Genomic DNA, 144,179 nt, shown 5'->3' with positions numbered 1-144,179 from the left:
CTTGCCTGTTTTCTATTTATATGGTTATTTATAAGTTTATACTTGATGATAATATAATCATGATTGCGAATTGCCTATTACCATAATTGCGTCTTTCAAAATAGATATACATTGTGATTATATTATACATGTATTAAAACAAATATATTCATATATTCGATTGAAATATGTGATTTTGATGTCATAAAAATTGGAAAATATTTGTAATACCATGCAAGTCGATACTTATTAGCAGCATCATCAATAGTGTCATAGATGCAGGGGCGGCCGAGTGACTTCCAAAGTGGGGGGGGGGGGCACCAAGAAAAAAAGCGAGCTTTGGGAGAAATTGCGCTTAGTCGCTTGAAATTAGCTAGGGCGCGTTTAATGATGAGAGGAAAGGGGGACCTTATCAAGAAAGAAAAGGAGCATGTGCCAAAGTACAAAGAGTAAATATCACAGGTGATTTATGAAAAGGGGATAGGTCCCTTATTGGAAAGGAAAAGGGGCACGTATCATTGTTAAAAGGGAATTTATCAGAGGTGAAAAGAGGCACTTATTGCATCTGAAAAGGGGCAATGACCAGATATGAATAGGGGCACTTATGTGAATGAAAAAGGGGCACTTGTAATAAAGGAAAATGTGCATCAGTTGCAAGAAAATGGGTACCGATCAGATTTTAAAGGGGCATTTATCGGAGGTGAAGGGGGCATTTATCTGCAGTGAAAAGAAGTAACTTCTCGTACCTGAAAAGGGTCATTTGAAAAGGGGCACTTATTAGAAAGGGAAAAGGACACATGTGAAAATATAAGGTGCACCTATCCGAGTTAAAATGGGTTGGTTATTAAGAGAGGAAGGGGCACTTCTTACAAAGGAAAAGGGGCACTTGTCAAAGTAAAAGAGGCACCTCTCATAATTAAATGGGACAATTATCAGAGGTGAAGGGGGCACTTATCAAAAGTGAAAAGAGGCACTTCTCGTACCTAACTGGGGGACACTTACTAGAGATTAAAAAGGGCATTTATGAGAATGGAACATGAACACTTATTGCAAAGGAAAATGGGGACTTGTCGAAGGAAAAGGGGCACGTTTTCAAATACAAAGGGGACTTATCAGAGTTGAAAAGGAGAAGGGGCACTTTTACAAATTAATAGTGGCACTTGTCAAAAAGGGGCACTATTCCTATGTAAAAAGGGGCACTTCTTAAAAAGTAAAAGGGGCATTTTTCCTATGTAAAAAGGGGCACTTTTCGGGTGCTTGAAAAAGTGGGGGGCACTGTGCCCCCCTTGCCCCCCCCCCCCCCGCCGGGAGGGCCGCCTCTGCATAGATGATGATATTCCAGTTTGACAAATAAATTGAAATTTCGAGTATTACCCATGCAAAGATATAAAAGTATTATACAGTGCGTATACAACTTTGGACGTAGAATCATATTTCATGGTAAAGGGTATACGAATACCCTACCTTTCAAAACTGATGATACCATATAATTCTAATTGCCATGGTTGACCTGTAGGCTACCAAGTTTGGGCTGAAGCAGTGAAGGTGGTTCAAAAGCCATTGGCTCGAATTCACAAAGGAGGTTTGTTGACAAATCTAGGTTTATGTATATGTGATACGTCATAATTTTATGACGCGTTTTGACTAGTTTTTGTTGTTGTACAAACCTGGTTTATAAAAACGCGTCGAAACGCGTCGAAACGCGTCATAATTATGACGCAGGAAAACCTAGGTTTGTCGACAAACCTCCTTTGTGAATTCGGGCCAATATGTGTGTTTTATGTCATTCCAAAAAACAATTACTCACTTGTTTAAATTGATTATGAGGCAGTTGAAAAGAAAAGGTGTTAATATGAACTCAAACTCAAGTAAATGCTTATTGCGAGGAAATTTTATGATATTCTCTTCGTTATGATGATTACAAACTTGAGTTTATTCGCACCCCTTGAGTTGTACAAAATGAATAAATCAATTATTTTGGAAGATATCTTTTTATGAAAGTCTACTGTAAATTTTGTTTATACTTTCATCGTCCAAAATAAACTTAATAACAATACAAATAATAATAATAATAATAGTAATATTTATAATGATAAGAGTAATAATGATTACAATGTTATATTGTTTTGGTAATTACTGATGATGACGATGATTATGAAACTATAATAATGATAATAATAATGATGATGATAATAATAATAATAATAATAATAATAATAATAATAATAATAATAATAATAATAATAATAATAATAATAATAATAATAATAATAATAATAATAATAATAATAATAATAATAATAATAATAATAATAATAATAATAATAATAATAATAATAATAATAATAATAATGATGATGAATATTAAAGGTACTATTCCCTTTTGCAGCCAACCTCAAATTCTGTAGAACTTTGCAGGAATTATGAATATGTCATGTATGTCCTACCTGTGAGATTTAAACGTTAGCAGTGTCCTCATATTCAAATTATGCAAGGAAACCCGTTTACTTGCTAGACTTCACTGTCAGACACTATAAGTGACTGACTGGCTTTTTTCTTCTTTGGTAATAACTTACATAAAAGGAGCTGTAAAGGGTACATAAGCATTTGTCTACATTAATAACCCACTTCTTGTGATGGCCAAAATTAAACTGATTGAATCTTTGCGCAGCATAAAACGTATGACCATTCGGTACAATGGTCTGAAACTCAAGACTATTACTTATTGGCTCTTTAGCTCCTAAGTCGATTTGACAACTAATATTTGTTATTTTCCCACTTGAAGACACATTCAAGCCCTACCCTTTTTAGGGAAGTTCTAAATTAGTAATATCTTTCAAATGCCGTTGGAATTTAACCTTTTCATTTTTTGGCCTGCAAATGGGACATAGTACCTTTAAAGCCCAATCATTTAATTTATAAATTCATGGAAGCTGATTATGCAATTGTAATATCGAGGTAGGGGTGTTAGCTTGTGCCAGATATTTTTGGTATTGACTTTGTGGTTTACGGTTTCCCGCTATTGCGTATCGCTGACCAAGATGGGGGTTTTCCCTAATGACTTATCTTTTGTATATCAAAACCACGGTCAGTAGCTAGTAGCGCTATCGCTAGTTCTCGATGGTTTCTCGGCACGACAAGTACATACACAAGTTATAACGTATGCTATACGTTCCAACACTGTATCTGTTCGCGAAATCACGCATGAAGAATGCCCGTCGCAATGGCTTCCAAACGAATGATGTATGTCCGGGATATTCCAGTCCCTGCACGGCAGCAGCTATGTGATCTCCTCGATGATATATCTGGCTTGAAGAACTGGAAACATTTAGGTAGGTCTATGGAGTTCATAATTAGTCCACTACTTTCGTAGACTATAATATAAACAAAGTTTCAAGACGTACAAAATATTCACGAAACGAAACCAGGCCAGGCATAGACATTACAGTGAGCGCGATATGCATTTATGCACATGTTCTACTTGCCTTGAGCTAGACTATTATAATACAACTCAACAGGTACTAGCTACATGTACTTTTAATTCACTTCATCATCATGTTTTTAGCTAAATACACGTACATTTAGGATTGTACTCATATCCCAAGGACCCAGGTCAAGAGTTTCAGACTCGGAGCTCCTTTCTTTCAATTCAAGCATGACCATATTATTATGATGACAAAACTTGTTTGTCATCACAATAATAGAGTGTGAAAATGATGATTCACAATCTGAGTACACATGCTCTTTTAATAAAAGAAGGTATATGTGAGGACGAACAGGATGTTTGTATAAAGGTGTATAATTCTTACATGGTCTAGGGTGGACTTTGGTTTATGGTTGATATTGTAAGATTCTTTCATTGATTGAAAGCATATAACCGATCTGCTGAAAATGATTGTCATCAAATATCATTCTTTCTTTTTAATTGGCTACTACCTCCCCTACATATCCTGGTTTGTTGAGTAGGAATAAGAAATTGGATTACCGGTATGTTAGACTCTTTTACACCGTGAAGTGCCAGCTATGACTGGTTGATTATTTAGAGGTTTACTTTTGAGAGCTCAACAGGTTGTTGCCAGTGATATTTTTGTGCATCTAACTTTCTAAGTGGAATATGGCTACCAAGGAAATGCCAGTATTATTGAGGGACATAAAACCTGCAATTGTCAAGCAGGAATTATGTCATATTTTAGATTCACACCTACAAAGAAAGAACTGGATGAGCCTTGGTAAGTCAGAACCTAGACAGAAAAATCTGTCTGCTTGGACGGAGGAGGTTTTTTTGTTGTTGTTGTTGACACTCTTTTCCTTTTCAGCAAATCCAGACATACATGTAGCCTCGATCAGTAGTACATGTACATGTAGTAGTATTCCCCCGAAAGAAATAGACCAATTTTTTTTGGTCTAGTCATACTCATAACTATAATTTCAATGCGACAAAGTAACACCCATTGTCTATTTAAGAGGAACTGGGAGTTTAAAATATTTGGTGATGGTCGTTGGTAAATATTTGTTATACCAAATAGGTGATAAGAAGAACGATTAAAAGATTTTTATGTCAACTTCTTAAACTGTCTAATTCTTTATTTGCCCTTGATCAAAAGCCTGGATAGTCCACTGCCTGGACTGTTTCCGTGTCGCGGGCCCAATCAGCTGAGATAATTACACACCCTCAATGCCAAACCGGAGACAGTCCTTGCCTCGATCTCATTCTCTTTCTTGGGTTCAAACGATCTGTGTGGGATGCATGTAAGGGCGGAGGACATAGATGATTGAAGATTAAAAAATATATAAAGGCAGACAGAATCTGAACTCAAGTCTGGACTGCTACAGTAACAGAAGTCAACCTTAGCGGTACCCTGTTTGTTTCAATTCATTAGTCGACCATGCAATTAAAGCTCGGTTTGTGTAGAGCGAACATCAAATGTTATTTATAAATATTTGTTGGTTAACTCAGTCCGTACTGATTCCACTAGATTTACCTTCATGTGCGTTGAAAATAAAATGGGAGTTTTACAGTCTTAGACTCATTTGAAACTTAATAGAGTAAATATCATTTAATTAATTTGACTAAAAATATGTGGAGGTAGCATTGTACATGAATATGAGGCCTACAGTCCTACACAAACATTTACATGTGGTTTATTAGCATTACTCAAATATGAGTAAAATATGGGAATTCCCTAATCAACAAGTAAAAAAGAACTTTCCACACCAATGAAGTTAAAATATGACTTCTGTTATCCAAAACACATGTTCATTTTTTTTAAAGACTTTGTAACTTCCTCTTTCTATTTCAGAAATTTATCAAATCTAGCTCTGACATATTTGTTACTTTTTCAGCTTTTTTGGAATTACCCTTGATGTTTAGGTGGACAGTCCCTTTAATTGAATTAGAAAATGTTGGGAATTTCAAGTAATTTCTTTAAGGATATATGTAGAGTTATGATGTTGATGGTTGGATTTTCCGCTTGACTTGTTTGTTACATGCACATGTACAAACACATAAAGTGAAGCTCTATGTACATGGTTTAGGTTCCGTACAGAATGCCAGGTTTAACTTATGATCAATAAAGCTTGAAAACAGGGCAGAATACTTGTAATGTAGAAACTTGAAATATGAAAAATTCATATTGCATTTGATAGATTTTGTTAAAACAGAAATAAGGGAGGATGTATCTCTCGGGTTGTATTCATATACTGAACAGCCCAAATGCTCACTTATTACTAGTGAGTGAGTTTATTTTAATCAGGGCATACATTCTCTATTTTACTTAGCTATCCATAGTGTCACAAGAGGCTGAAGAATTAATTTTAAAGGCAACACAAATATTGGAGCAAGATCAGGGAGTTATATCAGCTTTAATACGTGTCTCTCATCATCATGACTCATACATGTAGCACAACAATTCAAATTCAGGGTACTTTTTGCTTTGAATTTGATAATTTCCAGAAAATTTTAACTAGAACATTCTATTTGACAGTACTGTTGCCTCACCAAATAGTGAGGGATCATATGCTTTAAAAATGTGTACAAAAACAATGGTAAATTATTCTGACAATTTATCCAATAATAGTACATGTACATGTAAGACTGAGGGCGCGTTCATGCTTGATTTTGACGGCCAGAATCAGGCATCTGTTACGCGTTTAGTTTAAAACACGCTTGCGTTCATGCTCACTTTTGTAGAATCACCGAAAAACGGCGATCACGATCGCCGATCGTAAACTCACAAAAAGATGCGTTTACAATTTGTAAACTCGTTTAAATGGGGTCAACGCACTGACCTCTAGTGGGTCTACGTAGCATGCGCACACAGGTTTGCGAATCCAGCTGAAGGCCACCCAAGGAGAATTGCCTGGAGAAGTAAGCATGAACACTACATCGTGGAACTGCGATCACGATGAGCGTTTACGATGAGCGTTTCAGATCGCTCATTCTGCCTTCAAAATTTAAGCATGAACGCAGCCTGAATCCACACAATACTGACTGAATCAAAACAATATCCAGATGTTGTTAAACTGTAATTTAATCTTGTGTATTTGATGATCACAAAACAGCGGGATTGCTTGGATTCACCAATGATGACATCGCCATGTTCCAGCGTTGCATGCTGCGTCCAGGAGGTAGTCCTACAGATGAGATGTTGACTACGTGGGACTATGAGAACCACACCATTGAAGAACTATATCTCAAACTCTATGAGATAAAACATGCAAGGTGCATGATGTTTCTCAAAGACTTTGGTAAGTGGACTATACACTGGCATTGTGAAAAAGTACTTTTATTGCAGCTTTTGAAAAAAAATCAGTCCAAAAGCTTATGGGGAGCAAGATTATATTGGTGGTCTTGATGATTGAATGCATGGATCGAGTTCCTTTGCATTTTACCCTCTATATTTTAGAGATGAGTATTATCTAAAACAGATTCATTATTATGAAATAGGTCCTATTTTTCAGCACAATGTGCAGATATTGTTGAAAAATAATTTTGTGGAAAAACAAATGGAGAATGAGTTGCTGGCGTATATAAATCCTATTAAATCATCACAGCAGCCAAAATGTATACAGAACGAGAGAGAGAGAGAGAGAGAGAGCGCAAGAGAGAGAAAGAGAGGGGGGGGGGGGACTTGGTAATTTGATAATAACTCGGGACATGAACTGTAAACTCAGTTCTTTTAATTAAGGAAGTGGAAAAGGTGTTCATACCGCATCTTTCCGTATAAGCTGCCAAAGTTCCAGTTTTGCCCATTCACAATTGTATCTTGTAAATGCAAATAAAGATGACAAAATTGAAGTGACTGCACAGTAATCCACAATACATAGGATGAAAATTACACAGATGCATGTAAGTAATATGTGGCTGTTAGCTAAGCACAGCGTGTGAAAGATTGTAGTGTGTAACATGATATGACAGGATAAGATGCTGGTACTCAAAGGTCGTCAGCTGACATGAAGTCACAAGTTCCTGTTGGCGGTTGTTATTTTTATTGAATATTTTTATCGATTGGAGCCAGAAGAGCTTTAACTCATGAACTTGAACACAGAGTTAACACCCTTCTGGCTCTGAACAGACAGTATTCAAGAATGTCAGTACAACATGAGGATCACATCAGACAAATAGGGAATGAAAGACTCATATTTTAAATTTAGATTAAAATAGGGGAAATTACTTGTAACATACTCGCTTTATAATACTCGGGAAGAAATTTGCAAGATTGTTTTTATTTGTATACACGTTAAAAAATAATGAGTAGATTTGTAATTTGTGTTATTTGGAGAACAAAAAAGGCATGCATTTATATTTAGATGATTTTATATATTATTTTTGTATTGAACATGCTTTACCTTAGGTGCTAGTATAGATATATTGACTGCTATGAGAGGCATCGCTGTTTCTATAGGCTCAAGGGGACGTTACATCCTGATATGACCTTGAGGGCTTAATGACTGAGATATTTGAATTTTCAAGACCATTTATTTCCTGTTGATTTTTGCAGTGAGACCTGACTTGCATTACTTGATACAGAAGATTACACACAGTGACCCACTGGTCCCTGAGCCACCTGTCATGAATGTTGGTCAACCAGTAAACCAGTTTCAACAAAGACCAGTCAATATTCCACCGGGTCATGGTAAGCATTGCTACAAGTAGGTTATGGGGTCATGTTCTTTGTATCCTCTTATAGCAGAGGAAAATGTCTGCGTGTGTTTAGTAGTTAGTATAATTTGTGATTATATTGCACAACATGAAGAAATTGTAAGCAAACTTTTATCTCAAGGTGCAGATCCAGGATTTTGTACGGGGAAGCACGATGCCAAATTAGGGAGAAAGTTTTGTCATGTAATTAGAATATGCTAATTGGATTTCAAAGATTCTGCCAGTCTGATTATCATTGCAGTGTAGAATTTGGTTTATTGCATTGATCAGTTTGAGAAAAATTACAGTTGGAAATCTTCAAATTGGCATCATAAAGTCAAAATACAAAATAAACTTGTGAATCATATATATAAATGGGAAGTGGGAAATGTTTTTGTTGCATTTAAACATCTATGAATATGATACATGTACTTTAGCAGAAGTTTTTTTTATTTTAGAGAATATTACAGATTTTAATTGCCAGTATAGAGAGGTAAAGCTTACTTAGTCTTGTAGAAATAACTTCTTGATGAGTTGACAGATCTTTGTTACCTTTCTTCTCCTTTAGATTTATGTTGTGTAATTGTATTCTTTGTATGCACTAAATAATTGTGTTATTCCGTACACCCCACCCTTGATCTTAATTATCTAACATCTACCTAATAGCTTCTGGTTGAGACAAGGGCAAGCACCCCCCCCCCCCCCCCTCTCTCTCTCTCTCTCACTTTAATGTATCAGGAATCGTGATTACAGTATTATTCAATGTAATCATATAATGTTCTTATTTAACACTCAATATTGGCACTTCCCTTGATCCAAATAGTCTTGATCAGAAAAATTGTGAATTGCTACATATATGTGCTTTCAACATTTAAGAAATATACATGAGATATCATTATAGAAATTGTCTTGTGTAAAAGCTGAGATGATAATATCTTAAATTCTACATCTATTAGGTTAATGTTATACATTCATACTATTTTTGTATTGTAGAAAATCAGTTTCCAATGCATAAGCCTCAGCCATCATCCCAGCAAAGTCCACACTATCCTCCTCAAATCCAAAATCACCCTCAACTCCCGCAACAGCAGCAACAGTGGGGGCAACAGACTAGTGGCAGAACTCCTTCAACTGCCAGCTACCACAGTCACATGAACCCTGCCTTCCAGCCTGTGGACCAGAGAATGATGATGTCCACAAGACCGCAGCAAGATGGTTACAATGCTTCAATGCAACCCAACTACAGGCAGGAGTACCCAGCAGGGCCTCGGCACCAAGGTCAAAACGATCTGATGAGGGTGCCGTCAGAGCATCCTCTAGGTGGCCCACAGCGTTACCAGTCTCATTACTCGAACAATGATAACTTGGCTATCCCATCTGCTGTGTCCCCGGAGTGCCTTCAAGCTTCAAGGCAGCCCATCTTTCAGTCGCTTCCTCAATCGAATCCCATTCAACATCCACACTCTGCTACCCCAAGTCAAGCTAGCAGTGTAGACCAATGTAAGTGAAGTAAATAATCCACAGTGGGTTTGGTTTTACCTATTTGATATATAAACATGAGAACCAGTGTTTGTTTTATAAATATGTATTTACAGTCTATTTAAGTGTTTTCCTCATATTTAAGGACTAATGATAAGCGAACTACAAAGTCATGTATTGTCCCCAGTACCTTAACAGATTGAAAATATAAACAAAAGTTCCTGATGGAATTATCTAGGCCCTTTCATATGTTCTTTTCTTCTTTTTCTTTTCTATAGAGAAAAAAACATAATTTTAATCTCTGATGAAATGAGACTTTTAAAGCAAACCAAATTGCATTAATGTGTCACAGTTCCCATATAGAATGACTGTAGAATATTTTCTTTGTTAAAATTAATCAGGATTAACAAAAATTGGAGGAGAGAGGTGTTTTACAATCACATATATCTGAAAGTGTAATTCATTTTGTACAATTAACCATGGGACTGGACTTCTCAAATTTTGATATGTTACAACATTTGTGGACCTAGATAAGCTTGTCTCTTTTCCTTGAATTTATAAAAGTGTATGCTCTTGACAATGTATGTTCTTGCTCTTGTTATATTGTCATGGAAATACATTTTTTTTTTAAATCAATAGAAACGTTAAAACTAGGACTTTGTTCCGTTTTGTTTCCTTTGTCACATGTCTCAGAGCAAATTACACTATAAAAGAAAGAGAGAGTACAACAGTATTAAAAGAAATATCATATTCTCTTTTGTCTGATTGCAGGTCTAAGTGCAACCATCAAAGTGCCGTATGAAAAACTGCGCAAAGCTACAGAGAACTTCAGTGCTGCCCGAAGACTGGGGTCAGGAGCATTTGGGGAAGTGTTTCATGCTCAGCTTGATATGATAGATGTGGCTATCAAGAAGATCATCAAGGTAAATCCATATGCATTTGAGGTACTATCTATCTATCAAAGTATCTTCTCCCGGTTCGGAGGTTGATTGCAACATCTCTCCATTTCAACATCTTCTGCCATTCTGGTGCACTCTTGCAGTTTGCAGTTGAGGTACCCAAAACCCAAATACCCAAATGAGTGAATAGTCTTCTAGCTCTGATCCGACGATTTGTCAACTTTTCTTGCTGTAGCATGAAAATTATCATCCCTTTGTGAAGTTAGATTGCAGCAGTTATCATTTGAACACTATGCAGTAGATATGTAGGTTTGATATTGACATTTTTTTTCTTATGTTTTGGAACATTTTACAGAATGAGAATGTCAAGTTTAACGAGTCAATGATAAGAGGAGATCAAATCAAGGAAATTGAAGCTCTTACAAAGTGAGTATATTACTGCAGAGAATATATGATTCATGAACAGTTGTATAAATAGACGAAAGATCAGAAACTTGAGACCAAATAATGATATTCCCAATGTTACTTTATTTGTTACATGATCATTTGTACGCCTATTTATTTCACTTTGCAATGATGCCAAATGTATAATGTTATGTGATTTAGGGGTGCACACTACATGTAACTTTAATACTGTGCTTTCAAACTTTTTTTGCCAAGTTTTTTAAGAGCAGTTATATACATACTATTGCATTATTCCCAAACTTTTAGGGAGGTGATAACATTTTTTACTGTAACACATTTTTTTTTTTTTTTCGTGATATCAATTTCATTGTTTTCCTACCCTTGGCTTTGCTCCAATAAATCCATTGCATGTTAGAACAGGATGATAACTGAATGAAGCCTATTACAATGAGAAAACTCAATCATCCGTATGTTGATAAATCAGTCAAAAAGGCTTCTAGATATTGTATGATTCATCTTCAAGTGATTTTTTGCTGTTTGCAGGTACCGCCACAAAAACATTGTTTCCTTGACTGCGTATTCTTTTGGAGAGGACTGCATTTGTCTGATATTTGACTTCATGAAAAATGGTTCCTTGGAATACCAGTTGGAGGGCAGGGTAAGATGAAGCATCTATGCAGTATACATAGCCCCTGCGGTTGGGACAGCATAGAACCAGGGGGTTCTTGGTTCCAAACCAGGGTTTAGAGTTTAAAACTTAAGTTTTTGTTGTACTGACTTGAGTTCATTTCTATCTCAAGCACATTACTAAATTCATTGCCAGAAATCAAGAAAACCTTTTTTTCCTTCTTTTTGACCATAAAAATGCTATTTAATGTAATCAATGAATATTTCAACCAAGATTGTCAAGTTTTTTCATGTATTTCTGCTTACCCCGGTACATTGTTTTATACCCAAATAGATCACATTTTTATTTTCCATTCCATTGATTTTGGTTTAATCCTGTGTTATCTTAGCTTAGTATTCAACATATTTATCCAAAGATTTCTTATCTCAACAAAACACAATTTCAGCAGAGATATGAAAGGTTGCAACTAAAATTTCTAATAATATGATCAACCCCTCTCGTGGGTTTGGTAGGAAGGAACTTCCTGTTGTGTATGACCTCTTTTGACCTCTATCACACTCTTTATCTGCTCACAGGCTCCACAGGGACCTTTGGAATGGCATAGAAGGCACATGATAGCAGAAGGGGCAGCCTTGGGTATACAGTACCTCCATACAGCGGATAGTGCTGTGCCCCTTATACACCAAGATATCAAGAGGTGATATGATAAACATGGCTTAATCAAATACTTTTTGCAGAAATATTTAGGTTTATGACAGATAGAAATTGAATTTCATATTATTGTTGGGCTTGGTATGATCACGTGTCAGGAGATAGAAACATGATGATGCACATGCATTATTTCTTGTTTTTTAATCAAGCAAGATTTCAAGAGGTAATAACATTACTGAAACAGACATTAGCTGTGAAAAATTTCTGCATTACTAGAAAGATTTGACTATGCATCGGATATGGGAGAGGCGATTTCTATGAACGGATGTGGTTTATTGTTACGGATACAATATGTATCACATACATAGGTCTGTTTGTTGGGCTGACTGATAAGTACCAGCACATTGTAGATCACCAGGGATTGAAGTAGATACAGAGTCTTGATGGATCAATCATGTCTGGAAGAGACCAGGTCATCTACATAGCAACTGAGCATTTGAAGTATGATGTGATGCAATTTAAGTAGTTTGCACTTGAGTACACTACAAGTGTTATAAATGGTTAGAAAGCTTGAAATGTTTACAGTAAACCCTGGCAGCATTTTTGATAATTATGTATTCAAGCATATTAAGACATTTCAAATTTCTGTATTTATAACACGTAGATAATACATGTAAGACCTTTGTTGCCTGCTGCTACTTTTTTTTACAAATCCCATTTGCTATTTACTTATATTAGATAGCTTAGACAGATACCGAGATGTGATTGGTCCAGAGCTTGTCACATGATATCAATTGCGAGGATCCAAATTGTTATATTTTCCTGGTTGGTTATATTTTACCGGCCGGTGAAATGAATATATTTTTAATCAATGCATGTCGCCATCTTGAGGACTGTATGTCACCAATTACACACATTACACCATTACCGAGGGTAATTTTTTTTTCAATATTTTTTTTTCATTAACTTTTTTTTCCCCTTGAAATTTTTTTTTCCAAATTTTTTATGGGGAATTTTTTTTTTTTTTTAAATTTTCCCCCAAAAATGCTTTTCTGGGCAAAAAAAAAAAAAAAAATCCCCCATTTTTTTTTTTTTTTTACAAGAATTTTTTTTAGGTGTTTTTTTCTTCATAAATTATCTCAAATATTATTTTTCAGTCAGTTTTTTTTTTTGGCACTTCTTTTTCTAAAATTTGGATTGCCCCTGAAAAAAGAATTTGGGCACCAAAAAAAAAATGGACGACCCCCCCCCCCCCCCCCCCCCCCCCCCGAAAATAAAAAAAATCAAACCAAGGCTATCTAATATAACAGTTATTGACTTGCAGGGGGTATATAACATTCTTTGGACCTGAAGGGAGTTATATGTTCCCTCGTGACCATATTTTCCCTCAGCGCTGCGCGCTTTGGGAAAATATAACCACTTGGGAAATATAACTCTCTTCAGCAGTCCAAATAATGTTATATTACACCCCCTGCCAGTCAATAGCTGTATAATACATGAACAAAAACTGTTTTCTTTGTCATGTATAAACAAATCATTATTTGTGCATGGTTTTGAGCTGATGGGTTATGTATGTATCATTGACCCTGATTAATCTTACCTTTACTCCATTTTGAATGCCTTGTTCCTCTTTTGTGTTCTTCTTACAGTGCAAACATCCTTCTGGATGAGAACTTTGTTCCTAAGATTGCAGACTTTGGTCTAGCCAGACCAGGTCCTACCCAGGGGAAGGAGTACACTACTATTAAGACCAGTGTGGTGTTTGGTACCAAAGCCTACTTGGCTCCGGAGTTTATGCGGGATCCAAAGCGAAAGCTCTCAAAGAAACTTGATGTTTACAGCTTTGGTGTTGTAAGTTGATTGACAAGTTTTTGAAAGTAATGTGATCCTTTGCCTTCAAATTTTTCTCATTTTAGTTTTATATTGTATTCTTCTCTCTCTCTCTCTCTCTCTCTCTCTCTCTCTCTCTCTCTCACACATCCCATCCCTCCCCCTTCCCTTCTTTCATCTCACTTTGTCTTTCTATTCCTCCTTCCATCCATTCTCTATCTCCCCCACCCTCTTATTCATCCATTGCTACCCTTCTCTTCTCCTTCCACTGCCCTTTCCTTCTCCCTCCCTCCCTCTTTCCTTCCGCCCCTCTCTGTCTCTCTCTCTCTCTCTGTTTCTCCCTCTGTCCACCCCAGGGGTCTCAGTCATGTAGAAATACTGTAAACATGCGTGACCACAGGTTTTCCAGACACCCCCTAAATGAGGATTTCTTCTGAAGCCAAAATACACCCCAAATGAGGATTTTTCATAGTTTTTCCTGAATTAGTGAAGTGTACTCCTAGACAAGTGTTGTAAAATTGTAACCCCTAGAGCAAGTGGGATAGGGATTGCCGTTTCAGTTGTTCACAATGTCAAATAAATCAAATTGCGCTTCTGATCTAACATTCACAATGTTAAAGATTACCCGTAAACCCTGGACGTAAACAGGCATGTCACATAAAGAAATATATGTACAAATAATAAATACATTAATAGGCCTGCATCATTCATTAAGACAAAAAGCAATTGCCAAACACTTTTAATCAGTTTGTGTTGTTCACCCCAATTTTTTTCCAACTTACAAAAAAAAAAAAATTATTATCCAAAAAAAAATTATTATCAATTTTTTTTTATAGGTCCTTCTGGAGTTAGTGACAGGAGAGAAAGCAGGACAAGCAAAGAAAAGATTTGGGACTCATGAAATACTGGTAAGAACATTCATGTGGTAAAGGTCATACACAGTGTTGGTAAATTTGGAATTCTTAAACTTGATTCTAGGTTTAATCTTGCCCTAAGATTGGTTTAAAAAAAAATGTAATTAGGCCAATGTTCATGAAGTTTAACTGTTGTTCAAGATGATTGAGACACAGTGCCATGAATAACTACATGTATTAGTTAAAGTAAGGCTTTAGTTTGTTAAAAGGGAAGTTACACTTTTTTATTCTTGGTTCGAGTTCTAGATCTGTTTACTGTTTACCTCGTATATATTTTCTGTGATTATTTATGTATTCAAACAAATATTTATCAATTTTGTATTTAGCCCAAAATAATTGGAACAGTACACTTTTTATCACATCATACATTTGTTTGTTTCATGATCTGGGAAGGATTTTAATACTTTTTAAAGCCATGCCTAATGTTCAATCTCTCTTAAAGGTAAAGACCAGTATTGAAAACGCCCCAATTTCAAAAAATGAAATGGAAGCTCTTATTACCAATCATGTGAAAGAATATGTTTGGACTAATATACAATTTTGCCGGGAAACCGCCTACTAATTGATATATTTGGTAAATTAGTTTATCTATTGGTGTGTGAGAGATAACGCACGTGTCGCGCACGTGTGCGTAGTCCCATGTACATCTTTCTGTGTACAGTGCTTGTAACTTTACCATTTTGATGATTCCAGAACCTTGCAGTACACACCAATACTTATATGCTAGATGATCAACCTTTTCTGATCAATTCCACAACGTTTCTTTCACAATGCAATCGCATGACCATAACTGGTCTTTATCTTTAACTTTTTTTCTTGTAATCAACGACTCAGTGGAGAAGTGTTGACAAGATAATGTATGCCAATGAGGGGAATCCCCAAGCTGCTGCTAAGATCTTGCAGGATCCCAAGTGTCTAGTCTGGCCCTCCAAGTACATGATGGAGCTGGTTGAATTAGCCATGGATTGTCTCAAGGACTTCAAGTTCAGACCAGAGATGGAAAAGGTAGGCCATTGATAACCAGACATTTGCTCTGTCTATGATTGCTCGGGCTGTATTTTGTCACAGATAGTGGGTTAGGGTTATGGTTAGGGTAACCATTGTAACTGGGTTTCAGGTTACTGTTAAGATTAGAATTAGTGTTTTGAGTGTTTGGTCTAGGGTCCAAGTTAGGAATTTGCATATTATTCTTGTTGTTGTTGTTTTTGTACCGGTAGTAGTTACCGGCATTGTCATTTTATTTATAAAGTTAACATAAAATACTTTTTAAAATGCACAAAATTTAATAGGATTATAGGTGAAGTACTCTAAGATATTGACCATGCATGTGTCGTAGAACCATGGCATCAGGTCCTGGATAGGTTTATTATTTTTGAATGCATCGAAATTTTAGAATATGATGTATACGTCTTTGCAGAGGGCAAATTCATTTGCCAGTATTGCAAGCTTCCTTAACCAGCAATTAGTTATTTCTTATCTTATAGTTGTATTTTAATTGGAAAACTTTCAAATACATTTGGTAACAAATGATGATTCAAAAGAAAAGGATTCCTCATACATGCACCTGTAAAAGACTGTTTTAAAGAACATGGATGTATTTCCAAATGAATACAAGGAAAGAATGATTACATGTGGAATTTATGGGTGCTGTGTGTTTTATCTCATGTAGGTCATCCTGACATTGTCAGAGATGGGAGTAAGGATTGATCAAGAAGAGAGACATAGGTCTTCAAGAACTCAAAGTAAGTGATGAATATGTTTTGCAATATCAGTGGTTATCTATATAATTTCTAACAACATCATTGTTGATATTACTACTTCATTATCACTTCATATTTGTTACTGTGGTATCACCCTTTATAATTTTTAATCCTTTAATCGTTGTTGTACATCATGACATTTTTATCTTCTAGGTATTTTAAAATATATTTGATAGGAGAGGAGTGCTAAATAAATACAGGGAGTTTGTAAAAACCAACAAACAGTGGTGTTGGTAGAGGCTTTCCTCAGAATTTGGAATACGTGACACGGCTCTGCAGTGGTTTCGGTCGTATCTTAACTGTCGGACCTATCGGGTTCGCATAGATAGCACTTACTCTGATGTTCATACTTTAGATTATGGAGTTCCACAAGGGTCCGTACTCGGCCCGCTCCTTTTTACGCTATACGTCAAACCTTTGGGAAGAATTATTAGTCGCTACGGTCTTAGATATCATATGTATGCTGACGACACACAAATATACACAAGTTTCAACCCCAAAAGTCTTGCAAATTTTCAAGAAGAAATAAGTAAACTGGAACAATGTATCTCTGAAATTAGTATATGGATGACCTTAAATAAACTCAAACTGAACGAAGGAAAGACGGAACTACTGCTGGCCATGTCACCAAAGCTTAGACATCACTTACCGCGTGATATAAGTATAAACATAGGAAATGGTAGAGTACAAATGTCTGACAATGTCAAAAACTTAGGTATTTTCTTTCAATCTTCAATGTCCATGTCTAAACAAATTACTGCTTTGTGTAAATCGCTTAACTTTCATTTGTACAATATTTCTAGAATCAAGAATCTGTTGACCTCTGATGCGTGCCATCATGTCGTAAGATCATTAATCCTCAGTAGAATAGACTATGCCAACTCTCTTCTTTTGAATGCTAATGTGACAGACATTCAAAGATTACAACGAATCCAAAATCGTGCTGCCCGGGTTGTTTTGGGAGGGAGCAGGTATGAATCAGCATCTCCTCTACTTAAGCAATTACACTGGTTAACCGTAAATAACAGAATCATATACAAAGTTTCCCTAATTGTCTACCAATGTTTGAATAATTGTGCACCAATGTATCTGTCTGTGCTTCTACATACTCCTCCTAGACTTCAATACAACCTCCGCTCTTCTAACGACCCCACGCTCCTCCGATTACCACGTATCAATTCAAGATCGGGGGAGTGTAGTTTCTTTTATTATGGCCCCAAAATTTGGAATACCCTCCCTTTCGACCTCCGTACCTCTCCCTCAGTTGAAATTTTCAAGAAAAAACTAAAAACGTACCTCTTCAATAAGTAAATTGTAATTCTAATATTTTTGTTTGTTATTATAATTACTCTTTTATACATGTATTATCTTGTGTTTACTATGTCATTATTTCTGTAAAGCGCTTCGAGCAATTCGTTGGATGTTGCGCTATATAAAAGACAATTGTATGTATGTATGTATGTATGTGTTAATGATGTTTGAGTGAGATGGCATGCAATTGCAGTGACATTAAACTTTCATCTTCCCCTCCCTTCCTTCATTACTTCTATCAACCGTGTATCATCATCACCATCATATAACTGGCATTTTCAATGTTGTTATTAGTGGTTGAAACAATCTTTATTTCAAATTCTTTTAAGATATCCACCAGTGTTGTTTAAATATTTAAAAGCAGTATTTAGAGGCAGTATCCGTTCTTTAAGAATGGCTGTCAGGTATTATAATAATAATAATAATACTCAGTTTTTATATAGCGCTTATTAGAATCACTGGTTATGAAAAGTAATATTAATTTCTTGACATTTATCATACATACGTCTTTGTATAAAAATGATATCATTGAAAAACAGCCATGAGCTATGTATTCAGCATTTGCTGTAATGAATGAAAAGATATGCTATATTATCTATTTTATTTTTTCATCACAGATTTTCCCATCGAAAACACAGATCCTCTGGAGCATGGCAAGGCTGTGGAATCCTCAGATCCTAGTCAGATGACTGAAGGCCAGGACCAGTATGGAGCTAACGGAAGGCCTGGGGTGCAGCAGTTGGAGGGTGACTATAGGAACGAGAACCCAAAGTATGAAAACTATTGTGGCTTTCAGGTATTGGCCAATGGTCCTAAAGTACAGGGTAATGTGAATAATGAGAAACCGCACACTCAAGAGTCAAGATATGAATTGCCAGAAAGTAGATTGAACCAGATCCCTTTCCAAGATCATCACCAGATGAAGGAAGGAGGACTAAGACAGGATGAAATGTGTGCAAGGGAGAGGCAGTTTCAGATGCAGCAGCAGCTACACTACCACAACCAACAGAGGTATGAACATCAGTATCTGTCGCCGGCTGTTTCGGCATCAGGTAACTCCTGTATGGACAGGAACGCACCCCCATCCCAGAGCAGCATGTCCCAATCTCCTGGATCGTCCTACCCAAGCTGCGTTGATTCATTCAGTGTCTCATCTTCATCGGATGCATCATGCGCACGCTTCCAGGGACCATACCTGGGGCATCCTGGAGACTATTACCCAGTACAGCCCCAGGGACAGTACGCAGATCATATGAATCCTCATCTGATGCATCCATCAAACGTGCCCCGTCACACAAGACAAGACTTCAACCACATGGTAGATGGTCAGTATGAGTACCATGGCCAACATCCAGGCTTTGGACCTTGTCCAATGGGAAGTCCAGGACCTCAGGATGTTGGTTACCACCAACAACCCAACAAGGAGAGAGATGAGGACTTGAACAGCAAGGGATCTGCTGACTCCACACCGGTGTCCTCCTCCTCAAGCTCTGCTGCTGTCTCCTCTTCCGACTCTCCCAGAGCTTCGCCGTACCCCAGGATGCCCACTTTGAATATAACAGCTCTTTCCATGCAGTCTAGCGATACCTCTAATTTCACAGGAGATACTTCCCTCTCAGAATCAAGCAAAGATCTTCCTCAGAATGAAGGTGGAGGAGAGTCAGGAGACAGTAAGGCAGAGGAGAGTTGTCAAAGAGAGCGCATTGGAATGTTACAGAGTGGAAGAGAGGAAGGTATGGAGCAGAGTAATGAGGTACACAGGAGAGAACCTGGTGAGAATACAGAGCCACAAACACAACCTTGTCTGTGAGAAGCTATCTTTTATTTTATTTTAAATTATTAGCATCTGTATCTGTAAAAAAAAAATGAAGCTTTATTGAATCACATAGATAAAGAAAAAATAAAATGAACTCAACTTTTATCTGTGGCATGAAAGTGTCTACTAGTATTTGATACACAAACAAACTTTATTAATTCCATCATTGTTAGATTAGAGATGTAATTTCATGTCTATTTTTTATTCTCTACAATATATTTTTTTATCAGATTTGTATAAAGATTTACATTTAGTTTCTCAGACTTCTCAAATTAAAAAAAATAAGGTACTCAGAAACATTATCCAAGTTATAAAATGGAAAACTTTTAATCTTGCATTGTAAATTAAGCCTGCCTGGTACTTGCTTCTTCATTTGTGGATAAAAACCTGTTTCCGTGGGATCATTGTGAATATGCCTATTAGGTGATGGTAATGAAATGTTGGTACATGTAATTGCAAAGTTTCATATTTTGATTACCGTAGGTAGAGAAAATGGGCGTATTGATGTACATTCTTAGTTTTGAGATCAGGGCCCTTTCTTGTGAGAAAAGTTGCGATTGATTCTAAGCGATCGTAACTTGATATATCAAGCACAACTCTGTACGAAGAAGATTATATGTTTGCGATTGATTGAAGGCCTTGCAATCAATCAGGATCAATGCAAATCTTTTATATACGAGTCTGTGTATTATTACTGCATTTACGACTACTGGCTTGATTTCTTTGACCTCTGTATATTTTACCACATACCAAAACCATACGGCAGACATTCATCCGTATTCCTGAACATGATGTCGTTTTTAGTGAGTTTGTGGCTGTTTATCATTAAATGAAAAACAAAACTCAATATTACATTAAGAGAGATACATATTTTTCAAGTGTCTAACTTTGAAGTATGAATCAATAATCACTACAAATAAGCATTGATAAAAAAAAGAAGAAGATGAATACTAAAGCACATGAGGAATATAATTATGTAGGTGAGACTGAGAAAATACAGATTGATGAGTAGTATTATTGATATAGGCTTCCATTGTATTCATGTAGGATATTATTTTCATTAGACACATTGGTTGGTTAAAACAAGAAATGTGTGCATGCATTGTTTTGTGAATGGTCAATATTCTCTTCAACTTCAGAGGCAAAATAATTCAATCACAATTGACTGAATGTGAAATTTCTGCAATTCCTGACTGTTTCCTATTGGGGAATGTATCTAGTGTTACAGTATATGTATTTTCCATGTTGCCTGAAATGATCCAAGGTTTGTAAACTTTTTATCTTTTTTGAGCAATGTTTTTACCGTACTTGTTTGAGCTAGGTATATGAGATGAATTATGTGAGCAGCATACAGGAAAAGTGAACATTGTACATACATGTAGTGAATTAATTTAGCATTTTCGCTAATCTTAAAAAGAACAGCTTATCAAAGCTCTGTTTATCAATATTTTGAAAAAATTTCAATAATGTGCACCTCAACTCGAGATGGGAATGAATTCATGAATTTCTTGGGAAAAAATCAAAAGCTGGAACCAAATGTAGGCGTCTCTTGTCATTTTATTTGTGATATACGAAGCTGTTGCACTTTTCAATACTTTCAATTTCATTTATCATCTAGATTCTTGGAAACTTGTTCATATGTACAGAGAGAGAGGGTCAATCCATGTTATTTATGTATTAAATATGTACATGAGGTATTTCTATGTAGGAGCCTTTTCAATGCCTGCCATGTATTAGTGCATGTTTGCCAGTCATTAGAATAATCTATTCTTCTTCATAGGTTTTTCATTTAGTTTTATATGGGATACCATTTTTTTTTTATTAATACATGATTATTATTATCTAAACAAACATTCCTTGCCTATAGGTTCTTTAATTCTTTCAAATTGAAGCAAATTTTTTTTATTGAATGTATATTTTGTCTACAAAAGGAGAAGAGAGTGCATTTCTGTTGTTTTAATACTTTAATTTGGCTTATTGTCTTAGTACATGAATTTTAAATGCAAGTTTATAAATGAGCAAGTGTAATATGTATGCAATCATGAATTTCTAAAAGCTTAGAGCTTTTATAATTAAAATATAATCATCAAATTACAGCAGCGTGTTAGTGTTCTTTTCTTATGAAGTAAAGGTTTTGTTTTGCAGGGCCCCCGAGTATAACAGTGTTTTACTCACTGATGGGGTTACCCTGGGTAAATAAAACAAAATAAATAAATAAATAAATAAAAGTTTTCCCTTTTAAATATACCCACAAGTTCATCAGTGATGTTTAATTCCTCAATGTCAATATTACTAGAACTTACATCTGTAAATTTGCAGTGATCTATTCAGGGATCGTGTTCTATGCTCAAAGGTGTATCCAAGAACTAGAAAATTAATGACAGTTTGTACCAGACCTCTGCATAATCTTGAAGGAATTTCATTTTTTACCCTCGGCCTTTCACATTGTATATTGACTAATCCTGATTAAAAAATAATTTCTTATTACTTTATTTTCTACAGGAAATAAAAACGTACACAAGCACATAAAGAAAGGTTCTTCACAAATAACTTACAGGATAATTTCAAATCTTTATTTTAAAATCTTTTCCAATAAAGCTGTCGGTTGGGTCACAACTCCCAACACCCGGCATAAAACAAATCTTAAAGGTCAACATAATTCCATACAATACATGTTCCAAATAATTCGTCATACTGTATTCTAATTTTATTTTATTCTCATTTATTGATATGAAATGGTTTTGAGCTACGTGCTGAGCTGGGACAAAAATAAAGAATGATACAATATTAAAATATATTATAGCACATGTAAAGCTACATGTTTACCACTTTACTCATGTATTTAAATCTTTGTAATGCAAAAAATAAAAATATATTTAAAAACTATTGTTGCAAATGACCCCACAGCACTTGTATGCACAAGGAGATCCGTATGAGGTTCGGATGTGAAGCAAAGAATCAATTCTACTTGTCCTAACTTACAAAGTTGCCTACACAAGTGATACAAGATGCTTCTACCATAACATATGTAGCCATACCCATGTATAAGTACAAACTAGGTAGATTTCTTAGCACTTCTTCAACATTGATGTAGTGGCAAAGGAAAGATGTGTTTCTATTTGTGTTTGGAATATGATCATCCCTCTAGTCTCTTCAAAACATATTTGACATTTCCCCTGTCATATATATTCCCTTAATTTATATCAAACATGTAAATAATTATTGATAAGAGGGAGAAGAGCAAAGCAATGTTTATCCCAACATAATTCCTTGGAAGAATCTCATCACCCTTTATTTATGGCATTTCGTGTACATTGCAGAGCACAAAAAGCAAAATGGTGGAGTGATTATATCCATAACATTTGAACTGCATGTAGTGATATATCAATACTCGTGCTGCTAACATTATGCATAAAGTGTCCTTGGACAACGTTTGTATAAGGGTATCATAAAGATAGCATTAAGTCATCACACCCAACCATTCTGTTGTATGGCTTGTTGTACACAGGTACACGTTACTCTTATTAGACAAGTTAAAGCATTACAAAGACATGCAATGAGTGTCTGCAATGCTACTAACTGAAAATCTAATAAACGGGCAAACCTCATTTCAGAGTTGGTAATATATCAAAGGGTGCAAATACCAGATTCTTGGAGAATACTCTGGGGTCCACCTGTGTGAGTATATCACCAATACCATGCTATCAAGCACGATTCAGGAGGATAATTCAATTCAACAACTTATCTGAACGTATATAAATATTTATCGAATAACACACATACATTACATCTTTCCTTCCCAAACCACTATGGATACTCACTGGGCAGCAAATACTTAAAACTATGTCATAGATAAAGATAATCACAAAAGAGCTATACCAACGAAGTGCATTATTAAAAGTTGATGGCTTTCCCACTGTACGCTGCCATGTTGGCTTCTCTGAATGCCTCAGATACAGTCTGCAAGAAAAAGATTGGGAGAAATATATCAATTTTGTCTAACCAGCATACCTTTAGTCTATAAGCTAACCACTGAATTTTTCAAATTCATATTTTGAGATAAATGAATAACGAAAGAAATCCATTGAAAGGGTCATAACTTTACATCTGATTGTGAGATGCTTTGATCATTACAACATCCACTTTTGAATATGTAGATGCAATTATGTTCAAGTGCGTAAACTAGATGGAATGGAGGCATAAAAAGGACGATATCATGATGAGCCATTGTACAACATAATCAACCATTCAGAAGGTTTTTTTTTATCACAATGCCACTGCTTAAACCATTAATCATCTGTATTTCACAAGGATCCTTTTGGAGGGCTCAGGCATACGTAACACCAAAAAAAAATAACTTGAATTTTAATGACAAGTTTATGCTACAAGAAGAGAAATAATATAGTTGACTTACCGGATGTGCATGGCAAACTCGAGCTACATCTTCACATGAAGCACCATATTCCATAGCTAATGCTGCTTCATTGATCATCTCGCCAGCCCCTGACCCGATGATGTGAGCTCCAAGAATTCTATCGGTAGCTGCATCACTCAGCATCTTCACTAACCCATCAGTATCGCCTGAGGAGGAATATGAGAATATGAATTATTGGATGACATCAAGCTCTATTTATTTCTATGCGCAGTATACTAATCAAGTCGGTAGTCAAAGGCAGAAGTGTGAGGTCACTGACTACATGTAGTCAGTGCATATCACATGTCCAAAGATGAATAAAGATGGTCTTTAAAATAGTAAAGTATTGGACTTGTTTGCAATATATTTGCATGATTTGAACAGAAAGACTAGCTTTTTCTGGCTAAGTTGCATCCGATACGAGCTAATGAACCATAGTTATTGCAAGGTAACATATGTCAAATGTTTAATATGCAATTTAAGGTGCAAACTGATTATGAAATCACCCTTTTGTAATCTATTTCTCCTTTATCTAAAGATGCATGGAAGAGATGCCAAGGGGCCCGAGATGCCTCTTTCAGGGAGATATGTGCACTTTACGAGTCAACATCATTGTCATCATCATCTTTTTATTTCAAATGCTCATACACCAATTCAATAAATTACTTGGAATTAAGAAAGACACTACATGCAAAATTACTCATATTAATTAGTTCTGCCTTAATATCAGTCTCTTACCATTGGTCTTAGCTCTGCTGTTGGCTGCAAAGGGGAACTTTCCCACTTTGTACTTGATTCCTTCTTCCTTCAGTTGTTCCTCAGTCTTGCCTACCCAGGCCACCTCAGGATGGGTGTAGATCACAGAGGGAACGCAGTTATAGTCAATGTGAACTGGCCCACCGGCCATTCCCTCCACAGCGATGATTCCCTCATCCTCGGCCTTGTGAGCAAGCATAGGCCCCTGGATGCAATCTCCAATGGCAAACACACTGAGGACAACATGGGGAGATATGTTTAGATCATTGTGTTAATATTGCACAGAATAGGCTGATATTAACATGTGCATTGAGACTGACATACAAGATTTTCATATCAAAGTCCAGTAATGGCTACTAGTAACTTTTGTACAAAGAGAACAATTTTCAGGAAAACGCTTGTCACAAGGATACTTCATAGTTTGTAGTTTGTCAGGATTCTGATAATGCATTTTCATGACAAGAATGCTGAATTTCACATTTTTTTTCTTAATTGTATTTGATTTCTTAAGTACAGATTCGCATCCTTACCCTTAAGTGAGGGTTTGGGTTACGTTATATTACATATGATATTAACGTGATACGACACATACGAGCAACCAGTCTATTAACTGGAAACATATTCTCTGAAAACTGTATCTTGGGTGATGTGATATTTCCTCCAGTTTCTCACACAAATTAATTCAAAGGATGCTTCAGTGGACATTTCTTACAATCAACCTAGATGTGTTCACCCTTTCTTTTTCCCAGTCTATACTCTGATGACTACACAATAAGCCTTTTATAAACTAAAGAATATGATGCACATTACTCACCTAGGTACGGATGTTGCAAAGCGGTTGTCTACAGGTATCCTCCCCCTCTCATCCAGGGAAATTCCAAGCTCCTGATATGAGAAGAGAAATGGCAAGACTTATCATCTTTATTGAAAGCACTCAAAGAAAGAGGAACTGACAGAGACTTTGAATAGAAAATTAAGATAGAAATCATGATTTCTTCAGGTTTGACTGTGAAGAGAAAAAAAAATCTACATTGAAAATACTATGGAGAGCAAGATAAGCGATAAAAACAAACACATAGTGAATTTAATATTTCTTCTTACAATTCTGTATAATCAGACAACTGTTGTCACTTTTGTTTAAGTATGCCAATTGGACAAAAGAAACAAAGAAAATACGAACCACCCAAAACAAACAAATTCTATCAGAGTAAACGTCAAATGCATCTTTTAATAATCTAAAATAAAATGTCCTAAAATTCATGCAATTCAATTATGGTAAATTTCTGATTAAACTATTATCAAGCAGTAAAGTGAGATTATGCTGGCCTTGTGTCTGTTAACAACCCACCTCTAAGCCTAGATTATTTGTGTATGGCCTGCGTCCGACGCACACCAGTAGCGTGTCACACTGAAGATCTTCTTTCTTGTTGGGATCTTTAACTGATTCTACAGACACGCTGATGTCATCTCCTGTCCTCGTAGCTCCGGTCACCTTGGTGTTCAGCTTGAACTTGATGCCTTGCTTGGTGAGAATCCTCTGGAAGTTCTTGCTGCAATGAAAAGACCATATATTTCAATATATCAGCTTTCTGTATACTTTGAGTGAGATAGAGCAAGCAATGAGGGGCATGTATGACACATGCTCTAGCGAAAAGTGCTATGCAGTCTTCAACTATATCTATTACAATGTGAGCCCAAATATATATGTTTGGTATAAACCTTTTTTCTTTGACAGAGTAAAGATAGGATCAAATTTAGCAGGAGCATATGTTTTACCAGCCAGCCACTGAGGAAGTACTATTAAGACCTGAAGTAAAACAGTCACTATATAACAATCTTTAAACCAAGCAGTTGTGATTCTTCAGAAGCTTGAAACACTAAGGAAGTTTAAGGAATCTGGCAATGACGGGATACTTCTGAGGGGGAGAGGATTAAAGGAAGAAGAATACTTTGGATAGATAGTGTGACATAATAGCCTGAAGGGCCAGGGGGTGAAATCAATATAAAGAATTCCGCTGTTATCATTCCATACAAAGAAAAAGACCAATTTGAGATGGAACTACTTACGCCATCTCCATATCGATGCCCACACCACCTATGTGACCGAGGAACTCAACGGCTGTGACCTTGGCTCCAAGACGCTGCCATACAGAACCCTTATGATGGAAGAGAAACAAGAACACACATAATTATACAAGAAATGGAGAGAATGGAAGTACAGTTTCATAGGAATAATCACCCCATACATGTATAGTGTTGGTAAAGGTAGATTGACGCATTTTATGACAAAAAGGCTTATGAAGTATTGGGAGTCAATAATAAAAAGAGAAGAGAAAGAGAGAGAAGAGGGGGAGGAGAGTGAGAGACGGAGAGAGACACAGAGAGAGAGAGAGAGAGAGAGAGGGGGAGGGGGGAGGGGAGATATAGATGTACTTTTTACTAGGACAAAAGCACACTCATGCTCCTAAATTGGTCAGTTGGTTAGCAGAAACCCTTTTCCTCATTTTCTGCCACATCTTGGGCTATACCATGAGCATGACGTATTTCAGAAGTCACGGCACTAAATATGAAGCTAATGAAAGCATTCCTACACTCCAATAACATACCAAATATTGCTATTGGTACATTTTATTTTACTACAGGCTTTGATGTAACAAGAGTATCCCCAGTAATGGGAGGGTCCTGGGTCCTTACCAACTCTAAGCCAATGACACCTCCTCCAATAAGCACCATGTGATCAGGGACTCTCTCTAAAGACAAGGCTCCTGTAGATGACACTACAGTCTTCTCATCAACCTTTCAAATAAAAATAATGGATAGTTGTCATTACATTAAGTTCAGTGAGACAGAAACAAAAACTGAATGGAGGACAAATTCAAGTGAAGAAAGGGAGCAAGATTTGACATCCATGTGTGCAAACAAAAATTAAAACAGTTTTTCAATGATGAAAGATATTTCTATAAATATCAAAATGTGGTCAATTGCAGGAAAACTTATGGAATATGGGCTGTTTTACTTGGAGTTATATATATGTACATATAATATATATCTTTTAATCTGCTTTTCAAATGACATACTAACCACCTGCATATAATATATGTATGTAAAGGGGGGGAACAAAATCAGTACAACATTTAAACTTATGTATGCATTTGTTGTATTCCAAAATCAAGGCTCAATTTACAGGAATTATGGAGATTTTTTTTAGCAACAATTCCTTTGAAACAATCAAAGTACCGTATGTATTTGGTATGAATAAATACATTCTTTACATTAGCAAGATGACATCTTATAAGAGAATCTTAAAAGCATGAAGAAGCATTCATATGTGGTGGAAGTACATACCTCAATACCAGGGAATGGCGTGACCTCTGAACCTGTTGCTATGAGGATGTTCTTAGTCTTGACCACTTCTTTGATCTTACCATCAGGATGTAGGACAGCGACCTCATTAGGTCCCATGACCTTACCATGTCCTTGAATCCTGGTCACCTAGATATGGGGGAAAGACAATATGACCATGAACAATAGAGAGGAAGGTTGAGGGGGAAAGGGAGGGGGAGAGGGAGGGGGAAAGGGAGGGGAAGAGGGAGGGGGAGGGAGGAGAGGGGGGGAGAGGGAGGGGGAGAGGGAGGGGGAGAGGGAGGGGGAGAGGGAGGGGGAGGGAGGGGAGGGGGAGGGGGAGAGGGAGGGGGAGAGGGAGGAAAGGCAGAGGGAAGGAGAGGGACAGAGGTAGTGGAAAGAGAGAGAGAGGAGGAAGATAGATGGAGGAAGGAGGGGAAAAGGTATTGAGAGGGAGAGAGAGAGAGAGAGAGAAAGTTAGAGTGGAAGAGAGAGAGAGAGAGCAGATCAGAAAAAGAGAAAAACATTACATTTCTTTGTGAAGGGTCAATAGGGAGTTCTTATTATTTACATTTTATGGCCCTGCTGCACCAATGGGTAACAATCACTATACTTTGGAACATAAGGAATATCTGTTGACATCAATAGACTTCATAAATTAAATGTTCAAAATATAATTACACATAATTGCTTTCACTATGGTAATTATATATAAACCATAAACAGTTACCCGGTATACATGATAGTATGAAGTCTCCCCTTTCATGGCCTAGGTGCTACTTTTGCAGAAGAAACTAGATGGAATTTTGACTGCGCGCAGTCGAAAATGATGCCTCCGCCATAGAGCAATTTAAACAAGTTTGGAGTTTAAATCTCCAGTGGTTCTTGAGATATCATGATAACAATCTCAATGTATGGCATTTCGTAAGTTGACCTCTGTGACCCTTGACCTTTGACCTACGTGCTCCAAAATCTAATCAGATTGTCTTCCTATGGTGATACACACTATCATTAAGTTTGAAGTTTAAATCTCCAGTGGTTCTTGAGATATTATGATATGGTGATACATACTATCATTAAGTTTGAAGTGAAAATTCTCCAGTGGTTCTTGAGATATCGCAATAACGATCTCAATGTATAGAATTTCATAAGTTGACCTCTGTGACCCTTGACCTTTGACCTACGTGCTCCAAAATCTAATCAGATCGTCTTCCTATGGTGATACATACTATCCTTAAGTTTGAAGTTTAAATCTCAAATGGTTCTTGAGATATCATGATAACAATCTCAATGTATGGAATTTCATAAGTTGACCTCTGTGACCCTTGACCTTTGACCTACGTGCTCCAAAATCTAATCAGATTGTTTTCCTATAGTGATACACACTATCACTAAGTTTGAAGTTTAAATCTCCAGTGGTTCTTGAGATATCATGATAACAATCTCAATGTATGGAATTTCATAAGTTGACCTCTGTGACCCTTGACCTTTGACATACGTGCTCCAAAATCTAATCAGATTGTTTTCCTATAGTGATACACACTATCACTAAGTTTGAAGTTTAAATCTCCTGTGGTTCTTGAGATATCATGATAACAATCTCAATGTATGGAACTTCATAAGTTGACCTCTGTGACCCTTGACCTTTGACATACGTGCTCCAAAATCTAATCAGATCGTCTTCCTATGGTGATACATACTATCCTTAAGTTTGAAGTTCAAATCTCAAATGGTTCTTGAAATATCGCGCTAACAAACTCAATACAAGGAATTTCATAAGTTGACCTCTGTGACCTGTGACCTTTGACCTACGTACTCCAAAATCTAATCAGATCGTCTTCCTATGGTGATAAATACTATTTCCGAGTCTTAAGTTTAAATCTTAAATGGTTCTTGAGATATTGTGATAACGGTCAAACGGGACGGACGTACGGACGGACAACCCGAAAACATGATGCCTCCGGCACCACCTTCGGTGGCGGAGGCATAAAAAACAATGGATTGATCAATTATGAGAGCTGAATAAAATATTCTGTTAACCTGTCATTTTTTAGGGGAAATTCACCTTTGCTTTCAGATGAAATATATTTGTTAAATGGTAACAAATTTTACTTACTGAGTTCTGTTTGAAGAGGTGCGCAACGCCATTTGTCAGTCCCTTCACTGCATCTGATTTCTGGCCCATCATCTTTGGCAAATTTAGTTTAATGTCACCAACTAAACAAATGGATATATAATAGAAATATCACTGATCAGAATAATATGATATCACGCTGAAGTTTCATATAATATGTATAATATGTATTAATAAGATAAGATAAGATCATCAAGCTTATACTGAAGATGACTAGGACTTCATGATAACTGTTGTAGCATCTCAGAAACTTGTCATAAGTCCATGTTCTTCAACATCCAATTGAAACAATGCTATAAAGTTAATTTTTATCTCATTAGGATGTCAGAAGTTTTGGACTTATGACCATTGCAAGGGATGTTGCCCCAAATTCTTCAACTTGCTGAATTATCTAATTTCTAACTTTCAAAGAGTAACTTACTCATGTAGTTATGCTTCATGCTACATGCTTCATGCTACATGTCTTCTTCTTAATTCCTCCTGCACATTGTATAAAAGTATTATCTATTTAATCTCATAATCATTAATCAACCATATCAGAAAATCTATTTCCCGGAAAACATGTTTATCAGTGGGACTACACTTAACCAATTGAATACTAATTCTCTCATTCCCATAGGTTTAATACAGGGATCGCTTGGTTCCCATGGGCAATGGGTTAAAGATGATTGTATCACATACCATCAATGCCTCTGCTCTTGAAGTCCTTTGATGCAGCCATGTGGTAGAGATGGGAGTTATTAAGAAGAGCCTTGGATGGGATGCAACCCACGTTGAGGCAGGTACCTCCTAAGGTATCATTCTTTTCTACACATGTGGTCTGGGAAAGACAGAAAAATTCATTTGTCCATTATAATTTTTTGGGTAATAGCTTGATTCAATTTATCGTATCTGTTTATAAAGCAGACAAACATTCCGAATAAGTATAACAGATCGAAATGTGGTAGAACATATTCATGGGAAAGAGTCATCGTATGGCAAATGAAAGGTATTTGTTTATTTTGATTCCAAGGAAGTAACAAGTTTTAAGTAGTAATGAAAACAATTGACATTTAAATGATAATTTTCCTTTGTATTTGGTGTCATATAATCTATAGATGTGCCACTTTAATAAGTCATGACATACATGACTACTAAAATAATTGATACCTTCTGGTATGTATGGGACAAAGTAAGTTTTCTCTGAATTACTCAAGATCCCTCACATACCGAGTGAGAGTGCCTGATGATGTAACTATCTCTCCTCCACTAGCTAGTAGCTACATTCTGGCCATACCTTTAATCCCAGCTGTGCAGCTTTGATAGCAGCTACATAGCCCCCTGGTCCAGACCCAATGACCACCAAGTCCTGTTCCTCTACGGAAGCCATGTGCCGCCTCTGACCCCTCCACAGCGCTGATGTGCTACATCTGGACAGCTTGTGAACATGGTTGACCTATTAAATGACACACAAACATACATAAAATATTGAATTGCAGAATACCAAATGAAGAAAAAAAAGAATAAAAATATTGCAGAACTTGCACTTACAGGTATCCAGCGCTCAAGGGCCCCCTAAATGGTAATCCATTTTCTTTGTTTTTCTCTCCTTTTTTTTTAACAGGGGCTCTCTGCATAAAGACCTAAATTCAATCCAGACCCTATTAGTAAACAACCTAGAAAAAAAAATTGAGGGCTGCTTGCAAAGGAAATGATTGAGATACCAATTTATGTTTCATCTATAATTATGGTAATCTGATGCACTACCAGACTTTTTCTAAAATCTCCCTGAATATCTTTGGAATTAAGGATTATGCATTAAAAAAATAATCAACACAGTTTGAGTTGGCTGCTAATGCTATGTGCTATGTCAATGTCCATTGCAACAAGCAAAAACCTGGACATTAGCACATCAGGGTACAATGGAATATTAATGCGTGATCCATTCATATAAATTTTATTTACTTGCCCATTTTACCAATACACATGTATGGAAGTAATGCAACAATGGTACTGAGCTAAAAAAAAAAATAATGGTGTGACTGATTACGAGAATATTCGCTTTATCTTGCTAGGATCAATATGATCATAGCCAGGGTTTGTGTTCAATTGAGAGTCCACCGTCCTCTGGTAAAAGTCTGGTTTAAGTGAGATGATTGAAGGTGAACATGAGTAGCCTAGAACTAGAAGGCTCTCTGGAAGAATAAAAAGCTAAATTTACTCTCCAGAGAGCTTGGCGCACAATGGCAGTTTACAAGAGCTTTATAAAAAGGTGTAGAGTTTGAAATGATTTACTTTGAAAGATTTTTTATTTTCATTTTTACCTTTCTTCACTGTCTTTTTTCAATTGAGGAAGGAAATGTTCTTCTGCTACAAGTAATTTGAAATGAAAGAAGTTGGATAATGGCATATTGATTTTCCAGATGACCAAAGGATTTCTTAGATGATGCCCCCTGCTATGTAGGCAAGTAATGCAACATAGAAAAACTCCCAGGCTCTCTAGATCTAGTGTTTACTATTTACTCTTTCACAGAGCTTTCCAGTTCCAGGCCAAAAGTGAACTTCAGGTTGAAATATTCATACAGAATCATTGATCGATGATCAGTCATCAGTCAGTCCCAGAATGAAGTAAACCATAGGCATACAATGTAGTACCATACAATTATCGACTTTACTGTAGAATACCCCACCAATAGTGCATTTTGTACATAGATTATCAAAGCATAAAGCTTAAAGTTCAGGGTTAGCCTTTGTTTAGCTTTAGGAATAGGTCTAGCCTAGTACTATAGGGTCAGTATAAACTTTGAGTTAGGGAAAAGTTGAGAAAATTATGACGAACAACTGACAATAACATGCATTTTCAACTCGATGTCAATGCAATGCCTATGTCAATTTGGTGGACGAATTTAAATAGTCCTAAAGCCAAGGCAAAGCTACGCACATGTATAAAACGAATACTAATCTCTATTATTAAGCAGACTTTCAACCTTATTTGTAACTGATACTTCACCCCAAATACTGATATTTCACCCCAAAAATAAAGGAAAATTACTCATTCCTCGATCTTCTTAGTTTACTTCTTACTTAGTTAGGTCTACTTAATCTTAGGTCTAGATCTAGACGGAAGACCCTCCTTCTAGTTAGTTTTACTATCTTACTTAGTACTCTCAGCAAACCTCACTGCATGAGATCTTCGTTGCTCAGTCACATCAGAAGTTGGCGCTTGTTCAGAAACCTATCCAAAATTTGACCCGTAAATCCGGCCTGGAGATACCCTACTAACACATTCCCAAAATGAAGTAAATATTCATTAAATGTCCAAATAAAGATCATGAGTTAAAAATTGTTATGTTTATTACCTGTTTCATGTCAACTTTCTTATTATTTTTGGAGTATTTTTCAGAAAAACATTGATATTAGTAGACCCTAGACACTTTTTCACAGGTTTCACGGCAAACTGCTGCACAATACAAGTGCAAACAGACGGTGGGTTGCGGACGGGAATGTGCCTGTGTGAATGTGTAATGTCTCAGATCCTCATTATGGTAGATAAATTTACACAGACGCGAGTGCGCCCGCAACCCACCATCGGTATGCACTTGTATTGTGCAGCAGTTTGCCGTGAAACCTGTGAAAAAGTGTCTAGACTCTAGAGTCTCCGGTTTGCGGCATCGCCCGGTTTGCGGCCAGGGGTATTTGTTTTAAAAATAAAATGAATATGACTCGATAATAATCATTGAAACCTACCGTGGATTCCACGGTAAGTTCTGCTTTGCCGAAAACGTCCGTAGCAGGTGCTCCTGTCGGTACGGAGTATCCGTCAGCGATGTCGGAAATCTACGGCACCAGTCGCCGATGAAAATTCCAGCAGGTGCTAACTTTTAAGTTAAGAGATCGAGGCATGACTAGATCAATATTGTAGCTCTATTTGTCCGATATTTGTCCGATTGGAGGTGAAATTTGATGTTTTTGTGGAAGTATGATGGCTGTGGTCCGTCTCCTATCGCAGATATTTTGATTGTGCCACCGCATGGCCAGTTGCATGGGGTGGCCGCAAACCGGCACGTAATTACGTGTTTTTTCTGGTTTGCGGCGGGGGGTGTTAATACACGCATAACATGCGGGATCGTGTATGATGGTATGTGTGCTGATGTGTGTACCCGCTATGACACGATAGTTTCTAGTAGTACTTACCCCCGGATGGGATGATCCATTCGAGGAAAAGGTGAAATTGTTTAAAACTTGACAAATTTACCGTAGCAACAGATAAACATGAGAATTTGGGTTACCCGTAGTAATTTGGTACATGCTTTCATCGTGACGTAGCGCATAAAGCTTTGTGACGTACGCGTGCCGCAAACCGGTAATGCGTGCCCGCAAACCGGGGAACTCGAAGCATTTCGAAACGTGGTCAATGCTGACCACGCTGTGGGTCAGTTAGGTTATTTGTGACTTCTATTTAATAAGTAAGTATATGGACTCTTTATTGAGGGTATTGAAGTATTCTGTGAGTATTCCAATAAAAATAGAATCGGCAGTTCCCGCCGATCGGCCGCAGACCAGAGCCACTACTCTATAGGGTCTAGATCTACTAATATCAATGTTTTTCCGAAAAATAACAAGAAAATTGACACGAAACAGGTAATAAACATAACAACTTTTAATTAATGATCTTTATTTGGACATTTAATGAATATTTACTCCATTTTGGGTATGTTTAAGTAGGGTAGATCTCCAGGCCGGATTTACGGGTCAAATTTTGGATAGACTTTCTAGGCCTAGGTTTCTGAACAAGTGCCCAGAAGTTTGGTCACTTTCACTTTGTTGCATTGATTTGCAAGGTGCATAGCTTAAATACCTGCGTAGCTTTAGATCCCTCTAGCCTACCAAGTTATTACACGACCGGCTCGATGAGTCTGAATTAGAGCTCGAATCGCCAGATTTATGACCGTTTCTTCATTTGCACGTCAAATGCAGCCTGAGCTAGCTGCCTGAGCTGCGCCTGGATCATTCGTGATCTCAATACCATACCGGCATAAATAATGAATAGGGCCTAGCCTATGCAATAATTGAAGCAGCCGACATCATCATCCTGTACCAACAAAGTATACCAAATTGTACTCATTCTGAATGACGCTAATAAACATGCACTAAACCTTAATGAAGTTGTTGAAGCTTTTTCGAAATAACATTGTCTGAAATGAGAGAACTTACAGTGGAAAGACAGCGTCCAGCTCGGTTTGCGACAGGTAAGAGCGACATCTTGTTAAGCAACCCTTTACATGTACAGATTCTGCCGATAGATGGCGCAAAAGCATAGCCGTTTTTCGTCAGCATAATATTGCCAGGGTCATGCCTTCAAAATACCATTTGGATCTTTTTCTATTTTGTTTATTTATTTGTTTCCTTCTTTCTTTTCGTTTGGAGAGGAGATTTTCGTTGGATTTCTATCTTAGGGAAAGAGAAAAAAAATAAAAAAGGAAAACATTGGGATAAACAGAAGAAGGCAAAAAGAAAGAAAGATACTGGAAAAGGCGAAAAAGGGATAGTCGGTGTAAATATAAGTTTTTTGTGCGAAAGCTGTTCTCTTTTGATAAGGGTGAAATTGGTTCGATATTCGATTGTCTATAATTATAGCCCGGCCCCCCCCCCCACTCAGAGGTCGGAATGACCGCATGCGTGTTGCCAAAATGTCCGGTAAAGGGGTACTTTTCGTGCGACAAAGTCCGGCCCGAGAATTGTAAAAAAAAAGGGGTGTATTTGACTTTTCACCCGGAGATTTCTTTAAAAAGGGGGTGTTTTTCTTTTTTTTCTCTCATTTCTTTGGGCTCCTGAGAAATTATTCCAAATTTAGGGGGGTACATTGAGCATTTTTCCTGATTTAGGGGGGTCTCCAAGGCAGGAAAAGTCCGCGAAAAGCCCGCGATAGGGGGTTTCGGAAATGTTGGCAGTCCTTTTAGGGGGTGCTTTCAAAAAGAGGGTACGAGCATATGCGTACCCTAAATAACACTGAGTGGGGGGGCCGGGAATTATAGTGGGATATTAATGTATTTCGTTACTTTTTTGAAAAATTGAGGAAATCGGGAGAGTTAATTCATTTTTAATTAGAATACATGTTGTCTTGTAAATAAGTGGTATATATTTGTAATCTGTCGTTTAAGAATGGTGATTTTCCTTCAAACATGAAAATCGCCAAAGTGATTCCCTTGTTCAAGAAGGGAGATACAGATAATGTTGATAATTACCGTCCTTTCCATTCTGTCTTCTTTTTCTAAAATACTGGAAAGATTAGTTTTTAATAGATTATCAAGTTTTTTGGTTCGTTTCAACATTCTGTCTAATGAGCAATATGGCTTTCGAAAATATTCTTCCACAGGGCTTGCCATTCTTGATTTATATGATAAAATAGTCCATTATGTTGATGTAAATAATCATGCTATATGTGTTTTTATGCATCCGATTTGAAAGCCTTCGATTCTATACCCCATGATATATTATTAGTTAAATTACATTTTTACGGCGTAAGAGGTTTACCTCACAAATGTTTTCAAAGTTTTCTTGCCGAATTTACATCTGTAAATTCTCATTGTTCTTTTTTTAATTTAATATCATATGGCGTCCCTCGTGGCTCTATTTTGGGGCCTCTGTTATTTTTGATTTAAATCAATGATATTGTAAACTGTTCCAATTTCTGTAAATTCACACTTTTTGCAGACGATACGACTATTAGTGCCTCAGAAAAAAAATGATATATTAACCCATAAACTAAATATTAGTTTGGAGTATGTATACGAATGGCTAGTTTGCAATTAAGCTGTTTTTGTTTTCTAAGACTAAATTATGTTGTTTTCAACAATGCTAGGAACCTAAATCCTGCAGTATGACAATTTATCTAATTCTATCAACAATAGATTAATTGAACAGTGTAGAGTTTTTAATTACCTTGGAGTACTTTTCGATAAATGCCTATCTTGGACTTCTCATATTAATTATATTAAAAAAAGGGTTACTCAGAGCGTCGGTATTATTAGTCACTTAAGATTTGTTATTCCACTCCGTATCTTATTCATGTTATATAATGAATTTATTTTGCCATATATTATGTATTGCATATCTGTTTGGGCGACGAAACATCCCTCTAAGTTATTCAAATTACATAGACTTCAAAAAAGGGCATTACGACTCTGCTCTAATTCCCCCTTTTTTTAGCTCCCTCACAACCTTTATTTAGAAGATTCAATAGTACATAATTATGAAATTAATAAATTGCAAATTGCGTCATTGATGCAACGATTTTTTTCTCAAACTCACTACCTCCAAACCTCATGCACCTATTTAGTCTCAACAATGCGGTCCATACCCACTACACAATAAATGCTGATAAATTCCATCATTGGAATGCTTCGTCCAATATACTGACCGATTCTCTCCGTTATGTTGGTCCCAAAATGTGGAATTCTATACCTCCATTTTTACAGTCTGTCGGATTTAATAATTCTTTCAAAAGTCAAGAAACATCTTCTCTCTCTTTATAACGCATAATTTATTTTAAGACCACACCTATATACTAATACTCCTACTCCTACTTTTTTTTCCTTTTCTTTTTTTTCTTCTTCTTTTCTTCCAAGTATATGTTATTATTACTTCTGCGTCTGGTACAATATTGTCAAGCCTAACTGGCTTTTACGGATGCACCATTTTCCATTTGTACTATAGTTTAAACCTTCATATTTTCTTTATATTTTGAATGCTGTTATGTCAATTTATATGTAATTTTGATATTGTTACATGTTATGAAATTCCATATTTTTTCTTTGTATATTGTCATGATGATGGAAAAACATTTCAATTCAATTCAATTCAATTGGCGTACCCTCTCTTTCACCCTTATCCCAAACCGACGGCCATGTTGTTTCGTATTTTATTCCCTTATTCCTCAAGTATAAGACCGGTCCACGGACCAGTCCTGGGTCCACCCCGCCCTCCCCAATGTTCCATTGTCCCCTCAATGAGTGAACCCGATCTACACCTCCCTCTTCCTTAGGCCTACATTTCTTTACCACGGTATTCATATTATCGAGTCAATAAACTTGTTCGGATCTGGACATTGTAAAACTAGAAGAAATGGGACCGACACTAATAGGCCCTATATAATTTGTAGAAATTAACGGCAATAGCAGCTGCATGTCTTTGGGACACGTGTTTCTGTTGGCGCGTGTCCTCGTGAATTTCTTGTTTTTACCACTAAGGAGTCACATTTTTCATAACAATCCGAGACGCGTGATGGTATATAATGGGTTTCCCAATTTTGCATTAATCAAGGGGTTTGTTAATATGTGGTCAGAAAATCACCTGATCCCATAATTATAGCCACTAACTGATTTCTTTTTAATTCGTGCCTATATGACGTGATTTCAGTGGATATGAGTAAGACTGAAATTATGTATGCAGACCTGCCAAGTTTTCCAACTGCAATGTGGGATAACAGACAAGAGTCCATTAGAGCGAAGCGAGCAATGCGAGCGGAGCGTATATAGGCCGGGGGGGGGGGGGCGTCATTTTTTTCTGCGGCACAGATTGGGTTTTTTTTTTTACAAAGAGGTCTCGATTTAACCCTAACCCTAACCCTAAACTTTCCCATAGGCTCAACACGCACCTAACCCCAATCTGTGCCGCAGAAAAAGATAACGCGACCGGGGGTCCAGGGGGCCGAGCCGACTGAGGGAAGGGTATCCAGAGGCCTAAAAATAAGGATTTTTGATGCTTAAGTTTCCAAAAACTGGGCATTATTTGATTGACTGATTAATGACTATAGCAAAAGATCAGCTATATCTTTTTTAATTATTATTATTTTTTAATTAACGGATTTTTAAAAACTAAATTATAATTAGATATTGGGCATATAGCTCAAAATACACGGGGGCGATGGGCGTTTCGCCCCCGTGAGCTCCATAATCGCCCCCGTCAGGTTGCTCACGGGGGCGATTACAAAATTAAAAATCGCCCCCGTGGAATTATAAAATAAAGATTATGTTTTCTGATATAACTTTAACACAAAATTGAGTATCAATTTTGAAACCTTAAACCAATGAAATGAAACTTAGAAGGCGTTTTCTCTCCCATCTATACGAATATTAACGATACAAACAACGGAAGCTCGCACTGCAGCTAGTGCGGCCGTCAGCAGTGGCTATTATACTGCGCCAGTATTACCGGTGTGCACGCTGGCGCACAATATCTGCTTGAGCTGGAGACGATCGCACAAGGACTGAAACGGGAGAAGTTTTTCGTTGTGAAAAGTGTGAATCCTCTGAAATCTGGGGATTCTAAAAGACCATCAAAATGTAACTCGACCGTCCAGTAAATCAATATTGAGAAGAAGAAGACCAAAGATGTTGCAGGGGCGGATCTATGCGGTTTAGGGCGTTTAACCCCCCCGGTTAACCCCCCTCCTCCCTTTGGCTGCCAAGTGAAAATGTGATGTGCATAGAAAAATGCTATCATGTGTCCAGACCTACACAGTATTAGTAGATGTCAGTAGCCTAGATGCCAGGAAAACATCACTAACGGGGGTTCAAAATAGCAACAACAAAAATCGCCTCGCCGCTACCCCCCACCCTTAGCAAAAAAACTAGATCTGCCCCTGTGTTTTGGAAGGATATGGTAAAGACTAAAAGTAAAAAAAGAATGTAAATAAGGTTGCTCCGAATAATGAGGAGGAATTATATGTGCAGAACGGGAAGAAATGGAGAGAATGTCATTACGGGGATAAAAGTCAATAACAGCTATGTAACAAGTAAATTTCTCAGAGGGAAAATGCCGACTTAAATAAATGATAATGATAAAATACCAAGTTTCATGGGTACCAATTCAATGGAATTTTGTATTAGAATAAGAGCCCCTGTCAGCCCTAAAAGAGCCCCCGTGAGAACGCTCACGGGGGCTCTTTTTTTTTTGGAAGAGCCCCCGTGGACAAAAAATTAATTTGAGCCCTTCCTATATAGCCGATATGCCTTTTGCTCGCCAGCCACTGAATTCTTCAGCATTAACAGTTTTAAAAATCCAACTTATCCAAATCTATATATTAAAAAAAAGTAAATCTAATTTTAAAGGAAAAAAATCCTAAGAGAAGAGGCGTAAATATTCACTTCTGAATGACAAACGCCTATAAACTAAAACAACAACAACAACAACAACATTGGCTCGACAACAGCTCTTTTTTCTTGAGTGGAGTGATGATTATACAAGATATGACAAGATAGGTGAGGTGTTCGCAAAGTAATCAAGTTATTACCATCTGTCCTTCATGTGGTCTTTCAAATATGGTTATACCATCATCTGAATTATGAAAAGCAAACTGTTAGATAACGAAATGAGCAAATCTTGTGTAACATCTTACATTATCTGACTGTTCTCTTTATTTAAGGTCATATATATTATAAGCCCGAGTGCTTAAACGGCTGCAAAGGTCTCCTAACAAATCTTTTTTGAATGGAAAATAAGCCCTTTTCTTGGTTTAAAAGATACACAAATTATAGGCCCACTTTTTGGAGCATTAAGAAGAGGGAATGGATTCTTGTGGGGAAAATAACTTCCAGGAAAAGAAAATGCCGGGGTTTTGTTTTTGTTTTTTTCTTTCTTTGTCCTCTTTTACTTCGTTTGATCTGATAATTGATTGAACGATTATTTTTTCCTCTCTATTCAAGTGATTATGGCCACTGCAGTTTGGCACAGCTTACACATTCATGGCCTATGAGGGGCAGTTTGAGCTACAGATCTACCAAAGCAAAATGTACAATAATTAATATCCCATCACTTTAAAATATTTGTTTGCAAATGTTTTTCACCCATAATGACGCCATTTTGGTTGATGATGGTTCCACAGCAGGCGCGTACGCAGGCCGGGGGGATTGGGGGGTCGAACCCCCCCCCCCTCTCAATTATTTTGGGGGTGTGTTTTGGATGAACCTCCCCCCTCAATTTAAAAACAAATAATAAATTAATAATTTTTTTTTTTTAAATTATTTTTTTAAAAAATTGTGCTAACGAGTGACGCAAAACAGGTGACCTTACCCCCCCCCCCCCCCAACGGAACGAAATATCGATTGGCGAAATTTTTGGGACAAAACAAAAGTGCTCTAACTAATTACTTATTACTAATCTGCGTCAGTCCTTATAACGTAGTCCCAGAATTTGAAAGATCAGGTCCCAACCCCGACAGTTATAACTAAACATTGAACAGAGGCAGATCTTGTATTGACACATCCCTGTTTTCTTATTTTTTGTTTCAAGTTTTCTCAAACGATCAGTCAGAGTTCCTTTATAACTCTGCCGAGATTAATAAGCTTCCGGCTCTTTCCGGCGCCTTTTCGAGAAAAGGTTTAAACTCCGTCGTAACGTAATGAGTAATCAAAACAGCGGATTTCATCTTACATCAATGTGCATTGCATAAAGAAAAATTGACATTCTTATAAAACTTTTTTTTAAAAACAATATATGAAGTTTTTATTGCACTGTTCCGAAGTTCTTCATGTTTAATTTCTGTGCATGACAGGACGCCACCTGCGTTTGAAATAATGATTTCTCATTCTCTCGGGTCAGTTTAATTTGATCCGTTCGCGAGGTTTTTTCAAAAATTAAAACAAATAGTCAAAGATGAGAACACAGAGAGGAAAAATTAAATGGATATTTAACAATTAAAAATTGTTAGGCCAAGACAGAGTCGGTTAAAAAAAGAATTGTGTTATCCTTATTAGTAATGTTGCCGAATGTGATATACGACCCCACCAAACGTTTTCATTATTTTCAACAATAATATTTGAAGTTTTATCAACATCCCTGCTTAGATAATGAAGTAAGTAAGTCCCAGGTGTTTGTGTCCGTCGCTTTCTCTGTAATGTTTTCTTTAGTCACGTGTGTTTGGCGGACGGAGGCGGGTTGAGCGAACAAGTCGCCCTTCATTAGGCCGTTACACCTGCTCACAGCTAGAGCAACGACCGATCCCTGGAACTCTGCGCGTCGTGCTTCATTTCGCGCCAAAAGTAATATTCGACAGTGACATTCGGCAGTGAGCTTATATCTACCGTAGATTGGCTTGGAAGAGCTTCAGACGTACGATTGTCTTCTTTGTGATTGCATCGTGATTTAGTATACGTTCCTTTGGGATAACATTTGGTAAAACTTTGCTCCGCTTTCACCGATTCCGAGACCATGAAGCCTACAAGGAAAATATTTCCTGCGTAGTCCGACTTTAGCAACTTATATTTTTTTACACCTGCAGCTGTAGGTGAATTCATCTTCTGGTTTCATGATAATTACACTGAGAAACAAGTCAAAACAAGTGCATCTGTCCTGAAAAGGATATTGTTGCATCTTCCTCAAATAACATTATTCTCAATTGACTTCGGTCTAATTCCACCCTTGCAAGTTGAAGCACAAAGGTTCTGATGGAGATGGATTTGTTAAAGACGGTAAGCGTCTTGATCGTTTTAGCATCCAGCGTGCAGCAAGGATTGGCAGTGGCAGGTGAGAGTTCTTTTCTTTGTTATTATAGTTCTTACACTTTCAGCGGGAGGCATCATCGACTTTGATATTAGGATTGCTTCAAGGGTGCCGTGTATGATGATGCAAATGCATAATATTAGTTTACATGAATACATTTTGATGTGTTGCCCCCGTCTGAATTGAGTAAATAAAGATAATAAAAATAATAATAATAGGCTACATTGCTTAATAAACTCAAATATCAACATGGTATCATTGCTGTATTGATGTCATGTAAGCTTAGATTGCACAATCAAGAAACAATTGAGACTAAGAAGATATTTGCTTGCTGTATTGCGGAGGAAACATAGGAAAGCATAGCTTGTAATGTAGGTTCCCTAACATAAAATATCATAGTATCATAACATAGAAAATGCAAGGAAAAGAAAAGATGGGAAAACGGGACGATACAAAACAAGACAATACATGACAAGACAAGCAAAAAAAAACAACACAAGCACAAGAACGGAACACTGAAGTTTGCATTATGCAGCTATCGAATGCACTAAAAGCATTGCGCGACATTGGTTTGACATAAATCAAACTCCAAGGGAAAATGTGAATTGTAAACATGAATGATGGCATGCATTTGAAGCAAATGAGCATAATGTTACATGGATTCCTTATAAGTGTTAACTATATATAGCCTTAACTTCTTATTACGTTTAAATGAAAATGGACTTGGTGAGTGCATAGAAAGACTCATCATTAGAATTCCAAAAGATCGGGCCCGTGTAAATTAAGGTTTTCTGTTTACAAAGCGTTCTTAACATTGGAATATTGTAGCTGGTAATAATATGGAGAGGTCCAGAAAGATACCAAGTGTGTGCAGGGGGTCATCGATAGCAGTCGCTATAATGATTAATAAAGTATACAAATGCATGTGTTGTTGAGTGCTTTTGTCTAAAGCCGAATTGTAAGTTTAATCCAAGGATTGCGTGGTTGCTGTTTGTGCTTGAGTTTAACTTTTTGAAGAGGGATACATTCATTAATGATTTCATAAAAATATACATAAAGTTGTTGTAGGATCTATTAACATCGCTCTCAGCTAAAACTTCTGCCCAGTTATCTTCTAATTTTATCAGGAGTATTTTTCCTCACCATCCTAATTGAGGGAGCGTGGGAATTAGCACCGTAGTAAGATGTTATTTTATCGAATATTGGACAATGATCAGAAATATCAGAAATAATGACACCTGATTCAGTATCCATATCAATATTAGAGAAAATATTGTCAATTTAAGCGCAAGAATGAGAAGATAACCTAGTGGGTTTAGAAATCAGTGGAATGAATGAAAATGAAAAATGTGAATAAAAAAAGTCTTGAGAAAAATTATCGTCACTGCATTTTAACAGATAGATATTGAAATCGCCCATCAAAAAGCAGTGAAATAAAGGGTTGGAGAGTATAAATTGTTGCATTTTAAGTCAAAATGTGTTTTGATCAGAAGATGGTGGTCGATAAATCCTGCCTACAACTAAGGTTTTTTTCTTGGACAACCTAATTTCAATAAAGACTGTTTCCATGGTTTTATTCATTATAGTCAATCCAATCAGTACACTGTAGTGAAGGTGCGCTGGAACATACAATGCAACTCATCCTCCTCTTCAATCAACTCTATTGTTTGAAATAAGGTTATGCTTAGACAAGGAATACATAATGTGAGGTTCATCTGTAAACCAGGTTTCTTTCTGTCAGACCAATCACAAAACGATACTTGGATGCTATCTAACAATACACTCTGCTGCTCAAATGCTTTGTTTACACTGCGAAAATTAGGATATAAACAATTCAGATCACTCTAGGAAGCAGATTGTTAATTGCTAATAAATTGGTTCTCAGTAAAATACTCATCGAGACTTGACAAATGAAATGTCATTAACATCCAAAGCATATTCGATTTCTTCTAAACTGTTATTAAATGCGTTTGAAATATTTTGTTCATAATCAGATACGGAATTGCTGCTAACATTATGCTGTAACTGTAGAAGTAAATATAAATCAATATCGTTTACATCGTTAAATGGAAAAGTATTCATATCTAGTGTAACATAATCTGAGTGATAAAAAAACCTCACATGGGTGGGTTCACGAACAAATGCAATACCATGTATACATTTGAATAGCAGTGCTTATAGTTGTATTTAATCATTTAGATGTTACAGGTACCCAGTGAAGTTCAGATATAGGAGGCAATACTGTTCGTATTTCCCTTTGGCTACTATGATAGTATGAGTCTAGCAGCCCGGTTTCGGATACGCCGTAATTATTGAAGTAATGACTCTTGGATTCAGAAAAAAAAAACTGTTATCAATATCTAAATGACTTTAAATAAAAGCATGATCTAGTTTGTTTGTTGTTTTTTGGTCCAGAAATGTTCGATTTTTACCAATTTTCTACAAACCCTCGGGCAGCTGGCTTAATCATTATGTGAGTTAAAACTCACACATAATTATAAGGAGAGGGCCAAAGTCAGAAAAGAGAGGTTTTGTTGCCATATACTTCACAAACTAAAGACACCTAATTAATGAGAAAAAATTATCATCATAAACAATATTCAGAGGTATTTGTTTTGGAACTATTATCCCTAAATCGGAGGATGCGTCCGAAAAAACACCTCTTTTGACGAAAAAAAAGTATTTTGTAACAAAATATTTTCAAAAGACCTAGAGCCAACATGTTTGAGTTGGTGTCATGTAATATTTATGGAAGAAAATTACACTATCTACATTTGAATACCAATTTCAATGGAACAAATGGATACAGGTTAATATTAGGGGGAAATTAATTTGAAGGTGATTGAATTATCCATCATTATGACACCAAACCGTGGCCTTTATCTTTGTTGATTGGAGGTTTTACTTAAAATTTATCTTTAAATCTGGATTTAGACACACCAAACACGTCCTCGACACTACAATACATATGATATGCTTACAGTTAATACAAATATGGGCAAGAGACCAAGGAAGGAGGAAAGTGAGATATAAAAGAAGTGTTATTCAAGGAAGAAAAAGAAGAAGAGGAAGAACAAGAAGAAAAGGAAGAGGAAGAAGAGGAGGAGGAAGAAGAGGAAGAACAAGAAGAAGAAGCAGAAAAAGAAGATGGAAAGAAGAAGAAGTAGAGGAAGGGGAAGAAAAGATTGAGGAGGAGGAGGGGGAAAGGTTGATGAATTGGCATGATGGGGGTAATAAACTCGCGGTGAGTTAGTCTCAGGTGTAGCTCTAAAACTCTCCGACAATGTGGCGCCACAATTCTTTTTTTCTGATCCCCCATTATCCCTTTTCACACCCATTTTCTATTTGCACTTATTATTATAAACCTGACATGGCAACAGAACGGATATTGGTTAGGATGATTTATTCCTTTCTACATTCCGATTTTTATTGATGTACACCCCGCAAGATTGTATATGAGGTTAAAACCAATCAGGTTCTTAATGTGATGTGAAGTGGGAAACGTGCATGCCGAGGAGTAATGGGCGGAATCAAAAACTTTGCTTTATTTTCCTTTCACAAATCTAGAGGCGTTTTGTATGTTCACAATGTAGGTGATTACAAACGGACGGGTTACGTTAGGGGACATTTAAGTAAGCACCGGTCATCCATAGTGATTTCCTAGAACATCACAATCCTTGAGTAAATCTGCAATGGAGTATAATGAAATCGTCACTAGTGGTGCGTTAGGCCTTTTTGTAACTTAATTAATTATTAAGAAGTAGGAAAAGGAAGAGGAGGAGGAGGAGGAGGAGGAGGAGGGGGGGGAGGAGGGGGGGGGGGAAGGAGGGGGGCAATAAACTTGCGGTGAGTTAGTCACAGGTGTAGCTCTAAAACTCTCCGGCAATGTGGCGCCACAATTCTTTTTCCCCGATCCACCATCATCCCTTTTCAAATCCAATTTGTCACACTAAGTTTTACGAACGACATGGCATCAAAAACGGATAGTGGTCCTTCACCATTAAGTTTTTGTGTCTATGTACTCACCGGAAGATTTAATATGAGCTTTAATCCGATCAGTTCGTTTATGTGGTATGAAGCAGGAAACGTGCATGTCGAGAAGCAATTAGCAGAATTACGAGCTTTTCTTCATTTTCCTTGAACAAATTTAGAGGCTTTTTGTGTCTTCATAATGAACGTGGTTACAAACGGACAGGTAATGTTAGGGGAAATTAACTGAACACTGGCCATTAAGTGATTTCTTAGGACATTATAATAACTGTATAACTTTGTAATGGAGTATAAATTAGATTCGTACCTAATGGTGCATTAGGTTTTGTTTTATAAGTTCATTAATTATTTTCTACTTTGAAACATTTTAGTGTAAATTCTTGTCAATCTTATGGTCTAGTTTAAGAAAATCCATTCCACTGTATCCTCTTCAATCAGAATTGATGCTGTGTATACAGTCTGAGCTAGTTAATTAACAATTTACTCCATTAATGAGGATATAATGTCTTAACGACAGAGCCATCTTCCCAACCATTACCCCTGTCAAATACCCATTGTTATTCTAAATTAAACATGTCTTAGGATTCCAATCAGGTATGTCTATCAAAATAAAGGAGAAGTACATTGGAGAATAAAACAGGTGTGATATCAATAGAACTCGGCTCCATTAGCGTAAATAGCCTAAATGGTTTTTAATGTCTCAGTGAACCCGTCCTCTATTATTTTGCTTGTTACTCGTTTCTAACCGTATAGTATTCGCTTTTGTGTTTGTTGTGTTTGGTGACCTGATCGAGTCCACAGTGCTAATGGTTATTTAGCTCCATAATAATGTAATAATTTTAAGCTTAGCATTATTAGCAACTAATTTATTGTTCTATCACAATTTCATAATAGGAAACATCGTATATCAAAGGCAAAATGGAAAATAAGGGATCGTGTAATGTAATAAGAGCAGATATATTACATTTATTACATTACGAAGAACAACCGTGTTTGTATTTTACCAATTAATTATTTTATTCCTGTTTATGAGTATTTTTAGTTCCTTACTATCTATCTTGTTATCAACTGACCAACATCCTTTTATTATGTTTTGAATTCCAAAATTTAATTCAAAGGTATGATAATGTTTTCACCTTTGAGCCAAAAAGAATATATAAACCTGCATTTACTACCTATCTATACCTAAAAGGTGGAAATATCATTATTGTGTTCATTTCTTGCAATTCGTCATTGATAAGAGGAAGTTAGCAGATATTGATAAAATTGCTTATTAGAGCACGATATCAAAATTCATTTTGTGCTTCTATTGTGCTGACGTCACTCTTCTATGATTTTTGTTTCTTGTAGGGAAAGGTACTGTTCGAACAACAATAGTCATGCCAACGCTAAGATTATATATAGAGTGAAACCTGTCTGTAAAGCCCACCCAGGGGAGACAAGTAAAGTGGTCTTTATAGGCAGGTGGTCGTTATGTCATATGTGCAGGTTCCTTTAGTACATGTTTCAATGACAAACCATTTTCAAGGGAAACCAAAAAATGGGGTCTTTGTAGACAGGTTGTCACTAAAGCAGGTTTTGCTGTGTGTATATATATATATATATATATATATATATATATATATATAGTTTTATTTAAACAGGATTGCCCCTCCAGTTAAACAAAAAATACTTTCCTTGAGGGCCCTGGATAGCTGGATTACGAAAGAGGAATAAGTGGGTATATAATGTAATCCAGAGTTTATTTATTGTAAGGTCTCAAACATAAAATCATATATTTGTTACCACTTTCGTTTTTGCTTGAGTCACATCATTATAATTTCACATAAGTAACTGTAATTTAATACTTTAATGCGTGCCAAAATGACTCGACTTACTTAAATGTTAGATCGTGAAGTATGACATTGTAATTTAATCTAAAGTGATATTGATAACGTGAATATATAAGATAAAGACTGTACAATCAATACGGTTCATTGAAAGCGACGAGTTCTGGGCCCCATGGTATTTATCATGAATATTTATACTGTATTAAGACGCAATGATCATTAGTTGGTCAATTTATTCTGCTCATGACAAGAATTCTTCTAAAATACGTGGTACAGGTGCTTACAATATCGCCGCATGAGAAAAGATGACAGTTAACGTATGGAGATTTTCTTTACCTTATTCTTACCTTATAAAAAATACACCTTTTCAACTGTTTGAATGATATAAAGCATCAATAAATTTGTGATGAGAGTATGCGTCGATTCGTCGCAGGTGTTTTATATAATTAGAAGTATACGTGTTACTAGGTGCGGCAGTGTACAATACAACATCGTCATAGACTTTTCGTACATAGGGCTCTCTATTTTCTTCTCCTTAATGAGAAAGGTGTTTCACTGCTAACTGATGCTCCTGGGACGTAAAAGCAATTTGGGTAAGTTTATTATGGGCCCAATCAGTGCCCCTCATGTAGGAAAGGCAATGGAAATTATGATGATGTTCGCAATACGACGTCTGTCAATGCAAATGCCTAATGGGTAAGGAATTATTTTCTGGATGATTGTCTGAATAATCCAAGATGAAATACTAGTAACTGGATTGTGCTATTCAATGCTTCAGAGATCATCCCTCCACAATCGATTTTTAACGATAATCGAATTTCGGACTTCACCCTTGGATCCAACTCTTTAAAACATATACCCTAACCCTCACTACAGTACAGCATCGCAACCCAAGCCTTGAAATTATGTAGCCTTTCAAATATTTAAAAAAAAAATGATATATATATATATATATATATATATATAAATATATACTGATTTTCCTAAATGTTCAAGATTTGAATGTAGTTACATGTATTGTATGTGATATTCTTCAAAAGGTACTTTAGCCAATATTTTAATTAAAGAGAGGAAAATGATCCTGGGGCAAAAATGTGCACCAACGCCACTACGCATACAAATTAATTGGTACTTTTTCATTATTAAACTGAAAGAGGCGAAATATATTGAACTGTTTCACATCATATCAACTTTGTGCATGCATCATAACTAATAAGAATTGTAGGATTAACCAAGATGGGTTATTTTAATGGCGCATCCAGATATTGGTCATGGGGGGGGGGGTGAGGTGATGGAATCCTCTCAGAAGGAATATGCACCTGGGTAGCCCCTTACCCCGTTGCCTTTTTTTCTTTTCTGTACCTTTGAAGGGCGGTTGCATCCGACAGCATATACTATGCTGACTTTGTCCTTTACATGTCACTTAATAGAGGCATGCGGGGGCTATATTCGGATTTTATTAATTTCAATAGGCCCAATTTGTGAGAAATTTGTTTTCGCCCTCACTAATTGATCCGAAAACAACCGACCATTAAATCTAATTAGCACTTAATGAACTGAAAATGCTTTCGAAATGAAGAGAGATTTGACACCTTCAACGTATGATTCTTGCTATGTTTCTCCCTTTCTGTCTATCTATCTCTTTCTCTCTTTTCCCCTCCCACTCTGGTACTTCTTCTTCTCTCACCCCTCCTTTTTTACCCTCTCTCTCTCCCTAACACTAAATCTATTTTAATTCTCGTTCTAGAGCTCTCTTTATACACCTTTCTCTGTCTTTCTTTCTCTCTCTATCTCTCTTTGTCTGAGTCTTTCTCTCTTCCTTTCTTCCTGAGATTAGTCTGGTAAGTATTTAAATGGAACAGAGCTCTAATTAATCTATAAGTGGATATTGAAACGCAAAAAAAGTAACAATCAAATAGCAAAGAAAAGTGGGAAAAGACTCGGTCAATTCAATACATTATTCTAGTGAATCGAAGCAGGTGCAAACTTTGACTGGTTTACTGAGATTTCCCCCACTCAATCACCATCATCATCGATCATCTTCAGGCAGGTATCACATCCTCAGCTGCTTTCCACCGAAACCAAAGCAGTCTTATGACAGTGATTCCTTACCACAATACATCCTGGCACATGGTTTAGAATTGACTTTTAACATATATAGCCTGAATAACCAATTGGGAATTAACCCAGCTATCGACTAATAGATTGATTACACTAATGAGTTCTTTTATTCGTATTTCTAGCCACAATTATCTTATAAAATATGTAACAACATAAACATAGTAAAATACATACTATTCATGCCTATCCTTCATCCTAATTCACTAACTTTAGCATTTTTAGAAGGCGTTTTCCATCGATTTGTTTGCAATAATTCTTCCTTTCTCTCATTCACCCACAATGCCTCTCATCAACTTTCCATCTAGACTATTGTGCTTTTGACTTTATGACTGATGATGTGACATGATTTTGCCGCCAAGTTTTACTACCCAACGGTCTTGCCCCGGTCTTGCTTAATTATTGAAGATCATCATTATCAAATATCAATCATTGAATGTTGTTACGTTTGTTCTTACTTCCAAATGTTCCGTTGCATACAACTTTCAATTAATGGTAACTTTGCCATTAAAGGTAACTTCAATGGAAACATTGATTTCATTGGCTGTTGAGTGATGTTGCAATGGTAGTTAATACATTATATTGATGGCTAAGTTACCATCAACGGTTAGTTTTATGCGACAGGGTTCAAATGTGATATCTGTTGATGAGGAAGTTGGGGGCTTATTAAGCGAGATTTCTTCTCGGTTTGAAGGGCGATTCAACCCTTGTAATAATCTTATTTATATAAAGGCAGAAAGATACTAGAAACAGAAAGGCGAAAGTTTGAAATAAATCTGACGGTGACGTATAGTCACGGACAACTCTCCCGTTTGTCGTTAACAAAAAATATAATTAGTGCCTTCTCCCTTGGGGAACTACTCAAAATATATCAATGATACTATATTACTGTAGGCCCTCTAAACAGAAAAGAGCCTCCTGAGCCATACATTTTGAAAATTGACATTCTAATCATTTTGTGTACAAATGGGAAAGCTGTCTGTCACAGTGACATACCGATTCAGCCAATTTGATGAGCCCATACGTTTAGCGATTACAACTTCAAAAAATACATACATTTCTAATTTTTGTCCGATTTTGTTCAAACCTCATCAGTCTGCTGTTCTGATAATTTTTGCTTTTTTTTAGTAGTTGTTTATTAAGGTTGGATTTTCCTTTAACTTTGTTTCGAATTGAAATGTTGCTTGTTATATGCACTCACTGTCCAAAGTGACCTTGTGTAGGCCGACTGGGATGTGAGAAGAATATTTGGGCCATCGGGTGTATGAAAAGTCAAAGGTAAATTTGTCTTCATAACATCCATTAACCAGCCCATACTATATTTGTGATTTAATTTCACTCTCCGTGAAATTCAATTTAAAACTGTGTTATTGTAAATTCATACAGAAGGTCATGCATTGATACATTGGCGAACAGAAAATTGCGCATTGAAGGATCAAAATAAAAAATGTCACTGATAAATTTAATTAAATGTCCATACAACATATCTGAATACATCAATGTCATTGTGTTTTTTTAAATTATACTCTACATGACAGGTACCATTCTTACAATTTCATGTCATGGAGTAGATCTAATTGGTCTTATTATTAATAATCAATTTTATTTTTTAATAAGTACTCAATTTTATTGAAAATACTAGTACAGAACTTTTCCAGATTTCAACAATTTACTTTGTAAATATAATTAGATTGGTCATTGTATAATTTTAATGTTCATTTTTATAAGCGTAATTCAGCTTATTGCTGCAAAATATGTTTTTCGATGAATCATTTTCTTATTGAATTGAATCGCATTGATATCCCTTGAGAGTATATTTAAAGCATATTACCTTTAGGGGGACATCATTATTTAATTAAGGTATAATGAATTAAGGTTAATAATTGTTCATAAAATTGCCGATAAAACTTTGATTGGTATTGTGAGGCAGCAAAATGATGTTATTTTGAGGTGTTTTGTTAAAGGTGATAATCTAGTAGGCCTAGGCTTTATGTTCCTAAACGACGCCACAGGGTTAATTCTAAACCCACAATCCGATGATTTACTGTATCCTTTCATAGAGCACGACCAATAAACAAATTCTTCATAATAAAACGAAACAAAAAACAACTTGGCTTACACATGCATTTCACATATACAACCAGCCTATAGCTGTACGTAATGAATTCTGTCCTAGTTACTAAATTGGGGCCAATTGCTTTCCAATTGTACGTAAATAACATTCACTATAATGCTGTCGTAATACACGCAGCTGGACACTCAACGGTACATCCACTATATTGGACTATTCAAAGATTTCCCGAGGACAATTGAGTTTAAAAGCAGATGTTAACCTTTCTGTCGGATATTACAAGAAAGTCCACACGTTTGAAGTTAAAATCATACAGGAAACGCGAAAATGGATGCCATGAATAGAATGATTAATAATTATATATTTTGTCCTAGATGGTGTAGCAATTGGAAAACGTAACCCCTAATCGAATATCAGAAAAGAGCGAGAGAGAGAGAGAGAGAGAGAGAGAAGGAGAGAGAGAGATATAAAGAGGAAATACAAGGATAGCCTATTTGAATGAGAGGATTGTAATAATCTACAATACTAGTACCCTGAGGGTTTCGTCCGCTCTCTAATTATTGTGCCCCCCCCCCCTGCCCCAGACATTACCAACGCTTCGCTACTTAGTATGTACCGATTGCAATCTTCCAAATGAGCTCTTACTATTTTCAAACATTTTTCTTCAATTCAAATGTGAAATTCCGATCAAATTACCGCCAGTGATAACCATGATATTGTAAATTGATAAAGTGCACTTTGAGAATAATCCAATGCCACTTTGGAGACAATCATACAGTGTTATCATTGCGTCCCTCCGATCACTGGATTCGTAAGTGCACACCATGTCCAGTTCTATTCGCAGGCAGCATTTCAGCACTACCCAAATGCATTTGCACAAGATCTTGCAAGAGCATACCCTATAAGATTGGGGGGAGGGGGGTGTCCGGGCGCTTTACAAAAATACAACCGTTATTTTCACGAAAGTATGCATTAAATAGCACTAACCATCATAAATACTTGTCTTTTATAAAGTTGTCTAACATCAGTCTTAAGACTTCAAATCATCGATTCATATCAATTACTGTCCGGACATACAACATCTGGGTATCCCATGTGAAGATCAGTGGTTTATTGTGTGTACATCCATTGAGGGGGCACAGCCAGGCACCAGTAGTGGAGATGGGGGGGGGGGTGAAATTCGACATTTAAATTTCACTGTAATAAAGAATGAAGGAGGGGATCTTCTTGTATTCTTTCCTCATACTTTTCTCTCCTTTTATGTTTTTCTTTTCCTTTCCGATTTCATTTTTCCCCCATTCAAGGAGGAGAGCATTCGTGCCCCGTGCCCCCTATAGTTACGTCACTGATGGGTGAAGATAGAATATGAATGATGCGAGAGGGACGGTAATGTGATACTGCTCAGTATTGATTTAAGCGTATTGTATATTGGAGCAAAGAAGGTCGCGTTAGTGGTAGAATTGAGCCGTTATTGAGTCGACATTCACATTCAAATAGGAAGTATACTCCGGCATGCCTTGGCTCCAATCCTCCAATGTCGCTTTATTTGATTGGTTTTCGTGAATCGTTTTTTTCACTGGACGATTTTCACCTATCTAAGAGGCTTTTCTTTCCTACTTATTAAGTCTACGAACGTGCCCCTACTGTTTTTTAGATGATTAGGTGATGGCGTTTTTGCCCTTTGGCAATTTCCTTTTCTTTTTAAAGAAATATTGTGCTATTCCCCCTTTTTTAAAACATAATCCTAAATCCACACCTTTTTGTTTTCCCAGGGTATTCAGAATTTCGATTAGTCTGTTCGGGATGAGGGGATTGTACATGAAATATCGATCACTTACTTTAAGACCTCTAGCCGTGCGTCTGCATGTTTACAATGAAATTTCATGCATGATAAAGTTCAATTCAAGTCCCAATTATCATTTCGATTATATTCCCACAGGAATACAAAATGAATTCGATTAAATTAATATGACAGATCGAAAATGTCTTCGATTAATATTGTATTCCATGCTAGGCAGGTGGATGTTTAACATGGATGTTGGTCAAGGTTGTATGGCAATCATTATTACTTCTACAACGAATGCCCGGTCCTAGTATGTTATCAAGGTAAAGTCATGAAATTTGATAAATGTTGTCAATGTATTCTTGCAAATAAAATGTTTAAGGGACTAAATCTATCTGGTCTTTTTGAATTATGCTTCTCCCTTTTGTTTATTTTTCATCTGTAGGCCAATAGTCAACAGTCTTCATATTAACTAAAATATTTAGCGGAATAAGTAACTTATTGAATGGAACAAAGGAAAGCCCAATAATGTAATGATGACAAAGGTGCTTAGGAGCTGATGTATGTTAAAAACAAACAAACAACATTACAGCATAATTTTTTGCAAAGCAATCATTTCAACACAAACGTTTTACAGTCCTAGCTGAATGTAAATAAAACAAGATAGTTTATTTCAAATCGTATCGTTCTGAAGAAAACAAATCTTTAGAAATGCTAACTAATGTTAAAGCATTTATTTTGTAATGCTTGTTTAGTTCCAAGTGTCAACATCATAATGTGAAAGTCACACGTAAAAGTCGATACTTAATACATTACGGCAATTACAGGGGAAAACAAGAAACATTAATGAAATGTTTCTGTGGTTGAATATATTTGGTAAGTTGAAAGAACATCATAATCAAACCACTCTCTGCACCATAATTGGAAAGTGCTGATGAAGATTTTTTGTTTGTAATGTTACGGCGCCGCGTGGCATGTATGTTGATTGTGTAGGCTTACGGTGCAGCGGTATGTACAATATGTTGTGTGTATAGCCCGATGGCACCGCGGTTGTGTCATACGTTACGGTAGCGAATACCGCGGCGCCAGAGGTTCCGTAGAGGCATATAGGCCTAGTGTACACCGCGGCGTCACATACCGTAGTATCGGCTATATTTCTGATTGTTGGTACCCGCTGCATGATTGCAGTGTACCTCGTTTAATCAACATGCCAAAATTCAACACGTGATGTCAGGTTGCATATTATGTTGCTTTTGCTTCCTCTTTGTCAACAAGAGACAAGATCTGAAATACCATTAACATTTTGTTGTAACCTCTTCTTTGTAGTTTTATAATAATAAATGGCATGCTGATCAATCATTATTTTGTTTTGTTATGTATTTATTTAATATTATCAAATCATGTTGGGCCTAAGGCTATATCTGGTAGTAACCCGTCTACACAGATATCTCTACACAGATATCAAATGTAGATATACTCCAAATTAATAACCATTATTGTCTTTGTCGTTATTTCTTTTGCATTCAGACTGTACGTCATCACCCTGTCAAAATGGAGGAACCTGTGTGCCACGTCTAGGAGGCTTTGACTGCAGGTGCCCGACCGAATACTACGGCACCAGATGCGAGAACTGGAACCCGTGTCTGCAATACGACTTCTGCTCAGACCGTGGCAACTGCAGCAATATCCAAGGGTCTCAATGGGACTGTGACTGCTTCTCAGGATACGTAGGTTACAAGTGCAAGCATATTGACTCATGTGCATCAAGTCCATGTCCCGAGGGTACTACGTGTCAGAATGTTTGGCCTGCATCCTATAGATGTATTTGTGAAAAGGACGGGTACTACGGTGCGGAGTGTGACAACTTCAATGCTTGCTCAAGTTCACCGTGTTTGAACGGAGGCCAATGCCTCCACGTATCAAGTCAGGAATACACATGTGACTGCAACCCAGACCGGGATGTGACCGGATACCACGGCCCGAAATGTGAGAAATTTGACCCGTGTTTACCCGAACCGTGCAACGAATTAGGAGGAATGTGCAGAAACATTTCCGAGATGGACTATTTCTGTGAATGCTTTCCGGGATTTCATGGAAATTTCTGTTCCAGTTATGACGTGTGCATGACGTCACCATGTTTGAATGATGGAATCTGTGAATCATATAACAATGGAACCAACTTTACATGCCATTGTCCACCTATTTACCAAGGATCCCGCTGTGAAAGATTACGTGAGTAACTATAAAATCTTTGTTAGCTTTTAAAGAGAATAAATAATATTTTTTTAGCAAAAGCATTTCAAGTTCAGATTTTAAACTACTTTCTTAGTCATGCGACTTAAAACTACACGATTTAAAAATATCGTTATGAAAGTAACTTATACTTAAAGAGTGTCTGCCTGAATCATCCATAATTTTTTATTTCTATATATCGATACCAATATGGTCAACGTTATGAATTTTGTTTCAAACAAAAGATTTAGTTCCTGTAATTTACGAAAAAGATTGATATTGAGAATATTAGTTTTATGACTTTACTCTGACGGTTTAATTATCCAAGCCCTTATGTCCACTTAAACAGGATATCCATTTAATATTTAATAAAAGGTCAAGACCAAGTGGAACACAAATACAATGCGACGTATTCACCGTCTTTAATTGTAGTTTCTGAGCACGGTCGAAGGAGGAAATAATGAAGCCAGTGATGAAAATATTATTGTGTAAGATGAGATCAAATTAGATCAAATACAATACACCCCACATGCGTACGGTTTGAAGTAAAATAAAATATCAGAAGATAATACCTAACTGTAGGAATTGTCAAAAGAAAATATGGGTTTTGTGTGGGACTGGCATTTCGATGATAGCTCCCCCACCCCCTCTTCCTCCGTACCCCATTATCGACTAGGTCTTAAAAGTAAATAATAACTTATAAAAGCTTTTATTATTGAAACACGATATTCCAAATGCCATTTGCTGTGAAAATAGTAACCCCAATGGAATACATGTATGTATACCGTATTCCCGAGTAACCCTACTTCTATCGGCCGCTATATTTATTTCCTTGGTGATGTACATGTAGCGGTGAACATTAAAGACATCATTATGGGCCTGGTATCGATGCAAGAAGTAAACACGAGCACATCTTGTGCTGATGGTTGTAACTCGTTGAAATATAATTTGAGATAGCCGTGACCTTGTTCCAAGTGAATGTTCTTCTATCTGACTAAAACTTTATTTCCACTTTCTAGGTCAATGTCTTGGTGAAGTGACCGTCGACATTAAAGGCATCATCGGTTGGTCTGATATCGATGTGGGAGCAAACACGAGCTCATCGTGCGCGTCTGGCGGGAATAATGTGACGCGCAGATGCTACTTCGATGAAACCAAGATGGCCACCAGGTGGACCTTCCCAGATACAGAAAAATGCGAGAAAGTAAGCTAGTTCAAGTATCGATTACCAAACTACATTTAAATAATTTGAAGAGCACTAGCAATGCACATAATTGAACAAAATAGTTAGATTACGAATGTAAAGATTATGTCCTATGACCTAATCAAGCAAGTTTTATTACAATCTTAAATGACCTCTAATTTGCCAAGTAAGATCTATTTTTCCTAAACGGGATAAAGAACTTTGTGTCTGTGTGTAAAATTAATTCAATTTCAAAGTAACCGTTTGTTCAATTCTCATCACCAGGCTAACTTGACCAATGCAGTGGCCGCTACAATGACGTCATACCTCCGGGACTCAACTGGAAGTAACCCTTCTGAGATGGGAGACTCGGAGGTCTCGTCTGCTTCTGAACTTCTCGATGCAGTTGTCGAGTTTTCCTACGAACAACATGAAGTAAGCGTTTTTATATTTTCTAAATTTTCTTTATTTTGCACATAAATTTGATTAATTCTCAGACATTCGTCGTTTGATAACTTTTATATTGTTACCTGAAAATTGTTACCTCGCCGCTAGCTGTGGAAGCCATTTCTAACTCACTGCCAGACACCTATATTTCTTCTGGGTCGTGTGAGAAAAATGTTTATTAATGCGTTGTCTATGTAAGAATATCATGCTCTCAATTAAAATACAAGTTGAATGATCACCATTCTTTACCCCAACGGTTTTCGTTCAGAATCTTTCATAATTATGGATATTTCGTAGGGGATGAGTATGACCGGAAAATACCTCTCTACACTCCCGCTTTATCAAGAAGTTTTGAAAAGCCATGACCTTTGAAACGAGCACTAACCATCTTTTCTGAATGAAAGTAGAATTTTCAGACCACGTTTTAAAAACAAATCCTTTAGTAATGCTGTAATAGAAAAATATTCGTTAAGTTTCAATGGAAACGACACATGCACATCAAACCCTAAGAGTTATCTTTATTCATGTTTATGGAGTGGTATAATATCGTTTGGTATACAGCTATGCTAGTGCCCCAAGAAGAGCGTGTTGCCACTTTAAGTGGCTTATACTCTTGGCGTTGCACTTTAAATGGCCTCAGCATGCGGTGCTCTCGTATGCGCATCAATACTGGTGACAGAGCAATAGCTACAATACTTATGATACTGACGACAGCATCTGCCTATATGAACCTACGACATTTAACCATATAAATGAGTATTCCAATTTCCCTCCGATGAGTGACGTAGCCCAAAGGGGAACGGGGGTACTGCCCGGGCGCGGCCCATTTCAAATGGCGTCAAACAACGTGGACAAGAAACGGAAAGGACTCATAAAAAGCAAATAATACGAACCCCTTTCACATTCTGCCCGCGTGCAATTGGCTTATTATTTCTCATACTATATTCACTACTGCCTCCCTTTCCGACACCAGTGCCCCCCAATGGCTGGACCCATGCTATGCCACTAAAAATCACATAATTCGGATTTATTACAACGACATTGCATGTTATGGTTACAATCAACGACACATTTTGGGTCTCACCATGGAGCGCTAAAATGCAGCTCCAGTAAAGACATCTCGTAAATTTGTTTCGTTTTGAACCACCATTCCATGTTCAAATGAAAACAAATTAACAAATTTCTTGTCACACATATCGGGAGACAGTGTGGTATAGAGCATCGAATTATAGAGCATCGAACCCTAACCCTAACCCACCCACCGGCTGCCGAGATGGTTGCTACAGCAATCACCGAGTTGAAGGACCGCAATGGCTCCTCGCTGCAAGCAATAAAGAAGTATATCGCTACCAAAGAATAGCCATTAAAGAAGAACCCAATAAATACGAAACCGACTAAGATTAGAATCAGAGTGGTCAAATGAATTTGAAGCGTGTTGGTATTTGTTAGTTTCCTGAATAATATTATATACGATGTCGTTATGATTTCAAGTACTGGTATACTATAAGGGTTATGAATAACGCACATTCTGCTTCCATGATCAATATCAAGTTATTTTTACAAGAGTAATAGGATTTCCTATAAGGCAATTAATGGTGGCAAATAACAGCCATGGTGAGTGGGTTTGGAAGTGTATGTTTAACTATGACTTATTTTCTCTTATGGGCTCATCCAGGCTATATGTCTCCATGATTATTTTTATGTATACCTTACATTATCTCTCTGGGAATGTTTTTAACAAATTTGGAGAAGTGATCATGCATAATGCTCAAATATGCATGAAATTTCCTCCATCCACTCTCTCTACTTTCAAAACCGGGCTTAAAACTCACCTGATGCTCAATGCATATTGTTTAATTTCAATGTTCTTTTTATACAATGATGTAAAACAAACAATCACTCTGTGGAACATGGTATGTACCTTGGCACCATGAAGTTGTATGCTCTAATGCAAGTTAACATTTAATATTTCTTTAACCTTAAGTATGTTGCATATTAATTTAAATTATTAGTATGCACCTTGAGCATCTCTAGAGATGGATATATTGCGCTTTAAAAATATTGTTATTATTATTATTATTATTATCCACATATTCAATCATAAGAGATAACAAAACAGTTTTAAATAGTTTTTTTATGATTTCAATAATATTTATAGTATCATTTGTCACTCAAAGCTTTTTATCACCTCTCTTCTTGACCACAGGTATACAAAATCCTTTTTAATAAAAAAAGATGGCAGAATAATATTTCATGTAAATAATTATGAACAAAACATTTCTTTCCATACAGATGGCAAGCAATATGATGGAATGTGTGAGTAACCTACTGGAAGTTCAAGATGATATTTTAGAGGCGAGTGCACATAATTCTGGAGCTGATACCAGGTAGGATTTATATATTTTTTCATCCACCGTTTCTCAACTTGATTCTGTCTGTCCCTTTCAGATTTTGGGCACATTAAGTTCTGCAGACTGGTATCTAGGATCTAGGTTTAATATCAGATTTGCATTTACGTGATTTTTCTTTTCTATGTGTATTATGAATACATAGTTTCCAGTACGATAAATAACTTAAGAATATCGAGGAACAATATGTAGAAAGTAAAAAGTCAAAATGTTGATAACTAACATCCTAGATAAGTATCCACAGAACATAAATGCTCAATTTCATGTTTCAACTATGCATCTAGTTTCAACTATGTAGCCCGCGTTTGGGTACAAATTTTGGAATTTACATAAAGTTATGCTGTAGATCTAATTAACAATTGATAGAAAACCTATCATCTTTCATAATTTCCTTTGGTGTATATGGCCTTTCTAGTTTGGTAGGATCATATTTTCACCTATATTGAAAACTAGTCGAGAAGAAAGATACTAGAATGAGGAAAATGCCTGGATCATAGTAGTACTGTTGAATGGAAGCGGATGCATAAACCGCGGTGGATCCAGGATTCTTTGACCGTCGGAGTCTTATGTGACACTAAAAGTAGTTAGCTTTTCAACGGTATATTTACGTCCCAAAATTACGTTTCTCTGAATACCGAGAAAAAAACGGACCCAATGCATAAAACTTACCATTGATGGTAACTTTGCCATCAATGGCAACTTCCATGGTAACATGGCTCAACAGCCAATCAAAATCAAGGTTTCCATGGTAGTTGTCACCAATGGTAAGTTTTGTGCAACGGGGCCAAGAAGTACTAAAAATTTGCCACATAATTACATCTTTGTATTCAGCTCTAGTCAGTTGTATAGTCTAGTGCCCCCCCCCCCTAGATCAGCTGCTGACTATACCCACTTCTACCAAACTGCCTGCAATATTACATTGACTTTACATGACATAGATTAAATATAAACAATAGTATGAGCAACTTTCCTGCCTGCAACTAAACAAAAAGGTCTATACATGGAAGTAGCGAGTTGCAGACATGTGTTTCTGTCGGTCGTGGAAAATATGCAAAAAAACCTTTTCAATAAAGTATCTCTCTGGTGGCAAATTAGCTCAAAGTGTCTGGCTTTCAAAGAATCCTTAACTTGTATATGCGTTGCATCCCCTTCTCAAGTTCCTGGAAACAGGATGGGTACATAGCAGGTGTAAAGTTAGTAATTCCCTCTTGCTCTGGTGGCAAGATGTATGTGAGAAGAACATCCTTTATGCTTTACATATCTCTTCCTCTTCACAAAGAGAATGATAAGAACGAGTTCATGAAAATGGAGCTGCAGTACTGAGTGGATCATGCGGATGACAATCATGTGCCTTCACAAGGCCACTGATACGTGTGTGGGTGGAGTGTGTGTGGGAGTGGTCCTATCATGTTCCTTTCTCTTTCCTGTTTCCTTTCATTCCCCCTCTCTCTCTCTCCCCCCCTCTCTCTCTCTCTCTCTCTCTTTCTTTCCCTCTCTCTCTCTCTCTCTCTCTCACTCGGCTGCTTTCCCCCGTGACTCCTGAAGCTAGGTCAATGCCAGTAAGTTATATGCAGGGAGGATAGGCCCGAGGGTCATATTGATTAAGTTAACTTTCTCTCTCACATAATTATAATGCACGGGAGACTGTCGAATAAGTATCAAAATGAAATCATATTTCAAATAATTTCAGCTTTTCAGGATATCACCTACGTTTGAGAGGTCCTTGAATGCTTCCAGCAGCGTTTCTTAGGGGGCAAGCAAAGGGAAGCAAACGTGTTTTCGAAGAGGGTTGTCAATATCCATGTGTATAGAAGATCATAATTCGCTGGCATCAGACTTGGTAGAAATACTAGTAAATATTGGTGTACAAGTCTGCACACAGCAAACCCGTAGTCCCATCAAAAAAATATCTCAGAAGTCTCTTGGAGAGTCCTCGGGTGAGGGAAATGTAAGATAATGACTTTACCATATGGGGGAATGGGTGGAAAATGCAGGGCATTACGTAAAAGGCCGTTTGGTCATACAACTGGAGGCTACTCCTGGTGGTTGACAACGGCTGTTATTGGGTCAACGCCCGAATGGTTTCGAATTCCCCATGAGAGCCCACTAATACATGTATATGCGTCTTTAAATGTGTCTCCAAAACACCTCCTCACAGAGAAAAGGGTCTTGGAAAGTAAGACAAGGAAGATGAAGGACCCATGCAGGTCCGCTTCTGATTTCAGTATTTGCTGTATAGGCGCCTTTTAAAATTTGCTGTGTTGAAATTATCTTAAGAGATACGTTTGGACAATACGTGTGCGCAATATAAATTGTGTGCTTACCCTGTTTGCCATTTTCCTGGAAGCGCCACTGAATGTATATGTTTTGTGAATACAGATGAGAAGCCAGAAATACAAGACACATCCAAGATTAATCTAGAATACAGAGGATACACCGGATCCTCTCGATGTGCCATCTCTTAACTTTGACTTTACTTATACTTTCAAGGGAAATTACTATCCTGGCCTTGAAATGTAGAAAACATTGCAGCGAAGCATCTCCAAACACCTTACTAAAGTTACGTCCAAATTACTGTAATGGGTACGCCTCATAATACATACATCGGAATTATGAGTTCCTAACTTGTGTTTTCCTGAGACCAAAATAATTGCTGGGAAAATTCTGAAGTTGGATGAGATTGCAGTCAACTTTGTCGAAATTTGTTCGTCTTCTCTCAAGCTTAGAGGAGAGATAGAATCAGAGAGAAATGTACCATTTAGGTACCATTAGGCTTATTTGATAATTAGTTTTTTTCTAGAACCGATTCGTCAAATTCATTCGATTGAATTGATATTCACAGTGTTTTTTAAAACTTACTGACAATTTTAAAATGGGAAAAAGGATGCTTTTCTCCGGGTAATTTTCTATGAGTGATCATGAGTGCATGTGAAAACATATGAACGCGAAATTTTGCTAACATGAGGAATGTCACCAATTCCATATAGTCTTCCTATAGTTAAATTCCTCTTGTTGGAATAGCCAAAGAAGGGATTATAAATATATGGATTTCTTAGAATTTGCAGACTTCCAAATGTAGTCAGGATCATGGGATACTTCTTTAACTGCCTACATGTGCATTTATTCTTGTTATACCCGCACAGGTGAGTAAGTACCTTAACCCTTTACTCTGCTATGGCTGGAATTTCGCACCTTCAAGTAGTTCATGTCAGAGACATGTGGTATATAATTTTGAAATTCCTTATTCCAGAATAATATAAACCCTAATAACCTTTCAAATCATACCCTGTCAGCTGGAGCTAATGTACCATCAGTCATTGCTTCTCACAGTTCAGAGAAATTACCTATTGGGCAGCAAGATAAGTTCCTTTCCATATTGAGTTAAAGGAAGCCGTGAACATGGTGAAAGCTATTATAGCTATTATAGTTCAGTTAATAAACCAAATATATGATGATGAGTATATGATGATGAACAGTCGTGTTCCATCCATCACTCAGGTTTATATGACGTCATCAGAACTCAGGTACGCGGAAAAACAATATCACAGCTCGCATCAAGTGTGATGATTTTGCACTTTTCCAATTTCAACCGCAAGATCATGTACTCGTACGTAGACGTAATTGTTCGAGGTGTTTTGGAAAACCAAACATTTTTCTTATTACGATATTAAAGAGCAATGTCGCTTTATTGATGATTGATGAAGACATGTTAAGTGATATGAACAATATCCATTATCGTCAACGGTTTTGTCGGAAATTACAGCAATCTCTTTTCCGTATAGTCAATACCCATCATTTTAATGTGTTTCCGAAATAACTTTTTGCAACAAGTTTTAGAAGCATAATTATGATGTATTGAGCACATTACTTTATAACTTGTTAATGTTTATATTTCAACAATACACGTCGAATATGGTAACATTGTGATAGACTGTTTTCACTACATTTCGCATATTTACATAGTTTTTTACCACGTTTATAATCTTGAAGATTGATTCGACCTGTCCTTTTTAGAGGCAGGATCTTTCATCACAGCCTAACAAAATATGTTTCACGATCTTTATCAAAACAATTTAGACAAAACAAATTATTGTAAAGAAAACGTATTAGACCATTTGATTAATGAGATTTCTAATAAATACGTAAGGCAGTAGGGCAACAATCTCCTTTCGCAAGACATTTTGACACCTATTTTTTTTCTTGATGAAAAGTCATTCTCAACAAGCACGAAATGTCTGTATTGTACTGTAAGAGTATATAACTATGTATATAGTCGTACATTGGTAAACAGAGAGGCCTGAATATTTACGTATAATTAAGGCAGTAATTATTCCAGTTAATGAAGAAAGGGGCTTCCATCTTTATAATCACCTTTGTTCACGCAATCCCTGAGTCTGTTGTAGTTAAAATGACATCAACATTAGTTATTAAATACGCTTGGCCTGCAGCTGAACTTGTATCAAGAAAACTCATCTACTCTATTCTAAAGTTCAAATATAATTTGACCTTCTTTCCCTGTTTGTACATTGCATCATGGATCTAAACTGAGCTTTGTCATTTTGTTCCGGGCTTTATTTCGTCTAAATATAGGTTTACGTTCGCGGTTTTGTTTTTAAATATGATTATACTTATGGTTAGGGTTGGCTATGTTTGGTTCAAGGCTGAAGTTGAGATTTTGGTATAGTGTAGGATAAATTGCCGTCAGAGCATGTGTTGCACAATCTCTAGATTAGAATAATATTTAGATTAGCTTCGTGAAGAAGAATTTGATCGAGATACACACCAATGTTAAAATAATAATACTGACACCGATTTTTTTTTTGGTTTTAGTTTTTTATTGGAATATTTGAGGTATGATAGTAGTACATCTAATCCATTCCGAAAGTATCTCTCATTACAAACTCAAGATAATGCATGTGTTCCGCTCTTATTAGTTGTGTTTTATACCACAGATCCGACCCCTAGTTTTTAAATAATAATATCAAACACCAATGGGTTTTTTATTGGTTTGTTCCAGTAGCGCAAATGGCAGTTCAAAAAGGCGATGGCTTTTTCAAATGGGCTTTTCTGCAATGTACATCTAGCTTTTGAAAAATTGACAACATAGTGATACTTATAATTTGCGTGTCGCTATGCTATATCGTTCTTTAGATATGCACGTAGTATGCATAAAACGCGCGCACCATAGACCATTAATCAATTTAATGATTATGATATAGGGTACCATGGCAACGTATATAATTCAAGACATTTTTATCGATCATTTTATCTGTAGTCCCACTTCTTGATTCACAAGATCTTCTCAAGGCAATGTACTTTAGATGACGTATACATGACAGCTGAGTCCTTGCCCTTCCTTACTTCTTCCTCCTCATCCCCTTTCCAAAAACCCTGCTCATCCTTTCTCATCCTCAGAACCATCAGTGACTGAAAGCTCTCAATATTTCATGAATGACGTCATTGGTCTGTATCGCACACAAGCAATTCTCGTTTCCTTCAGCGAGTCATAATAAAAGAGATTTAATGCATCGGCGAGATCTTTCTCATATGTGTCGTTTAGGTTTCCTGGAAAGAAAGGAGAGGCAAGTTATAAAGAAATAATTGGGGGGGGGGGAATCTAGAAGAAAACCCCTAAAGTGATACTAAAATGATAAACTTACGACCTTGATGATGGGAAGTAGCTTTAGGGAAAATGGTTTGTGGAGAAGAACTTGTTTTATAGATTTGTATCATAAATCGTTTACACTGTCAAACCAATGAGTTCGATTCCGACCAAGGCGGATGACAGTTAACGTATGATATTATGCCCCTCCCCTGTTTCATAGGCGCAGGCTATATTAGAATGGAAAGCATTCCATCCCTCAGATAGGACGTTAAATGGGGGTCCTGTGTACAGAAGATTAACCACCATTGCACGTTAAGAAACCTCTGCAATGTTCGTATGAGAATATTGGTTCAGTTCGCTTTTCGCCTCTCGGACACTAATACTTGAAAATGTAATTTTACGTTTTCAAAAATTGATCAACAAATTTATTACTTCATCGATGTTTGTAAAATTTGATAAATTGTGTTAAGTACACAAAGACACAATCTTTCGGCTAATTACTGTTAATCGTGTTTTGCCTACATGCACTGTGAACTTGTTCTGCAGGTCATCACCGCCTTTTGTTTTCTTATGCAGAATTTAAAAAGTATCGCATTGTAACTTGATTATTATTAAGATCGTACTTTTATCAAAATGCATGTGTTAATCTGTAAATGTATGTACTTTGAATTCCAATTGATTTTTCCCAATTTTTCTATCCCTGATACATTGAATTTTATTTTGGGTTATTCAAATGAATTCCCGTGAATTTTTATGATTAGATTATGTATTCGTAATTGATTTCTAGGAAACATCGTTTAACCACCATCAGTTTAGCAGAGCCAAGTGTGATGAGGCTCTTTTTTAATTTTCTCTTATTTGAATCCTTCCAAAAATGAATGAATGCAAAGTGCTTTCTAGAAGTGAACTTTTAAATAAAAAACGAGACTTCTGATAGAAAAATTTGCAAGTTAAGCCAGTAGAGACGATCGAAAGATTCGTGAGGCTTTTTTCGTCTTTATTAAATAAGGATATGATTAAAATTTGAAGTGGCACATTTCGAAATATTAAAGAAAAATGTGATATATCTGTACACTGTTTTTATATCTTGAGCAAACGTTAAAACGTGGAGTCCCATATCCATTTCTTACCATTCCGGGTATGACATGTTTGTACACCTTCTGTCTTTAATATAAGTGATGAAAGCTTGTACTTTGTTACATGGAATCATATGATTATGTGAAGAAATGGTAGTTACGTTAGACGACCTTCAGGCTATTGACATTTCTTAATATCACCCTACCCATGCCTGTCTCAAAAATCAAAATTTCCATAGTGCATACTTACTTATTTATTCCACCTGAATAGGGGCCAGTGTAATTCTTCCTTTTTAGCTTAAGACATTTCTTAATATCACCCTACCCATGCCTGTCTCAAAAATCAAAATTTCCATAGTGCATACTTACTTATTTATTCCACCTGAATAGGGGCCAGTGTAATTCTTCCTTTTAAGCTTAATGCGTAATTTTGAGATGCAATTTGTTTTACGATCCTGGTCGAAAATGATTAAAATTAGGCTCATTTATAGTATGATCTCGTTTTTTTCTTCTGAGGTGGATAAAGCATGCATGGCCTGAACATGTCAATTATGATTTGTCCTAGGCGGTGCCGATTGTTTAGTCATCCATGGTAATATACTCACGCTTCCTTAAACTTTGGAAATAGATGGACTAGGGTATGAAATAAAATATAAGATCGTGATTTGCTATCGGAAGTCAGTAATTATGTTCTTACATACATACATACATACATACAATTGTCTTTTATATAGCGCAACATCCAACGAATTGCTCGAAGCGCTTTACAGAAATAATGACATAGTAAACACAAGATAATACATGTATAAAAGAGTAATTATAATAACAAACAAAAATATTAGAATTACAATTTACTTATTGAAGAGGTACGTTTTTAGTTTTTTCTTGAAAATTTCAACTGAGGGAGAGGTACGGAGGTCGAAAGGGAGGGTATTCCAAATTTTGGGGCCATAATAAAAGAAACTACACTCCCCCGATCTTGAATTGATACGTGGTAATCGGAGGAGCGTGGGGTCGTTAGAAGAGCGGAGGTTGTATTGAAGTCTAGGAGGAGTATGTAGAAGCACAGACAGATACATTGGTGCACAATTATTCAAACATTGGTAGACAATTAGGGAAACTTTGTATATGATTCTGTTATTTACGGTTAACCAGTGTAATTGCTTAAGTAGAGGAGATGCTGATTCATACCTGCTCCCTCCCAAAACAACCCGGGCAGCACGATTTTGGATTCGTTGTAATCTTTGAATGTCTGTCACATTAGCATTCAAAAGAAGAGAGTTGGCATAGTCTATTCTACTGAGGATTAATGATCTAACGACATGATGGCACGCATCAGAGGTCAACAGATTCTTGATTCTAGAGATATTGTACAAATGAAAGTTAAGCGATTTACACAAAGCAGTAATTTGTTTAGACATGGACATTGAAGATTGAAAGAAAATACCTAAGTTTTTGACATTGTCAGACATTTGTACTCTACCATTTCCTATGTTTATACTTATATCACGCGGTAAGTGATGTCTAAGCTTTGGTGACATGGCCAGCAGTAGTTCCGTCTTTCCTTCGTTCAGTTTGAGTTTATTTAAGGTCATCCATATACTAATTTCAGAGATACATTGTTCCAGTTTACTTATTTCTTCTTGAAAATTTGCAAGACTTTTGGGGTTGAAACTTGTGTATATTTGTGTGTCGTCAGCATACATATGATATCTAAGACCGTAGCGACTAATAATTCTTCCCAAAGGTTTGACGTATAGCGTAAAAAGGAGCGGGCCGAGTACGGACCCTTGTGGAACTCCATAATCTAAAGAATGAACATCAGAGTAAGTGCTATCTATGCGAACCCGATAGGTCCGACAGTTAAGATACGACCGAAACCACTGCAGAGCCGTGTCACGTATTCCAAATTCTGAGGAAAGCCTATCAATCAAAAATCCGTGGTCAATGGTATCGAAGGCTGCGCTTAAATCTAATAAAACTAGTATCACACCACGCCTTTTATCAATTTCACATAGAATATCATTTCTAACACGGGTTAGTGCAGATTCAGTACTATGATGTCTCCTGTATGCCGACTGAAATTCATCTTGTAAGCTAAGCTCTTCGACATGGGCTGTCAGTTTTGAGGACACCACGAGCTCAATCACCTTGGATATGTAAGCAAGATTAGATACAGGCCTATAGTTTTTAAGTTCCGAAGAATCCAACGAAGATTTTTTCAGGTGAGGAAAAACTATTGCATATTTAAGTTTGTCAGGGAAAACTCCATTCACTAACGAGCAGTTTATGATTGACGTGATAACGGGTACCATTACCTCTGAATTAGCTTTAAGCAGCCAGGTTGGCATGACATCCAGGTCACAGGACTTGTTTGCAGACTTCTTTATGACCCTCTTCACATCTTCATCGCTGACTGGTGTTAAAGCCAGCAGTAAGTCGTCATCCGCTACTGGACCAAGAGGAGGAGGAACATTATCCGGATCTGGAACAGTCCACACTGTTTGCTGATTAGGTGGATGTGCATCAAGTAACCGTCTGATACTCCTAACCTTGCCCTCAAAGAAATTGGCAAAATCATTGCAGAGGCGAAGCGGTTCATCGGACACTGGGAGGACATGCTTTGAACGACCCAGTAATGAACTGACTGTTGAAAACATATTCCTGCAGTTAGACTCAAGAATAACATTTGTGTAATAATTACGCTTAGCTTTCTGAATGATAACATTTAGCTTATTCTTTTGATTAATGTAATTCTGTCGATCCGAAACAAGTTTGGATTTTCTCCATTTTGACTCCAGCGCTCTCTTTAGTTGTCGACTTGCCATCACACTGTCATCATACCACGGAGCACATGGTCTTTGTTTCCGTCTTCGCGTCGTTTCTGGGCAATGTTGATTCAGCACTCCCTGGACAGCACCATACAAGGAAGTCAGCATGTCGTTTACATCACTCTCCGGAAAATCCGCAAAACGTGATGAAAGATCAGCTAGAAACTTCTCACTGTCAATCTGGCGATAGTTTCTGGATTTGATAAGCACTCTGTCAGTACTCGAAGGGGGTGTCTGGATATTCAGATTGCAACGCACTACAAAGTGGTCTGACATGCCTTTGTCAATGACGTTGTAATTACAGACTATGTCATCTCCAGTCTTCGTAATGACCAAGTCCAGCGTGTGATCACCATCATGAGTAGGTTCTTCAACGAGCTGGGAGAAGCCAGATGAAGTGACTGATTCCAGAAACTGGCGTGGGGTCGGTAGATGTGCCTTATCAACGTGTACATTGAAGTCCCCGAGAATGATGACGCGACTGCCCAACATTGAACATAAGCCTAAGAATTCATCAATCTCATCGAGAAAGGCCTTTACTGTAAAGCCATTAGTCGTAGAAGGTGGAGGCCTATATACGGCAATGATACGATACTGTTCACACCTGTCTACAACACAGGCAAATTCAAAAGTTTTAGGGGAAAATTCAATCTGCTTCAGTCTGAGATCTAGGTGAGTTCTGAACAGAAAACCCAAACCTCCATGAGCATCACCATGACGAGCAACATTGTGAAAGGAAAAATCGGGTGGCGACAATTCGGTTATGACAGTAGGATCACTTTCACGGAGCCATGTCTCTGTAATGACCATGATGTCAACATCATTTTGAAGTACATAGTCATATAGTTCAGTGGTTTTATTCCTCACAGATCTGGCATTCCATAGATGAAGTGCTACAGGTGACGGAGCATTTGATAGAGTCTCTACAAGTTTAAGATTCTCGAAGTTAACACCATTCCGCCTTTCATGCGTGTACGAATTTCGAGTGTGGGGCCGAACACGAACTGGAATCGGACAGTGAGCAACTTTCTTTCTTTCATCATTTCCATCAACAACTGATCCGAGTCGTGTTCCAGAAAGTTGACTCCTTAACCAGGCTTTCGTCTTAACACCTCCCCTGGTACCCCTTTTAGTTGGAGGTTTGCAACTAATACCTAGGGCTTTCACTTTGTCATATACATCACTTGGAAGTCGCTGATAACCAGTGATGTTCTTTAAGCGGTGTAGTTCTGAACCAGTGAATGTTGTCCGTTGAGGGTAGTACAACTGTTTACATTTCTGTGAGGTGTCACTGTCAATTATAGTTGGTCCAGGGTTGGGGTTGATGTCCCCTGCTTTGAACAGTTCAAGTTGAAAAGTTGAATGGCTATTTGCATAATAGGCTATTCTAGTCTTTATGTAGTTCTTTCGGACAAAAGCTTGCCCAAATGAAGCTTCTTGGTTTGACTGATAGATGGTGCACAGTTGTGAATCAGTCAGGCAGACGCTAAAGCCTAGAATAATAGCCAGGAGGACATTGAAATTGATCATGGTGAAAGGATTACTCTTGTAATCCTTAAATCCTCCCTATTGTCCCATCAGAGACACAAAAGTATAACTTACTCTGGTGTATCAAAATGGTCCAGCAAAAAGTCTCCTTGTATCAGTATACATGTATATCATCAATCCCAGAAAAATGACAATCATCAAATATCCTCCTTGTAGGCAACATACATGCTTCAAAAGTTGTCTAGTCTGATCTCTGGCCTTAGATCTACAAGCTGATGTAAAAATCTCAGCTCGACTCTGCCAAAAATTCAGAGTAAATTTGATGAATATTGGAGCACGATTTGGAGAGCTGCACTGATGCGCTGACCCGTATATTCTTATATTACGAGAACGTGCCGGTTGGGGCAAATTTTAATTACTTACAGAAACCATCGAACCACATAATGTGTGATTTAATAGCGAAAAGGGTAAACAAAATGGTATTTTTATGTGAATCTTATCGATGGAAAACAAATCGATGACAATATCATGTAGATGAAGCAATCAAACTGATGAAAATAAAACTAACAAATGTTATGACATGTGAAACCACAGGACGAAACTTAAGGTTTCAATGCTTGAATCAAACAGAAAACAAAGTGAAAATGTGGATGATTTTTAACCGTTGGAAATTTATATCATTTGTAGAAGTGAAAAAATGTCAAAGAAAAGGAACAGAAATATTGAATAGCAATAAGAACAGAAGTTTTCCTTATGAATGCATTTCGGCAGCATTCATGTGAGAAATTGCTTGTGAAAAAGTCAATGCGGAATGAAGCATCACTATTGGTCCCGAACCCCTACAGAGTGTGCGCGAAAATCAGCGTCACTCAGCGACCATTCTCAGATGGCACGAGTTAATCCAAATCTCGTTAAGTCGTCAGTCAGAAATCAATATGTTCTGGAATGCCCTTATTATTGACGATCCAACCATCCTTGCAAAATGCTTCAGGCTGGAACTTGGTAGAGCGTAAGACGATGAGACTAGAGACAAGGACAAAATAATGTAATATAGGATGCGTTAAATAGAGTGTTTGTATGTCTTGCCGTAAATGATGTATGTTCTGGGACAAGATGGAGGCTAAATTATTCCCCTATGCTTGATGTAGATCACGACACGTATCTCTTTTCTTAGTTGAAAATGCAGCTCGACGTGTCACATGATATGGACAGCAAGATGTTGTCTAGCCGACAATTTATGAGTACGCACAGTCAACACGTCTGATTTAAGGGCTTACTTCGAATCATCGGGTGGTCGCGTCCGGTCGGGTAGTCGCGTTACACGACCTTTCGTGTACGAAAGCGGAAGTTCATGTGGAGATGCGCGTTGATAACGCGACCTTTTGTCGATTTGCTGTATGGTTTTCATAAATTGTCGGGTAAATTTGACAAGTCCATTTGTAGACGAGAGGGGTACATTTTACAAACAATGCCCCCTATTTCGTGAGTAAAGGGGCATGTTTTCACAAAAGGTCGGGTAACGCGACCATCCGACCCGACGCGGTGACCCAATGATTCGAAGTGAGCCGATTTAAGAATGACTTGTCAAATTTCTATCCGATATGGCAATAGTCAACGCCTGATCAGCGAAATGAGAAAGAAAGTGGGGAACGATCTCGGCTTCTCATTTTCAAAGGTTAAATTCTTTAAATTGAAAAATGATGAAAAATGTATAGTAACTGTGAGAATAGTATACATGAATTCGAGCAAAGGGAAAAGCTTAACAGAGTGTGCTTTACATTATCGGGTGGCGATTCAATTACAATAAGTAGATCACGTAACAACGATGACTGCTATTATAAATGTTGTAATCTTAATGTCGTAACGAAGCCACGCTTCCTACGCGGGGGAGGGGGAATCATATTGACGTAGATAATAATTACCGAAAATGAAATACAGTAAAATAGGACTATATACGCCATACTCCAAGGCTTTGGCGTAGATACAAGGGCGTGGTGCACGTGCCCCCCTCAAATAAGGAAAGGGGGGAGGAAAAAATAGTAAAGTAGATAGAAGATTTGATTCATTTGCTAATATAAATTCTTGTTCGATATGATGTGGTGTGTCTGAGATATTAACTGTATATGCAATGTATTGAAAATGAGGGCAATCCTTAAGGCTGTGAGCACTCAGTGGTGCTGAATTTAAAGTGAAGACCATATTGGGTACCATTACGGCGTGTAAGTTGATTATGGTTAAGGTTAATGGGACGAGACGCCCATAATTTTTTGCCTTCACGCTCTTATTCCATGACCCATCCTACATATTATATTTATTGACATTTGTGATTGTTAAAGGAATAGTTGAGTTTTGTTGTTTAGATAATTAAAGACTGAGTGCCAAATTAGAAAGACAAAATCCTCTTTGTTTGATAACAGTCGGTTCAGAGACGGCTGAAATATGCATAAATATAACCATTTCTAATATTTGTGGGGCCCCACAAATATTCGATAATTTTGAACTAGCCGTTGTAAAAACGAGATAGCGCCTTTTAGGTTTTATTCCAGCCAATGCCAATGTTGGCTTTTTGTTGGTTTTTTCGTGTTGGTTATAATATGCAACACCGGCCGGCCCGTGTTTTGTTATTATTAATTAGATAATGAAATAACGGTCACCGTATATTTTTAAAAGTGGAGCTTTTATGGTATGATCATATTGGACGAATTACATACATTATGGGATCTAAAATTACCTTCATAGCAATATTAGGTCCTAAAAGGGCACTCGAAATGTCATAAATAAGAATAAGCGCAATAAACATGCACTTTGAAGGCATTTGCGGTCTGAAACAAAAACTCGGGGTGCAAGTAGGAGACAAATGCGAACGTGGAGTTGTGATGCCATTAGCGATTGCAATTCGTTATTTAATTGCAAAAGAGAAGCGTGATGCATGACCATGAATAATTGATTCACTTTAATTTTCTCTATCACTACAACAATATTTTTAGAATGGCCTTTATAATTTTTATGGGTATTTTTGATATCCCTCAAAGCCTTTAAACGTCGTAGGTCTGCTCCAGAAAAATGACGTTAACAGCGAGGTTTTTTTAGTTTTTTTGTGGGAGAGGGGGGGGGGGGTAAATCTTTTAAACAAATTTATCTTTTCCCGTAGCAATTTACAGATAATGCAGACACAATTCAACCACACTCCTTTAGATGGGAATTCTAATAAGTAGGCCCTAGCGTGTCTAGGGATATTTGGTAGGAGGTGGGACCAGGCACTCAATTGCCCTCTCGAATTATGTTTGTAAAGCAAGACATGTTCAATTATGTAAAATTGCAGTAGCTCAGAAGGGAAGTGCACCCCGATGGTTTCATGTTTCCCAACAACTACAGAGAAGTATTTGGCTTGCTAAGGAATGAAGATGAAATCGTAGTGAGTGATTTATCGACATACTCACAAACTCTTTGTGGTGTCATTGGAGATTTACAAACATTCCTACTTAAGTTGTATAAGGTATATTTTTTTTTACTCTCATGAACCGATGCATTAAAGGGTGGGACAGGGCACAGATTAACAATATTAAAGATCAAATTCACTGACCAATTTCTAGCAATCTAGCATAACACTACGTTCAATTCGGCGTCGTATAGTCTCTTTCGCCAAAGCACGTATACAAAATGGCTAGGCTGTTAAGTGCCCCTCATAATTTTCTGTAACTTTGGCTTAACAACTTTGAGTAGCATGTAGTGTACTGCTTTATCACAGTGATACCGAACAAGGGCCCTTAATGCAGGCGCGGATCCAGGATTTCTTAGGGGGGGGCCCAAATTTGAAATTATGCGAGCCAAATATTGGAACGTAATGGTGACCAACAGTGACGTAATGCGGGGGGGGGGGTCGGTGCAGGGAGGGGCGAGTTTTCCCCACCCTCCTCCACGAAACGCGGAAGCTTTGACGTTTCATTAAATTATTAGAGAAAGAAGACGATTCGTTGTAGAGTTCTCGACTCTTAATCCTTGTCTAAATTCAGCCCCCCCCCCCTCCTGCGCGAAGCGCGGAAGCTTAGACGTTTCATTAAACTATTAAAGAAAGAAGACGATTCGTTGTACCGTTCTCGACTATTGATCTTCGTCTGAATTTAGTTTTTCCCCTCCCGCGCGAAGCGCGGAAAATTTTACGATTTATTAAATTATTTGAGAAAGAAGACGTTTCGTTGTAGAGTTCTCGACTCTTAATCCTTGTCTAAATTCAGCCCCCTCCCCCTCCTGCGCAAAGCGCGGAAGCTTTGACGTTCCATCAAACTATTAAAGAAGCGCGGAAGCTTTGACGTTCCATCAAACTATTAAAGAAAGAAGACGATTCGTTGTACCCTTCTCGACTCTTAATCCTCGTCTGAATTTAGTTTTTCCCCTCCCCCTCCTGCGCGAAGCGCGGAAGCTTTGACGTTTCATTAAACTATTAAAGAAAGAAGACGATTCGTTGTACCGTTCTCGACTCAAAATCTTCGTCTGAATTTAGTTTTTCCCCTCCCGCGCAAAGCGCGAACAATTTTACGATTCATTAAATTATTAGAGAAAGAAGACGTTTCGTTGTAGAGTTCTCGACTCTTAATCCTTGTCTAAATTCAGCCCCCTCCCCCTCCTGCGCGAAGCGCGGAAGCTTTGACGTTTCATTAAACTATTAAAGAAAGAATACGATTCGTGGTAGAGTTCTCGACTCTTAATCCTCGTATGAAATTCAGGTCCCCCCCCCCCCTCCCGCGAGAAGCGCGGAAGCTTTCAGTTTCATAAGATTATGAGAGAAAGAAGACGATTCGTTGTACCGTTCTCGACTCTTAATCCTCGTCTGAATTTAGTTTTTCCCCTCCCCCTCCTGCGCGAAGCGCGGAAGCTTTGACGTTTCATTAAACTATTAAAGAAAGAATACGATTCGTGGTAGAGTTCTCGACTCTTAATCCTCGTATGAAATTCAGGTCCCCCCCCCCCCTCCCGCGCGAAGCGCGGAAGCTTTCAGTTTCATAAGATTATGAGAGAAAGAAGACGATTCGTTGTACCGTTCTCGACTCAAAATCTTCGTCTGAATTCAGTTTTTCCCCTCCCGCGCAAAGCGCGAACAATTTTACGATTTATTAAATTATTAGAGAAAGAAGACGATTCGTTGTAGAGTTCTCGACTCTTAATCCTTGTCTGAATTCAGTCCCCCCCCCCTCCCCTCCTGCGCGAAGCTCTGACATTTCAATAAATTATTAGAGAAAGAAGACGATGCGTTGTACCGTTCTCTATACTCTTAATCCTTGTCTGAATTTCAATGTCTGAATGTTCTTTGTCTGCTCCTTTTACTTCCTATGCCCTCTTCCGATTTGGGGGACCGTCCCCCCCCCCCCCCCTGGCTACGCGCCTGCGGTCAGATAAACACATTTTGATAACTTGTCCGGCCCCGGAAGCTCAGGGGTTTTAGGCGTTTAATTAAGGTCAGATGATCATTTTTTTTAATACCTATTATTTTGTGACACTGGCAGGTCACTATTTGGCGTGGGGTCCAGGGGGTGGATCCCCCCCAAAAGAGGGGTTTTAGGCATTAAATTACCGTCAGATGAGCATCTAAGGGCCCGCCGTAGCGCCCTAGGTGGAATCCAGGGGTTTTAGGCATTTAATCACGGTCAGATGAGCATATTTCGATGCCTCATTTTTTAACACTGGCAGTTAACTATTCTTTCTTTCTTGCTCTCATTCTATTTTTTTTCCTCTTTAATATACTTTTTCAAATAAAGTGGGGGGGGGGGGGGAGGGAGCTCGAGGCTCCCGATCCCTGCCGTACCTCAGGCCCTGACATGTAGGAATCTCAAGAATCATATTTCTTGTCTGGCTGTAAATTTAGGAATTTGTCATTTTCCAACAAACACATATACAAACGTATAATTTACTAAAAAGTGAGGACAAATCTCGAAAATTATGTCATTTCAGCATTATTTGTAATCCACCGTTGTGGAATTAGAAATAAACCACGTTTGAATTTGATTTCCCCCAAAGGCCCCCCCCCCTATTAGTACGCCAGTATCTCCTCTTTTCCTTTTTTCTTTCCCTTTCCTTCCTTCTCTCTTATTTTTTTGATTGAGGGGGGGGGGGGGTCAACAGCCTGGGAGGCAAGGCCCTTTCGGTCCCCCCGATCTCCTTCTTCCCCCTTTTCTTTTCTTCTTCTTCTTCTTTCTTTCCCTTTCTCTCCTCTTTCCCTTTCCCTTCTTTTCCTTTCTTTTTTTTTTTTTTTTTGCGGGGGGGGGGGGGGCAAGGCCCGCTCGGCCCCCCCCTGGATCCGCGCCTGCTTAATGTGCCCTCAATATGCCCTTCAAATGCAGTGATGCAGTGATTTATATGGGTGTCATGATAGCTAGTCTGATAGCTAGATCAAGCGCATTGCTCGATGTGACAACTTTCTTATACCATACCGCCGACGCAGACACCACACAAACAAAACACCAATACGCTACAACCTGAATGTCAAGAGTTCGGCTTGGAGTCAGTTTGGCGTTGTGGCTGAGGTAGCCGATTGCTGGTCTGTTGTATGACTGTTCGGTGTGGATGGGGTCTAAGAAAGTTGTCGCATCGAGTAATGTTGCATCGACGCTTTAATCGTGCTTGTGATGCCTCAGCAACACCTACGACACCGACACCAAATCGACTATACACCAAACAATCTCGTCATTGCCCCCCCCCCCCCCAAAAAAAAAAAAAAAAAAAAAAAAAAAAATGGTAAAGAGTTTGTTGGTTTGGCGGTGTCACCAAAGCATCAGCTTCACAACGACGAGACCAGTGGCGTTCTACATCAGTCCAAGAAGTTACCAGCAACTTCTTGATCAGTCACACCAACGAGACCGACACTCAGACCGAGAACAAAAATCTAATATGACATTACCCCGAATGGAAAAGAATCGGTTGGTTTGGATGGGTGTTAAGTCGGTTCTCGAACGTCAGGTGACTTGGATGGTGATGAGTGTTAACGCGTTCTTCAAGGGGAATAAGAGTCGGCATCGACTAGGTTGAGGAGATCGATCTGTTTGCAAATCACATCATCAACTAATAGCTCACACCTAGTCTCTAGGTACAAAATGAGGAAGAAACCTGAGATTGTATCATGGCTGTGATGGATTACTACTGTAATACAACTCTATCAATACCGATTATATCTTTATTCGTATCAATCAGTGAGAACAACCTAATACAAAGTAAAGAAATTGAGAGAGAGAGAGAATTTGAAATCATGATATTTATCGATTCCTGTAAGCTTTTTAAAAAAGACATCTGATTTAAAAGATTCATCTGGACTGAAGGATTGCATTCTAAAGATAAATTGCATATCTTAATATCTCTGACTGAACTCTGTCTTAGTTTGGGGTTGAGCTGTGCGTTAAAATATTTATACTAATGGTAAAGTAACGACATAGATATTATAGTGTGATGGATTATTCATAATGGAAGTGAGCGACTTGTGAAAAAGGAGAAAGAGGAGAAGGAATTAAATGAGGATAAGCAGGTGGAGAAGAAGGAAGAAGGGCAGGAGAATATAAAGGGGAGGATGTGGAAAAGGAAAAGAGAAAGGACAAGTGAGAAGAGAAGGAGGATCGAGTAAGAGAAGAAGAAGGGTTCGAGGCGGGTTGGGTGGGGGAGGGAGAGGAGGAATAGAAGGGGAAGGAAGGAAGTAGGAAGAGGAGGGAGTAGGAGGAAGAGGAAGAAGAGGATGATTTGTACGAGGAGGAGATTATTTTCACCAGGTGTCGAAAGTTTGTCCCTCTTGCCCACCTTTCTGTTCTTGACGATGTGAACAACCTTTCTAATAATCACGAGGGCGAGGTATCCACCATTTATCACTGTACACATCCGTTCGTCCTATCCCGGTCCCGAGGCAGTAACTAACACTTCCAATAAACCGGATAATATAGCGAGAAAGTATGGTGTATATATGGATGACTCCATTATTCGCTGTAAAAGAACCAAGGCAAGAAATAAAAGCAGAAGAGCTTTAGTTGAATATAATCCTACAACAAACAACAACTTAGGTACTAAGTCTTGGGCAATTTCTACTTCCAAAATGGAGTTGGATACAATTCTTCGAACTTTAAAAAATTTGTTTACGTAATTCAACTACCATTTACGTCATTGCGTAGGATTTTGTAGAAAATATAAGCCGAGTAGCTTTAAGACATTTTGATAAGTTTTTATAACGTTGCAAGTCAAAGGCGTGACTGATATAATACTTTCTGCAGTAGGCGTTGCATGTTAACTTAGCAATTATTGATGAACTAATTATATCTTAATTTTGATTTTCATCAACGTTATCATTCGCAGGAGGCCATTTCATGCCGATCGCCCCTATGAAAAAAAAATAGAAAGCGGGCAATAAATCCAGATTAGCCTTCTTTTGAATGTACCTCTGTGTAATTGTACTAATACTTGCATGGTATCCAGTAAGTATCCAGCAATGAACCTTCTCAAACAGACAGACAGAATTGTCACCTATTTGCGTTCAAGACATGACTAGGACTTCCTCCAAATTGTAACAAGTCGCGATGAGCACCCTATCTTTCGTAAATTGCTTTACACCTCCGTGCCATGGTATTATGATTAAAAGCATTTACCCCCGCCCCCTTTTTTTCTCTCACCCTCTCTCTCTCTCTCTCTCTCTCTCTCTCTCTCTCTACCTCTCTCTCACAAACACACGCACACATGCGAGCGCCATACACATATACAGTCTCTCTTTCTTACTTATAATTTATATCTCTCTCTTATTCACCCTCTCTTTCTCTCTTTTTCTCATACCCCTCTCCGATCCTACTTTCACTCCATCTCTCTTTCTCTCTCTCTCTTCTCTTCTCTCCTCTTTCCCTTTATTCTCCTCCTCTCCTCACTCACTTCTCTCTATCGTCATGCTCTTTCTGTAATACCAAGCGACTAGTTTGGTCTTTACAAGCCATCACAGGAGATCACTACTATTCCCTGGATGAACAATCATGGTGTATCTGTATTGCAAAGAAAGAAAACGTGTGAGCGTAAAATGAGACGCCACAAGGTATTTGCAACTACAGTTTCTTGTATATATCCAATACCGATAATATAGAAGAAAATATGGCATTTATAGCTTTAATATCTAAGAGTTTGCCTGTGCAATAGGATCACTCCTTCCCATATGGTCTCCCCTTCTCTCTCTCACGTTATCTCTATCTTCCCTCACTCCCCCTCTATCTCTCTCTCTCTCTCTCTCTCTGTCCCCCTCTCTCACAGACACACGCACACACGCGAGCACCATACACCAACATCATCTATTTCTATATCTATATAATATAATTGTATATAATATAAATATCTCTCTCTCTCATTCACCCACTCTTTCTCTCTTTTTCTCATATCTCTCATATCCCTCTCCACTCTTACTAACCTTTCTCTCTCTCCCCCTCTCTCTCTCTCTCTCTCGCCTCTCCTCTTTCCCCTTATTCTCATCCTCTCCTCAATCCCTTCTCCCTATCGTCATGCTCTTTCTGTAACTAGTTTGGTCTTGATAAGCCACCACAGTCCCAAAGAAGATCACTAGTATTCCCAGGATGAACGAAGAAAAAGTGTGAGCGTAAAACGAGACACAACAAGCTATCTGCATCTACAGTTTCTTGTATCCAATATAGATAATCTATATTGAGAAGAAATTACTACATTCTGCTTATCTAAGAATTTGTCTGTGCAATAGGATCACTCCTTCTCATATGGTCTCTCTCTCTCTTTCTCTGTGCCTCCCTTTCTCTCTATCTCCCCTCACTCTCCCCCCCCCCCCCCCCTCTCTCTCTCTCTCTCTCTCTCTCTCTCTCTCTCAAATTCCACCTCACCCCCTCTCCGTATACACTTTCTCGCATGCTTTATGTAATGCCAAACCACTCTCTTAGGATCCTGGTTTTGTTTGGTCTTTAAAAGTCATCACTGTCCCGCAGGAGATCACTGCTATACCCTGGATAGGTGAACATCTGAAATGCAAATAACGTAAAAGTGCGAGTGTAAAATGAGATAGCACAAGATATCCGCAACTGCAATTTCTGTTATCCAATACCAATAACTATATTTGGACAAAGTAACAAGGCAATTCGTAGCTTTTCAAAGAGTTTCGATTTACAATTGGACATCGCCTTGATTTTTTTTCCAATTGCAAACCAAGAAAGGGGCGCCGCGTTTAGGCGCCAGAGTCAAGTATGTTAACAACTTTGGTTAATATTTTGTCAGAAGCCGGTCATATTACTGATCAAACCATTAATTTGGTGTCTTTGATGCGATTTCATTTAATGTCATATTCTAATTGTAAATGAGGCCTCGCGCCTGCTTTTCCCAATGTATCAATGTACCAAGTTTGATATGCGCAATTGGTACGTGTCCCCGCCACGAAATGTTCACAGGAGCTTCACAATGATTGGAATCGAAATTCACAACTGAAAACACACGGGACCAAATCAATTTGATATATCTCTTTTTGTTAGTTTTTCTTTCTTGGCTTTCAGATTTCCTTAATGAATATAATGAAGCATTTATAGAGCTCATTTCGTGCAAACGGACTGGTTCCCATAATTGGATTCATGCCAGTCCATCGATGTTGATATTCATTTTGATGCTGCTATTCAAACAAGAAGGACATGAATTACAGCATCGAAATCGAACACTTATGCTACCATGTCTGGTGGTTTATACATCACAAAGACGTTACCTCGATACCTTGCGGTATCTACAAACGTTTCCCTTCCCGCCAGGTACATGTATGTCATTTACATCATACTAATTACATGTGCAGACATGTGTTATTGATAAAGGTTACATCTGAAAGGGTATTTAGAAAAAGCCTCGCAGGTTACAGTCGAGCCATGTTGCCTATTATGTATCGGTAGAAGCCCATTAAAAGGCTTCTAAAAGTTGGTTCTGTTGACTAATTTTATTTTAGTGATGTGATTATAACGTTGTATCCTTATAAAGGTTTCGACCTCCCCTTAATTTTGTTCCCGTTTAAGTGATGATTTCTATCCCTAAATATTACGTAATGTGACGTAACTGTTTTTAAATTCAAAGGATTTTTCGAGATGATTAACCCAGATTCGCTCGATCGGATGCCTGTTACGTTTCCTTAAGGTGTTCTAATTTCCTAACCCAACAAGCATCTCAAACCAAAAGGGATACCAATAGTGCACTTTTCTCATTTATATCAAGAAAGTTTCTTTCGTTTTACACGATTGTTCTTCTTATATAATCTATGTTAATCCATAAAATCTCTTCATGGCTTGGACATATTTGCTCGAAATCTTTTGAGTACATATTTACCCACAGGGAACTTGAGTTTCTCTCGCAAACAAAGTAAAAAATAAATAAAGCGATGGAGTATTATGCTTTGTATTTTCTTCTCCGAGTGATATACTGGGGTGTAAATTCCGGAGGGAAGTGGTATTGAGTGGATCATAAGCCTCTGAATAATTACCCCCTCCCCTCATATTTTGAAGACGGGTCGGCACCCGTACTGAGAGTCATGGGTGGTTTATGATCCTTTGTGAACATTTTGAAAGGGTAGATCTTTATTGGCCAAGCATGCATGCATAGTGTACATATCGAGTTAATTAATTGAAGGTGACATCAAGATCCCTCCTTATGTTATAGGTTAAACACTTCACGCTGTTTCATTAGCATGAATGTCAAAATCTAAAACACGCTCGAACTTTCGTCTAGTCATTTAGTATTCCGGGCGGCCTTTCAAATGCCTGTAAGCTAATATTTTAGTAACAAATAATGTAGAAACTCAAACACAAAATATTCTAACTGGCGTAAATTCTCGAAAAGTGCACACTTTGACAAAACATCATTATATATTGGCTACATTCAATTTGTTTAATCTACACTTTATTCTATATTTGCATCTTACATTCAATTGTGTAATCAAAATTCAATTGTGTAAACAAGAACAAAATGATAGAAATTTGATTGCTGAAAAAATGTTGTTCCAGTAATTTTTTAGGCATAAAATCAATACAAGACTCCTAATTATTCACCAATGTCCGTGTACGTAAAACATGCAACTTAATCCTTAACTCTTTTCGACCTGAGCTGTCAACCGATAATCTTTCGAAAATAATGTGTAAAGGCAACCAAAACAAATACGATGACCCGCATACATAATAGCTAGCACAAGCCTCTTTCTTCAGGGCTCTTTACTTGCATCTTTCACACAGGAGGTGTTTTGAAATGCAAGCAAAGGTCTAAGAAAAAGCAATCGTCTTACTTCTAGTTTTAAGTATTCAGTATTCAGCCCACTGTATCGTAGAGGAACCGGGAGTGGAACCCACTACTAAGCATGACGCGTGAGAGTCACATGTAAACTCGAAGTGAGTTTCCCTACGGCCTACTTAAAGCTTGGTCACTTACTCGCGACATATTGAGAGCCATATGGCTACCTTAATGGATGATCAAGAACTTATGTGTGATACCAAGGGAATAACTTAAAAGATCACTCCCTCGTTTTTGATGTAAAGGGGCGTCTGAGTTGATCTCCATTATAAATGACATTAATTATTGAGAGTACAAATTGGGTACGAAAGGTTATACACAGAGGAAGAAGGAAATGTTACTGCTCATCATTTAGATTACCCCCCCCCCCCCATAAAAATTGTTTAAAAATGATAGTTTAGCGTGCAAAAGTGTATGTAGTCGTACTGTAGTGTAAGTCTGTTGCATTTTTTGAAATATTAAGTCATCAACGACGTCCAGGAATACACACTCGACACGACTTTATGCATCCTCCTTTATCTCCCTCTCTCATAAACGCACGCACACAACATACATCCACACTTACATCCCTCGTGTATGCATTATTCCAATCAATAGAAATATACTTCGACCACCGTCGACGCCGCTGGCATTTTTCTTTTCTTTTTAGAAATCATAAAAACATGCAACCACTAGTACTTAGACTCTGGGACAGCATCTGGAGACAACGAACTTTCTTGTAAGAATCTCAAGAAGCCAGCATCCCCTCTCTCCCACCCCACATCAATTTAGACCTACAACCTGTTGTGACACACTTCCCTGAGGGTTCGTTGCTTTAATCGAGTAGGAACTACTTGTATACAGACAAAAATACTATGTCATTGGGGTACCTGGCGGCACTCTGACATAGGAATGAAAAGAACAAAATTGAAGTGGTTCGTATAAAAAAGCATCAAGTATGGAAATCAAACGGTAAACTTTCTTGACAGTGTTTGATGCACCACGTGTGGTCAATTTAGATCCATTAAAATGGATTTGAATTAGAATATAACATTAATATTCATTAAAACAAAACAAAAGAAAACCACATACCTCCTCGTCCTCTCGTTTTCATAGTATTCGTTCACTTTCCTAATGATGATGCAAAGTTCTTTCCCCATCTCCATCGATCATTAAGAAACGAAGAATATTCGCATGTATCATCCTTTATCGTGAACTTCTGGTCTCAAATTAATGAGGAGCCTCGATGGCTTAGTGGTAGAGTAGTGGCATTGTAACCGAGAGTTCCCGGGTTCATAACCATGTGAATGCGCTCGTGATACTCATTACCAAGTCCCTCGGAGAGGGCTTAAAGCCTTCGGTTCCCTGGTTGCTTACTTACAAGCATATATTAAATATGCTCTTTTAGCAGTCGGGGAAAAACAATGATGAACCACCAAATCCTGACACCCATACCTTCTGTTCGTTTATCTTCCTTTTCTTGCTCTAATTAATGGAAGATTTCCGCAAGATTGTGGATAAGTCTCAAAAAGCCGGAGTTTCCTGATACCCCAGGCACACCGACAGCATCCGACACAAGAGTAGACAGAAAAAAAAAGGAAAAAAATATTACCCCGTGTGGCAAAGAAATCGATCGGTTTGAAGCTGGCGTGGTGGTGTGACTTAAGTACCGTGACAGTTATCCCTAAAAAAAAAATCTCATCGAACTGTAAACAATCCGAGTCTATGACTGAATCTCACAGATTGAAATTCCATTATGAGATACACATAAAAAAGTTTTGTGTTCAATTTTCCTGATTGAGCTGCCAATATAACAGTCTTAGTACATGTACAATGGGGCAAAGACCTTTAGCTCAACCTACACTGGATATCGGCGTGTTAAGTTTTACTATTCAAATGCTTCTGAAATTATCATTAGTGCTTATTTCACTAATGAGTCGTTCTAATCTGGGCTGCATAATTGAAACCGTCATGTTAACTTTGATTTGATGGGACTCAAAAATCACTCTCCTGCCTCTGTGAATCTGCCCCATTAATCCAGTGGCGGCACATGGTTGGTTGGCACATTTTTAGGTTTACCTTTTTTTCGTCAAAATTTGCTGCGAGGGGCACAACTCTGGCCGCATGATCTTTTTGTACTTCATTTACCAGATTGGGGTTTTCCGGGGTCTACGTATACCCCCACCCCATCCCGGCCTACTCCTCTGAACAGTCCTGAATACTGTTATCATACCTGGGTTAAGATCTCTGAGTAAGCATTAACAGGGAAGCCTTCCCCCCCCCCCCCCCCACACCAGGTCAACTCGATGTCGCAGGTCTCACTGCCGAAGTCCCTTCAAGGGCCGCAAAGAGTGATGCCTTGTGTGAAAATGGCTTTCGTAACTTTGATTAGTACATTGGTTTCGCACCAACGTCGCCCATTTCGTTTGGTTAGGATGTGTTGTAAAGCAGGCATATTTCGGAAATTGGCTGTGACCATGTATTAATCATTTGACCCATCCGTATTTGGACGATTTTAGTTGCATTCGGTCGAACGTGACAAATCTTCGTTTGACGGTGCTAAACTCACAGCTGCGCTGCGGCTCAAAATATGCGGATCGGTGCTTTACTTCAATCGATTTTTTGAAGGTAGGCCGATGGCTCTTATGGTGAGATTGTTATCCGCTTGGTAACCTCATTTCACGCTGCAGTCCACTTGATGCCTCGATACATTGCCGTATCACTTTCAGCACTTTCCTTTAACAACCACCGAGGGACTCTATGTTTACCAAGCAGTTATAAACAAGAATAAATTTGAACTAGTCTCTCTTTACTTGTGTTCATAAGACTCCCATGATATATTGGCCCCTTGGCAGCTCCTCCTTTGCTTCTTCTTCTTCTTCTTCTTCTTCTCCTCCTTTTCTTCCTCCCTGCTAATTCCTTGTCAGAAGTGTTACCTAAAATAATGTTGCTTTTCTTCTTTTTCTAACAATTAGGTTATTGAACTTGCTGAAGAATTACGCATCTAACGTTGTCCTCGGAGAAGATGAGTCCGATGTGACCTTTGACACGAACAACCTGCGGTACAAAGTTCAAAAGGTCGACTCTAGTGTGTTCAGAGAATTTGAGAGTACGACCTACACAGCTCACTTCGGCAACGGCACCGATGAGGTAAGTTTTCTTAAGCCTATAGGGTGTGAAAACAAATCATTTGTCCATTTTTGTGTGAAATAGTTTAGCTTTAGAATCATGATATAGTTCAATTTTTTTAACATTACAAAGCCGAAAAATAAAATGTTCATTTTTCAAGTATCCCTTTTTCGCATTTTACCATCATTGAGTTTAAATGTTTCAAAGATCATGTGAAAAATGCCTTGGCTAAGTTTGGGAAGTGACAATATTTAAAAGCGTCTGCGTCCACAGAATGATTTCGAAACTGAAACTATAGCAAAAACATACGTTTTGGTAATGATATGTGTTCATGAAGCATGAGTTTGAATTCATTGTTAAATCATTTAAGTATTTCTTCAAGTCGGGGCCTGACATTCGACTATTTTTTTTCCTTCTGCTATTTCTATATTTAGTCTAATCTGTGTATGAACATGCAGCTACAACATTCATGCAAGTTCATTTTAGGTTTGCACATTTAACTCTTGTATCAACTTACATTGTTGCTAAAGAAATGCCCACATCATGAAAACTAATGCTCCTTCTAAGATATAGTGGAAACGGGGCTTCGGCTAGCGGATACGATATACATCTGCCCCAGATTCACAAGGTGCATCTATTTATCAACCTTTGAAGACAATGGCATATTTGAGTTCAAAAGGACATTTCCTTCTTGGCAATGTAATAAATTTACTTGACAATGAATTTCTTATATTTCCCACCTAAGGTTTCAATAACTAATTTAGTCTCAACAAAATAGAAATTGTATATTAATATTAGTAAATCAAGCTATTCCGCAACACGCGTCGCTGTACTTCTGCAATATAAAATATTTATCTGTTTGCTACATCTTTTTTTAAATATTTGGTACGTCTGGACAATAATTTATCGTCAGGCCGCATAAAACAAGTTGTTTCGTAATCATTTTTAATGCAAGGTTTCTGTTCAATTCGATGATTGAAATTAGTTTCTAGTCATCTCGTTTATCATGTTCAGCCATCCATACACGAATTGGTCTTCACAGAATAACAGACGATATTTTGATGACAGGTCACTGAATATAAATGGAGTAACAGTTATAAACTCTTTGTGCAGTATGGCGCAACATAACATATACATTGGTTAATTCTTACACTCGGCACGTAGTAGGAGCGACTCTTTCAGTAGGGGAGGGGTGCTGGTCTGACGAGTGCCATGCCAATCCAAAGTTGTACTAAAAAAGTCAAAATGGTTTTCCCTTCCAATATAATTATTCGACTTTTTCTCACATCAAAATTTGCTTATGGTCCTTAATATTTTAAGGTGTCCTTTGACTTCGGAATTCACTCACATCATCCCTACAAATCCCCTACAGCACCCCAGCACCATTTGCGTCGAGGGCCATGTGCGATACAACCTTCTCTTTTTTTACAATGACTTTGAATTATTTTGTGAAAAACATTCAAATTGAATAATCAATAGCTTATTCCCTCAAATAGGCAATATACAGATGAAAATGAATTCATGCTGTTTAAACATAACCAGTGTGATGGTCCTATACATTGTTTTTAATCAATTAAAAAACTTGTAGCTAATTATTATGCAAGCAAAGTAATTAGGATTGATAAATTTTCATTCTCATGATGTTGATAAGCATAAGGTGGAAGGCATGACACAGATTATTATTAAATTTCACCAAAATATTACGCAAAGTGTGAGATAAAAGACAATATGCATTTCATATTTTGACTGTGCTGGAATACTTATATTGTTTTCATTTTAAAGATCTCACTGTTACTGATATTATCCGTGCTACTTGTGGTTGTCGTTAAATGTTTGCTCAAAAATCTTATTCAAGTGTCGTTTGTACTGATTTTTAAAATTATTCTATTATTTTCTTTACGATTTTTTTCTTCAGTCGAGCGGCGTGTCCATCTATCTCCCTCACTCAATCATCACACAAGATGCTTTCGCTGCTTCCCATAGTCTACGTATGCGTTTCACAGCTCTGAAGAACAGCAAAATCTTCATCAACAACGATACTGAGCAACTCTCGGTAATCGACAGAGACAGTCAGTTTATCATATCGGCTGAACTGACAGGTTATCGGGTCAGTGATCTGGATGTGCCCATAGAATACAGCGTGCCGACACCGAAGGTGAGATACCATGATATATACACACAGACATGCACACGCTCTCTCTCTTTCCTCTCCTCCTCCCTCTCTCTCTTTTCTCTCTCTTTTCTCTCTCTTTTCTCTCTCTTTTCTCTCTCTTTTCCCTCTCTTTTCTCTCTCTTTTTTCTCTCTCCTTTTCTCTCTCTTTTTCTCACCCTTTTTATCTTTCCTTTTCTCTCTCCTTTTCTCTCTCCTTTTCTCTCTCTTAATCTCTCTCTTAATCTTTTACATTTTCTCTTTAACTCTAATTACCTTCTTGGAAAAGGCTAATATATTTCAGTTCATTCGACATAAATAATAATATTTTACGAAGGTATATGACCTTTATTTACGTATTGTTTACTCTTCTACATGTTCTCCTCTATCTATCACTTATCTTACGTGTATCCAAGTAATAGGAAAAAAATTGTCGTAACTGGACAGCAAGGTATTAATATTCTTCTATCTAAAATATCACACATTTTACGAATCTTATTTTTTATAACATTTCGTCTCGGGTAGCAAGATTATATTGTATATTGAGATACGTTTCTATATCGGGCACGGTGAGTTGAGGCTACATCTACCTCAAATATATTTGTTCGTGACTCGTTACTAATTTCCATCTCTGGTGATAGTAATACTTGAAATGCATGTCTGAACTAAACAGAATAAGTTAACATCTACCTAAGATGTCCTATATGTTTTGTTTATCTTTCACATATTAAAAAAATCTCTGGTAATTAATGTACGAAATACATTATCTTCGCATCGTGAGCTCACATTGATCTTAACAATAGCACAATTTTATTTTCTTCGAATTTGTATAAAATACATTTTAAAACGGATATGATGACTTTATATAGACACATCACACATATACTTTTCGTTGACCCTTATGGATTTTTAATGATATGATATATGAATTGTGTCTTCTATCATCGTATCGTAATGGGTTTGTAATACCTAAAGCGGTTTTCGTTTATCTTCTAATTCGAACGAAATTAAGAGTTTAACTGGAAACGATGAGTTTACATCTACCTTAGATATCCAAATATCATACTATATCATCCTGAGTTCACACTCACATATGCTATGTTGTTCCATTATCCCATCTGAATTTGAATGCTATGAACTTAATATGAAGAGGCTGATGTTGTAATATACATTTTAAAACGGATATGATGACATCATTATGAACACATCACACATATACTGTATACTTTTCGTTGAACATTATGAAATTTTAATGATATGATTATGTATTGTGTAGTCTATCATCGTATCGTTATGAGTATGTAATACCTAAAACATTGCACGGTTTTCTTTTATCTCCAAATTCGAACGAAATTAAGAGTTTTACCGGACACGATGAGTTTACATCTACCTAAGATAACCCAATATCAAACTGATCGTCCTGAGTTTACGCTCACAAGTGGTACCTTGTGTCACTATCTCATCTGCATTTGAATATTTTGAACGTAATTTGAAGAGGCTGATGATGTTATATATTTCCAATTCAAGTGTCATCTTGGGTTGAAATAAACCACATTGATTTCATGGATGAATATGAAAATAGCTGTTTCATTCGAGTACCTGCTATTTTCTCTGTAACCCCTTAATAAATGTTTTGTTCTAAGAATTTGACTATTTTTAACAATGTTTTGGAGTCGAGAGAGTATATCACGTGGCGTTGGCATAGATTATTTATGGATACGAGGGCGATGAATCATGTGATCTATGTACCTTCTAACCAAGTCACTACGTCACAACATTCACTCTTGATTAGATTGTCCTAATCCAGTTTTGAATGCATTGCATCGCGCACGGGGTCAATGTTTCCAGATCTTCTGTTGCGCAAGGGTCTGGTATAGATGGGGGCAGGCTAATAGGAGATGTTGCATAAAGTCTGCTCCGACCTCTCCATACAAATAGACAGATGGTGTCATCGTTCTCAATCTATGTATCTATATTGAATAATAGTGTTGAACACTTATTATTTAATTATTCAAAACCTTATCAAACCTCAAATCTTATGTATATATTTGGCACTAATTCCCTGTAATACGTTCAAGCTTAGTCGACATCGATTTAAAAGAAGATAACTTTACATCAAAGTATTTTTACGGGCTCATTTATCAGGTATTGATATGACAAAAACACTTTGAAAGAACCTTCTTTTGAAGTGCGGATTTTTTCTACTTCAAATTCGCCTTTTCATATTAGAAGGTCAAATTGGGCCGGAATCTTCTTTCGTTGATATTCAATTTGAAAATTCCTTCCATCATCCCAAGTGCTAAAAATGCTCGCACTCCACTTTCTCCAATGGTCACTTCTTCAGAGAGAACAAATTAGTGAGAGAGAGAGATGGAGAGACGGGAAGGTAAAAAGTTTGGAAGCGCGATGTTTTTCGCCGCGGCAGCATTGTTTGAATATTTTGGCGATAAAACCTGTCGTGGTGTGTGCTGAGTGTGTTTATTTAGTTTAGGCTTACCTTAACACCGTGTACAGGACATCCTAAATATGGATTCTTCCCCCTTGAGATGGTTGCCTTGGTCCAAGTGTACAAGGATATTCATATCTGTCTTTTCCAATTATCTCTGAGTTTGAGAGGCAACCTCTTAAAGATTGCTGTGTGGATGGGTCTGAATTGAGCAATACTTGAGATGATGTCATTGAAAAACTCAAATGTGAAATTAAAGGTTATTTCCGCCATTTGAATCCCATAAAATATTATCATTCCACCTTATGAAATAACTAGTTTACTGGCTCTCATAAGTTCACACAAGTTCCAACATTGAGGAAATAAGAGAAAGTAGCGTTACTGAGATTTTAAGAGAAAGAAAATGTATGAAAAATTAAGAATCCCAATGTTAATGTATATCGCGCTTGTGAAACTATTTACCTACAAATAACATGAGCATTTCCACCTTTATGTTCATATTGATGTTAAACACACTTTTTACCAGTTTTACTTTGAAGGTTTTGCAGACGAGGGAGAAAACAGTTTTCTTTTTAATAAATAAACTTCGTTTCGCTAAGGTCGGCTATAACAAAAGAATTACTTTACGTTTACATGTCATTTTTACGTTCTGTAATTTTAAAGCTGAAACACATTTTACTTCATTTCAGTTTATAGGCTTAGTACCGATGGATGCCGTTTTGGTATTATTCACATTCCTCTATATTTTATGTGAAAATGATTCCAACTTAAATACAAATAAGAACAGGTGCATTGGTTTCCATCTATTGATTAATGAGTTTATTCATGATATTGTCATGGTGGCGGGTTGAAGGATTTCTTTAGATTCATACATATCAGTCGCACGATAAGACAACAACGGCGGGTGTTTATTTCGATTTTACTTTTCGACATGAGGTGCCAAAACATCTGATCTTGTGAACGATTTTTAGAATGCCACGGCCGTGTTTTATGTACGCATGGTATTGATTAATGGCCTTCGACTGAATGTCCCTTGTTAGGCTAGCCTGAAATTCAGGAAAATGAAGGTGTCAATGTTTCATCTATACGTCTATTAATAACTTTCATACGTCTGCGGTAAAATCTGATATTATTTATTTTAGAAATACTAACTCCGTTGTTCAAGTTCAAGTTCAGTATTTATTTAATTCCATAGTAAAAAAAAAACAGTGACATCAAAATATTACTTTTACATAAATAATGATTAACATAGTACAATATTGACAGTAAAAACAAACAAATAGGAATTAGGTTGCTGTATAAAAACCCTAGAGGGTTTGTCTGGACAGCCACCAGAAAAAAAACAGTATAGGAATCATACAAATGATATATGGTATTTGAATAAACAATAACAAAAAACAACAAAACAAAACAAATCAAAGTAGAACATAAGCAAAAACAAAAACATACATTTAGACCGCACAACCCTAAACAAATTTGCACTGTGGAGTAATTGAGTGTTTTTACGATGTAAGATTATTAGAAATAAGATATAATTTAAGCTTTCTTTTAAATGAGTTCAAACTATTAATAGAAGTAATGTCTGACGGTAAGGAATTCCATACAGAAGGAGCTTTGTGTCTAAAAAAGTGTAATTCATATTGTTTTGTAATAGCAGATAAATAATAATTCATTCTATTTCGAGTATTATAATTATGAACTGAACAGTTTAAAGTTAACATAATGCATAAATTATTGGGTAATAAACCAAGCTTGTGTTTAAAAAGTAGTATTGCATTAAAATAATTATTTAATTTATAAATATTCAGTATGCTTAACTTTATGAATAAGGGTTTAGTATGTGCCAAGTATGAATGTACAATGTTGTTTGAGACATCGTTATTCAAACCGATGAATTTTATTTGAGGCTTATTTTTGTATAAGCATGGATTTAGAATAGCGTAATATGATTAATACCAATAATCTACTGAAATCTTCCGAATTCAGTTTTGCTTTCTAAACGTCGTATCATTAGCAATGGCTGTATATATATATATTGGGGATAGTTTATACAATAAACAGTTTTAGGATATTCATCTTTTATTCAGTCGATGTAACCAAAGTATTTCACTGAATTCCTAGCTTTGATTTCATCACTTTCACTATTAAGTATACGTAACTTTGTCTGGTAGCTTTAAAATTGTTCAAATGAGCTATGGATACTGCCAGTCATGAAGTACTGGTAATGACTATCAAAATTCTATGGAGAAGGATACACACAGGTCCATATTTCACCAATGAGCATCTTAATATTGCTCATTAATATCTTAAATCGCTTAGATGATGGGTACTGTCTACAGGAATGCTTTCATCAATCCCAAAAGCCATTGTCCTGGCGTCGTTTCTCTTACTTTGGACTACTTTTACCCTGTAATTGCCTTCACGCTCCTTAAATTGACAATTCATTATCGGTGAATGTAGGTTGCACTGGGAGAATGTGCTTTATTTAACAGCCATAAGGAACATCGATCGGCTCACGTCTGTCCACGCTTGGCAATCGCTCTCTTCCTCTCTGTCAACCTCTCTCTCTTCCTCTCTGTCAAACCTCTCTCTTTCCCATCGTTCACTCCATCACACACACACTTTCTCTCTCCTCTCTCATTCTCTCTCTTTCTCTATCATAATATTATCTACAAATACCTGATACCCCTCCTTGTCTTCCCTTCTCTCTTAGTCACGCTCGTGCACTCTCCCATATCCTTATTCAGCTCCCCCCTCTCCCCCTCTCCCTCTCTCTCTCACTCACTTTCTTTCTCTCACTTTCTCTATTTCATTTACGTCCTCCTCTCCTCCCTCTACCTCTTTCTCCACTCTCCCTCCTTCTCTCCTCTCACCATAATCTTCCATATCTCTCTCTCTCTCTCTCTCCCGCTTCTCTTCTCCCTGCCCATCTCCTACTCCCTCTTTCCCTCACCCACTCCCTCTTTATCTCCCCCACTTTCTATTGGTTCTCTTATTCTGACCAATGCATGGAATTCCTCGAGGGATCAGTCGAAAAATCGTGTAAATACGACAGCTTTTAGCGTTAATTGATGACGTCATTTTAACCTACATTCCCCCGCCTTGTGTCAATTGACAGATACAAGTTATGAAGTTCCATACTTCACTATGAGTGAAGTATACCTGCTACACTTCAAGAAATCACCCAATCAATTTATGGAGCTTTATTTGCTCATTTATGACGCACAAGGAAGTATTAATGATTATCCATCTCATCGATATTTACAGATAAATTTGATTTTCTGTGAAATAAGAACGTTTAATCTCTCTGATTGCTTCAAAATCTTTCATTGGTGTACTTAGATCAACAAGATTTGTGACTGGCCACCCACGTGATTGATTGAAATGGAATGATAATCAGATAAAGCTGATATTTCTGGGAACGACAGTTTCGTCATACTCATGTATGAATATCTAAAGATCTTAAATGAAGAAGTGCAAATGTTTGTTCGAGAATCAAACATTCAGAGATCAAACGTTAAGGCCAATCTTGATGGTTGTATACATTGCTGTTCAAAAGTAAATGAACACTATTACAAAAATGTAATTGTGTAGGATTATTTAATTCAGAGATCTGCTTTGAAATGATGAACCTTGGTATAATAAAAGTAATGTCATGATTGGCATATAGGCCTATCCAATAGTTGGACAATGCAGGACCTTTCTGTTTGGTCTCTATGCCATTTTCATCTCTTTTCATTTTCTCTCATGTGAGTAACCAACTGACGTAATTACCAAAATGGGGGAAATGATCTGATTAATGTTCGTTGCTCATATCAAAGTAAAAGCCACCGTAATTCTCAATTATAGCATTGTTTAAAGAATATTATTGAATATACTGCGATTCCGAAGTCCGAAGAATGTGGATATTGGATTTGAATTCAATTTTGAGTTATAATTACTGGATAGCATAATTTGACATTTTTAGTCAGAGGGTAATTATAAAATTTACGTTCATATTATGATCATCGGCGACCCATAGTCGGGTATGAATAGACAATTTGGCTCGCCAAAAGTCAAATCAACGGATGCTCAAGGTTTTTGATGACGTTGTAAATGAAGCTAATCTACCGAATTAATGTGATTTTCCTTTTTTTGCCGATATAATTTGATGACAGTGAGCTTTGGTTAGAAGTTGGTTGGAAAAATGTGCCCGTATATACGCGTTTATGTACACGACTAAATAAGTTTAAACACGCTGATCTAGTAGACTAAAGACTGGTGCCCCCTCCCCATGCATGATCCCACGCTACACCACTGCTTTTTTAGTTTTGATTACGGTCATTGTTGTATTTGTTGCCTATGGATACCGTTTATTAAATCAAGCGGTTACTCACAATTATAGGTAGCTAACAAATTAGAGCACGATAATAGGATGCCTGTTCACAAAGGGATCGGTCATTCCAAGATACACGGAGAAATAATGCGAAGTGCCCTGAAAGCACGGGTCTTGATTTTCGGATCGACTTAACATTACGGACATTCATATAACATGTATAAAGTACGTCATCATTACACTGTCCTTAAGATACCTTTAAATAAGAAGAGAAAATCAAGATTAAAAAAATCAATCAAAGAACACTGAAAAACGGGAAATACATTTATATACTAATATGGGCTACGACTTCTACCGTACAATTGTTTTTTGTAAATAGTTGCAACAAGAGTTGCATATGCCAACAAATATTTACAAATAAAAACACTAAACAAATTTTACTTAAGATGCATTAAGGTGTATCATGAATTTTGTTAGCATATCTGTTCAATTTCATTGCCTTTTCAATGTCTTTCTTTTCTTTCAGGATGGGAACAATTATACCTGTGTTTACTGGAACGCTGCCGGTGAGTACATAATTATGATAGGATATAATATTTTCTTTCTAAATGTCCGACTTTACTCGGTTTGCCTCCTTCCATCACGAAAGCATGGTATCTTATTTCATTCCGTACAATATGCCCACGGGCTGGAGCCCCTGGATGATATTCCAGACCACCTAATAATGGTCCCCGCATAGGTTTCATATCAATCAATGATTGCGTACAAGTTTAACATGATTGGTTTTATCGTTGACACGGAGTGTGATCTGTCTTGTTATTGTCCTCCGGGCTTTACGATCGCAATCAAGATGATTGGCTTTCAATATCATTATGAGTGCATCAGAATAGTTCAGGACTGAAATAAATATATATATACCCTCTAATTATAAAGTTATTCATGCACGATATATAAGAATTTGTTGAAGTCTGTAGACTACAGCCATGATCGTATTTGGATGTTTTTCTAATTTCAATTAAATGATATTTATTAACATACATGTGTAGAAGCACTGGTTTGTTTTAATAGTCTACAACCGCCTTGCACTTGTTTTTGTTTTGTTTTCGTAAGATACATATAGTGTGCAGATGGTCAACATTATGAAAGTATTCCAACTTCTTTATGTAATTATAGACTGTGGTACATTCACTATGTGATTCTGTCTATGGCAATAGTGTATCATGTTGTTTCATACAGTGAGAATACGATGTGAACACAGTGTGCGCACACTGTGGTGGGAACATGGTGTGTTCACATGATGCACACACTAAAAGTGTTCCGAATCCTTCGTATGAAAACGCCGTGGTACACACACTCTGTGATTCTCTCCATGGCTATAGTGTGTCATACTGTGTCACACAGTGTAAACACACTATAGTCAGAACACATTGTGTTCACACGGTGCATTGTGTTCACATGGTGCCCGCTCTAAAAAATAAAAAAAAAAGAATCTCTGTCGTTTACAATAGTGCGTATTTTCTGTAATTCTATCTAAGGTCAATTTTATGTTTAATGACCGTGTCAACACAGTATGTTCAACATTTCACACTAACAATGCATTTCAATGACATTGTTTCTTCCCCCGACATCCCCTGAAACATTTTTAATCATAAATATTTGATGTGAACAAAAGAAAAAAAGTTCCTCAATATGATTTTGAAAGCAAAAGTATGAAAAGCACCCACATTTTGTAGAACACTCTGTAAATTAAATGTATTTTTCGAACATAATTAAACAAACAAACCTTCAAAATCAGGTTTATTCGGGTATGTACCGAGCTTAATCAAATCACCGCCTTTCAAACATATCTTAAAGGGGAGTGGGTGTGGTTTAAAGGGGATTACTACACTCTTTAATATAATTATCTATGTGCTGAAATTGGATTAAATGGAGTATTTGGTGCAAACAAACAGATCTCTGCACCGGAGAGAACATAATTCGAGCGTCATAAAACATGTACTTCGACATCACGACGAAATGATTTTATAGAATGTTTTTATAAACAAATAGGTAGAGGAAAATTATGAGCATTCCTTCGTATGATCTATATTTCTATTTGAAGATGTTCAGAGCTGAAAGGACGTTTGCTCTGTGCTAAAATGCATGAGTTAACGCCCTTCTTACTCCAAGTACGTCAGTTTAATCAAACCCTCCCATAAGAACACAAGTTTATATATTATGATCGACTTTCATTTATCATCAAGTTATGTAATTAGGAAAACCAAGCTTTATTTATTCATGTTAACCTCTGAAAATGGCATAAAGTGTAACATCTTGGCTATAATTTTTGACAGGCACATTCTTTGAGCTCATTTAATCTTACTAATTAGAATATTTCATTTTTTATTGGCATGGTTTGGTCCGTCTAGAGAAAGTTTGGTCACGTCACGGGCTAAAGGATATTTCATCTGAATCTAATACGACTTATTGCTCATCTAATCATCTCACCTATTTCGCCGTCATCTTGGTAAGTGACCCTATATCTCTATTTTGTCCTACTTAGCTTTGTTCCTAAAGCTCTAAATTGATTTGAAAATATCCCCTTTCCCAGCTAAGTTACGTTTTGATAGGAGGATTAGTGGTCTTTTTGTGGCAGATTTATTATAATCATACTCACTGTTCAAATGTATATCTTGTTGTAATGTTATATTCTCAAACAAAGTTTGATACTTTTGTTGTCTATTATAATGCTGCTGCTGCTGATCATTAAGACGATGATGTTGATGATGATGGTGGTGATGATGATGACAATGTTAATATGGTAGTGATGGGGGTAAGCCCATTGGATAATGTACAGTAATATGATGAGTGAAAAAATGTCAGGTTTTCAACCCACAGTAATGTTGTAAATAGTAATGCACTGTCATCCCAACAAGTTTGGTAGAGATGGTATTGCATTTTACTCAGTAAATAGAGTTGTTTTTTACCTCAAAAATTATTCCAATCGAAATTATGATGCGTTACTCTGTCCATCGAGTGGCTCTAAGCAATCTTTGGGCTAAGTAGGTTCATTTTTGAAGGTTTGATCAAGGATGTCAAATTTGAATTCCGCAGATCACGACTGATTATGCCAAATCTTGCACTTTACCGTTCATATCCATTTTCATCATTCGTTATTTCTTCATTCAAGTTGATTAATGTTTTGCAAGTAAACCCTTCCTTCATGACAAATAGACAAATCAAAAACTTCCTTTCAACTGTATTTTTGGGGACTATAGATTCGTGTAGAGTATTTAATGTGACCTACTAATTATACAGCCAATACACCAAACACGATCAGATATAATATAGTTAGTAGGAAACGTTAGTGAATCCAGGGCATTGATTGAATGTTAAGGTTGATAAGTCAATGGAAACATTTTAATTCCGCCGCGTTTCTCTCATTAATTTCTTGTTAGTATAGAGATTGAGTGCTATTACCATGAGTCGAGATACCGGCGTCGGATTAGATCCCCAGTCAACAATCCCAGTACAATACTGTGGATCATACTTCATTATTAATTAATCACGGAGGTTTGGACGACCATTAGGCATACATCATCGACTATGGTCAGGGTAATTATTGGTTTTCTGCCGCCATGACCCAGGTAAACAGAAAAAAGGCCTGAAAGAGTAAATGGTTATCGCCTTTCATTACTGCACGGCACTGTTGCTGTCATGGTTATCCGTCGAACGCTTGCGTATAGTACATGTAGGTGTAGGACTGCAACAAAATATAAACGAAATATTGATAAGGCCTCTTTTGCGACATCCAACTGCAACTAAATTTCCGATATCCACCTGCAACTAAATTTCCATTCTCCGTTGCAAAATTGTCTGCTATCTCTTCATCACTCGTTGATACATATCGTCATTTTATCATTTAAACTAAATCTCGATTATTTGCCATTATCATCACTCCCCTATATCACTTTTTGAAACAAAACGGGCAATGTAAAACAGATATATTCCATCATATTTCCATTGAGTACTAAACTTTTTTAATATATCTTCTTCTTTTCGCAGATAATGTTGCGGTGAAAAATTATTCTCTCTCTATCTCTCTCTCTCTATCTCTCTCTCTTTCTCTCTTTCTCTCTTTCTCTCTCTTTCACTGTCCATCCCCGTCGCTATCCCTCCCACTAATTCACTCTTTCCATCTCATCTCTTTCCTTCTTTCTGCCTGTCTAGGGGAGACCGAAATAAATCCTTTGGAATACAATTATTTATTCTCATCTTAATCTCTTATCCTAATTTTTTGGTCTAATTTTATTTCAATTGCCTTATGCATGCATATCTATTTACTTGTAATCTTAAGCAGGACGAGACAAGTTCGTTTTCTTAAAATGTCACCAGTAAAAAAAGAAATCCGTCTTTGATATAAAACCGAAATTCATAATCCTGCTAGATGTCCAAATGTCAATAGTTCAAGAAATCCAAGTTTATTAACTTCTTATTTTATTATCTGTATTGCATCTAAATAAGGGGGAAGATGGATCTATTTTTGTATTGCGAAAGTGCAGCGCTAGAAATTTGACGGATACTAATTCTGAAACAGATTACGGGTTGATAGCATATCTGATTTCGCAGATTATTATCCATCAAGGGCAGAGTACGACATGATAGTCATATACTAAATAACTCCGGGAAACGGCTTATATCTGTAATCTTTAGCATCTTCAAGAAAACGTATATGAGGAGGTCCACCGATATTTGAATAAACATTAACCATTCCAACCAGTTGCAGCTTTTTTTTTAGAGAGAGAGAGAGAGAGAGAGAAATCCCTTCTTGAAGAAAGTTTTATCTTAAAAAGATCAGGTTACCAGTGCAATCTTGAGGTCCGGTCGCACATCACATTAAATGTATGAAGATAATGATAACTATGACTACAAAATGGGTCTACGGGACAAACAGGTATTGGATATCGGCATTGCCTACCGACTGTATGCTATAAAGTGCCTCCATAAATAATTATTTATTTTAACTGACTGCTAATAATCAAGTACATGCTTGTAAACAGGCAACCAGTGGATTGACGGATTAAATTCCTCTCCGAGGGACTTGGTAATCGAGGGTCAAAGCCGAATCAAAGAGGGCACTTGCGCCTCGACTTGTTTTCGAAACCGGGACCTCCCGGTTACGATGCCACTGACCTACGTGTACCACTGAGACTTGGCGCCTCGGATAAAAATACTTTTCCTGCATATATAGACCGCTTTTAGTATATAGTTATCGGTATCCATGTACTCAATAGTAATAACCCTTGAGTATCACATAACTCGTGGATACAGCTTATTTTGGTGTATACGTTTCATGTAAATTACCTCTCCACTCTCCAAAATGGACTTGCAAATGTTAACCTGAGCATGGGAGAACAAACATCACTGTTTTATAACTGGGTTGTTTAAATGTCGATTCTGGCTGTAGTATTTGAGTCATCAATAAGAAAAGAGCGATTATGAAGCGTCTAAAGCAAAGAATAATCTATTTTAGAGCGCTAAATGTAGCGAAGAATGTGCAGTTTGGTGATTTCTATCAATTAATGTTATTGTGTACACGATCTGTGCACACACGGGTCACGGTTGTAATGTGGATTGGCACCCTGCGTCTGCGAGGATGCATGACTTATGTAATTATAGCAGAACATAACATAACAATACCATGAATTTCGATTACAATCATTGCTCCCGCAATTTGATACCGAAATGAGACAGCAACGAAACAAATATGCATGATAATGCGAAACATTACACTCACTTTTTACACCAATATTCTAATTCCTCACAGTGCACTGTAAAAATAAAAAAAAATAAAGTTCCCATTTTCCCATGTTGATGTATTAGGAATAGAGAACTCTCTACATTTCTTAACACTCCAAACAGCGGGTTTCATGCCTGATTAATCAGAGGTGCTATCAAGAATGAAAGATAATGTAAAAACAATATATGATTCATTAGTGAAAGGTTGGTGAAATTTCGGAGTATACTTATACATTAAATCTTAAAAATACGGGCATACTATACAATCAATGTTCATTAGAATATCAAGGTCATTAGGATTGGCAGTCCAACAAAACAACCTTGCTTTTCATTAGTCTTTGTTATTTACAATATATGATCCATTAGTGAAAGGTTGGTGAAATATTGGAGTAAACATTTATACATTAAATCTTAACAGTATTCGCACTCTACACAATCGATGTACATTAAAAGAGCATGTTAATTTTGATTGGCAACCTAACAAACAACCTTGTTTGCCATTAGTCTTTGTGATTTGTTATCATAGATGTAGGTTAATATTGGGAGCGCAGTATATTTTCATTACCATCTAACTAATGCAATTAATACTTAAATGTTATGTCCTCTAAATATGTTTGTATGAGCTCAAGGATTACATTGGAAATGAGAGCATGATGTTAAAAGATGTATAGCAGAAATAGTTAAATCACCATAGCTAATAGCTAATGGAAGCCAAGTTCAACAGCTTGTTTTGGATTCTCTGAATGGCGGTTGTGTAATATTATGTTTATTTTGTGATGAAAAAAACAATTGTAGTACATCAAATGTCGATCAGACAAGTGGCGTTCGGCCGGCCGCCCCCCCCCCTCTCCCCCTTTCTCTCCCGCCCATCTCCCCGTTCTCTCTCTCTCTCTCTCTCTCCCTCTCCCTCCTCTCGTTCCCCTTCTCTGTCTCTTATCTGTGAACTTACCGTTTAGTTTATCAGATGATAAGTCTACACTAGTCACAGTTATATTCAGAACTAAAGAACTATATTTGCTAGCGGATGTATGGACGACGGTGTAAAAATTAATTCAAATATTACATAAAAACATGAGTCACCTACATATATATAAAAAAATTCATATCAGAAATCATTGTCCCTTCTTAGTTTGAATGAATTCATATAAAATGTGTATTTTACTTTCTGAAATGCTATGTATGATATGCTAAAGTTGCCTTGTATGGTTTAAAAAAAAGATATTTATTGAAGAATGAATGAAAACTGGATTGATCCGAAATAGAAACAATCAACAAAGTTAATTTAATCGAAGAAATTATGCGCTTCTGCACAAATCTTTTTTTCCTTTATTAGTTAGAAATCAAATTATTAATATTATTATTTTTCATTTTATTTTTATTCAGGACACTGGGTATTCTGAGGCGATCCCTGAGGAGCACCATCTCCCTCTTCAGATCATCTCTCATCTAGGTACTGCGTGCTCCATGTTTGGACTGGTCGCTACTATCATCACCTACTCCATCTTCAGGTAGTTTATATGATAGTTCTATATGGTTTATACTCATATCTCCCTCCGTCTTCTGGTTTGTAGGTAATATCATTACTTATTCTTCAAGTAAGTTTATATGACAGTTATATAATTATGGTTTATATTCATAATCTTGCTCCGTCTGCTGGTCTATCGCTACTATCATCAACTACTCCATCTTTAAGTAATGTTATACCACAGCTCAGTCGTTTACATTCGTCTCCATGTGCCGATAAATAATGTGAGGATCCACCAAAGTTCCCATCCTTGAAAAATTATACTGGCATTGTTTTGTGTATAATAATGTTTTCCATTCTCCATTTTCCCTTTTCATCCAATCTCTGAGGATATTACGGTACTGTTTATTTTATCTAGCGATTATCTTGTTGAATGGTTTGTAGTAAGCAATTACTGCTTTTTTTCTCGTATGAGAGTATAGAGAATACCTATATATAAAACAAACAAGCAAACAAAAACAAACAAAACTAAGCCAAATGTCAGCACCTAGGTATCCTTGAGTTATCATATCGCATATGAGGTTTATGTGGACATCAACATGCGGTCACAGTGAGGAACGTTTGGATGAAATCTCCAAACCGCCAAGTCAAACCAAACCAAAAGTCGTGGTCTTTCATTAGGTTTACTGAGCTGCTAGAGAGGCGACAAAGGTATAAATATTCGTCTTAATCACGCTCTATTAGTTTGGGAACATCAAATTAATCAGTCTCAAGGTATAATGGGGCAGTGTATTTTATTCATTCTAAGGGTGAATGGTGTCTTTTATGCGATTTAAATTTTGGGAAAGAAAAATATTACTCGAAAGCCGATCTAAATGTCATCAAAGGAGCCAAAAGTAAGAATGTGGATTATTTCATTTCATTTTATTTCAATATGGAGGCCTTTGCTTCAGCCATATGGCTGTTCTTCGGCAAGTCCGTCATCACGTGACAGATCAACTATAGCGTTCCGCACAATAATTATTTTGATCTGGTATCATGAAATCGGTTGAAAAATTCGTTTGTGAAGTATTCAGTGGTTCCGAGCTTAATCTGTATCCCATGGAACTCCCAATTGACTCACATTAACATTTTGTTCTAAAACATAGCTTAAATGAAGACATATTAATATGTGCGAAATCATTGGATAGCACAATGCATATTCAGATTCTTTTGAAATCTGAAAATTATTTGTATAAAAATTAACTCTTTTGAAATCTAAGTTTGTTGACCTCTACAGAAATTATGCTGCCTCAATACACATTTGTGTTTTGGATAGACAGCTGTCAATGAAGGCACGTATACAGCCATGGTCAAATGGTCAATACTATGATTCCTATCTACTAGGTCAGGACTGGTCAGGACTTAAAATGTCTAACTCATATTTCCTTTTAAAGTAACACCAGAATCTAAAGTGTAGAAAATAATAATTGCAAGTATAAAAACAGTTCCAATTTGAGAACTACCCTTATTTTATAATATTTATCCTATTTAATTATCATTATATGTGAATAAAACAATTTTTCAAGTAATGAGTTTACGCACTAAGTAGGTCATTAGCGAATTGGCAACGTCACTTGAATAGGAATCCTTTAGGGCACGGACGGTTGCTGACTATACTGACGTCATTTATATGAATCAATCATGATAGAAAAATAACAAAATGAAAACCGTGATTGCAAAGCGCTTACCACCGAAGTCTCTATTAAAGCGCTATAAACAAACCAAATACAATGATAGACAATTACATATTATACAAAACTAAAAATTACAAATAAACCTACAAATAACAGTACATATGAAATATACATCAATGTGAACAGAGTAAGTTCATCATTAAAAGCAATTTTGAATAAATTTGTCAGATACTTTGGCTGAAGGAACACATAACCGTGATATCACAAAATCCGAGAAAGGCATGGGTTTTAAATAGCAACTTACATTATGTTGGCTATTGATAATGTAAAAAAAGCAAAACCCACAATACAAAGCGAACACCCATTGCCCTGCCCTTGCAATTTCAACGAAAAGCCTACATTACAACGCCACAATATGGCGACTAAAAGCGTGTGTTTTATTACATTTGTGATAATGTGCTTGCAAATGGTTCTTCATTTGGTTACTATTCATTGTAATAATTAAATTACTTCAAATGCAATCGATTTTTGGAAGATTGGTAAATAGATCCAGGAATTCCACTTAATTCAAAAGCAGTTTTATATTCATTATTAATTGCAATATTGATCTTTTTTGTACGCATATACCAAGAAAAAAATAAAATAAAACACTCTTCTCGTAAATCGTTAAAAAAAACTCGGTTTCTTTTAATTATAAAAATTGTGATAATTGTATTACTTTTGTACAAATTTTTTGATACAATCCTTTATTCAGTCAGGTAAATAATTAATATATATGTATATCGTTTTCCTAAGATATACTCTAGTAGAGTGCCATTTAATCACGATATTTTAATCATCGAAATCTACTTTTGTATCCGATCGGAGTGAGAGTGCTTCGTAAAATTTTCTCCTATCAAAGCAAACAAAAGGAAATTGCGACTGCTCCATTTTATAAAAAAAAGACTAACCCCAGTCAATCACATCGTAATTAAACCTAATACGGGTGAGAAAAATGACCTTGAACTATTAATGGCGAGATTTCTTACATGGTAAAGAATCGGTTAAGAAATTCTCAAAGCAGTAAATAGGAGATGATCAATTTGAGAATGGAAAATGAAAAGGCGATTTTGATTCATGAATCAACTCTGATCCATCTTGACCCGTAGTATCAGTTGTGTATCCATACGTATTAATTGCACTTCGCCCGTGATAATAGAAAAGAAATCACCCCTCATAGATGGAGCTTGGTTGGACACATACTTAACATCGTGCTGGGCAATTTTTTACCCAATATTTTGTAAGTGTTACGGGATCAAACACATCGGATTTCTTTTAAAATTAAAACTCACAGGCATACACCTTGATAAATCTCAACATAAACAAAAATAGTGTTTTTCTTGTATTATAAGTCTATAAAACATAAAGAAAAATGTTATCAGGACAGGACTAAATGGGATTAGGAGATGAAAGGTGAGGGTAGTTTCCAAATTTATATCAAAATGTGGATAAAATACATTTTCAATGGTTTATAACATGAGTTATAGATGAGATTAGAAACTCAATTATAGGAAAATATTGAGGACACACAAAATCATATAATGATAGACTGTCTTTCTTTGCATTGTCTATTTCAATCTGTTCATAACATGTATTGAGGAGATTGGAGGGAAAACTCCCTGTGTGGATCAATCGAACTTGTCCATTATTCATCCATTCATTTATTGCCAAAAATTCAATTTACATTGCATTTCTGCATGACAATACTTATACATTTGGTAATCGGAGCCAACAAACAGCAAGAGCATATGTCAAGGTTGACCCCGTTCGATACGCCATAATTATTTTATGGCAATAAAATCAATTACTAAAAAAAAAGTAGAATACGAAGTATGACAATAATTATAATGACCATTTTGATAACAAAAACCCTACTGGTTTTTTGTTTTAAAAAGCAAGACACAAAAAATCGACAGCATCGTACAGACAGGAAGACTAATCCATTGAAATTCATGAGCAAGGCATTTTTCATTTTGGGGGACATTGAAGCTTTGTTATGACGCAATATCGGTCTGTCATCGATATCGTGGGTGTAACTGGCGCAAGCTAAGATGCGTGTTGAATTCTTTTATCGCAATTTTGGTCACAGTTTTGCTTCATTTGGTATAATGGATGATTACTCCCTATGACGGAAATAAAGCCTTGTTCATGAAGTCATCCATCGCATTTCGAATGGTAATCATGATTGATGTGATGGATTTTATAGCCCGAAGATTATCTGAACTAAGTAGTTTTTGCACCTGTCGTGACAATGTTAAAGTTAACGATGAAAACACGATTTATCAAATTGGAACTATTGTAAGTGCTCTAATTATGAGGGTTGAAGAAATCAATTAAGAAACAAGAAGCTAAAACTTATAACGTCAGGTCATCATTCTGTACAACAACAAAAATGCGACTGTGCCTTATATCATGAGCGATATTTCTGGTCTTATCGAGACGGTACTTTATTCATGATAGTAAATTCATGTGATTTAAAACACGTCATTTTGCTCTCCATACGTTGTTGAATGACTCGGCTTGTTGAGACACACAACGTGTAATAAGACAGTGGGGACAATCATTATAAAGAAATAATGTCCATATATTCCAAATGCAATTTATTTCGACAGAAATATACAGGCTTTATTTCAGAAAAGAATCACAAAGAAATATATATCTCGACCGTGCTTTTTAATCTGAAAAAATGAGCTCTTTTTAAAGCGCTGTGCAATAACACATTCGTCATCGTCACCATAGTGATATAAATTAATGAGTTATATTCTAGAGGGCCTGTTAGTAGAACAAGGTTGGTTAACAATTGATAGTTTTTTTTATCACACAAAGTGATCATATTTCTTCTTTTGGCGTTAAAACCACTGTAATTTAGTTGATTATATTTGAAACATTTCATTTCTCACGGCCCTAGTTTTCTTTTCGTTTTTCCAGGGTGAGTAAACCTCGCCGCAAACCTATACACTTCTCTTTAAAACATCCATCCAGGCAAACCAACTCCTAAAATTACATTTTTCCTCTGGCTCATCGCCTTTCCTCTTTATCTACATCTCACATCAAGTAAACTGTACACGTGACCCAGTTATGCCAACGAGCCTAGAGGGTTTTTGACGAAACAAAATAGGACTATTTTCGAGTTGTCACAAAAGTGAATACCTTCTGTCATACTTCACAATCACACTAATGATACATGGCAATATGACGTACATACCAAACATCTTAACCTCATTTTTCCTCGTCATGTATGCACTGGCGGATTTAGGGGAGTGGCGGTTCCGATCAGTACCCCCCTTTTTTTTAAAGCCAATATGACTTACTTTAGGAACACAAAAGAAAAGTTGTACCCCCTCCTTTCAAACTTTGGATCCGAATTCAATTTGATGTTTACCTTCTGCTTCTATAAGATCTTTCGTGCAAACGTGGTAAGTAACCACCTAAAATTGTGACACCCCCTTTTTATAGCAAACACCTGGATCCGCCCGATGTCTTTATGATTTGAATGTTTCATTGGATAAATATGCCTTTCATTTTTTGTTCCATTAGAATCTTGCGGCGCACGTCCTCGGGTAAGATCCTCATCCATCTCAGCACCTCCCTCCTCGCCCTCAACATCACCTTTGTTATTGACACCATCTCCAAGGTAACAGACACCAGACTGGGCTGCAAGATAACCGCCATGTTACTGCAATACTTCGTCTTAACCACGTTTCTATGGATGGGCATGGAGGCAGTCAATATGTACCGTACCTTGGTTCAAGTTTTCCAGAAAAAAAGCGCCACACATTTTGTCTTAAAGGGAGCGGTGATAGCTTGGGGTGAGACCAATTTGATATTGTTTCTGATTATGCATGTGTTTTAATGTTCGTTTTTCTCCGTTTGTTTGTTTTGTTTTGCCTGTTTTTTCTTCTCTTTCTTAATAAATTATGAGGCTTAGCTGCAATCATTCAGACAGAGCTTGTGATTGAGTCTCAGGTAACTGTTATGAAAACATAATTTTAGAAAAATTTAAAGATGTGCAACAAGTGTAATAATTTGTTGTGCTTTGTTGCTTTAAAATAGCAAAAGCGAAAAATAAGAAATTTCTCGCTTACGTCTCTTAGATTATTTAATCCATTATTTGTATTACTTTGTCTTTTAAAGCAAAGTTTGAGATCTGGTAAAGGTTAAAAATAATTCGTGAGGTTTCTAATTTTGTTGTCAGTTTGGAAAATATCCCCTGAAAAGTATTGTCCTTCAAATGTTATCATATTCTGAACATGACGTGAAATAGTTAAAATGTTTAGACACGTGTGTGTGGGGTGCGTGTGTGTGTTACTGTGGGTGTGTGTGTGCGTGCGTGTCTGTGTAGTGCCATATACTCGTTTCTTGGTGCAGTCCATGTGATTGAGGCTGACCCAATACCTTTTCAGTTCGATCCTCCAAAAACCTCACAGTATACAAAATACCTCATATCATGTACTACATACATAATCAGCCGTTCCCAATTACTTCCAAACAGTTTCTCTTACAACTTATTGCATTACCACTCAACTTATCTTTTAGGGAGATTAATACGAATGAGTCTTATACCCGGGTCTTATAATATGAGGCTGACCCAATACCTTTTCATTTCGATCCTTCCAAAAACCTCACAGTATGTACAAAATACCTCGTATTATAAACTACAATGAACCGTTCCCAATTACTTCTAAAAAAGTTTCTCTAGCAACTTATTTCATGGCCAGCTTTCAACTTATCTTTCAGGGAGATTAATAAGAATGAGTCTTAATAATATCAATGTTGTTTCTTAACAATGATGTCCATGGTGTGATTATCTTTGAGCATAATGTCAAATTTCTTTTATGCTTTATTGTCTTGTACGCATGAAAAAAATCCATATAAATCTTAATTTTTAAAAAAAGTCAAGACTTCCTAAATTAGCGAATCTGAGGATTCTGTTGTCATCCTTCGTATTAGGTGTATTGTGCATTGTCCTAATAACGCGTAATATTCAAACTTCTTGTCAAATTAGAAATAAAGGAAAACAAAACTCTCTTCATATTACATACGTCTGAGTATTCTGTAACCATACTCCGCATTGGGTGTAAGATGCATTGTCTTAAAGCTTAATATTTCCTAATATTTCCGTGGACTAATTAATGTTCTTTTTGCCATAGGCTTGAATACAGGGACCACCCGGTTTCGCATCAAATTTGAAATAGAAGAAGACGAAGCTTTTTCACACATACGTATGTCTGAGGATACTGTTACAACACTCTTGTATCGGGTATACAGAACTTGATCATGGAATGTTACCCAGAGACTCATTTTCTCTTGCTCTTACAGGACTGCCGGTTGTACCTATTGTCATCACCGCAACGCTGGATATTGATCTCTATCGGAAGATACCCCTCAATGAGATGTGAGTAGCTCTCACTTTTGTTTCCTTCTAATTTGGCGCCGACATTACTTCAAGATAGTTGATCCTTTTCTCTCCCCCGTCCATATTCTTTACTCTAGAATGTCAAAACCTCAATTGTGTCATTTCCCTGAATGTTGAAGGGACAACTTTTAGAATAATGATCTTTTGAGTAATTCGAGGAGAACACACGTCCAGTTCTCAACGGGTACTCACTATGTATTGATCAGTTCTTTTTCTGATGTTCGCGTTTCACATGTCACGTGACTAGTGATGATTTGTTTTGTTTTGTTTTGTTAAAACATTTCAGGTGTTTGCTTTTAACATTCAACTTCAATCAAGGATCAAAGGGATGGTTAATCAATAATTTCCTTCATTAAAACAAATGAAAACAAGAACAGAACATCCCGTCGTGATGAAGATAGTGTTTCACACTTTCTCAAATATCATTTGTCTTACCATGTGAAATCAACAGTTTGTCAAAACTTCTAAATAATCTTCGTAGAAAATCAGCTATTTTATATAGAGATTTATATTACGTTGTATTATAAAGGAGTCGTATCCAGGCCCATCCAAATCACATTGTAAATGTTCAGGGACTAAATACTACTATGTACAGGATATGACATAAGTGACTATAGATTTGCACGACGAGAACGTGGACAGCTACGTGTGACATCCTTTTAAGGCAATGTGACGTCCTTTCATTGCCAGTGCCTTAAAGGGACGTCACATTGCCTTAAAAGGATGTCACACGTTGCAGTCCACGTTCTCGTCGTGCAAATCTAAAGGTCCCTATTCTCTGCCACTGGCCGACGTAATTTTTTAATTAATTTCTTTGTTTCGTTCACAGATGTATGCTCTCCACGTCAAATTCTTTTGCGTACTACGGTGGCTACCTCGGTCCGTGCTGCGTGCTTCTCGTGGCAAACTTCATAGTATTTTCCATGATTCTCCGTACAGTGTGCGCATCTAAGAAGGATCTGCGTCAGCGCAGCATTCGCGTCCGTCGCACACAGATCGGCTGCGCGTTTAGCGTGACTTTCCTCTTGGGCATCACCTGGGTTCTAGGTTTCTTCGCCATCCAGGGCACAACCCTAGTATTCACCTACCTGGTATGCATTATCAATCCGCTCCAGGGCTTCTTTATATTCCTGTTCCGTTGCGCCCTCTACCCTGAGGCCTTACGATCTTGGACCATCTGTTGCACGAAGCACACGACCAACGTGGAGAAGCAGCAGCGCAGTTCATCTCAGGCCATGGGTCGCGGGAACACCATCAGCTCAGGGGGCAAGATGGCAAATGGCAAGAAGTACCGCAGAGACGCCGAGAAGCTGATCAGCGGCAGAAGTGGCTCGACGTCGAGTTGCAAGAGGAATTCGGAGTGCGCCATCACGAAAGTAACGGATATGACGTCGGTCCATTTCTTTGGCGGGTTGAAACATGAGAGTGTTGTTAATGTCAACTCGAACAATAGCAACCGACGTACTGACATACGATTCATCAACATCAAGGTCAATGATAGCAAAAGTGAGATCAGAACCTGCTAGGTTTGTATTTCATCAACAAGCAATGGAAATGCTTTAAATCTTGATCAAATTGATCGAAAGTCAAATAAATGAAAGCAAAGTTACAATCGCTTTTATGCAGAGTTGCGATTGATATCAATGTCAAGTAAAGTTTCCATTGGTTCGAAACACGAGCAACTGTTGTAATACGGGGCCCTGAATGGCAGCATAATATTATTTTTTATGTTTTCGTTATCATTTCATGAGATTATGAGATCAATATGGATGTCCCGTTTCATATGGGAAAAGCAGTCATTTTAGGGAAGGGAAGATACGTAGTCTTAAACAACAAAAGAGCCGTTAATATGTGGCAAATTCAAAGAAGATACTACTTTTTGTCATCAGGTAATTCTGTGCTCTCAAAAAGTTCCAGAAACATGTTCCCATGCATGCAATCTGAAAAATTCGAGGATTCGCTTCTACTAGCGTTTTCATAAATATCAGAGGGAAATACCTATTGTAAAAATGCAGATACTCTAGTGAGGTCTATACTTCAATGGAGTTATTCGAAGGTTGTTGTCCAGATAAACATATAATGTTTCAAGAGTGCAGTCGTATTCATTATCTGAAAAAGACACATCTAAATGAAAAAAAGAAAAAATTCCCGACCAAACGTCATTTCGCGAGCGTGTAACGCTATTCATCTTTTAATGAGGCCATTGGTATATTCACGTTCAATGAGAAATATTGTGTTGATTAAAATACTTTCCGTCATGATATGGAAAGCGTATATTCTGACAAAGCACCTGCTAATTGAATGTCTATTGCACACAGGACGTCATGATTGCCTTATTACTTGTGCAAATCAAGCCCATGAATGAAAATTTAGCCCCAAATGCGAATAAAGCCCGTCGCACGCTATTCGGCTTACTTCGAATCATCGGATCATCGCGTTCGGTCGGGTGGTCGAGTTACACGACCTTTCGTGAAATGAAAGCGGAAATGACGCGAACCTTCGTAGACTTGCTGTAGGGTGTTCACATAGTGTCGGACCAGACTATAGATTGAACCAGACCATTTGTAGACATTTTGAGAATAAAGGGACAAGTTTTCACAAAAGGTCGAGTAACGCGACCACGTATTACCTGTCGCGATGATTCGAACTTCGAAATAATTAAGCCCGTTATTCAATCCTTCTGGAAAAAGATATAAGATCGTAAAATATGCGGTGTGCTGATTGCAACTCAATGTTTGCTCTGCTCATTAAGCAATCATTGTAATGTACCATCTCACTCTCACATGAAGAGTCAGATTCTGCCTACACCGTACTACGTGAGCCAAAATAATGACGCGTTGTGCGCAAGAGAATGAAATTAATGATTGCACTGAATGTAATTATATTTGCCTTACAAATGAATACGGTTTGTGCTGCATGCAAAAATGTAAAAGCGACGTAAAAAGATTTTTCGCATTTTATAAGTCGATATAACGAAGAAATTGTATGTGTCGTTTATGTATATACAGTAATTATCGTAATGTAGATTTTGACAACATTAACAATATTTTAAGAGATTACAAGAGTTGAAATAGCAGGGATCCCATGGCCATGGAAAAACATAGAAAGTCATAGAAAATAGATTCTTCTGGAAAGCAATAAAAAATTATGAGGAGAGGCGGAGGCCATCATAAACATGTAATATTATACTGTGTGGTATTAGTACGTCGCTTGAATGCCGCAACCCATACCAGAATGGTACTTATCTTTTCATGGCCACAGGCAATACAAGGGTTATGGAAAGTCATGGAATTGGATCTCATATTTCTATGGGAACCTTGAATAGGTATGTTTGAGAATACAACAAAAGGGAAGCATTTTTGTGACGTCCGCTTATTTCTACCCTTTTCTGAACATTTCACTATTACACGTCTTAGCAAACGGTATGTATGAATAGATCTATTTAATATAAAAAGAAATATGAGATAAGGTCATTCATTCATAGCTGGCTATTGTGAATAAAGACCTATGTATATTTATTGTCCTGATATAAGTTGTATAGATATATTGTATGTTCATGTAAATATCACAATACATATCATTGTAATATGTAATATGTCTTGACGCCACCTAAGATACATGCCTTGCCTCGGTGTACAGCTTTTTATATATTTTGATGCAATGCGACAACTATATTTTTACTTTGGCTATCAGTCTTGTAGGCGATGTATATGCGTGTAATTTGTTGTATCGTTTGGTTGTGTTAAAATGCACCTGTTGTACTGTATGGAAATATACATAATTGTCCTTAAAGATGAAATATTTGTTTCTTACCTCTTTTTTTAAATGAGTGTGTCAATACGATTTATGCTTGAAAGATGTAGTGTATGTCTTCTTAGAACTTCATCTATTATCCCAAACAGTCGTAGAAATTGACCAATAAAGTTCTGAGAAGTTATAAAGTTTATCTATCAAGAATAAACCATATTGTCACAATTATTTCATTAAAAGAAAGAAAATAATTCCAACTTTAAGGGCAACAATGTTATGTCGAAAATCTCCATTAAAAAACATTGTTTGTTATATGACTGGTACTTCACTGTAGATTTAGTGAGCCGTCACCCTATTTTGTATATCACGGAGACAGAGGATATTTCTATGCTGTATTGAATGACACAAATTATATTCAAGCAAATTCTAATCTGTCATTGTTCTGTTTTTTTTCTTCTGGTTTGAATATAATGAGTTCATTGACAGGGTGATTAGATGACGGGGGAAGTTTTGGTTGATTGATGGATTCATTAATTATTTTAAATTAATTGGTTGATTGATTACTTATCTGCTTGATTGATTGGTATGCTGATTGATTCCTGTGGTTTGATGAATCGATGGATTGATTGGCTTATTGCTTATTTTTTCATGGGTAGACTGATTAATTGCGTGTTCTTTCATCGATATGTTGATAAATTGAGTGATTGATTGATTGTTTGGCTGACTGATTGCTTGTTCTGTTATTGATATTTTGATAAATTATTGAGAGGTGATTGAAAAATCGGCTGATTGGTTGCTAGTTCTTCCAATGAATTTGTATTAATTGAGTGATTGATTACTTGTTCTTTTATTGATATTTTGATCAATCGAGTCATTGATTGATTATTGCCTATTGATTGATTGTTTGTTCTTTCAATGATATTTTGATAAATTGAGTGATTGATTGATTAATTGGCTGGTTGACTGCTTGTTCTGTTATTGATGAATTAATTGATTTATTCATTTATCAATTGGCTAATTTACACTATTAGTTCTTCTGTGTATATCATTATATATTGATTATTATCCGATTGCATATTTGATTGTTGAATTGATAAGTGGATTGATATACAGACTAACTGACTGATTGCATTATTGATGAATTATCTATTTGATTCGATTTTTGATTGATTGATGAATTGATGAATCGGATAAAATTCTAAACATTAAGTCCACACTATTCCCTCTAATGGAGACAAAGACAACAATGACACAAATGGAGTTAATTTCGAGCAATTTAATTGCTAAAGTAATCATGGATTGCGTAAATCGTTTCGTTGAAAAATCACAGAACTACAATGTCAAGGCAAGAAGACGCTTTTTACTACACACCCTGCTTTCATAAAATCATATAAACACACTGAAAATTGCCAAGAGCATTTCGTCAAATTTCGGCCAAATTTGTTAAAATGGCAACAAATCCATACACAAGTAAATGTTACGAACGAAAATCTAATGTTAACACAAATTATCTTAAATTCCCGCATATACGGTCAATGCCGTTAAAAAGAGCTAACAACATATCTAGTCTTACTCTGTTAATTCTTTAAAAATTTGTTTTCGAATTTTTCTACAGAAATGTTGTAACTTTAAAAGTAATATTGGACGATTTTGCATCAGCTTGCTTTCTTCTGTATACAAGTATACTAAGTATTGAAAAAAATACATGTATCCCATTCAAATTTATACGAACATTCGTATGTTGATATGACTAATCGAACAAAAATTACTGACAATATATTATTATAGCACGTAATCGGTTGTCAACAGCTTTGTTACTTGAAATGACATTGCACACGACACCAACGTCAAGTTTTTACAGACACAGCCTTTTTTGCAAAACAATATAGTCACACATAAAAAATCATGCAAAATTAATTACTATTAAAACCGTGATTTTAGCGGACATTATCATCAACAAATGTACCTGCTTAATAAATGGACACGTCATATGCACATCAAAAGACTTGTTAAAACATTACAAAATGCCTTCTCACGAAATCACATATTTCGTAGAGCTATGTGAGATGACAGTGGTTATCGCATAACCTTTAACACTCGAACAGATAAAGAGAATTTTTAAATTTCTTTGAAAGTTTGCACAAACCGAACATAACAACACAAAATGCTTGCACAAAACCAAATTTGAAATGAAGAGATAGAGATAGGACACACTCATTGAAAGACAAAACGCACATAAATGCAAATTTATGAACTCACAACTATTAGTTCAGTCATTTACAACCAAAATTATTTTTAAAAAAACATCCACATGGCTTTATAGAATATACACGAGATAGTGACTAAATCATAGTTAACGAGTTGAAAATAGAGGTTTTATAATGTACAAACTCGTTAAAACTACATGTTTAGCTTTTGTGTATCAATGTGTCACCACTGAGCAAAAAGAACGTATAGGCCTATTGTTGCGTTACATATAAATACCGAGAAAGTGGTGCAATTTTAACAGCGGGTTAACGCTGGCGTTGAATAGTTCATGAGCTGTGTGTAAACAGATTCAATATGAGACTAATATTTACAGTTTTAATACAATTTTTACAAGTTAAAAAATCAGTCAAACATTATCAATACTGTACAAATCGGCTGTTATCTACGAATAAAAGTAAAAGAGGTCTAAATCAAGCTGAAAAGGGTCTATACTTTAAAAGCTCATTTTTAAGATATAAAGTTATACGTTATGTATTTCAGCTGCGTATTGAAAGTGATGATATAAATATTTTTGTTCATCATATATAATAACATAATTTACTATTAGACCTCAGGCCCGTCAGATCCGTTGAATCAGTTGTCTCTTCCAAGAATTCCAATTACACAACTACTCCTTCGATTCGATGTAATAAACTTTGAATATTCCAAGAGTCATCAAACCTTATTTTGTTGAATATAATTTTGTCAGGATCATCACGTTCATGGTTTTTGGACTCTTGAGGCAGAGTTTGGTGGCTGAGGACGGATTTTGATACCTGACATCTTGCTGATGATATTCGGTAACCTGCGATGGGAAGGGAACGAAAAATGAAGAAGACACGTCGAAAGTGAGAAAAACAATGGGGACATTGAAAGAAAACGTAGAGGATTTTGTCAACCAACTTGTTGAGAAGTAGAATGTCTACAAAATAAACATCAGGTAGGTAGGGGTTATCTAACTTGCATTAAATTAATCAATAGCTGCACAACTTTTAATATTAACCTCCCCTAAAAGTGTTACTCTGCCCCCCCCCCCACCACCACTTTCAGAATCATGGATCCGACCCTAGTCTAATGGAATTTTTGCTTCCTACCATGATAGTGAGGCACAAGATATAGACGCCAGAGGATTTTCTGTCCCAGGTCCTCTGGCTACTATAAACTATAGTCATATACATTGGACCTACTTTGTACTGGTCCGACTGAGTAAGGCTTTCCTCATGGCTGATGACGGCAGACCACGTGATGACATGCTCTGATGGAGTACGTGGTAGGTACGATTCAGTGGCAAGCCTGTCATGGATTAAAAAATATATGAAGATATGTATCGTTAATAAAAGAAAAGAGAAAGGTTGGCTTAAGAGTTTATAGTTATTATATTCGTTACCTCGAAGTTATCTTCGGAAGATAAGAATTGTTGACATAGGGATCGAGTTGAATAATGTTTGAATCTTAAAACAATGGCATACCTCTAACATCGGCATCTATACTAACTATAGCTTCTTTTAGGATCATAGCAGGGTATAACAGAAACAATTCACCTGTACGCATAGTTTGGAAGTAATACTTTATGAAAATGTAGGAATTCAAGCTTACTGACCTATCGGATTCATATCTCGCTGGACTTCGGCGGATGGTTTGTTGTATTTCTCAGCGAAGTCGAACGGGTTGTCGATGATGTTATCATGCATTGAGAGAAAGAGAGGAATGTAGGCCATGTAATCCAAGAAAGATACCTGTAAAAAGGAAGGGCATGATCATTTGGCATATCTTGTGCTTATACCAAAAGTAGCCGGATGACTAGGCAGTCAATTTTCAATATCTCAAGAGTTTGCGAAAAGTACCCGATGACCGTGCAGTAAATTTTCATTCTTGTTTAACGTAGGAAAAGTCTGTTGAACAATGAAAGGCATGTCTAAACCTTTAGGGGTTCTCAATTCTAGATATTAAATCTTCCAATAATGCTCTAATAATAAATTGTGACTTTGAATCACGTAGCCTCTCGCACAAAGAGTTCAATTCAAACGCAGCCCCCCTCCCCCCCCCCCCTCCCCCCAAAAGGGACACGACTTTACATTCAGTCAGTCAGGAACGTTTAGGACTTGTGATTGAACGCAACGTTTAAGATAAAAAGGTAGCATGGGTTACATTTTATTCTCCACAAAGTTTTTAAAATTAAATATGTATTTGAAGATCCAATGTTTCATTCATAATATTTGAATCGTAAAAGATCTTTATCCTGAGACACAAAGATTGGTAAATTCGCTGTGACATTTTTTTCAGGCTGATCCTATTTTCTAAGAAATGCAAGATGAATAACAGATTCGCATGATCATGATTGTTGTCATTGAAATCATTCAAATAAAAGTCTAAAGAGGAGAATGTCATACCGTATTGTATTCACTTGGGTTCATCTTACTGATGATGTATTCTTCTTGGGTGCGATTAAGACCCCCTGCTTTAAGCTCGATCCGTAGAGTCTCAACTGTTACGTAATTATCATCCCTCGACGAGCTGACATTGCAGTAGAACATGGACTATGCAAAAGGAAAGGCAAAATAGTGGATATTAATGATTTCACTAACATTTGAACACAAATATATTAGATCCTGCAAATAGATTGTAGAATGAGACTCAGTGTCCTTTTTTGAAAATAGCAAAAAGGTGAAAAAAAATCAGAACATGTAAATATTTGCCCCAACTTAAAAGGAATGATGATTGAGTACTAATATAATAACTACATACAGAAAGATCAGCGGTCAATGTCGTGGTCAGAAGTTTTTAAGAACCCAAAGCACTGGACTGAGTGATTGAGGGCCAATATCAGGCGCAATTATAGAAGATTTTTTTTTCTTTTTGGTGAAGGTGCTTTTGGGCGTGGGAAGGGGGGGGGGTGTCAGGAGTTCTTGCATTCAATTTCTACGTGTACCTCGCTGAAATTAATTCTTAATCAAGAACGATTGGTAAGGCTTGAAGAAATGGGGAGAGAGACATTGAGCCCCCAAAGCCTCTATCTAGAACCGCGACTAGTCAATACCCAGAACAGGAACTGACCATGGTTTCGAACCTCGACTTACCGTGTCCTAGACAGACCACAATCTACTTAATAATGCTATTGCATCTTCATTTGTAAAAAAAAAAAAGAACTGAAAAATAAGTATTAAAACTACAATACTCTTTTGTTAGGATTGGGGATCGATGATAAACCAATGATTATCATTTTTAAACACACTTTTAACATTATGACATGATATACATACACTGTACAGGTCCATCTTTCGCTGGATATCGAGTAAATCACTCTGGTCAATCAGAGCTTGTCCAATAGCACTATTATTTAATAAGAACAAAATATGATAAATAGTAGATAGAGCAGAGCAAAGAGACAGATATGAAGAGAGAAATGGGTTGAGTGGACGATGAAAACGTATTTCTTTATCCTGGAATGACATTTTCATTTGCCTCTTTCTTAATGGAAACTTGCATTATTGTCTAGTTATGTCTTAACAATTACTCTTCGTCTTCGGTCAAATTCAATTACAAATCTATCAAAATTATGTTTAGAAAATAGACAAAATTGATCGTAAAGCTAGCTTCGTGTTACATTATGTGCCCATATAAACTTGCTGCATACCTTCATTTTCAATTTTAATTAACTTTTAAGTTACAACTTTTAACGAGTACTAAAGGTGCGGTTTTTTAAAAATCAAAATCAAATTATAGCTTATTATAATTGATATGTATACTCTATAATAGAGTATAATACATTGATGTAGGGCCTAAACTAGTCAAGCATCAATGTTCATTTTCGGATTTTCAGAAGAAGAAGATCTATTCATTCATATCCATGTCTATTTTAATATCGGAAGAAAGATTTGTCATATACATATGGAGTCTTTATATTAAAAAAAGTGCATGATGTACTTACTCCATTGCAGTCATCCGTTCACATATTGCTCCAATCACCGCAAACATTTTGAATGTAATGCGTGAATGATCGTCGAGGTCAAGAACCTTCATATTAAAAGAAAATAGGATTTACGATCAAATGAATTAACGCTCGAATTACCAAAATGCTGCACGTATATCTGACATTGATGAAGGTTAGGCCCGAGGTTAGGTTTGCATTCAAGGTGAAAGTGATATGAATCCCTGCAAATCGGATTCATCCAACTCTCATGTTTCAGAATAATTAAAGAAGTGTAAATGTCTATGCAATCGTACTCAATCTATTTACTTTGTTAGTATCATGGTTTTGTGGTTTTCATTGTCCTCAACATTTCATAATCGTCTTGATAATAAAATTTCACAAGACCTTAAGGTAATAGCAATCAGATTTAAATGACCAAAACTCAGTTTCTTCAAACTGTGTGAAACAGCCATTCTAACAATACCTGAACATATCCCACATAGAAATAAATTTTAACTTTCTGTCAATTCCTATGTTGTTCCTCGAGGCATACATAATTCCGGAAGAATATTATTTTTATAATTTGGCAGATAAGGAAAATTCTGTTTGGCCAAATTAACAATATCAATTAAAATAACTAAGTATCGACAAACCTTGAGAACGTATTCCAGTTGTTTTGTTTTCAGACTGCTTAAACTAGGTACACCATTCAAGGCTTCTCTCATTGCCTAAAATACAAAAATAAAGTTATTAATACGGAGTTCCTATTAATAGCGTAAACATTGAAGACACAAAATGCATGGCAAGATGAATTCTATCGATACCTAAATGACGGAAACTAGATTGCACATTATGACATTGCTTGTGTGCCAATACACTGCAAGACAGTGCTCTGTGATGAAAGTTAAAGAATTACAAGATGTAAAAAAAAAAAAACTCCTTTGCCTTTTATGTCTGACGACGGAGACAGAAAGTACATTCACTGTGGATAGTGTTCTATTGTTGAAAGGGCAAGTCTACGGGCGCGTTGCAAGTGTATATAGCATTTCACAAAATTGCTCTAATTCTGTATTTAGAATTTAATAAGAAATAGTTACTCATCCAAACTAGATCAGGAGATTAATTGTACACTCTCTCTGTGTTTCTTTTTCTCTCTTTCTCCCTTTCTCTGTTTTTCTGTTTTTCTCTTCTCTCTATCTCTCTCTCTCTCTCTCTCCCCTCTCTCTCTCTCTCTCTCTCTCTTTTTCTCTCTCTCTTTCTTTCTCTCTCTCTCTCTCTCTCTCTCTCTCTCTCTTTCTCACTTTCTCTCTCTCTCTGTTCTCTCTCTCTCTCTCTCTCTCTCTCTCTGAATCTTTGTCTCTCCCCCAGTGACCGTCCTTCTCCATCTCTCTCCCCCTCCTTCTCAAATGCCACCGCCTTTCATGCGCCGATTCATTTACTCCATAGAGATAGACCTACTAATAAACAGATTCTTACATCCAGTGTTAATACGCATGTTCTATCTTTGTCTTCAACGGTGAATGACCTCGCCATGGGATCAAGCTTCGACTTCTCCACCAAACGATAATGGTTCATGTAGTCGATTGTGGTTTCTGAAAATAGGAATAAAAGATATGTAGGAATTTGAATGAAGTGTAATTTCCAAAGAAGTCAATGACAGTGCTGAACGATCTGGGCTTAACCAATTAGACAAGACTTCTTTTTTATAATGCTCTTCGGTCATTATGATGTTGTCTCTTTAATTCCATTTGCCTCTTTTATTATTTGCATGTATATGTATTTATATATTATCATCATCTCCGTTATGTAACTTTTTTTTAAGCATGATTTTTTTTTTTTTTAAGGAAAAAATATAATAGTTTATAAATTACGCATCCAAAGGAAGTCTGAATGAGAAGTTAACGTTTGGTGATATTTATCTTCTTTGTTTGCGCCTTGGACACTGCAGAGTTCCCTCCCATTGATTCTTTAGCGAAGTCATACAGAAAGAGTACCGAAGTTTGCATAAAGTTAATGTAGAAGGAAGATCGTTAACTCTGAATGTGCCAGAAATTCTGATAACTGGACTAATTTGCCATTTTAGTGTATAATTTTCTGTATTGATAATATCCATGCATTACCTCTTTCATCTACGGCCCTTGCGCTTTGGCTGCGTAGTGCTGGTCTGTTCTGTTCGTCAGCCTTGAGCTCTGAAGCTGTCTCTAATACACGCTGAAGATGGGTATTCATCTCATTAGGGTGCCTGCGGAACTCTTTTAGAACTCGGCGCACCCCAACAGCTGAAAAGGTGCAATACTTAAGTGATTAAACAAGGAAGACAAGGCGATGGTTGCGATCATCAAAATGCTGCCGAAAGTCTTTACAACTTCACCGGCGGAGAGTGGTACTGGCTACCACACCTCCAGGTTATTTCCAGGGGGTCTCGTAACACCCCTCCTTTCCTGTATAGTACAGAGGGACTTTCTTATATTTCTTCTACTTCTTCTTTTCCTTCTCCCCTTTCCTCCTCCTACTCCTTATTCTTTTTTTCCTTCTTCTTTTTCCCTTCTCTTTCTTCTCACTATTCCTATTCCTCTTCTTCTGGCTTGCCTGCTTGCTTGTCGGAGAATTCCGGAGTGAAAAGGCACCCCAATGTGTGCTGTATTTTGTTCATTGTCAGAATCATCTGCTTTGATTTAACATTAACCGTACATTAACTATATATTTACTTCATGGACCTATTAAATTCATTAGAGCAAGTTAAAGTTATTTTCAACTCACCTTCGATTTCATCATCACTCGGTACAACGGGTGTAGTGCCCCTCGACATATCCATATCGGTGATCCATTCTTTGAGATCCGAATCTTCGTACCGCAACGCAGTCGGCACCGTCATCATGTTACCCTCATCGTCGACCTCGATAGTCTCCGCGTCGGAGTCATCATCGGCCGCGATGGTGCCATCGTTCTTGACTCGGACATTGCCTCCCTTGAGGATGCCGAGGTTGCGGTTAATGAAGAGCTTGAGTTTAGACACCTTGTCCATCCGGGCATCGCGTTCGGCTTTGATGATGTTCCGATATTCAGCTGTTGATGAGGATGAAACCAAAATCAAGTAAGAGGACCAAAATCAACTGAATTGCGTACACAGTGCAGGGCTATAAATCAGCACCCAATGGATGGAAAGGCATAGGGCCTATGATCTGAGTTTTTGGAGAACGTTGTCCCTCACCTTTTCTTATGATGGTATTTAATAACTGTTTGTTTGTTTGAAATCTGAAGTGGACGAAATGACTATATAACATTAAAAAATCACAACAAATAAGACAATGCTGAGTTCATTTTTACATGGGCCTTCTGTTCTACGTTCTCTACAGATAACTTTATAAAGTCAATACAATATATTGTCAGTGGCGTAGGAGAATTAGCAAAGTGGGGGCGGTCTTATGGAAAACTCGCGGAAATGCGATAAAACCTGCCATTGGGTGAAGGTTTTGGGAATGGTTTCAATCATTATAATATTAACATCTCTCTCTCTCTCTCTCTCTCTCTCTCTCTCTCTCTTGTCGTCAGTGAACATGTATATACCATCTACACCTCTCGCTATATAGTACTACAAAGGACAATTGCATATGTTGACTAACCAAGGGGATCCTCATTAGCTTTTTCTCCTGCCTTCTTGAGTTTCATCTCTTCTTCCCTTTTCTGTTTCTCTTGCAGTAACTTCCATTCCCTTGAAAGTAGAGATAGATATATAGAATGTTACAAAATCTGATGTTTAAACTTGTTGTGTTATGATTAGTTATTTGAATATTAATAAATAACATCGTTAGCGGAAAAATTCGTTCCTATAGATGATCGTCTAGGCCAATCTTCACATGGATACAATGGAGAAGATTTTTGTTGTTGACGTAACTGGAACATTGTCCATATGTAATGAAAATTGCAACACAAAACGGGTCAACTCATTTTTAAAATCTTCTCTGATCTTCCTTGTTGGAATCTTTCTTAAATAATTCAATCAAGCATACACTTTTAAATATGTATTCAAATCGACAATAAATAAATGGATAAAATAAAAACAAGCATATCTTTCGAATTCCAATGAATTTCCCAACCATTTTCAGTGGCGGATCCAGGGGTCAAAGGCGCCACGTCCCGATTTCCAATCTTATTCAATGTACACATCGACAATAAACAAAGAAAATATGCCCCCCCCCTCCCAGAAAACCACGGATCCGCAACAGATTCTGTTGGAAAGTTAACATCATACTTACGTCCTCCAGTCCGCGCCACGCCCGTCGTTCTTCTCAATCTTATCAGTCAGGCCTCGCTTGCTTCCTTTGGCGTAATCCACCATACTTCTGAACTCTTTCCCATCGGCGAAGGTCACGCCCCTAAGTGACCTCCCATCGTCCGACGATAGCGGGTCATCGCGGCCTTCTCGCTTTCTACGCATTAACAGAAATAACTTATCTATGAATCCTATGATTTTAAACGATTCAACAGTTTAACATAAAGACAAACTAAACAATATTCACGTAAGGGTGACATTACTATTATCTGTTTTGAATAATCTGTTATCCGAAGTAGTAGGCAACTGCATGTCAAAATCGTTAGAGCTTACCGAATATTTTGGGGAATTTGTAATCACATTCTCCTTTATCAAAACACACTATATTTTTTTAAAGGAACAACAGCGTCCGAAATACATCAAATTTACAAATAATTTAGAAAAGTAATTTTTCAAAAATTAACAAAACTATAATGGTAAAAATAAAGAACTACACACATGAATACGTATCCCACAGCGCCGATAATTTTGTACAATTATTGTTACATCTTCTCTTGATGTGAAACCATTTTGTTCTCTCTATAGTTTTCCGCAACAACAGCTGTGTGAGAGCTGATTAGTGGATTATTTTGCATCTATAAATGAACCAACGATACAATTATGCTGTTTTCAAGGTGACTACTTTGTTCGACTGACAAAGTGAAATTAGAAAAGTATGTGATTGATGGGACAAAGACTAATAGTCAATTGTATATGTTTTCCCAGCATTCAATTGAAAGTACCAAGTTGTCTATCAACTGCTCGAACAGTATCAAACGTGGTCAAATTATTACCAGACGATGATTAACACTATTTAATGCTCAGAGCAAACAAAATACATTATCACACCGTTTGTTTTGCGTTTAATCCTCACCTCTTTTCCATGACCTTTGACACCGCTTTCATAAAATTCTTAGACTTCTGTTTGGCCTTTGATAGCTTCTTTTTCAAGCTTGCTTTCTTCTTCTTCCTTGATTCTTCATCAAGATCTTTATCCTCCTCATCTAGAGAGAGATCACTGCTGTGAACACTGCTTACTATGCTGGCTGAACTCATCCGATCCATTTCTCGGTCAATCTCTCGCTTTATTCTACAGAAGATATAAGGAGAAAATGTTGTATGAAAGGTCTTAAGACAAAAATTTCCTTTGGTCAAGAGGGTCTATAAGTACTGTTATGTGATTAAAAATATGTGTCTGTTGCGATAGCCAGTGACGCAAACTAGGTCCAGCCATATAAGGTTGTCGTTGTATTTTCTTTCATTGCACTAGAATGATTGCCCCTTACCCCCAACAGTCAAACAATATACCTCTTTTTCTCCTTCTCTTTTTTCTTCTGTTTGCTCTCTCTTTCCCTTTGTTCATTCTTTGCTTGTTGTTTCTTCTCTGTTTTCTTCTGCTTTATTTTTTCCTTCTTCTGTGCTTTCAGTCTCCTTCTCGCCCCATCGCTGAGGGCACTGTCTATCACAGATATTTCATCGCTCTGAACTGTACCAATAGTGCTTACTGCACTGACAGGACGCTCCCTATAAGAAGAGGAAATAAAATAATAAAATAAATCAATGAACAATCAATTACTAAATAAATAAATAAATAAACAAATAGATAAATGAATAAAAGAATTTTAAAAAAATGAATATACAAATAATAATAATAATAATAATAATAGCTAGTTCTTATATAGCGCTTTTCAGGACCGAAGGCCCTCTCAAAGCGCTTTACAGATAGTTATATTATTACCCCGGTCATAGGAAATAAATAAATACATAGATAAAGACATAAACATATTGATGAATACGAGTGACAACATCACTCAGATTTTATCATGAAGGTTTTTTTTATTTAAACGGTGTTTATAATCACATTTTATTTCTCAATGAAACTGAAGTGACATAATAATATTATAAGATATGAACTATGAATATTTGATAGTAATTTAAACCAGGAGTGTCGCTTGCGTGGTTACACCCCCTCATTTTAAGGAAATGTTCAAAGGGGTAATGCAGAATTATATGGCCTTGTCGACAAATTCCCCAAAAATATAATACTTAAAAAACAACTGGCTTTTCGAAAAATTTCCGATTAAATTGTCATCAAATTCAGTCAGACACCCACATTAAACAAAATCCTTTAGTGATGGAGAGAATAAGAATCCAGTAAAAAGAAAGATTACTATTCACCTTTTCTTATCTCGACGGCTCTTTCGATCTTTCTTTTTGCTTGTCCCATCATCCGAATCTGTCTCCTCTTCACTCGAACTACCTTTTTCCTTTCTGCCAAGTTTCCTCTTCCCTCTATCTCGCTTCACTTCTCGTCGATCTTCCCTTTCCTGATGCTTCTTCTCCTTTTTCTCCTTCTTCTTCTCTACTTTCTCCTCCCTCTTCTTTCTGTTATTCTCCCTCTTTCCCTCTCGTTCTTTCTTTCGTTCCTGATATTTCTTGAGTTGCTTCTCCGCCGCCTTGTCCTCTTTTCGTTCCTGTTTCTTCTTTTTGATAGCTCTCGCTCTCTCCTCTCCCTAAATATGATTAATGATTAAGATTGTATTTTACACACTGATAAAGCAATCACATCCAACAATTTGATAATCTCTACTTTTTGTTGACTGTTGGTTGACCGTTCCTAAAAATGAAAATAACAAATTAACAATTTTTGTATTGATGCGCAATCACACCTGTAAAGACACTAAAATTAGGTGCCGAGAAATAAGAACACACAGAGTACAAATGAACTATTTCAACTGATATATCATTGTGTATAAATCGATAGTATCCTATAATTTCTTTTACTTTATTCCCTGTTACTAAACGACCATTGATGTGTGTAAGTGAATGATGTTTGAAAATAAGACGTGCAGTGAGATAGAGAAAGAGAGAAAAGGAAAGACGGAAAAAAAAGGAAAACGAAGAGACAGAAAATGAGAAAGAGAGAGAGAGATATAGAGAGAGAAAGGAGGGGAGAATTTAAGAGAGAGAGGGAGAAAGAGAGAGGGAGAGAGAGAGAGAGATGGGGGAAGAGAGAGAGAGAGAGAGAGAGAGAGAGAGAGAGAGAGAGAAAATGCACTATTATCTAGTAAGTTCCATAAGAAAATAATAATATTCATCTAACCTGGAGTTCACTGTCGACATCGGATATCTCGACGCTGCTGACTTCGCTAGCCTCGCTGACCTCGGACGAATCACTGGTGATGGAGGCTGAGCTGTCACTACTCGAGCTTGCTGAACTCGAGTCATCCGAGTCATAACTACTACCGGAACTGCAAAAAGAAATCATCGAATGTATTAAATCAATCATAAATCGACATCATTCATAGTATGATTAATCGTCGTTACTATTTGAAAAGAAGGCATGTAACCAAAGATTCTTTTCTCCTTAAAAGGGTTTTTAATAATATTGGACTTTACATTTTCATTTTACAAAAGAAAGAGACCTTTTTAAAGAAAAAAAAAACGATTCAAACTTCCGTTTTTTCTGAAAGTACTACAAATTTTCATTTAGAAATACGGCACGATTGCATCATGACTTACTTTAACATGAAGTTTTTATAACGATAACACATATTTACACCTAATTTCAATGTAAGTAAATTTCTCTAGTACTTAAAGCAGCTATACGGGTTTTATAGGTAGACTCCGTTATACATACCTTGATGAATCGTAAGAGCTATCGTAGGAACTATCGTAGCTTGACGAACCTAAAACAAAATAAAGGAAAGATTTATTTTTGGGCAATATTAAACATAATTATGAATGATTTTCTGAGCTTAATTCCAAGTTAGTTATCTTGTTAAATGATAAGTTTATGGTCTAACTCAGATCTTAGAGTGTTATTATTGAGTATCAATGATTGTCAATTATGGGGAAAGGAATCCGTGGGTCAGTTGCTACATCCCCTTCCCACCCTCTCACCCCCCCCCCCTTCCCCACCTCCGTCATGGATCCAACACCGCTGCGTGAAAAAGCTTTAACAGGATCTTTAACTGCATCTAGGAAGAAACATACCAAACGCACAACTTAAAAGTAAAATTGAGATGATTAAATGATGATGAAACTTACCGCTCTCATTGCTCCCTTCCTTTTTATCTTTTCCTCTCTTCCCGGATCTCTTTCCTTTCCCTCGTTTTTTGTCTCGTCTGCGCGGGCTTCGACTTTCATCAGACGACTCACTGGAATACTGAAAACAAGTGAGAAGATATGAAAAGTCTTAATATTATTTTTAAGTCCATATTTCTAGTCTCTTTAATACCTGTCTCTATTTGTCATTAGGTAATGTTGCGCTTGTAGATGTAAGAGATGCTATCAAAACTTTTGAAACTCGTAAATCTTAAGCCGCATGCAGTCCAAAATTAAGTTCTAACTTTCATGGAAAGTTTGTATATGTTATGATTTGATTTCTTAATAAACACATTAAAAAAATTAAAAAAAGTTCTAACTTTCAGCATTTACGTTTAAAATCTGAGTGTCATTCATATCTATGTAATAATCCTCGATTTCATTTCCAGTAATGATAATGAAATGAAAAAACCTCACAGGGAGGACAATATTCTCTTCACTAAATTTACTTAAAACAGATGAAAATTTACAATACCAATTAGATACGACATGTAGGTTTGGCTTCATCAAACAAGGCAAATGGTCTCATACCTCATCTGATGATTCCGATTCACTGTCTGATTCATCACTTGATCTCCTCTTTCTGCCACGTCGACTGCTCTCCTTGGTTCTTCTTCCACCGTGCTTCTTGCTTTTTCGACCTGCCGATCGTCTACTGTATGCTTCATAATTATTATCGTCATCATCGTCGTCGTCATCGTTGTTGTTTCTTCTACGGTGTCGGCGCCTAGTTGGCCGATCTGTAAAGTAGAGAAAATTGACAATAAGTGCAATCGACTAATAACTTATTAAGAGGTTTCTGGACGATATTCAAGATTATTCTAGAATGATTTGATGTCTATTATATAATATATAATATACGATTTTAATCTCGAATCTCAACATATTATGTTGAGATTCGAGATTAAAATCGTTTAATGCCATGGAATTGAAGGAAAATAATATATATTTCAAATCTCTTTGAATATCCAATATTCTACTATCTAATAATCTTTATTCAACAAGAAGAAGTTATAAGGAAAAAATGGAGAATGAAGAAAATGATAATGGTGAAACAGAAGAGCAACAGGTTTAGCAACAACTATAACATTGGCGGACTTTTCATATCATACCCTCCCCAAATATTCATCAATAAATATTATCCTTTCATTGATTGTGAGAAACACAAACGTCACCAAAATCAAATTTAGCATAGATCCCACAGACAGCTTAAGTATTTTGTATATTAAAAACAGTTTTAGCCGGATATTAGAACCAAGAATACACCTAAAAAACTTTGTATACACGTAGGACTACATTAATATATTAAAGTTGATACACTATACAATATCATTTCTGATGTTACTTGAGGGGAAAAACTGATTAAGTTAGCTCCAATTCATGCCAAGACAAGTTAGGATTTTTAAGTTTTAACATGCCAACAAAATTATAGGTTAAACCTAAGTCATGTGCTATTGGTAATGTACGAATACCATTATCATAATCATCATCATCTTCATCATCACTATCGGCACTTCTTCTGCGATGTCGTCCGCGATGTTTCCCTTTTGAACCGTGGCGACCATCATATCCGGGCCGACGACTTCGACGATCGTCATCAGCTCGACTTTCGTTATCGCTGTCATCATCGCTACGATATCTACGCCGTCGACGACGGTGGTGTTTATCAGAATCATGATATACAGCATCGTTGTTACCTTTTGATGAATATCATATTTTCATCAGAAATAATTATGTGGATTTGTATGCATAGTTTTCCTCTTTTGACGATAGTAGTAGTAGTAGTAGTAGAAGTAATAGTAGTAGTAGTAGTAGTAGTAGTAGTAGTAGTAGGAGTAGTAGTAGTAGTAGTAGTAGTAGTAGTAGTAGTAGTAGTAGTAGTAGTAGTAATAGTAGTAGCAGTAGTAGTAGTAGAATAGGGAGTAGTAAAAAAAAGTGATAAGCATTCGCGGCAGAGACTGCCATTAGATACAAATTCATGCTGTAGTTTGATGATTATTCACTGCTAACAAACATGACATGTAACACAATCAACTTCCACAAAGCAAGTTAAAAGTTTCAATTAGGCGGGAGACAATTTTAATGACAATTGTTATGACGATAATATTGTTTACGTGAAATGAACAACCACAAAAATAAAAATGCTAAACTGTGTAACAAGTTAATGCTCATTCTATCATTAGAAATCTAAAGAAATCTACTATATAGGTCATGTTTTACCATTCGAGTTTTTTCTTCGACCTCGTCTTCTTCCTCTACGATCACCACCTTCATCGTCATCGGATCCGTCATCGCTCTCAGAGGAATCATCCGACGAACTGTCAAGTAAGAGGAATTAAAAAAAAATCAAGGGACTTATAATAAAGCGGTATACCACATCGCTAAATTTGCTTCTCTCCCAATAATATCATGTTTATCCAGGGACGGATCCAGCCTGTGGCAGGGGAGGGGCCAAAGATGGCGCCCAGCCGGTAAATAAGCGGGGGGTGGGGGGACGGGGGGTAAGAAGCACTAATTTTTTTTTCCCACGCTCCCCCCCCCCCTCCCCCCTGAATCCGCCACTGTATATATCAAAGGGAACATAATGATAGCAGCTAAAGATTATTGAACTGAGGCTTTTATGACACGAGACACGAAAAAAGAAAGAATAACAAAAACGGCTATGGATCATTGAAAGTATGGGCCCAAGCAGTGGCTTGACTACGAGGGGCCCGAGGGCACGGGAGCACGTCTCCCAAAATTCAAATGGCAAAAGGGGAGGCATGATACATGTAGGTAACGTGGGGATAAGATGACCTCTTTTTATATTATCCCAACATATGGTCTTGTTCTCTTCATATCATCCACTAGTAACACAGGTACAGTCCCTCGGCCCTTCCCTCTCATGCACATGGCATAAGTAACGCATCGATGGCTGGAACCACCAGTGCATATGTCTATACCAGTTCATTTTGTTATTTTAATTGCTGTACATTTGTTTTTCTTCTTCTTGGTTTCTATCTAGTTTCTCACCCATATTTTCGTCTTCGGCTTCCTTTTCTGTGTCGCCCCCTCGAACCTCGTCGACCTCCTCTTCCATGCCTGTCATCATCCATTTCGTCATCGTCATCATCTTCTCCACGTCTTCCACGACGCCGCCGATGTCCTTTCCGACGATGTCGTGAACCGTCATCCTCGTCTACCTCAGAATCACCGCTGGAATTCCGACGTCCTCTCCGTCCGCGATGTCGCTTACCATCGCCTGATGATAATTTGAAAAACAAATAGAAGCATAACGAACAGTTGGCACAATCTTAATCACTTCGAATGTGTCTATTTGGAAAGTCACTATTCTTGGATTATTAATTTTCTAAACAAAGATTTATATAATAGTTATAATTAGGCCTGTCATCATGAAGTTATCATTTCCCCCCTTAGACTTCAATTTGCACAGTGTGGGAAGAAATGAATAAAATAACATATTATAATGAAGTCTGACATGGAAATAAGAGATATTCAATACCAGAGTCGGCCTACAATACACTTCTTACAGGAATTAAATATCTGAATCTCTCCTACATAATTGGGATTCAATATTAATAATTTATCATTTAGGATTATAATTAAAAAACCAAGAAGCAACGTTGTGTTGATCATATTCGACATTCCCATCATTGTTAAGCCTGTTCAAAATGATGAGTGAAAATTTCATTTCTCCTTTAAATAAAACCGTGTGAATTTCTTAATTTCGTACCATGTCTACGACGATGTCTCCTGTCATTTTCCTTCCCACTCATCTCATCAGACTCAGCGCTTTCACCATCGACCACCGAATCGTCATCTCGTCTCCGTCTTCTGCGATGTCGATCACCGTCTAAAGAAGGAAACAAAGTCATTCATACATCACCTCCATCTTAAAAAATGTCAAAGAATACAGCCAAACGTTCCTTAGGTACTGTGTGTATTATAACTGTGATTCGCAATGAGCAATTCATTAAGCAACAGAAAGTAACTCTTTTTAAATCTGTTGTTAATGCTTTTCATAATTATTATGATTCCTATTTTGCGAATATTTTGTGGAAGAGCATCATCATTGGCAATAAACATATACATATTTACTAGACAATGGAAAGTTAAAAAAATATACCGACAGTAATAATGCTCAAAATATTTCGCTATAGCAGGATGGAACGGATTTTACCAATTTTCAGATTCTGATTAATGTAATTTACCGTCATCACGATCATGTCTCCTATGTTTCTTCTTTTTCTTCTTCTCTCTGTGATGTAGAGTTCCATTGTCACTGATGTATGATTCTGCGGATGACATATACTGACCATCGTCTTCCTCACCGTCGTCGCCGGAATGATGGCGACGATGATGACGTCGGGATTTTCCGCCAGCCTCGCCATCGTATATGCTTGGACCGACTCCACTCTCGGCTATGCTTTCATCGTCACTAGCGTCACCGTGTCTCCTTCGCCTATCGGGAAGATATGCAAATTTATTGAACACAATCCAGAAGGCCCGGACTTTTTTTTTTAAAAACCCTATCCCCCTTTTTTCATTGTGGCTTATTTAGTTTTCCCTCTTCTTCTTCTTCTTCTTCTTCTTCTTCTTCTCCTTGTCTTCTTATTATTATTGGCGTCTTTTTCGTTGTCCATATTCTCTCTGTTTTATTTCAATATCTTCCTCTTTTCCTCCTTATTTCTTAGATGTCTATAGTTAGTAACATCATCATCATCGGGATCACAATGATCATGAGCATCAACTTCACCGTCATTATCATCAGCATATTAACCATCATAATCATCATCTGTAGCAGCATCATCCGGGCCAGCACCACCCCCTTTTCGTTTTTCCTCTTTCCTAAGCACGATACAAGTCTACTCCAAATACTATTTTATTCATGGATTAAATGTTTATTTTGAACGCCAATGCGAGCGTTTGTCATGTCTACAGAATGGAAACTAAACGCGCTCTTGAAAGTAGACATCGAACATGAGACGGTGTTTGATATTGGTTTTCATGATTAACCAAACATAGGTTGACCTTTGAACTCCCACACACCTTGCATGTTCCATGTTCAATATATTCGATTCAGTCATGTTAGGAATATTCAACAGTTTGGCAGTGTTTCTACGGTTATGTTCGCAATGGATGCATTTCGTGTATCCCTTTTCGCCATCTTGTTTATACATACACATCGACATCGTTCTTCTTATAACTCAACGTTTGGTTACAATTGACGTTTGCACGGATGTACATCCATCGTTTAACTCGTTGAAAATAACATCATTCAATGATGGGGTGAGAAGAAGCCTTTATTGTACTAGATTAGGCAACAAAGGAGATTTACACCAAATTGTGATATAATTTATATATTTGTTTAAATTTGGCCCTGGATGATCATATCATGATTACGGACAAATGGAAACATGAAAATACTTGAAATATATAATTATTTTTTTAGATCTTACTTGTTATAAGATTTCGGTTCTTCGAATGGTCGGAGAAAAGTAAAGGCAGTACAAAGGTATTTAAAATCCTTTAAACGTCATATAATATACTCACAATAACTCACATTCATATGTGAATGTAAATATTTGTAAATGACAACATCAAAAAATATTTAAGAACTTATATAGTAAAGAAGTTTTTTCTCTCGAATGATTGCTCTTAAATCATACACATAAACTCAAGCCTGATCAGTCACAGTCAACGGCTGCAACTTTACCTCGTCTGCAACTTACCTCGTATCAAAATGATTTTGCTTACCCTTTGTGCTTTCGATGTCGCTTTGAATGATGACCCTTCTTACGACCATGACGACGACGACGACCTCCATCGTCTTCCCAATCTTCATCAGATTCGTCGTCACTTTCCTCTTCGTTCCCATCTCTGTGTTTCTTTTTCTTCTTATTTTTCTTCTTTTTCGCTAAAACAAAAACATATTTGAAATTCAAAAGGTTTTGATTTTCTCACCAAATCAAAAACAACACGAATAGTATTATAGAAATCTACAATCTTTAAAACATTTTATGTACATTATAGTGAAAGAATTTCATGCAGTTTGGTATAAATGTCATCAAATTCCAATTCCAAACTCTAAACAGACCAAGGGGAATGTACAGTGTATGAGAAAAAAGGGAAAACTGAGAAATACAAGACAGAGATAGATAGACAGATAAATATAGATTTATTTAACAAGAGACAGAAACTAATAGTCAGACAGAAAGAGAGATAGGTGCGGACATTGATATTTATGAAGGCGATGAATATCTTTTCAAAATGAGTTTTGTTATAGTGTGGGGTTGTTGTTTTTTGGTCGGTGTTGTTGTCGTTTTGTTTTGTTTAGTATTGCCCTTTTTCACTTCTTAACTCACCTTTCACCATCTCTCCGTGCTTATCTTGTACGTAACCTTGTTTAGATGTAACGAACTCCTCGAGTGACTCGTCATCGTTTAGCCCTAACATCTTCTTAGCTGCCGACTTGTTCTCTTTCATTTCATGGTAGTCGTCCTCGTTCACGAACTGGTATCGGGTGATGACGTTGCCGCTTTTGGTTCGGAGATAAAGCTTAATTCGACGCTTCACTGTGTCTGAGTTTGAGAGGTAATTCAAGAAATGTTAGTCTTTGCTGAGATTGTTTATCATTTGGTCGCTGGTACAATAACAATAATCATACTTTATAACGTAGGCTATGATACATCATGGTTTTGTGTAATTTCCCCACATTCCTTTTTTGACTGACATTGCTCTTCTGATATTGTATCTGTCTTCATTCCATTGGGCTCCCAATGCTTCTACCGATACTCTTGGAACGCTTGTATACTCCCACGATTGTCGTCACATTTTTTTATTTCCTTTAACTTTCCCTTTAAAATAATGGTGAGGAATTCATCATAATTTGTTGAATATGAAAAATCAAAATATAAACAAGTTAGTCTAATACCCCCCCCCCCCTCTCCCTCCCTCTCTCTCTCTCTCTCTCTCCCGCTGTGACAGGTAATTATATGCAACATCATACGCTGCAAAGTAATAAGAAATTTAAGAAAACCTTTATGATATTACTTACTTCGACTTTCCTCTAGTTTTCTCGCCTCTTCTTTTATCTTTTCATTTTTCAAGAAGTCTTCCCGAGCTACGGCAAAATGCTCCTGTAAGAGGACAATCACGTAGTATGTTATTTGTGTAGATAAGCTTATACAAGCTTACTTTCACGGGGAACACTTTGAATAAGGTTATTACCGAAATATTTTTCGAGGGAATTCAAAATACTAAGCTAAAAATTATGAAATATAATAATTATTCAGGCAAAAGATCCCTTCCTACAACGGATGGAGAAATTACTTTTGAGGATTTATCAATACGGCAGATGCTTTGGTATTCAGCTAAATGGCCTTTCCTTCGTGAACAAATACAGAATTTACACAGAGCTTTTAAATCGATTCGTTATTATCGACCTGGCATCATCGAAAAAATGCAAAGTGTAATTGTGAAGCCATGACTTTAGAGTCAATGTTTAGAAAGAAAGAAACGGAGGATTTCTTTTATTTTAGGGGATGGTTATTATACTCATTTTTCTAGGCTGCTGTGAAAATTATTCTCTCTTCTTTAATTGACGGTAAAAATAATTTAGATCCCTGGCCACCATCTCAATTATCTAAAGGTTTCGATTTATATCTGTACCTCCTGTCATATCGTTGTACAAGCAATGTATTTCTAATAACAAAAGTAATTGTATCCAAATGATGAACAGACCACGTCCAAATAACTCATAATTGATATCTCTACCACAACTGTAAAATGACGTCTCATCCTGACATTTTATTCTGTCTAGTTTCGTTACCTTCTCAATAACATCCATGATTTGACTGATGTATGCATAGCTATGACGATATCCTCCTCCGATTCTCAGATACTTGTGCTATTTCAACAACAGGAAGAACAAATAAAACAACAAACAATTATAAAATGGTAGAAGTCATCATTAGACCAAGATTGATTTGTAAGCCGAGATTATATTTTAATTCTGATCTAATCATTTCAAGTTTAGTCACTTGATCAAGGACACAGTCGCGCTTCAATGATGATTAAACATTATGAAATAATACACCACGTCGAATCAAATGATAATACTCAGGTTTGGTTCGTATTGAGGTGGATGAAAGCATTTAATGAATACAGAACGCCTATGTCACTACATATGAAATATTATACGCAATGACAAATCAACTCTGGCAAATTATATAGGATCTAAAAAAACACAAATGGCTTCGAATAATACTCCTGTAACGAAAGACATACCTTTTCACAGCTTGCGTGGTCAGTTTTGAGTTGGCATTTATAGCATTCTTGTGGGCCTAAGGGCTGTAAAATAAATAATCAAAAACAAATTGTGATCAATAAAAGCAACGTTTGTTTTTGCAACGCGCCAACAGTATTGGCTCGTCAAATTTTATTATTTTATATTGAGCAAGTCACTTTTTGATGACCGCAATATAGGGTATATTTTTGCTCTCTGAATGAAAGACAAGTGAGAGAGTACGATAAACTTCTAATACAGATTATACTGCTGACTTCTTGTTCCTTGTTGCATTGTTTTAATAAAAATAAAACTTTCATCTTCAACAGTTTGATCAATTATTTATCAATGCTTTGATTTTTAGAGGTGTATATCGGTTATAATCAATATCTGTTTGCAAAATGTGAAGCCATGTATGTGTGTGTGTGTGTGTGTGTGTGTGTGTGTGTGTGTGTGGCTTAAACACTTGCAGCACTAAGATCGTGACAGAAATAGGCAATAGATGTACAAGTCAGAGGAAAAACCCACTTCCATTGTCTGTGGTCTATTGTATGTGTTTACATATAGCGGTTTTTCTTCGTCGATATTATTGATTAGACGATCAGATAAAAAGAGAATGCAAGTACATTTCAAAAGTAAAATATTAGGTGTAAATCTTTTGGTAGAAGAGCTGGTTATGCTTTTAATTATCAGTGATCGGGTTGTACCAGATAACAATGAGGCTCTACCTTTTCACAAAACTTTATTACAAAGGCTCTTATTTTGTTCTGCGTGATGTTAACGGATTCTATTAGTGTAGGGGAACCATCATAACACATGAAATGGAGCAACAGTTCAATAATATTTCAAAGGAAGAAAAAAAAAAATCTTCTCGGATATTCTGGTGCATATAACCGGCATATACTCGACTCAATTAACAAAGTTGTATATCAAGCTCTGCTTTTTCTTTCTTGTGGCACACTCTTTACCTTGCGTGGAAACTTAGGTCTTCCTCTTGGTGGTCTTCTCTCTATGGGTGGGGTAGATACGAATGTCATGTACCGGGTTTGCTGCTCCCCCCGAGAGCTCTGAAACAAAAAGAATTTATAGAGATGAAGATTAATAGTTTAATAACATCTGCTATACAGTTTTCTGGATCTTCGTCAGCCTTTATACACGCAAGAGCGAAAATACGGAATCGTCAGAAAAGGGAGGGGTACAAAATAAGCCCATGATTCCTATGTTAGTAACTGTTGTGTATCGTAACCTGACACATAAAAGGCGTCGGTCAATTTTGTCACATACTCGAGATGCTTGTTATGTTGTTATTGCTATAGTGAATAAAGGAATTTTTTAAGAAGAGTGAGGGGATGGGCATGGAAAATTGAAGAGGAAACTATGGTGATTTGTAGTAATACATAAGAATAGTAACGGAAAGAACAATGACAGAAAACAGATGAAAACAAATACCCCCCAAAATGACCATAAGTCATGATGGAAAGACGAAGCCAGATGTTTAAAATGAAAAGATTCCGTGACCTTTTATTGAAGATACGAGAATATATTTAGGCTACTATTAAATCGTTTTCGTTTTTTTTTTCTTCTTCATTCATAACAGCACGATAGTGAGTATATAGCCCTTCCTAAATCAATACTACCCAGTCCAACCTGCACTTCAGACATCAAAGAATAATATTGTTTGTGATCTAGTCCTTCATCGTTACCCCCTTCGTGTTGTTAAGAATTCGTGTTTGTACTTGAGGACCTCTCAAACTGAACAAAGCTCTTGATGGGAATTCGATTGAATTTCTATAACGGATCTCGACTCATCCCTAGACTACTAACTAATAACATGTTACTGAAAATAAGTATGGTAACTTAACAAAGATTTTCTTTTTAATTTCTATCGTTTTAGTGAATATGTCCTTTTGTTGCGAATCAAATTAATGGAACCCCACCTGTATGTATACTGACATGATTCTAAAAACTCTGACCTCATCTTAATACCTCATCCTTACCCCATATTCGATTTGTATGGGGGAAATCCAACCCCTTGTAAATTTAAATCAATAGCAAAATGAAGTTTGGTGTACTCTTGCCACACAGTCGTTGTGCGGGAGGAGCCTCGAAACAAAAATCGAAAAAGATACAATTGATGAGGAATAATGAAAGGGATTATCTGACATAGAAACCAGGCTTAGTATGAGAATCAAGTATTGACTGCCAGTTTTTTTGTATCGACTCGATTGTAAAAGGGTGGGAGCTGAGCTATAAAATTGGAATTTCTGACAGTGTTTACTTGAGATCTTACTTGATCAAATTGAAATTTATGGTGCAATAATTTGAAAGGACGTGTAGTTAATGTTCAGGTATTACATTTTTTAAATGTATATCTAAAACTTCCTCTATCATTGTTATCCATCACATTTAGCTAACTTCATTTAAGGTTTTGTGAATTATCCTTTCAACATGAATATTTAAAAAAAAGTACAATAATTAATAGAAATTGAAATAAAAAGAAAATTGAGGAAATGGGATCAAGAATACGAAATAGTTAAAGAATAAGACACCGTTTAGCAGTGTTTGCAATTATATCCAGAATCGTATTCATACCGCCGACATGACCTCAGTGTTGTAGTCCTCAAAATACATTTAGCAACAAATCTACACTTACGGTAAAAATACTGATTCAGTAATAATTAAAAAGTGATACAAATCTCATAAGACTCAGAGCTGAAACTTTGAATTTAAGAGAGCGAAAATAATAATCCGAAGTATGGGAACTTTAAAGTAATTACCGATCGATTTTTATACCAGACTTCATAGTCCGTTATCCTTTTTGTCGATAGAGGGAGGTGATCGATTGATCTTATAGCACAAGGTCACTCGATCCATCCTACCCAACACATTCGGAGGAACACTTTTATTCATGTTAATGTCCACAAGGTCACGTGATCATTGTGATCCATCCTACCCAACCCATTCGGCTGAACACTTTTGTTCATGTTAATGATCCCAAGGTCTCACCACCCCCATAGCCAGGCCTCACGGTGATTGACACAAAATAATGTTATGCACATAATTACGTAATAACATTGTACCGCAATGCCCCCCCCCCCCCCTCCGTATAGTTGGAAAGAACTTTGGGTATCAGAAAACTTTTGAATACAAATTGGTGATTTATGCAATGAAGTAAATATTTTATTATGAATCAGTTTTAATTCCTGATATCAATTCTTATGAGCCCAGTGTTAACACCACTTGTAACAGGGTATTCATCTAATTATATTAGCATTTCCTTTAATTCCCAAGAATAATTTTACATAGCCTATTGATGCAATCACAATTCTACCTCCCTTTTTTCTCACACATTGTCTGTCAAATTCTCACACCATATTCCAGATCAGCTTCAGATTCAGTTTTTATTTGCATTTCCAACCAAACAATCAATATTACCAATTATTGTGACCAAAAAATCAATCAAAGAAAACAATGTATATTAATAGAACTCTTTTTCTTTTAAAGCTTTTGTTTGTGTACAAAAAGAATGTTAAGATTTCAATCAATATTAATTGGAGAAAACTTATACATAATACCGACGGTACGTGCATTTTTATAACAAGATAAATACTATGTTTAATTTGAAAAGAAAGCAAAGATTACACATGATACAAAGCCAGGCAAAAGATACCATACGAGGAAGAAGAAGAGATAGAGAGAAACCTATGACCAACAGAAAAGAAGTGAAAACGCAATATATAGCAATCAATATTTTATTGATAAAAATGAAAAAAGATAAAACAGATCCATTTATTATAACTGATTTTTGTCCTTCTCACCAACAGCTAGTCTAGAAGGAGGCGGCCTACACGAGTGTTTGCTACGGGTACAGTACTGACTCATGAAAAATAATCATGAATCCCTAATTTAAAAATTTTACATAACAACATGCAAGTTATAAATTGGCAAAAACGAACGAAGTTAACATGTTTTTTTGTGTATTGAATGATGAAAACGATATATCCCGTTTCGATTATACATCAGGGGGTTTAACAATTTTTACCGTTTTCTGAATTCTTGGCACAAATTCATATCATCTGTAATTTATTACTTCAATACTTTTTGTATATTTGTTTCATTCCACTACAGATTTGGCTTTTTTTTTTTTTTACTAACTCAGTGATTGAAAGAAATAACTCAATCGAAAAGCATATCAAAAACGAAAAAATGCAATGAGTATTGTGTGAAGTGCAAAATAATCGGTCATTCCAAAACTCTTTCAAGAAATGGTCAGTAGAAGTAATTAAACCACATCCCACACCTACAAACAAGACAACATTCGATCCTCTATCTTTGGTTAAAACTCATTTTCTTGTTTTTGCTTGTTTCTTATTCTTTCTTTATATTTATCTTTATTACAATTTTTGATCACAGAGCACGTTTTTCGCAAGATCATTTATCCATCTAGAGTAATTATTGTAACAAAAACTTTTTTTCAGACAAGGATCTATAAAATACAAGCTGTGCTTTTTAGTAAAATCTCCACCTATATTTTGTTTTACTGTGTCTAGATAAATTTGATTGTTTTATAATGTAAATTACAACCAATGTTTGAATTTCCTGATCAATTGTATTACTTTCTATGGTGGATCTCTCCGTTTTATATTACCATGAGTATTTTGCGTATTGGTTCGTTACAATGATCTTGTACATCAATGTTCATGTACTTGAAAAGAAAAAAGACATATGTGGAAGGAAATAAAATGAGCTTTGAATTACAAATAAGACACGATAAATATCTTACCATAACAGAAGGGTGTATAGCAGGTAATCTCTCTATATCATTCACAGTAGTCCGACATGCTCCTATCATATCGGCTAGGGTTAACCGGCTCGGTACCCCTCGGGTCAACAAATCTACATCGAGTGAAGGAAACAATAATATGTGTGTATAATATACTCAAAGTAGTCGAATTATACTTTACAAAGCAGAAATTTAAAATCTGATTTTGGGGAAATTGTTTAGAAGAAAAGTACAAATATATAGCAATCCATGAATGTTTCTCCCTAAATCTAGGAAACAAGACATGAATGAAATCCGTTTCCGTGCATAAATATATCGGTGCTATGTCGGATAAGCATTATGATTAGCTTTTGGGGTCATCGCGATAAAACCTTGTTTATGAAATGGTTAAATGTATGAATGACATCTTATCATATTATTAGAAAAAAATTATTATATTAAAAAAGAAAAGATTCTGATAATAAAAAAATTATTCAAAAAAAGTGACAGATTGTGAGGTATATGGGGAAAAATACAACGACCGTGAGGGATGAAGCCGAGCGATAATTCGGCATAATTTTTGTTAACATCAATCCTTATGGAGGATATATATTTCTGTTGCCAAAAAGTGATGTTCAATTATTAATCAACCCTTTATTCAGTTGGATGTTCTCTACTTTTATTTCCCCTGTTTCATCTACAAATGGGAACATATTCCAAAGAAAATGTTATGAATATTTCGTTAGAACAAGCTTAAACAAGATATAATTCGGAAGCATGATTAATTATTAATAAGATGGTAAGGTATTTTTTCAAACTTTTATCAGCGATATAAAATATAATAATTGTGGTTAACTTTTATAATTTTATATCGATAATTTGGGGTTTGTTATATGATCATAAACGCTCGGGTTCAAAGCTTTTCTTAAGACATGCCATCTTACCAATGATTTCAGGCAATTCTGGAGCGGAGAATAAGTCATGTCCGATGATTGAGAAAGCATCCCCATGGTCACCCGCTCCAAACACCGACGGCTGATACCTGCTGAACATCATCGACCCACCCCCGGAGCTAGGGCGGTGGTTCAAGGGTGGTAGGCCCGAATGATCCCCCATCCTCACTCAATCTAATCCCTTGCACCGTAGATAAAACAGTTTTCAGTCTTCATGATGTGAATTAGCAGCATGTTTTCTTTAAAATAGTTTTTAGTCATATTACATGACTAAAATATCAATATTAATTATTTTCTTCATATGAATCTTATGATAAAATCGTAATGTGTGCTCCAACAAAGAAAGATTCATGAAGTTGAGATAAAAATATATTTGCTTGGTATATCACATTAAGATAATCACAGTCCACGCAAATCGTGAATCAAATAAAAAAAAAATATGTAAGCGGTCTTCTCTCTTTTGAAGTCTCTTCACAAAGTTCTTAGCACGTCACAAGGTAATTGATAGAAAATCGCTGAGGAAGGGTACAAAAGTTAGAAGCTGATGCGAAGTGTATCATTGTAAAATGCCAATAATATTTTGAATAATTTCCTGGGAAGAAAACCTGAACGTACTCAATGTTTAAGAAAATCCATCCATGGCCTTGATCTGTGTTGTCCAAACTCAACATAAGATGAAGAAATTCGTTCGTCTCACCATTTGCGCCTTATACCTCAGATGTAAGATAATAATATTTGGCTAGATGACATTGCGTGTGGTATATCGAGAAACCGTCTCCCTCCAATGTTGTCCTTCCAGATTTGATTACCAGATTGGTGCGGTTGTGTTGTGGGTAGCACACACGACACGTTCCTGAGACTACTCACAATAGCAACGGGGGTTAATGGAGTCACAGATTGTATAAAGGCTGTCGCACCGACCTAGTCAATGAAAGTCGATACCAACCATCATGGGAGGGAGAGAGGGGTAAACTTTACACCCCAGACAAAAATCGATAACACTACCCTTACTTTCAAAAACTATATGGCGTTGCGTCAACTCCTCTCCCGTATTTCGTTCTTTCTGTTGTCGTCATGGAAATCTATAACCCCTCCTCCTACCAGCCTTCACCCTTCCACCCCTTATTTTCCCTTCTCATCATGTTTTCAGAATAAATTCGACGTCCCTTATCATATATTGTGCCAGGGTG

General features: G+C 36.8%; 4 protein-coding genes across 5 annotated transcripts; 2 read left to right on the top strand and 2 right to left on the bottom strand.

Moving 5' to 3' along the window:
* Positions 1–2,947: 2,947 nt before the first annotated feature.
* Positions 2,948–21,906, top strand: LOC577165 (probable serine/threonine-protein kinase drkD). Of its 2 annotated transcripts, none has more exons than XM_011669573.2 (13): positions 2,948–3,311; positions 6,541–6,726; positions 7,980–8,114; positions 9,113–9,619; positions 10,370–10,521; positions 10,853–10,923; positions 11,446–11,560; positions 12,106–12,227; positions 13,831–14,032; positions 14,848–14,919; positions 15,760–15,930; positions 16,595–16,667; positions 18,614–21,906. In XM_011669573.2, the coding sequence occupies exons 1-13, from the start codon at positions 3,191–3,193 to the stop codon at positions 19,804–19,806; spliced, it is 3,120 nt and encodes a 1,039-aa protein (XP_011667875.2). In that variant the 5' UTR covers positions 2,948–3,190; the 3' UTR covers positions 19,807–21,906. The 2 variants fall into 2 exon arrangements, with proteins under 2 accessions (XP_011667875.2, XP_011667876.2); XM_011669574.2 differs by lacking the exon at positions 2,948–3,311 and adding an exon at positions 3,815–4,208.
* A 763-nt stretch (positions 21,907–22,669) lies between these two features.
* LOC577103 (dihydrolipoyl dehydrogenase, mitochondrial) lies at positions 22,670–35,728 on the bottom strand. The gene is made up of 12 exons (XM_031000334.1): positions 35,652–35,728; positions 31,735–31,893; positions 31,140–31,278; positions 30,441–30,541; positions 28,328–28,474; positions 27,677–27,778; positions 27,050–27,138; positions 26,331–26,532; positions 25,797–25,867; positions 24,965–25,215; positions 24,227–24,393; positions 22,670–23,772 (listed from the first exon to the last, which is right to left on the bottom strand). The coding sequence occupies exons 1-12, from the start codon at positions 35,697–35,699 to the stop codon at positions 23,707–23,709; spliced, it is 1,542 nt and encodes a 513-aa protein (XP_030856194.1). The 5' UTR covers positions 35,700–35,728; the 3' UTR covers positions 22,670–23,706.
* A 6,778-nt stretch (positions 35,729–42,506) lies between these two features.
* Positions 42,507–114,216, top strand: LOC100889046 (adhesion G-protein coupled receptor G2). The gene is made up of 13 exons (XM_030972444.1): positions 42,507–42,962; positions 56,257–56,961; positions 57,981–58,165; positions 58,430–58,579; positions 60,884–60,978; positions 87,224–87,398; positions 89,293–89,532; positions 96,814–96,853; positions 98,696–98,793; positions 103,449–103,573; positions 108,783–109,054; positions 110,565–110,640; positions 111,491–114,216. Exons 1-13 carry the CDS (start codon positions 42,884–42,886, stop codon positions 112,185–112,187), a joined length of 2,937 nt encoding a protein of 978 aa, XP_030828304.1. The 5' UTR covers positions 42,507–42,883; the 3' UTR covers positions 112,188–114,216.
* A 3,101-nt stretch (positions 114,217–117,317) lies between these two features.
* On the bottom strand, positions 117,318–143,936 carry LOC752241 (trichohyalin). The gene is made up of 32 exons (XM_030973150.1): positions 142,981–143,936; positions 142,058–142,170; positions 138,243–138,341; positions 137,277–137,339; positions 136,819–136,896; positions 136,045–136,126; positions 135,353–135,568; positions 134,745–134,904; positions 133,199–133,449; positions 132,721–132,840; positions 132,000–132,228; positions 131,208–131,305; positions 130,460–130,684; positions 129,519–129,727; positions 128,931–129,048; positions 128,521–128,569; positions 127,984–128,131; positions 127,059–127,393; positions 126,189–126,404; positions 125,755–125,970; positions 124,825–124,998; positions 124,192–124,280; positions 123,329–123,634; positions 122,689–122,847; positions 122,045–122,160; positions 121,222–121,296; positions 120,587–120,672; positions 119,919–119,988; positions 119,049–119,195; positions 118,259–118,394; positions 117,846–117,951; positions 117,318–117,463 (listed from the first exon to the last, which is right to left on the bottom strand). The coding sequence occupies exons 1-32, from the start codon at positions 143,150–143,152 to the stop codon at positions 117,379–117,381; spliced, it is 4,746 nt and encodes a 1,581-aa protein (XP_030829010.1). The 5' UTR covers positions 143,153–143,936; the 3' UTR covers positions 117,318–117,378.
* Between the last annotated feature and the right edge of the window lie 243 nt (positions 143,937–144,179).

This window comes from Strongylocentrotus purpuratus, unplaced genomic scaffold (assembly GCF_000002235.5).
Source record: "Strongylocentrotus purpuratus isolate Spur 01 unplaced genomic scaffold, Spur_5.0 spur5_scaffold_6, whole genome shotgun sequence".
Lineage (NCBI taxonomy): Eukaryota > Metazoa > Echinodermata > Echinoidea > Camarodonta > Strongylocentrotidae > Strongylocentrotus > Strongylocentrotus purpuratus.
The sequence above is the reverse complement of the archived record's forward strand: the minus strand, read 5'-3'. Positions and strand labels throughout refer to the sequence as shown.

Coding starts and splice junctions, on each gene's coding strand:
- LOC577165 (XM_011669573.2), top strand. CDS start 3,191: ATGCCCGTCGCAATGGCTTCCAAACGAATGATGTATGTCCGGGATATT. Junction 6,727..7,979: donor GATGTTTCTCAAAGACTTTG/GTAAGTGGACTA, acceptor TGATTTTTGCAG/TGAGACCTGACTTGCATTAC. Junction 16,668..18,613: donor TAGGTCTTCAAGAACTCAAA/GTAAGTGATGAA, acceptor TTTTCATCACAG/ATTTTCCCATCGAAAACACA.
- LOC577103 (XM_031000334.1), bottom strand. CDS start 35,699: ATGTCGCTCTTACCTGTCGCAAACCGAGCTGGACGCTGTCTTTCCACT. Junction 31,894..35,651: donor CTGGACGCTGTCTTTCCACT/GTAAGTTCTCTC, acceptor GTCATTTAATAG/GTCAACCATGTTCACAAGCT. Junction 26,533..27,049: donor GGCATCGATATGGAGATGGC/GTAAGTAGTTCC, acceptor TTTTCATTGCAG/CAAGAACTTCCAGAGGATTC.
- LOC100889046 (XM_030972444.1), top strand. CDS start 42,884: ATGGAGATGGATTTGTTAAAGACGGTAAGCGTCTTGATCGTTTTAGCA. Junction 58,580..60,883: donor TTTCCTACGAACAACATGAA/GTAAGCGTTTTT, acceptor CTTTCCATACAG/ATGGCAAGCAATATGATGGA. Junction 89,533..96,813: donor ACAGCGTGCCGACACCGAAG/GTGAGATACCAT, acceptor CTTTTCTTTCAG/GATGGGAACAATTATACCTG.
- LOC752241 (XM_030973150.1), bottom strand. CDS start 143,152: ATGGGGGATCATTCGGGCCTACCACCCTTGAACCACCGCCCTAGCTCC. Junction 134,905..135,352: donor GCACGGAGAGATGGTGAAAG/GTGAGTTAAGAA, acceptor TTTTTGTTTTAG/CGAAAAAGAAGAAAAATAAG. Junction 133,450..134,744: donor CGACATCGAAAGCACAAAGG/GTAAGCAAAATC, acceptor TCTTCCCGATAG/GCGAAGGAGACACGGTGACG.